The sequence below is a fragment of the Solenopsis invicta genome, chromosome 16 (assembly GCF_016802725.1).
Source record: "Solenopsis invicta isolate M01_SB chromosome 16, UNIL_Sinv_3.0, whole genome shotgun sequence".
In the NCBI taxonomy this organism is placed as follows: Eukaryota; Metazoa; Arthropoda; class Insecta; order Hymenoptera; family Formicidae; genus Solenopsis; species Solenopsis invicta.
Genome location: NC_052679.1, coordinates 10,482,287 through 10,602,634, shown reverse-complemented (window position 1 = coordinate 10,602,634; position 120,348 = coordinate 10,482,287). Strand labels below are relative to the sequence as shown.

Below are 120,348 nucleotides of genomic sequence, written 5' to 3'. Positions count from 1 at the left end.
AAAGTTTTGAAGTGTTCAAAAGTAAAAATGCCTTATAATAATGGTCACTTATTGAGTATTGGAATATTGGCAACACTACATAATTAAATAAATGATTTCATAAGTAATTACTGAATGCTTTTCATTATTTAGTGACATAAGCGTCATTCTATCTTTTTTTTTTGTATTCAATGACAAAATTATAATGACGCTTGTGTTAACTTGTGTAACTAAATGGAAAGCAGTCACTAGCAATAGTAGCAATTCCTTATTTAATAACAGAAATAATACGAATGCTCATTATACCTACACGACCTATAATTCTATCTTCTCCTCTATTAAATAAAAAAGATGTTTCTATTAAAAATTTTAAACTGATTGAAAGCTAATATATACCTATGCTTGAGGTCAAATCGATATACTTTTGATGCATTTATTGAAATCTTATAACTTTTGTACGAAATATTTTTTTCTTAGCTGTTTTGATTTCGAAATATTTTAACAGTTCATAATGTTATGACCGGGTAGGTCGTTTCGTATTCGCGCACTAATGCTCTACAATAACATGCGCGCTCACGGAATAAGAAGACAAACTTAATAAAGATAACTTTAATGTAAATATATGACAGCACGTTTGAAAGATCAAGACCACAACAACAATAACAACTGTTGACAGGGAAAGATCTTCTCCTGTCGCGCACATCGATCGCCTCGTGCGAATCGATATTAGTCGCCTTTTCAGAGCGGGCACACAACAATATTTTTTTCTTAATCTTGTAACGCGCGCGCGTGTATTGTGTGTTTATATATATAAAATAAAAAAAAGTCACAGGCAATCAAAGTTGCAAAAGAAATTAACTTCTATGATTAAATCATGATTAAAATAAAAAAAATTTTATTTAAAAAAAAATATTGAAATGGAAGGAATCATATAAACAAAAGAATAACAAAATAGATGTTCGAATATATTGATTTATTTAGTGAGATCAGGAAAAAGAACATAAAGATAAATTAATTTTATCCTATGTTTTTGTACTCTTTCTCTTATAATATTTTATATTGGGTTATATTTTAACATTTTCTTGTTTCGTTCGCAGTTTTCTTATGTATTTGAATCACTATTCAATTATAATCGGTAAACTACAATTCTGGAATCTTCAAAACAATTAAAAATAATATGTAATATCCTTTCTAAAAAAATCCGTGTTAAATCGATAGTCGCAGTCTCTCGAAGTTTATTGTTGCCGCTTTTCCAAAATGATCATTGGTTCTCGCGTTGTGCTTACTTCGTGAGCTACTGTCATCGTGGAGATTGCGTTTTGACAGTTATAGATATAACTGTTCTGTTACATGCAACGTGAGATTAATAGTGTATGAGGTTAATGGTGTAATAATAATATTATGACATAATGGTTGTGACATAATTGTTACATTCATCGCGAGGATGATAATGTTATAATAATATTTTGTTGTTCCTGTTTACTACGTTATAGGTGCGTGTGCGTGCGTGCGTGCGTGCGTGTATGTGCGTGCGTGCGTGTATGTGCATGCGTGCGTGCGTGCGTGTATGTGCGTGCGTGTATGTGCGTGCGTGTATGTGCGCGCGCGCGCGTGTGTGTGTGTGTGTAATACTAAATATACTAAATTAAAAATGGGAAAAAATGTCCATGTAAATATGTAGATTTATTATAAAAAATATATATTTAGTTAAAAGTATAAATATTTTAATAAATTGGTAAATAGATATGGTAATTGGTGCCACGAATAAAAAAAAATTTTTTAATTTTATAAAAAGTGTATAAATTTTTTCACATTTTTTATATTATATAAATTTGTACTCATTTCTTTTATACTTTACCTGTTTGTATTATTCCTATTATTTTTATTTTATCTCCCTTTTTTAAATTTAAGTCATCATAATCTTCTGTATCGAAGTTTGATACGTGAACTTCCAATTTGTATCTTCCATCAGTTATTGAACCGCAACCTATCTTTTTATTTAATTTATTATTATATAATGTTACAAAATTTGTTTTGATATAATCTTCTATCACTATAATAATTATTTATTGTTAAAGAAGAATTTTATTTTATATTAAAATGTTAATGTGATGCATTAAAAAATGTGATGTATTGTATAATTAGTTTTTGTTAGTATTGTCAACTTTTTTTATTTATATAATAAATTTATAAACCTGAGAAACTTACTGACTCTTGTTGTTGTATTCAAAATTTCCGAAAAATTCACTTCTTCCGGTTCTGGCAGATTTAATGTGTTTTCAAATTTATATTTTCCTAAACATGAAATTCGAGTACTTGATGAGATTTGTAATTTATAATTAACATTTCCATTATTAAATTGAATTGCTTTTGATGAACGAGAATGTGCACCGTCTAAATGAATAATCTGTTAAAAAATGATCAAAATAATTTATTAATTATGCCGAAACGTCACCCCGACAGGAATCAGTTTTCTTAAAGAACTCTGCAATTTGTCTCAAGAATACAATCAATTCAATGTCGCCCACTCAAAGAATGCAGAAAGATTTAAATATGTGTATGCTGTGCATCCAGTTCCTCTTTCTCTCTCTCTCTCAAAAACAGAAGGTAATAAAAGAGAAGATAGATATGAAAAATATGGCAATGGGAGTAACGAAATTAAAGAAAGGAATTGCAACACTTCCGTGTCCAAGTTATATCTTGGAATGACGAAATTGACCGGGTGGAATCTCACATAAAATCAAATTATGTAGGTGTTTTCATCATGCACTTTATTCTCTACACATATTTAAATCTTTCCGCATTCTTTGAGTGGGCAACATTGAATTGATTGTATTCTTGAGACAAATTGCAGAGTTTTTTTAAGAAAACTGGTTTCTGTCGGTGACGTTTCGGCATAATTAATAAATTATTTTGATCATTTTGTAACAGATTATTCATTTAGACGGTACACATTCTCGTCCATCAAAAGCAACTCAATTTAATAATGGAAATGTTAATTATGAATTACAAATCTCATCAAATACTCGAATTTCATGTTTAGCAAAATATAAATTTGAAAACACATTAAATCTGCCAGAACCGGAAGAAGTTAATTTTTCGGAAATTTTGAATACAACAACAAGAGTCAGTAAGTTTCTCAGGTTTATCAATTTATTATATAAATAAAGAAAGTCGACAATACTAACAAAAACTAATTATACAATACATCACATTTTTTAATGCATAACATTTTAATATAAAATAAAATTCTTTAACAATAAATAATTATTATAGTGATAGAAGGTTAGGGTAAAGTCGGTATTTACGCCGCGGGGGGATGTACGCCGCAGCAGTCAGAAAAAATAGAAGAAATAAAGATAGTTTGCTCAGAACTATTTTGTTATGTGCCTTTATGTTATATTAGTATTGTATTGTAATTACAGTTCTTTATTGTTAATATTAACGAAAATATCGTAAATTGAATTAATTTTTTCACGTAGAAGTAGCGCGATCGTGTATTACCGTCTACGTAAAATAATTACTGTAGAAAATATAAAAGGCATAATGATTATTTCATGATATGTAAGTGTAGAACGATAGTAAAGGATAAAATACAAGCAAGATTCAAGTGCATAGCTCTTGTATTCTTTATTTAGTTTGATATCTTGTATATTCCATTTGTTTAGGATATACGCCTTTTCAGCGAACGGGATTTATGCCGTAATACAGACACTGCGTGATTGGAAAGCAGCACTTACTCTATGTTGAGTACTATGTTGAGAACACAATGCACACTCTGTTGATGTCTGTGCATATTAATTTTTTTAATATTGCATTATTATTACTTTGAATACATATTTACTGTTCTTATTCCCTAATAAACTTTATAAACACATTTTGTAAGTCATTATGTTATTTTATATCATATCTGAAAATATTATTTGTAAATTTCGATGCGCCGTGTATCTTACATATGAGCAGTCGTAAATCCCGCCACTTTTTTTATATGACAAAAATGCAAGGGTTTTTTTAAGTTTTTTTTTTTCAAGTATAAGAAAAGAAATATTTCATACTAAAATTTTTTTTATAATAGTAAACAGTATGAAGTTTTTATTAGCTTAATTTATTTTCCTTAAACATAGTAAATAATACTTAATAAATTAAATTTTCGATAGCTGCGGCGTATATAGCGACTTTACCCTATATCAAAACAAATTTTGTAACATTATATAATAATAAATTAAATAAAAAGATAGGTTGCGGTTAAATAACTGATGGAAGATACAAATTGGAAGTTCACGTATCAAACTTCAATACAGAAGATTATGATGACTTAAATTTAAAAAAAGGAGATAAAATAAATATAATAGGAATGATACAAACAAGTAAAATATAAAAGAAATACGTACAAATTTATATAATATAAAAAATGTGAAAAAATTTATACACTTTTTATAACATTAAAAAATTTTTTTTTATTCGTGTGCACCAATTACCATATCTATTTACCAATTTATTAAAATATTTATACTTTAACTAAATATATATTTTTTATAATAAATCTACATAATTACATGGACATTTTTTCCCATTTTTAATTTAGTATATTTAGTATTACACACACACATGCACACGCACACGCACACGCGCATACACACACACACACACACACACATCTTTAGTTTACTTAATTATTTTAACTGTATTACATACATACATATGCATAAAGTTTATGTTAAATCGATAATCATAAAAAAATTAATTTTTATTAATTTATGTAAAATTTTTCTACATACACACAAACACACACACACCCACACACACACATCCACACACACACCCACACTTACATCCACACGCACGCACGCACGCACGCACGCACGCACACATCTTTAGTTATACTTAATTATAACTGTATTACATACATACATATACATAAAGTTCATGTTAAATCAATATTAATAAAAAAATAAAAAAAATTGTTTTTATTAATTTATGTAAAATTTTTCTGAACTTGATTATCTTTTTAATTTTTTTATATTTATTTAAATATAATATAATATACATTCATCATTAGAAGCTCTATAGCGCGCGCTTGTTTTGTTCTAGTAATGTAAAATATACAAAGGAAAGTCGCTCAGAATGTCACTCCTTATTTCTCAAAAACTTTCATTGCACTTATTAATACTGATAAAAACATGATCCACTTACAATTAGATAGTTAAAAAAAGTAAAAACCCATCATTCAAATATCTATTACTTTTCTCTATATAATCTGTTAAGAACAAATTCTTTAAGGTGATGCTAAAGTCGTCCTTTTTTACCGACCGAATATTAATTTTCGGGCATGCCGTTCTTCTAATTGCATTTACAGATTTAAAAATCCTTTTCCACAATTAAAGTATAGACAGTAATTTATAATGGACGCTATATAAGGATAAGGAAAACAAAATTCAGAATAATTTTCCAATTTTTTTCCAATTATGTTATTACTGATATTAACCCTTAAACACACCGTAAAATACGTAAACACATTTTTGGGTCTGGGAGACTTTTTCAACTTTGAGAAGCTATCACTTTGGTTCCAATCAACATTTTTCAACAATCTTTTTTTCACATGAAAGTTCAAAATCTCACAAATGTGACTGCATAATCGGCATTGTCAAAAAATGATTTATTGTGAAGTTATTAAAAAAAAAAAACCATTAAGCAAAAATTAGAAATTGTTCAAGAATCCACTTTTCCTTTAAAAAATCATATCTCCTCAACAAAAAACTTTTAAGGACTTTCAAATATAGTGTTTTAAAGCTAAAGAATCATACTTTCAGAAAAAAATTATAGTATTGTCATTTCTTTTAAAAAGTATAATTATATAACAAGGAGAATATGAGGTATTTTTGGGTATCTAAAAATTCTTTCTTTTTTAAATCATATCTTTGCAACATAAAACTTTTAAAAACTTTACAATACGGCCTTTTAAAACTAAAAAGTCATACTTTAAAAAAAAAATTATGTTACTGCCATTTCTATTAAAAAATATATCCTTCGGCCAGCTTTTCAAGCTCAGTCGAAAAGCGGGCATAACACTATTTACATAACAAAGCAAATGTATTTGAGATATTTTTAATAAATTCAAGGTGTCTAAAATTGAAAATTGATGTGTTTGATAATATATTTCGGACCCTACGCAGAAGTTCTTTTTTTCACGGCACTATAGTATTTTAACTTTAGACAAATTAACATACGCGTGGATCTGTTTAAACGTGTTTTGTCCAGTTTTTTTTACATAAGATTATTTACAAGAAAGTTTCACTTACACGCTATATAGATCCCATTGACCCTAACAAAACTTTGCTGCAGTGCTGTTCGAATTCTAGTTGATCAAAAAAGTTGATCAACCATATCAATCGAAAGAGGAGATTCAAACTTTTTCCTGGTCCGAACCTCCTATCTTATTTCGTCTTCACACGGCAAGCATTCGAAGCTTCGTATGGGGTCTGTCAAACCCACTTATGTGTTTAAGGGTTAAATCATGTTGTTAGTGTCCTGAAACGTTTATTAAAATTGTTTTTCTTATTTTTTTTGGTTTTAAACATAAAATCGAGATGCTGCGTACATTGACACACTTATCGATAAGACAGACTAAGATAAAATAGTAAAAACCATACAAATTAGAATAAAGGATACAGGATTATGAGATCTATCTATTAAATTATTAACTAATTTAATTTTGAAGTATTATCGCGCTATATGTTGCTTCTTGCGATATTTGCAGAATTGGATAGTAATTCGTTAAAAAGTTAAAAATTGAATAATAAAAAGGTATTACTTTTTAACTTAATTTTAAATATTATAACTTAATTTTAATTTCTAACATCCGTTTTAAGTTATTTTTGAAACTTTTATTTATTAATTTTTTCCTAAATTAAACATTTATCTATACAAAAGAAAAATTATATAAAAAAAAGACACATTTGCCTATAAAAAATTATATTTTTTTGTTATTTCATATAAACATAACTTACGCAACTCTAAGTATAATATTTATATAAATCGACAAAATTCGCGATTTACACTGAAGTAAAAACTTCTAGAAATCTTCATAATTTGTATTTTGAACAGATAATTCATGTAAAAAGAAAAGAAAAATACAACATTACTACTTATTATATTAGTATAACATCTCTTTAAACCTCACATTTGGGTTCATTTACAAAAAAAGTTAAGTTATAAAAAATTATTATAAAATTCGAAACGATATTATAAAAACTGCTATTATATCTGATAGAAAACACTTTTTAGTTTGTATTTATTCTTATTTTTAATTTTACATTTATTTTTAATTTTTGTTTAAAAAATATCCAAAATAAAGTGATATGTCGATAACGGGAAAGAGAACAACCTTCCTTTATAAACATATAATATAAAATATAAATATATAATATGTAATCTTGAATCATTCGCTGAAAATAAAATTTTGACTGCAAAGAGCCAACGATCGTTTCAAGTGAGGCGAGTATTTTAAACTGGACAAATGATTAAGAATGTTTTGACTTTACAATACCAGCTAAATTATTAAAATTTGAAAACAGCAAACTTAAATTATGTTAATTCTTTTTTTCCTAATCAACAAAAAATTTTGGTCATGAATATCCAAATTGATACTGAAACCTGCAGCTGTAAAGAAAACAAATTATAAAAAATTAGGCTTACAATGGCTTACGCAACGAAATACCCTATTTTGCTGCAGTTTTAGATAAAATATTTTTAAATGAATAGAGTTTTAAATGCTAGATCTAAATAAACTTTTACACGAATATATATTAGGGTTTTAGTAATATATGTAAAAAAATTTGATTTAATTCATAATATTTTCTCATAAAATTTGCAATAAAGTATTAAAAAACGTAATTTTATAAGAATAAAAATTAAACAATTTTTAAAATAACCAGAAAACCTTGGTCTAATTTTATACAGACATTTAAACGCAATAAAATAGAACAATCTATAAAATCACATTTTTGATAATATTTTGAAATGTGTTACATCCTTAAGCGGAGTAAAACTGAGATAACAATTTAAATTTTTAAAACAATACGTTTTTGCGTATGGACGCCTATGCTTGAGTTTATTTATAGTACGCAGTGATGCACGCTATGGATATGTGTACACGTCGGTATAGCCGCGATCTTCTTTGCGACGTAATATATTTGTTTCTCCGTACCAATTTACAACTTTACGAGCGTTTTGTAAAATATGTAATAACCCAATTTTACGAAAAATATACAAAAATTGTAATAATTGAAAAATTGTAATATTTAATATTTTCACATTTGCTTTTTATTACACTGTGTAACATTGAATATACAATTGCGATGTAAAGTAATTTACAAATAATGTTACGACAATAAAATGAATATAATTTCTCAAATTTTATTATTATATTTATTATTATTTTATTATCTATTGCTATTATTATTTACTACCTTTATTATTTTAATTAATTAATTAAAATTCCGTTTTTTATATTTATTCGATTATGTTTGGAGTGACTTATTATGCTTCCAAATAGATTCCATATCGAGCGAGACTATTAGCAAAAAGAAACGCATTATTTTATTTAATCGAGACGATTACGTACGATTAATTGGAAATATCCAACTCAACTGAATAATCGATCAGTTCGTAGGAAAAGCATCCGCGAGGGAACACATTGCTTACGTCTACAGATAATTATACCTGCAGTTAACACGAATCCTAGAGGTGGACGTGTAGTAGTAGTCATGCGGACGTAAGCACTATGAATCACTTTGATGTATATTTCGCAACTCACTGGGGAAAAGACCGTAGGCTCTGCTTCCAGGAACACGAACATCTTTGCGGTGTGCCGGGATGTTCCACTCATTATCGGTTCATTAAAGAATACGATATAAAGTTTAACAACATAATGCAAATAAAATAAATGTGATAAATACAATATACCTTCATAGATTCGCTTGAAAAACATATCAAAGATGTAAAAAAAAGTGTACTAACAAATGTACAGTTTCCTCTTTTTAACAATTTTTTTCTCCATCTTTTTTTGTCTAACTTTTCACAAAAATAATAATTGAAAAACAAGAATAATAACACAAAAAATAACATAAAAAATAAGTAAAATAAAAAACAAAATAAACGAAAAAGTCAAGTGTGCAAATTCTTATGTTGAAATAAATTCGCTTGTTTCTAAATAATTTGGCGTAAAAAGTTCTTGTATGGTTAGCTCAATAAAAAATATGATATAAAATTTAATCCAATAGGATTGGAAAAATTTTTGTTAACTGAAATTAAAATTAATGACTTATACAATTTGATTTATGACTTATAAAGTTTCGTTAAAAGTTGCGTGAACAAAAAACTAACTCAATTAAAAATTGCGTTAAGATTAAGTTAGTTTAAATTAAAAAAATTAATTTTGATAAGCATTATTTATATTAAATCATAATAAGTATCGTAATTTTTTAATATTAATTTTAAATGACAGGCTAATTATAATATCTATGTATCTATATATTTATATATACACATAAATTTAAAATTTTATTTGTACGTTTACAATAACAAGAATTCAGGTAACTGTACTCTATATCGCCTATCTAACAAGGGACTAGGGAGGCCGCCACCAATGCATTACTGATTTTAATAAAATTTTATGGATGTGTAATTACTTATACATTTATTATAGTAAAGCCGTAAGTTACGAAAATTAGGCATTTTCGAGAAAATGACGATTAAATAATTTTAGCACTTGTAGTACCGTTATAGTTTTAGCTTCTTTATAAGGTCTAGTCCAAAATAAAAAATTGATAGTTATATTTAAAGTAGACAATATTATAAATATTAATTTAAAATACAGTACGATTTCAATTTATGTGAGTGCAGTGAAGATTTTTTAGAAAAAGTACCATTTAGGTCATATTGAGTATATATATATATATATATATATATATATATATATATATATATATATATATATATATATATACACATATATATGGGACATTCTACGTGAAAGAGGTCTATCTAAAAATAAACTGTTTGGAATTTTTAAAATGATAATGAAAACATATTAGTGGATGTATTGTATAAGGTTAATGATAAAAAAATAAGCATTATATGCCTTGCATCAAAGATATTGAAAGCTATCATTTAAATTAAAAAAAACTTTTTTCTTTTTTTAACATTTTTAGCTAAAATTAAAAAATTTTTAGAGACATAATTTTTTTAGGATTTTTTCCGTACTTTTAGATAAAAATATTAATTTTAGTGACAAAAATTTAATACTATCGAAAAAGTAATTTTTTAGTTTTAAATAACAAAATGAACAATTTTATCCATTTTTTAAAATTTGAAAAAATTTGAAAAAATACTTCAATACATGTAGAATATCGCACCATAAAGCAAATTTTGGGATCGCAATGGGATCCTCTCAAAAACAAATATTTTTTCCAATACAAAATTATAATTTCAGCCAAAAGCTAGATAATATCAATTTTTATTAGCCAATTATTTAATACTACGTAAATAACATTTCTAATAAATAACTGTAAAATAAAAAATATTTGTGACGTTTGCATTATATATCATTTAGACTTATTTATTTTTTTCTTTATTTTTTTGGAAAAAAGTCTCGTTTCCTCATCAAAACTGAATTTTTTTTTTAATTGATTGATCTTCTCTCGCAGAAATAATTGTATGATATTTTAATGTACGAAATTGTTTTTGCTAATGCGAATCTTGGTTCCAAAAATTTACTTAATTTGTCGTGATTTGTTTTTGAACTAAATATAATTGTTATCTTTTTCATATCATTTTTACCCAACGTGTACAATACCTCAGTATTGAGGATTATACTTCCTTGTAAAGTAACTTTTCTTACTAATTGTTTAAAATTTCCACTAATATCATTACAGAGACCTTTTCCATGTGCTGTAGTAAAAAAGTGCTATTCGGCAGTGATATCAAAAAATCTCGCGCATGGTAAAGCAAATTATAATTCTTAAATTATAATTATTAAATTAGAATTTGCTTTACCATGTGCGTGATTTTTTTGCTATCACGGCCGAATGGCACTCCTTTGCTACAGCACATAAGAAAAATCTCTGTGATGATATTGGTGGAAATTTTAAACGTTTAGTAAGAAAAGCTACTTTGCAAGGAAGTGCATTAAAATATCATGCAATTATTCCTGCGAGAGAAGATTAATTAATTAAAAAAAAATTTAGTTTTGATGAAGAATCGAGACTTTTTTCCAAAAAAATAAAGAAAAAAAAATAAGTCTAAATAATATATAATGCAAACATCACAACTATTTTTTATTTTATAATTATTTGTTAGAAATATGTTATTTACGTAGTACAAAATAATTGGCTAATAATAGGCATTATGATCCCAAAATTTGCTGTATGGTGCGAGATTCTCCATGTATTAAAGTATTTTTGAGAATTTTTTCAGATTTTTAAAAATGGATAAAATTGTTCATTTTTTTATTTAAAACTAAAAAATTACTTTTTTCGATACTATTAAATTTTTGTCACTAAAATTAATATTTTTATTTAAAAGTACAAAAAAAATCTTAAAAAAATCATATGTCTAAAAATTTTTTAATTTTAGCTACAAATGTTAAAAATAGAAAAAAATTTTTTTTAAATTTAAACAATACCCTTCAATATCTTTGATACAAGGTATATAATGCTTACTTTTTTTATCACTAACCTTATACAATACATCCACTAACATGTTTTCATTATCGTTCAAAAATCTCAAACAGTTTATTTTTAAGTGGACCCCTTTCACGTGGAATACCCCTCAATACGACTTAATTATTATATATTTTCTTCTTTTTCACAAAAAGTGTTAGAAAACTGGATAATAAAGTAATTCAATATTATAAGTCTATGTTTTATATTTAAAAGTTTATTAACATATTGATATGTTTATTGATATATTGACATACAAGAGTGTATAAAGAAATATTTTTATCAAGAATTAAGCAAATAATAGACTTACGTTAACTTTTCTCCTTAAAATCATAGTTTATAAATCGCAATTTAATAGGTGAATTAAAATAATCTGAAGTAATACAAGTAAAAAAAAACATTGCAATCAATGTGTGTGTACTCATTATTGATTTAAGCCATATTAATTTTACAAAAGTTTTCTTCTTTTGGTTATAAGCAAGACGTTATGACAAAAATATAAATTACATACAGCGTTGTATAGTTACAATAATATGAACTGCAGAGATTAATACCATTAATAACCATCATTTGATAATTATAGAATGCTTGCCACAAAATATTATACAATATTATATCACGAGAAACACAATAAAAAAAAATTCTACCTTTGACCTTACTGTCAACAACACAATACATAAACTAAACAGCTGATTACTGTAAACAAGTCACGTTGACAGCGACGTCAACAGTACGATACACTAATGTTATTTGTTCAATTCATCATGTAACTAGAGACAGTAAGTAAGCCATGTAGGGTACAGTTTTTTATTATTTTTTTGTATAGGAATACTTTTTCCTTTTATAATTTTTTTACATAAGTATATATTTAATTTAAAAAATTTATTAAGTTAGTTATATGTTTAAAAAATGACTATTTGAAATTAAAAATTAAGTCATGTAAAATTAACTAAATTAAATTAGTTATTAACTTTTTAACAAAATTTAATTTTTAACTTTTGAACTTGTTACTACCCAATCCTGTATTTAAAACAAACGATGTAAATACGAGAAGTAGGCTTTCATAGAGTTGTATAAAAACCACTCATAAATGTAAAAAAATGTTTTAAAAAAATGTCTATATTAGGTTGGTGCAAATAAAATGGCCATTTATAAATATAAAGTTAAAACATGTATTTTTCAAATTTCAAATTTACATAATTAATCAAAATAGTCTCTATCTACTTCAATACACTTTTGCTAACGTAATTCAAGTGCATTAATGCTTTTTCCAAAAAAATCTGGAGAGCGTGAATCGATAAACTCTTTAAATGCATTTTTCATACTTCCTTCTTCATTGAAATTTTTTGTCCGCCAAAAACGCATCCAGATGCTTGAAAAGATGATAATCTGTTGGTGAAATGTGGAGAATAAGGAGGGTGAGAGAGAACTTCAATGTTCAACTTGGCAATTTTTTGTTTGTTTGTTTTGCAATGTGTAGTCTAACGTTATCGTGCAACAGCAACACACCATGTCTGTTGACCAATGCTGGCTGTTGCGTGCAGTTTTTGGTGCATGATGGCAATTTCCTGACAGTATTTATCAGAATTTATAGCCTCACCTCGTTTGGTAGAAGAATAGTGAACAATACCTTTGCTAGACCACCATACAGACACCATGATTTTCTTGTGGTGAAGATTCGGTTTTGGAATGTGTTTTGGTACCTCATTCACATCTAGCTATTGCGCAGAACGTCGGTTGTCGTACAAAATTCATTTTTCATCACAAGACACAATCCTGTGTAAAATTCCATCTGTTTTCTATCGGAATTGCAAAGAGTGCAGATCTCCAAACGTCTCAATTTGTCTCTCTCTGTATAATTTCATGGGAGACTCATTTATCTAACCTTTTTACTTTTTTCAACTTGTTTAATAATTTTCGAGTTTTTGATAATCTCTCAAACTGTTAAGATCGGATCTGTTTCAACCATCTCCTTCAAAATAACGTCATCAATAACGGAAAGTGCATGTCCGCGAGGCAAATTGTCAAGGTTTGTGTCCCCAGAACAAAATTTTTCAAATCAACGCCTCGTCGTTCTTTCATTTACAATATCGTCATCAAATGCAGTATTAATGTTACGCGTTGCCTCGGCTACAGTATGACCAAATTTGAACTCGTACAAGTAAATTATACGAATTTCTTTCTTTTCCATCCCGGCGTTAATGCAAACTTTTATGATTAACAGTACAATATATAAATAAGATTGTATGCAATAAATTACATGTAGATCATATACTTTTTACACAATGTATATGTACATATCCCGTCCTCTGTATGAAAGAAAAACATGGTATCCGCCATGAAGAAAGGTGATCTATAGGGATGGGAAGTTCAAAATACTGAAAATGGCCATTTCATTTGTATTAACCTGTTTAGTATTCTATTTTTAATCAAACTTTTTCTCACTAAAAATATTTCTTTGTTTCTACTAATCTACTCATCATAAAAATAATAGTTAAAAAACAACTGTAATTTATTAGCACAAAAAATATTACAATATAATATACAAGCTTAATTATAATTTCTTAAAATTGTGACATCATAAAACAATTTCGGAAGCAGAATTATATTCAACGTCCAAAATGCTGCGCGTACGCGAGTACCGATTACTCTCATTTTTGTGCTCAAGAAATAGCCATTTTTTTTTAAACAATATAATTGTTAAGATCAAGAGATAATACTGATATAAATAGATAAGAAACATTGATAAATTGATATAAAATAAAAATAAATATAGACTCGTATGTGAAAATATCACATTAAACGAAAGACCTTATAGGTCATAGCTAGATTTTCAATTTAATATTGTGATATGACTAATTCTTATTAAACTTAGAACTGTTTTAAGATCAAAAAGTTATTCGGCGCGCAATTTCATAAACTTGAAAAGGTATATAGAATTATACAATAAATATCAACATAAAAATCTAGCTAGTAGCTATGACCTATAAGATCTTTTGTTTAACAATATAAAATGGTTATAAAAGCCATTTTTTTTTCAATAATGATGCATATCGATAATTCTGACTGCTGGGATAATATACAGAGTGTTCGAAAAGTCTCGGACTCGTAAATTATCCTGAAAATTAAGCATTTTTGAAAAAAAGTCAGATAAAAGTTGTAGGATTTAAAAAAATCTATTTACTGATATCAGTTTAATCTTGGATGGCGCCAATACATTCCCAATTAAAGCATAAAAATAGCTTTATTTGAAAAACAACGTCAAGTACAAATAGAAGATTTCTATCGATATTTAACGGTATCCTTTTGCAAAATTCCATGCGACGGTCAAAATCGTTTCCACATGTTCTTGTGCTAGACTGATCTTATATGAATGGAATTTATTTTTTAGAATTTTATGAACCGACATACAAGCGACGTCATGTTGTTGTGCAACTTTGCGAATTGAATTATGCGGATATTCAACAAAAGACTGCAACAAAGCTAATGTTTTATCATAATTTGTTGCTATTATAGGTTTACCTTGTTTCACTTGATCTTTTTCAAAACGTTATATACTACGAATAACAGTCGATTTATACCATTGTATTCATTTCTACAAGTTTGGTTGAAAAGTTCTGTTACTTGTATATAAGACAAGACAAAAGAGATATACACTCTTACTCAGTAAGTATTTTTAACTCGCAGGTTTCAGAAAGATGTGTAGCAACTGAATAAGTCTAACAGGAGAAATCTTTAGCTTATCTGGTTTTCAGCCTAGTTTGGATGCATCAATAGTACTAATCGCTCATTAAGTTAACTGTGATTGGTTGTTTGTCCTATTAATCAGGTGGGGGTACGTCCCCCCTTTTTACCTTACCAATCACTTGCATAACATCTTTTATGATTATATGCTTATGGTAGTGATTCTCTAACTTTCAAACTTGATAATTCGGAAAGTTAATAAAAATAAACTTTAATAAAAATAAACTTCCTTATAGTGTTTCGAAAAGCCCTTGGCATTAGCTATTAGAGTCTAGAATCAGAAATAGGGTGTTTTATTAAAAAAATTGATATAACCTTGACCTAATCTTGGCGACGCAATCTAAGGTCAAACTGAATTAGTAAACAGATCTTTTTAAACTCTTCAACTTTTGTCTGAGACATTTTTTTCAAAAGTGCTTAGTTTTCAAAATAGTTTAGGGACTTTTCGGACTTTTCGGACACCCTGTATAATGGTTTCTCTTCAGGAAAAGAAACTAATGTAAAATATAATAGATGCAATACTATTATACTATTCATTTATCTATCATTTTGCGTATTTATAGTTGCACCGTATTTCAATTTTAAATTTGTTGTTAATTATGATATACATTGTATGCATCTCTGCAAAAATGTAATAAATACAGATGTGTAATAATGGTATTGAATTAAAAAAAAATCTGATACAATTTCATAATCTTATTTAAAAAAAATGTTTTGTATTTTAAATCTATACGAAAAGAATAAGGCTAAGTTTCTATAGGCAGTTAGCCCCTTTTTTTAGCCCTCAAAAATGAACTCGGTGTTCGGTTTAATTGATAGAGTTTTTCATGCTGATTCCGAATATACAAGTCTCTGGTTGATGCCATACACCGTTCCAGAGAAAATGTGCACCAAAGTTTCGGTGCCTTCAAGAATGGATACACTAAACGCAAGTTCATAAAAAGTACTCTCGGATAAAGATCATAACATAATGAAACACATGTGTGAGATCGCACAGACCACAACATTGTTTTGGCAAAACAAATAGCAAAACAATTGACAATCGATTACTTTGCGAGCGATTACATTGAAAACAATCAATTTTCTGACCACTCTTTGGTGCACATTTTCTCTGAAACGGTGCATGGCATCAACTAGAGATTTATATATTCGGAATTAGTGTAAAAAAACTATCGATTAAACCAAACACCGAGTTCATTTTCGAGGGCTAAAAAAAAAGGCTAACCTTGGCCTCACTCTTTCTAAAAAAAAACCTTCAGATTTTATAAGTTTTCAACTTTATACAAATTATAGAATACAAAATATTAGAATATTTCAGAATTCATAATTATAAAAAAATTGCAAAAGAGCGTGAAGATTAAAAAAAAAACCGTTCACTTTTTGTTAAAAAAGCAAAGAACAGTAACGATTTTTCATGTATTGCAATAAATACAGATATATATAAATATATATATATATATATATATATATATATATATATATAAACGCACGCACGCACGCACGCACGCACGCACGCACGCACGCACGCACGCACGCACGCACGCACGCACGCACGCACGCACGCACGCACGCACGCACGCACGCACGCACGCACGCACGCACGCACGCACGCACGCACGCACGCACGCACGCACGCACGCACGCACGCACGCACGCACGCACGCACGCACGCACGCACGCACGCACGCACGCACGCACGCACGCACGCACGCACGCACGCACGCACGCACGCACGCACGCACGCACGCACGCACGCACGCACGCACATATTTATATATTTATATATCTGTATTGATTGCAATACATGACAAATCATTAATGTTCTTTGCTTTTCTAACACAAAATGAACGGTTTTTTTATAATATAAATTATATATAAATTAATCTCAATTATTTAATCTTAAATTTGTTTAATCTTGCTTAATTTACCTATTTTTTATTTTCATCGGAAGCCATTTGCGATGCGAGATTTACAAATTTCGCCATGTAGTCCACACTGTTTTCTCCCATAAGACATTGCATGTGTGATACAACCTGAAATAATATTATAATTCAGGCTACAATAAAAAAACATAATAAAAAAAATGTACATCTTTAATGTAATATTATATATTTACATCGGAAGAAGGACGAGTATCTTCTATAATTTGTTCGCCCGTTTGACTTCTTTGCGAGCCTTTCATAGGTGATTCAAGTTGTCCTAAGAAACTGCTCAATGAAAAATCTGCAACCTGTAATTCAATTGTTTTATCGATATTAATTATTTGTACAGAAAACGTATATTATTTATATTTATATTGCTTGTAATCTAAATATGCTAATTATTAATTACCTCACTATTTAACCATTGATGTTCACCTTCTTTAAGAATTTGGGTAGCACTGGTAATAATTGAATTGGAATTCTTTGCTTCTCCACTCGTCTCTAAAGCGTCCAAGAAAGATTTGTTCTGAGTTTCGTTTGTATTTACCGGTGTCTCATCAGTTTGCATTTGACATAATGAAGATCCACTGGCGATTTTACTAGCGTCGGTTGTCAAATTTTCTGATGGCATATTCGGTGCAGATACAATAGGTAATACTCTTTGTATAACGAGACTTTTCTGTCTCACTGTTCTACCTCGTTTACAAAACCGTGTTTTAAATTTCTGTAATATACATATGTATGTATATACCATAGTTGGATAGTAATTAGTTGAAAAATTAAAAGTTAAAAAGTTAATAGTTAAAAAATTTAATTTTAACTTTATTAGTTATTAACTTTTAATTTAACTTAATTTTAAATAACTTAATTTATAAGAGAGAGGGATGGCACAATTTTATTTTTATTGTTTATTAGGCATAAATAAGAATAGAATAAAACCAATAGCGATTTGAGCGCAAATCAGACCACAACCATAGTAATACCTACATCAAGTTGTGTCTTAAATGCGTCAGCTGTACCAATCTTATGATACGTTTGTGGGATAAGAGGTCTTCTGAATGTAGATTCCTTAATAGACGGGACTCGAGATGAGATTACTGTTTCACTACTTCCCGATGTGTTATCATATACCTAAATAGAGATTTGTAGCATTAAAAAAGCTGGCTCTTGAAATGCAATCCGAGAGGCTCTATATCAAATTAAGCAAAATATTTGTTACGTCTTACTTTGTTTGTGCCATAATTGTGTTTTGCTAATGACAATAACTTTTGTAAAACCAAACATAGACTATTGTCACGCATAATACTCGATGACGTCGATTCAGTCGTGTATTGTTCATTAGGCACCCAATCCCACCAGTATTCAAGTATAATCTTTGATTCACGGCCAAACTGTTAAACTTAGAAAATTAGAAAACACATTTCTAATAATAAAGTGTAAATGTATAAGCAAATTCCGAATTTATTTCTTTTGATAAGATTACATTAAAAGCGTATTCTTACTTTTAATAAGATTTTTGTCTTTTCTTAAGAACGATTTTTTTGGAAAAAAATATGAACCATTAACTTGAAACTTTGAATAACTAGTCTTTAATATTTGAATGTTTTTTATCAATTTTTTACATTAAAAGATTTTTTGCAATTATTGTACATTATTAGCAAAATTATACACTCATCAACAAAAAATAGGGAACACTTTCCAGGCACTAAAAATTAGGCTACTTTCAAATGGCTGTAGCTCGACGAAAAATCATTGCGGATAAAAAATAAAAAAAAAAGCATTTTGAAGCTTGAAGTTTCAACTTTAATGCTAAATCGACAGATTTTTAAAGTTCTTTTAACTTCCTTGTCTTATGCAATAAAAAAGCATATCTTGTTTTGTTCCTTAAAATTTCATATCTTTGATGCTTTGTAGCTCAACAAAAGAATTTTTTTCGAACAATTCAAACAAAGTTTCATAAACTACAAAATTTTGCCTACAGAATGCTTTCTTTAAAATGTCTCTACGATTTTTTTTTACCTAGTTACGCAACTTTGAAGCTAAACGTGCATTTTTTACTGATATTCGTACTCCGTAAAAAATCATCGTAGACAAAAAATGAAGAAAGCATTTTAAAGCTCGAAGTTTCAGCTTTAACATGCTATCAATAGTTTTCAAAAATTTTCTCAACTTCTCAATGCTATGTCCCAAAAACGCGCCACACGCGCGCGCACGCACACGCACACGTACACACACGATGTGCAAAAATCCGACTAGCAACCACCACGTGGTAGAGGAGAAGAGGGTATTATGGCTACTGTCGACAATATGGTTACCCCTATTATCTCCGTTATTAGATGACGTATTCTAACAATTGCTTATGGAGTTATTCATTTAGTAGCCTGCCGTTTTTTAGTGATATTAATATGACAATACATAATAAGTGACAATTGTTATAAGGCATTTTTACTTTTGAGCACTTCTAAACTTTTTCAAGGTTTAGACCTTTCACCTTTAACCTTTAATTACTCATACTTTCTCATTATTCTTAAACTTGAGTGTATTATCACACGAATATACATACACTTGAGTGTTTTTTTTTATTATTTACCTTTTTATTCAGCTATACACATTTTGAGTTATACAAAACAATAACATGGAATTTTATTAATATGGCTTTTTAAGCAAAATTTTTATATTGAAATATTTCTTCAATAAATCGATCGTCATTCTAGAGAGCGGTGTTTAGACACATTAAAAACATTATTTTATGCTTGTTAATGTTAAACAGGGATAAAATGACATTTCTAACTAAATTTCTAATGGTATTTTTAAAATTACTGAACGCAAGAAAATTCTATATTAGAAAAATTCTAAACAATGGAAAATTAAAAATACATAATTTTGTAACAAGATACTGTGTTTCTTCTAAACTAAACTAACTTTTTTAAATTATTCTTATAGATAGCCATATTACAACCACTTTTTTTTTGCCACCGATTATGCAGAGCATTAGATTTTTATAAATCACGTCCTAAATAATAAATATCTCATTATTTTGAGCCTAGAATCTGTCAAACAACATTTTGACGAATGTAATCGTTCAAGTTTCAATAGAAAATATTAATTATAAACAAAATGATTCAATAAAATGAAAATGGGTGCCATATTACCCTCTTCTCCTCTACACATTGGTTAATGCTAATGTCGATGGTAAATATCAGTTTTTGGAAAGATGTACTGTAAAAAATGTGTTTCTTCGAAGTTTTGTAAGTCGGTCAAAAAAAATCGTAGGAAAATTAAAAAAAAAAGCATTTTGTAAAGAAAATGTCATATTTTATGGTACTTGCATTGCATTTGTCCAGAAAAAATTTTTTATTCAGCTGCAGACTGTCAAAGGTACGTAATTTTAAAGAAAAAAACAGTGTATCTTTTTTGGAGCATAGCACTAAGAAACTGAGAAAATTTTTGAAAACTATTGATAGCACATGAAAGTTAAAACCTCCAGCTTTAAAATGCTTTTTTCATTTTTTGTTTAAATTGTTCAAAAAAAATTCTTTTATCGAGCTACAAAATGTAAAAAATACGAAATTTTAAGGAACAAAACAAGGTGTGCTTTTTTACTGCATAAGACAAAGAAGTTAAAAGAACTTTAAAAATCTGTCGATTCAGCGTTAAAGTTGAAACTTCAAGTTTCAAAATGCTTTTTTTATTTTTTATCTGCGATTTTTCACCGAGCTACAGCCATTTGAAAATAGTCTAATTTTTGGTGTCTGGAAAGTCGGTGTTCCCTATTTTTTGTTGACGAGTGTATATGAATGTATTGAAAAATCTCTCACTGTTGTCATGATTTAAAATGCAAAAATTATTTGAATAAAAAAATTGAAAAAAAATTTTAATCTATACAAATGTAGTTCGCGTTCAATCAATAACCAACATAAAAAAATTGTTTTTTACAAAACTGATAAAATGTTAAGAAAACATTCTATTTTTCAAAAATTTCTTTATCAGAAAAATTAACAAGTTAAAACTTTTATTTCATTGTAGGTTGAACAAAAGAAAAAAATGTAAATATCTCTTAAAAATTTTAAGGTAAATGGATTAAAACTAGACGAGACTAATTATCATAGTATCGATTTTAAAAACGTTTGGAGAAAAATGCGTTCAAAATTTTGTAAACAGTTTATATCTTAACAAAAATTTTTGAAAATACCTCCTTAAATATATTTATACATATAATAATAAACGTAACGTCGCATACCATTAAAAAGAGATCGCCCACAGTAATCGTATTCGCTTCTTCAACATTCCAACCCTTTCGAATTCTCTCGATAGTTTCTCTACCTGGAAATCTATTAGGTTCTGAATGATGTTCCAATGATGATTTCTCTGTATTATTTATAATTGCAGGTTTTTCATATATATTGCTTCCCGTTTCCAAAAGGTCCACATCGCTACTGATATCCGGTAACGTACAATTCTCATCAGTACGATTTGAGATCTTTTTATCCGATTTATATCGTTTAATGCCTTTTTTTCCTACTCCTTTTAAATATTGAACGGATCCCAACAAATCTTCCTTTGAACTTTTTAGGCCAAGACGCTTTTCATATGAATTCAAGCTGACGCTATTACTGGTAAGATATTCTCCAAGATTGACCATCGGTAAAGCAATTTTACATCCTTCTGGTGGAGCAACTCGTAATAAACAAGTTTCTTTTACGTCGTTAATAACAAGATTTTCTATAGTGGAGCACTACAAGTACACAGAAAAAACTTAGTGTCAAATTAAAATTAATATATTCTATTTGACAATCCTTGTTTCATAATCAAAAATTTATATACAACAATGAAAATCTTGCTTACATAATTTAATTTTCAAAAAATTTGATAAAAGTTTAAATTTCAATAAAATATTTTTATTTCCATATTACAAAATCTAAAAAAACAGAATTATTTTGATAATACTACGTAATAGCATCAAAACATTCTAATTCTCTTGATTTAAAGATATTGTTATTTTCTATTTGATATTTTTTCGTTTCAGCTTATAAAAATTATTTTGTATAATATTTATAGAGTTTTTGTAATAAAATAATATAAAGTTTGTTTATGTATGCAAGTTATGTCTGTTTAACGCTATATAATCTCATTTTAATGTTTAAAGTAATGTGCGGAATTACGCCTTTATTTACGCAAGAGCTAATTTTCGGTTATTTAAAAAAAACAGGTTATTTAAAACAGATTATTTAAAAAAAAAGTGGATGAAAAATCTCAGATCTCTCGGATTTCTTAAAAAACAAAGCATTTTTAAAAACATCAATGTTTCAGGGTTTAAAAAAATCTATTTACTAATGATATCAATTTGCCCATAGATATCGTCATCAAGAGTAGGTCAAAGTTACATTGACTTTTTTAAATGTAACACCCTATTTCTTATTTCATAATCTAATAGCTGATGCTAAGAGCTTTTCAAAACATTATAATAATTTTAAGTTTATTTTCATTAAGTACTTTCCAAGTTATAAGTTTGAAAGTTACAGGACCGTTAGCACGTGATTGTAAAAGATAGTATATATAAGTGATTGGTAGAACGGAAGAGGAGGGGATGACGTACGATCATCTCATCTCATCCTGATTGTAGGATAAGATCAATCGCAATCAATAATATAACATTGCTCAAATGTAAGTCAATAGAATTCTAAAAAAAAAAGAAGAGAAATTTTATCCTTGTAGACCCGTTTAGGATTTTGATCGTTACATAGAATTTTGCAAAAGAATAAATGTTAAATATCGATAAAAATCCTCTATTTGTAGTTAACATTGTCTTCTTTCAGATGTAATTAGTTTTGAGCTAACCAGAAATATAAATCGACATAATTGCAGATATTGGAAAGATAAAAATCATAATTGGATGCAAGAGGCACATACTCAGAATTTACAAAAAGTCTATGTATGAGCTGGAATTTTAAATGACGCAATTGTTGCGTCTTCTTTTATTGAGAGAAATCTAACAATGAATAATAACTTAGCTGTGTTTTAAAGTGAAATAGATCCTGTAATTTTCAACTCTCATGACTTGAAAAATATTTAATAAAAAATAATTACATTATAGTGTTTTGTGAAAAGGTCTTGACACCAACTATAAAATTCTGCAACTAGAAATAAGGAACTGCACTAAAAAAAGTCGTGGCGACGCCAAGGTCAAACTGATGTTATCAATAAATAATTTTTTTTAAATTCTGCAACTTTTGTCTGAAACTTTTTTTTCAGAAAGGTTTGATTTTAAGGTTTATTCAAGCAGTTCGGGATTTTTCGTATACTCTATTAATCGTGCAAAGCTCAAACACTTTAAATTACAATTTAAAATTATTTGATTTTATCATTTTACATGTTACATTGTCATAGTAATAATTTAAAAATATATCTAATCGTAAACAATTAAAAATGACAGAGCCTGACATGAGCTTTGGAAACTGCTTTTTCCAGAAAATCATATTACATATGTTTATTTATTTCAACAGAACCATTTGATACACTTTGACTGCTGTCCAGTAATATTTAAATACTTTTAATCAGTTGCGTTTTATTACAAACACAAAACAAATTACGATGGCGTCATTCCGTACATTAATCATAACTCAATATTTCTTATTGCCTGTGTAATATTTAAGAATTATAATAAATGTCCAAATCAATACTAGTGTACATAGTTGAAAATATACAGTATCCTACAAAAATCAAACAAATCTATTAAAAAAAGTCTGGATTATAGCGCCAAATAATTCTCCATCAGCAGCGCCACATTGTAAACAGTTTTGTTCCGAATTAAACAGAAAATGGGAAATATAAATCTGTCTGTCTGTCTCTCTCTCTCTCTCTCTCTCTCTGTGTGTGTGTGTATGCGGGCGTGTGTGTGCGTGTGCGTGCTCGTAATTTCAGCAGGTAATAAAATATATACACATATACATACACACACGCACGCACACACACACATATACCTGCTGAAATTACACAATTTTGCTTTTTTCAGGACTTAAAAATTTGGAAAAGAATATACATTTAACAGAAAAATAATAATTAAATATGTTCATGAATAATAGTAAGTTGAATTCGACCAATTTGTGGATAATATATATTAATAAGTAAAGAATATTTATTATTAAGAGTCTAATGAATTAAGTATCAGCTGGTCACTTGTTATTAATTTGGAAAAATTAACAATTCATCTTATTCACTTCATCATTTTATCTCCCCTTTTCCTTATTTTTTCTTCTTCACCTTTATCATTATAAATGATACAAAAAATAAATAAATAAAAATATTATAGAATAAATAGTAAATATAAAATTCTTAGGAAAAACATGTCAAGGGTTATTGTTTTGTTTTAAATGAGTTCTCAAAATAGTAATTAAAACCTACAATTTTGTTTTTATGTCTATTATATGTTCAAAAAAAAATTATATTTATACAAATAAACAGTTTAAAGATGAAAAATTTTTGTTTCTTAAAAATTTAATTTTTTAGACTTGCTTGATTTTTGTAAAATCCTTCATATACAGTAACAAATAAAAAAAAAAATATACAATAACAACATAAAAATCAAAATGCAATTGAGTAGATGTAAAGATACCGTAGTATATTTCGCAAGTCGCCATCGCTGTTGTAAAAATATTAATAAACTTGAGAGGCGTCTCTGTATGGGAAGTAGCGTGCGAACTCTCGGATTCATGGATGCTGCTTGTACTTGCCACCAAGCCATGTTGTTACGCGGTCGCAGTTCTATTGTTATTCTAGATGGTAATTTAATTTCTTCCTGCCAATCTGAAGTAAAATACAAATATGTTAGAAAGTTAGTTAATCAATTTTAATAAAAAGAATTTGTCAACATTTTTTACATATGATTATCTACCGCAAATAATAATACTGTGCACAAATATATTATTATTATTATAAATATATTAAACTATATTTTAATTCATAAAGATATATTAGGCGATATTGGAATCGTCTGTATTCTGATAAAAATACCATTTCATTAAACAAGTTATACTTCGTATTGGCTTTATAGAAATATACTTCCTTTTATAGAATTAAAATACATACGCTAATGTATATGACTCTGGCCCATTTTTTGCCAAAAACAGGAAAAAATTTTTTAATTAGATTTTTTTTTAGCGATTTTTACTTTAATATGACGACAAAAATCATCAATTTACAGATTTCATAGAAACGTTATACAGATTATTTGTGCGAAATAAAGAGTCAGGTGTAGAATAAATGAATAATATTGAATCGTTAAAATTATGTCAAAAAACTTAATTTAAGAAAATAGAATGTTTGATAAATTGTGTACATGTATACATAAAATCTTGATGTAGTAGTATGTAAAAGTTTGTTCAAGTTTCGTTAAATTGTACGTAAGCCGAGTTCATCGGTAAAACTGACGACTTCAGCATCATTTTAATGCTAACAGAAGTTCCAGATTTTCTCAGACGTTTGAGATTTTCACACATTTCATGAAAAATTACATAGAAAAGTCTTTAAGAAATTTCGAAAACTTTATGTAAATCAAGCACATAACAATCTTTCTTTTTTTTCTATAAATCTTTTTTAGCTTTCAAGTTAAAAAATATTTTATAATACATCTCTTCATACAAAAAACTTTTAGGAACTTTATAATACCACGTTTTATAGTTAAAGTGATACTTTAAAAAAAAAAATTATTTCTTTTAAAATTATAAATTATGTAATAAGAAAAATATGACGAAAAAAGAACCATTTCCGTGCAGTTTACTCTAGTTGAACAATAAAGCTGATCAACGTAGCAATTGGTAGTTGAGAACTCTAACTTTTTTTTCTTCCTAGTTTGAACTTTCTTTCTTATTCTGTCCTAACTCAACAAACGATTAAAATTTCATGGGGATCTCCCAAATCCCAATGCTCTGTTTAAGAGTTAATTTTTGTACGATGATGTCTCATAAAGCTACAACGCTTTGAAGTCGAAAATTGATTAAAAAATATATAAATTTTCAATTTTTTAATATATTAAAATTTCCAGATACCTTCTAACTGATTTAACTTTCTAAGTGCTCTACATATTGGCGTTTTAATTCTCATAGTTTTTCCTCTAAGTCTGACTTGTGTAGATCCCCAATATACCAATTCATTCAACCTTAACTGAACTTTCTCATGAATACGAGGTAATTTTCTTCTTAATTCACCATAATTTATTAATCCATATAATTCCTGGGTTGTTTTTTTGACATCTATATATAAAAGAACATATGAGCATCACACAATCATACATTTTATATTATCTGTACAATATATTAAGAAGAAAATATAGAGTAAAGTGATATAATTTTGAACTCTTAACATGTATTTTTATTTTTTTAATACAAAATACAATTAAACATTTAAACTCTAATATAATTAAAAAGTTTGTAATCCAAATTAGTTAACAAATAAAAATAAAAAAGAAATTATTGTTGACGTGATCAAAGTCATGATTTATTTTATTCTAAAACATTATTCACAAAAATACTGCGATAAGTACAATTCTAAACATAACATGACACAATTTGTATTACTGATATTACCACAATGAACTACAATAAGAAATAAACCACAATAACATTTTTTTAAGTAGGAGTATTTCATAATAATAGAAAAGAAATTAACAAAAAGAAAAATAATAATATTATCAAACATTATTCGAAATTGTTCTTGCATTCAGATTTATACCTAACATTTCATATAATATCGTGTTCAAAATTGTATGACCTTACTGTGTGTGTGTGTGTGTGTGTGTGTGTGGGTGGGTGTGTGTGTGCGTGCGTATGTGCGTGTGTGTTTATATATTAAACAAATATATTTTGTTGTATAATTTTTTATATTAATATAGATATTATAACAACCATCTGAAAATTTAAGTAGTTTTGATATCTTCAGCCATGTTCTGTAATAAAAATGTCGAATTTGCTCCTTATTTTTTATCATAACATCAGAGAGTCCTCGCTTCTTGCCTTGACTCAGAAAATAGTTTTGCAGCGCATCAAAATCTTTACCATACTCATTGAGCGCTTTAAAGAAAGTATTTTTATCTTCCATAGACCACAATTCACAGGAACGTTTGAGAGATTTTACTTTAACTTCTGCTGTTTCTTCCTCTTTCGCATCTGTGTTTAAATAAAAATTTTATTATTTAATTTTAATATATTGTATATCGAGAATTAAATATTTATTGTATAAGTTATACAATATGCATCAATCATTTGAAAAACAACCTAAGTCAAAATTGAGATATTAAAAATTTAGAGTTAGAGGAGACAGATACATATATTTCCTTCAATATAACCATGTTAATTAAGTATTTCTTTCCTAAATTTCCATAAAACCGTTATTTACATAGCTACAGTTATAAGTTCGTGACTGTGTTTTTTTTATATTATAAAGAGTTCTTTATATTATTAAGTATATTTTTGTAAAAATATACTTAATAATAGAGCTGTAATTAGCTTTTCATATGTCTTAGGAAGTTTTATTTTTCAGTCCCTTATCTTTTAGGAAATAAAAAATATAATTGCAGAATTGAGTAAGTTAATATATTAACTAAATTAAGTTAAAGCTAGTAGCTAATATTAATTTATTAACTAAATTAATATTAATTAATTTAGTTGCGTTAAAATTAACTTTAGTTAAATTAAAAGTTATTTGTGAAAGCAATATATATATATATATATATATATATATAAAATTTATATTAAATTAAAATGCTAAATTTTTTATAGTTATATTAGTCTAAATAATAAAACAATTATAATATAGATTATCAAACAAACTTAGTATTTTATTTGTAGATTTAATTTATATAAAATAAATTTTTTATAATTGAAATTTTTCTTCTATAACTTTCTTTATATGTATCATGTTTTAACTTAAAAAAGTTAATAAGTTAAAATTTGTGTATTTTAAAAATAATTGACGTTAAAAATTAACTCATTTAAAATTAACCAAGTTAAAAATTATTAATTTTTTAACTTTATTAGATAACATTGAAATGTTTAACTAGTTATTACTCAAGTAGTTATTACTCTACAATTGTTTAGATTGTTTATTAATAATTTTTGTGTGAACAAAAAATATGCAATATTATTCACATAAAATTAATGTAAATAAATGAAAATAATTATTTTAATTGAACATTCTTGACATTTATTTCAGCAAATTTATTGATCATCACACATAGAATTAATATTTTATCATTATATTTAATTAATATAATAAGAAAATTGGATAATTATTCTTCTGATAGTTGATCTTAAATAATTCTTAATTAATTTTAATTGCCTAAAAGCAATAGAAAGGAGAAAAATAAGAAATATTTGGACAGGAAAATTAACACTCTTAGTAATGACTCAATTAATCTAAAGCAAAATCATGAAAGTTTATAAAAATCATGAAAGTTTATAAAAATCAAGTAGAGTTATAGTTTTAACGTTTTGTATTGGTGTCAATATTTTATATTAGTATCTTTAAACTTAAGAGCACTGTGACAAAAAGTTAAAAATATTGCTTTAAAAAATTTTAAATATAGTTTGACAATTTTTTGGTCAGTTTCATTTCAGACCTCCTAATTCCGTGTTCCTATGCAGTTACAGCTCTGATAAAAAATCACTTTAGCATATTAAAATCGAATGTTACATGAATTCTTTTATGGATTCTATATTTTTTAATAATAAAGTTAAATATCTTTTATGAAATATAATCTGTTATTTTATAACATTCTTAAAAAGTCAGTTGTTATATTTGCAGAATTTTCTAATTAGAAAACCCCATTTTACATATACAAAAGTATTTGTTTCATTTGAGAAATAGTATAAGTTAAAGTTTACAAAATTTTTTCAGAAATAAGTTTTAAAAGTGATATATTTTATTCATTTTGTATGTATGAAATAATGTGGCACTTTTTACATGTCTTATTTTCAGATGTAAAAACTAGATGGTTTTTCAATTCACTAAAAGTAAAATTTTTTAAATTTGTTTTTCAAATGATTGATTTATATGTAATCAACGTACCCTTTTTTTCAACATTGCCAAGATCATTATCAGTTTTGAATTTCTTCGTACCCCGAATAACACGAACCTGTGTATTCTTATTGTCTATTGAAGATTTTGTATCGGTACATGTTTGATTCACTTGAGAACACACAGGAATTGTACTGCTAGATTCAGTATCTTCACATTTTGCAGGATCTTCCATCATATTTGTTATAATCCTTGATACATTTGGTATAATTTGCAAGATAGATATTTTTGATTATGTTTAAAAACAAAATTGATACTAAAGTGATATTTTAAATTTAGAATAAATAATTGCGACGTATGACATTATAATGAAGAGAATAAGAAAATAAATGTGGTATCCTGTCTAACAATTGATGTGCATGTGTTGTTGATTCTTAATCTAAATTGTCTTATTGTTACCTTCTAGATTTCAATAATTACTTGATCTAACATCAAATGATAATCTTTTAAAATTCTTCATTAACTTCTTCTTTCTTGGCTGTCTATAAGAGTAAAATACCGTTTTTAATATCAACAATTAAAGATACTGTAATTTAACCTCTTTGATTCTTCTACTGTTGACTTCAAGGTTTCTTCCCTCGCAGTTTTACGTTTCCTTTTTATAAAAAGAATATATATGTAAATAAATATATATACATATAACCTAGCGTCTTTTTAGATTGTATTTTAATATCATTTTAATATTTTTAATCATTTTTAATATAGATCGTTAACCTGCGTTAACCTGCGTTATAGACAGGATTGCCAGGTTTCTGAAACACCAATCCGCCAAATTCTCTAGAGTCCCTAGAAGTAGAGAGTTTGGACATTTGTGGATTCTACGTGATTGGATGCACGTGACTGTGCACCTAAAATGGCAGCATCAATACAGAACCCTTTTCCCCCATCTCTAACGGGCGGAAAATCAAGATTAAAATACATTGTATATACTTTTAAATTAATGCCTATTTCCACCAAGCAGATTAACTTTGATCTCAGTTTAACTTACTCTTTATCTTTCTTTAGTTCTAAGAATTGGAGAAAGATAAGGAGTAAGTTGAACTAATGCCCGTTTCTACCAATTCGGAGTTTAACTACGGTTTAATAAAACTTGAGTTAACATTAACTGTCAGATTAACATTGATTGGTTTCTACGAACACTCCATCTGGAACGTTTAGCTAACTTATAACTTGTGCAACATAACTTTAGGAAATTTAGGAATATTGATGCTGATTGGTTCAGCGGTTGGTCTAACGGAAATGTCGTGCAAATCTCATAACCTCATCTCCGTGTAGTGTCACATATATATATATATATATATATATATATATATATATATATATATATATATATATATATATATAATATAAAAATTAAACAATTATATATGAGTGAAAACAAAATGGCAAACAAACCACGTAAACGTGCTCAGAATTTCTCCGAAGCGGAAAAAATATGTTTAATAAATTTAATACAACAATATAAGGACGTTCTGGAAAATAAAAAATCTGATGCGGTAACCTCAAAGGATAAAGACAAATGTTGGAAAGTGATAGAACATTTATTTAATAGTAGATCTTCGGGCGAATTTCGAAATTCTGAAGTTTTGAAAAGCTGCTGGGATAATTTAAAGAAAAAAACAAGAAAATTTTTTGCTGACGAAAAAATGCAACTATATAAAACAGGTAAATATATATTATTTTACGTTTTTTTTTTATAGCATTAGGATAAACAAATAATAATTTACTAAAATATATTTTTAAATAATAAAATTCTATGTTATTATTTTAACATTAGGTGGAGGACCTTATGTTTCCAAATCAGATGTGATTCTGGAACGTGCTCGAGAGATTATTAAACCTTCAGTTGACGGTTTAACTAACAACTTTGATAGTGATGATATAACAGGTAAAACATGTTAAATGGATATCACTGAAAGCTATATAATAATGTATATATGTATCAAATATATTACATGTATTTCTACTTTTGTAGATAACAATATAAATCCGTGCAAACTTCCTTGCACAAATTTAAATAAAAATTTAAATGAAACAAGTGATGATGATTATACTATGCTTGAATGGCTCGATGAAAATAATGATAATACCAATGATAGCCTGCATGAAAATGATGTACTAAATGTAAGTATTAAAATATATATGTATTAAGGTCTAAATTTATCATAGTTTCTCAGATCTCATTACCAGTAGTCTTATCTTGTATACTATGTTTTGCCATACGCGAGACATAGACAGATTTGAGATCTGGAAAATGTCTATGAATTCGAACCTAATATATATTATATTATTATTAAAAATATTTTATCTCGTTGAAAAAGCAAAAGCAGAAAATTACAAAAAAACCAATATAATAACTAAACGTTCATGATCTTTTTAAATGTATTTTATTATCCAAATACACGCAAGTTTAACAATTAATATATTAAACGTATTAATTTTTAGTTATTTAAAAAGCAAAGCACCGCTGGCATGGAGAAAGCAATGGAAGACGATACTGAAAGTGACATTAATTTAGAGTTAAACACAAATAATTTACATGTAAGTTTAAATAAAATTTTGTTTTTTTTTTTACATATTTCTTATTATTATATGTATGTTTTTGTTTTAGCGCACCGATAACAAGAATTTAAAAAGCAAACTGCAACAATCGAAACAAAACATTGATAAAACATCTGCAGTAGGAGTACTAACAAGTAATATAAGTACTCCACTTAAAAGAAGAAAGCTTTTGGACAGTTCAGGAAATAAAGAACGATATAAGAAACAAGAATCTATAATTTCGAAAATAGCACAGTGTAATGTATTAGGAGACTCAAAAATAGAACTTGTGCAATTTATGATAGAAGATTTAAAGAAGAAAAGCGATGTTGAGATAGACATATTGAAAACGCAACTCCAAAAAGAGAAATTGGAAGTACAAATATTGCAAAAGGAACTAGAATTAAAAGAAAATATGTTACAAAGCAAGCAACAAAAGTTAATGTTTAATGTTTAATTTTTAATTTCTTTTATAATTCTTTAATTTCTTTTTTAATTTTTTAGTTTCATGTAAAAGACTGATATACTTCATACATTTTATAATAATTTGAAATCATTTGATAAAAAAATATTTAATTTCTTTTGTTTGCGCAACACAATATTTGTTTGCATATTCCAATGTAAGCCAGAAATGCATATTTTTGCCAATATTTGTTCTTGCTAATATTAAAAGTTTGATTAACATATTCTTGCCAAACGTTTTGAAAAATAATAAGAAAATCTATTCGCATTGTGATCATAATGTGATGTAATAACATATTTTAATTTAAAAAGTAAATTTTAAAGAAAAATGTTCCTGTTTTTATGATATTAAAATAATAATAAAAATATGTTTTGTTAAATACTAAATATATTTAAAATGTGATCATAATGTAATGTAATAACATATTTTAATTTAAAAAGTAAATTTTACAGAAAAATGTTCCTGTTTCTGTGATATTAAAATAATAATAAATATATGTTTTGTTAAATACTAAATATATTTAAAATAAAATATATAACTATATGTTATAGAATAATATACATAAAATATATATGTATATTTGAAATAAATTTATCAAACTAATATATTATATAATGGTAGCAACTAATATGTAGTTGGTAGCTTTTTATTTAATCCTCTATTGTCATATACATACACACAAATATTTATCTGCAAACATTATTTATAACTTTATTTCCAATATGTCTTCCTATAGATACAAATTTAGTACTCTATTGCAACAAGCTGAAAAAGAAAAATATATTTCTTATATAAAAATATATATTAATATTGAATAACTTATATACATTATTTATATTAAGATACAATTACATTGATATATATGTATAACTGTGTATTAATATACATACAAACTACAAATATCAAAGCGTTACTTTTACATAAAAGCTTGGCAACATACTTGGTAAAGTAGTTATGAATTATTTCTGTTCGAGTTTCTGCACCATTAATTTCGTTGTTATTAATTCTATCGTTGATAACATTACATGCTGCTAACATATCATCCCATGGTGCGGGTAAATCCAAATCTGGGTCGATATCTGGCACCGCATCATTATTTCTTCTGGCAATATTATGAAGTACTGCTGTAGCAACAATGATAGGCATTATTCTGCATAAATGGTACCGCATACCAAGTGCTAGGATTGGAAATCTTCTTTTCCAGATACCGAATAAGCGCTCTATTAGATTTCGTGTACGAATATGTGATTCGTTATAAAGTCGTTCTGCAGCAGTTTGTGGATTTAACAACGGAGTTACAAGATACTGCTTTGAAGGATAAGCAGAGTCTCCTAGTAATAAACTATTGCCGTATGCTCCATCTTCAAAGTTTGCTCGCAAGCGACTGTTATTAAAAATAGTGCTATCGTGCACTGATCCTTGCCAACGAGCAATTACATTAGTTATTTCTAAATTACTATTACATACTGTTTGGACGTTTAAAGAAAAGTAACCTTTTCTATTGCGGAATAATTCAGCATTTTCCCCACCTATAATAAGCATAATATAAGTGTAATAGGATAATAAATTTATTTAAATTGAGATAAACAAAGAATACTATATCTCATGATAACTTTTACCAAATGATTGGACACGTATATGTGTACAATCTATGCAGCCAATAATTCTTGGAAAGCGAGCAATATTATAAAAACGCAATTGTTCTTTTCTTATATCTTGTTCGGTACTTGGGAATTGAATATATCGAGGTCGTAGCCTGGCAATAGCTGCACTGACTCTGTGAACTATATAATGGGCAGACGTTGTGCTTACACCAGAAAAATCAGCCATTGTTATGAGGAATGAACCAGTAGCATACATGCGAAGTGTTAATAATAATTGTACCATAGGAGATATGGCATTATTCCTAAAAAAAAATATATATACATATTTATTATATATTTTTCTTAATGCTTACAAATTTGTTATTATATTTTACACAATAAGTTCTTTACAATTTTTTTGAAAAGAGGCTGATAGCATCATTATAATTGACAAATAAATTTAATTTGGAATATTAATTATTTCTAGCTTCAATTTATAACTACTTTCAGATAAACTGTGTTCGACACGCAGTTACGAATAAACTCAAAAATATAATTTGTTATTGCATATAAGAAAAAAAATTATTGCAACGAGAACTAGCTCCTCGACTTTCTTGGTGTTTTATAGTTACTAAAAAATTCAATTGTACAATTTTAACTTACCGATTAGTAAAAAATTCTAATTCTTCTCTAATTTCTTCTAATATTAATAACACAGATTGTTTATTTAATCGAAATCGCATCTTAAATTCCAAATCATCTAATTCTTCAATATAATTTATACGTTGCTTAAATTTCTTTCTTCTTCGGTGTTGTACTTCATAATATTCATCATCGGAGGATGATAATATGATATTGAATAAATTTGCCATATCTAAAAATATAGATCAAAAAGTCATAAAGAATTGCTTTCTTATTTCAGATAGGCTAGTTACTTTCTTAACTGGAGCAGTAAAAGAGATTAAACGGCCAAAATCGGCCGTTTAGATTGAACTCAGTTTACATAAGTTTGAACTTAAACAAATCGTTGGTTGAAACCAATATTTTGCTAAACTTAGGTTAACTGAATGTCACTAGGGATTAAATATTTAAACTACGTTGGTAGAAACGGGCATAAGATCAAAGTTAATCTATATTGGAGAAAATGGGCATTATAGTAGTACCGCAGAAGTAATGATGTATAATAAATCTCCTGCAAAATTATGAAATGTATTTTTGGCAATGATACGATATACAATGCAATGTATGTCATATGAGGCCTGTTTTATATGACCAAATTTTCTGCATGATTCATTTTTCCTCAATTTTTTTTATGTTGAAAAAAAATAAAAAAATGACAACTATACAGGAAGTTCAAAAGCTAAGAATAATAAACATTGGTAATGTGTCATAAATATAAAAATATACAAAAAACGGATAAATGGAAAGGAAGAACGCGAGTGTCATCATTAAACAAAATAATTATTTTCTAAAAAATTTATATTTATTTGTAAAAAAATAAAAATTGTATTAGAGATAATTATAAGAAATTACAAAAGTCATAAAATTTTAGACAGATTTTCACAAGTCATTTTTTAAAATTTTTTAAAACCTCTTGTTTTGTTTAAAATCAAATCAACTATATATTACAACGATATATTTTTTATTAAATTAAATAAATATAATTACCAAACCATGTAGTTTGAGCTTAATAACGGTAAAAAAAATTTTATGTGTATTTATATAATATTATTCAATTTGATAGTTCAACTGTTATAATCAAATGCAATAACATTTAATTATAATAGTTGAACTATCAAATTTAACTATCGTATCATTGGGTGGATCCCGATAGCGCACGGGACTGATAGCCCACCACCACTCACAACGGCGGGTCCCGATAGCGCACATCCCGATAGCACACAAACCACTCACAATGGCAGATGCCTAGAGATTTTCCGTAGGTTGGGTTAGATAAGTCAAGATGATTGGTTGGTGGGCTATCGGGATGTGAGCTATCGGAATCCTCCCCACTCACAACGGCCGATGCCTAGAGTTTTTTCGTTGTTTGAGTTAGACAAGTTAAGATGATTGGTTGGTGGGCTATCGCACCGTGCGCTATCGGTTCTCGTCCCGTATCATTGCCATAGTTTTGCTATTATATACTTTGTTTGGTAATTGGCTTTTGCGATTTTTTATTCAAAGTCAAAATTTAATATAACGTGTCATTATTTTATATTTTATGTTATGGCAATTCTTCAATGTATTGCACGGAATGCACATAATTTTTTCCTTAAAAAAATTAACTAAATTATATTTATTTGCATCAAATTTCCTTTTCAAACGTGGAAGATATTGTCTGATAACAATTTTCATTTGGTGAAAATATTTAAATGTTGTGTCATTAACAAAAAACAGCGTATTACGTCGAAAACATTTTAATTGAACAAATTGTGCATATTTAAAAGATAAATTGTATGTAAAAGATCCAGCGAAATTTAAACACATTTTACATGAAATATTATATTTTGAAATCCGAGAAAGAATATATTCGGCAATATTGTATAATATATTAAGTTCAATGATTCCTAAATTTATTTCTTTTGCTGAAACATGAGGGACAGGTAGCACTTTTTTTGTTTCTTTTACTTTGGGTTTAATCAACAAATTACCAGCAATTAATCTGTCATCTTCTTCATAACTAAAGTTACCTACTGGCTTTAAATATTCTGATACCGCGATGATTTTCAAACTTTGTTTAAATTGTAAAGAGTTTGGGCTAGGTTGTTTAGCTTTAACAGAGCAAAATATATTTTCGACACAATCGGATGTTAATCGACCTGCTAATACGTACAGATAGCCTTTTTCATTAATTAAGTACATCGACATTTTGATGATGGATTTAGTACTAATAATAACTCCACGTTGCACGGGTTTAAATTGCGTATCTTTATCAATTATCATTTCTTGGAAAAGTTGTATAATAGACTAAAAATGCAACAGATTCTTCAAATTTTTTTTCGAAAATTCATCACCTGGAGTTTGCCTCATGCGACTTTTTGAGTTCGTGAGGTTATTAATGTAAACCACTTTGAAATGTGTTTAATGAACAAGGCTGTTGTCCAATATTCTTTTTTAGATTTTTGAATCCCGAGAAAGTTCAGACTGGCACTAACATAGCGAGATAAAAAATTTTTAGCTTTGTTGACTTTCATTTTATTAAAAATACCATTTGAGAAATCGTCTACTTTCATTTTTGATGCTAATTTTAATTGCAAACTGTTTTGAAATTCAGCAAGTTCTTTTAAATGCAAACTATTAACTACAGAGAATAATAGTTTGTTTTCATTAATGAATTTCAAAGGCAAGGTAATAGTTTTGTTATTAAGCAAACAGAATTTTAGATTCTTCAATAGATAACCAGGGTCAGCAATAAACCAAAACTTACGATTTTTGTCAGGATGAGTTATTGAGTTTGTTATTGTTGAATTGTGTCCAGCAAAACCAACAAGTAACTGACCTCACATCGCTAAATTATTCGAACCTATGTCGTTTGTAACACTATGTACATAAAGTCCGATATTTTCAGCTTTTTGAATAATTTCAAGTACGATAGAGTGTAACAATGCTCCATCGTAACTATCAGGTGTTAAATAAAAAGCAATAATTTGTTTCCAACGTGAGAAGATGCCAGCTAGTATAAAAATTAAAGTATGCATCAGCATTTTTTTTTATATAAAGCAAGAAACAAAAAGTGGAAAAATTATATAGAAAAAACCAAAAGAATCAAGGTTGTATAATAACTTAAACTAATTAAAAAATTAAAAGTTAAATAAAGTTAACAAGCTAATAATTTTTAACTTGATTTAGTCTAAAAGATTTATATTAAAAGTTAGACGAACAAAAAGTTTTTCAACCTTGAAGAACTCAACCTCAAAGAATAAGATAAAAAAAAGGAATTTTGAAACAACTTGAAATATAAGACAAGAATTAGTATAGTAGTTTTTAAAATTTGTCACAAATAGAAGAGAAAGAACGTGGAGAAGTACCATTACCAGTACGTGTGGAAAAGAACGCAATTCCACAATGTGATTGTGTAGAGTTTAATTGTTCTCCCGGTGTAATGCTCATTTCGTCTAATGCAATCATACAATTTCTTTTCCTACTATCTTTAAATGAAACGACTTTGTCTTCTGACAATTTAAAAACATCGTTGAAAATCCCTTCTTCAAAGTTGATACCTTCCAATTTTCTTTGAAGTGTACGTTCAGATGGTAGAGGAATTTTTTCCTTCAGTAGTTGTTGGTAACCACTAGAACCGCAGAAAAACTTTAATCGGAGCGCTTTTTTAATGGTGTCGTTAGACCACATGTGGCCCCGTGTGGATCGACGCGTAAGAGCTTCTAGTTGGTCATCATTGAATATCTTTTTTAATGCTGATTCCAAGCTTACGTGATGTTTTAAGTTGTTCTTCATTGTAGTTAATCTCTTAATGTGTTTTTTTAACACATTATTAGATTTATTACTTTTCAAGATAATTTTGTTGGCTAAATCAAGTTTTTTATTTATTTCTCGTAGTTGTTCCTCTAAACATTTAACTTTATCAAATACATCGTTGTACTTTTTTTCTGAAGTATAAGCGAAGTAATCTACAAAATAATATAACGTGTCATAAAAGTACAGTAATAATAAATAATAATAAATAACTTAATAATATATTATAATAAATAGTGTTACCATAAGAATTCGATTGTTCCGGTGAGTGAGAAGTAATTGATACTTCCAAATTACTCGAAGTAACATCTGATCCAAGAGACTCATTATATTTTTTCTCATTATTGTCTGTATGGAATGTTCCAAATATAGGTTGACTTTGCAAAGATTTATTAGTTTGATCCTATAAAGGTTTATCATATTCATGAAAATTTTATTTTGTCTTTAATAGTTGAAGTGTTCTAATGATTTAAATATGTTAAATAATTAAATTTTAAGACTTTCACCAAGTAAAAATATTTATATTTTCTTTATAAATAAGAATACAGATGTAATTAAGTTCAATGAAAATTGAAAATTCCATATTGATCGCAGCCTTCAAATCAGTATTATTTTTCATTATTAGTGATAAGTTAAAATACACTTTTTACGTATTTATCAAATATTGTTGCAATAAACTTTGTTTCAGAGAAATACTGATATTTATAATAAAATAATAACATTATTTTACAAAGTATTGTGCATGCATTGCTCAATCTTTTTACAAAGATACATTAAAAAAGAGAACTCACTGTTGTAGTAATATATGTTCCACTTTTATCCCGAGGAGAAAAAATTGTAGGTATAGCGTTTAACTTCAATTTTTGCTTTCCGTCAACTCGTATTTTCTCCCACATTTCACTTGCAAAATGTTTCTATAAAAATTTTTGATATCATTAGTTTTTATTTTTATAACTAAAAAAAAACAAATTAAATTACCTCACATACAGCTGAATTAATTGTCGGTTCCCAATTAGTTCTGCCTATACTAGAAATCCATAATTTCTTTTTTTTTGGATTACTTGGAAAGCGAGCCATGAAAATTTTTGAACCTTTTTTGTTGCGATTAACGCACCCAAGTATGCAACAAGTTGGCATGTTTGGCTAGAAAAATACTTTAATGTTATTTTATTTATTTTTCATATTTATACACATTACCATATTTGAAAATAAGTATTAATTAAACAAAAATGAAATCAATAAGCTCTATTTGAATAAATTCAAGAATTGTAAAGAAGAGCCTATGAGCCACGACAGATGTTGTCAAAAATATCTCAAATAAATTTCTGTATTTTGAATGTATTAGGACATAATAACAAACGTTTCGATTTCGTACAAATGGTCTTTTTCAGTGTATAAATCTTCTAACAGTTCTGCGCGTGTGGAATTACATATTTTGTATCCAAGTAGTGTTTGCAATCATGTCTTTTGTTAATTGTTATTCTTTAAAACGACTATGTTTCTTGGGGCGTTTAGAACATCTTAGTTGCTATTCTGCAACACCGTTCTGACTAAGTATATCTTATAATCTACAAATCTGAGGAAAGTGCTTTGTCTCTAAACGACAAAACATCTTCTGTGGGGTCTACAATGCAGTCGTTAAGATGTTACAACTCTGCGACTGACCAATCACAGAAGAAAAAATGATATATTTTCTTCTTTGATTAGTCCGTCGCAACGTCATAACATCGTAACGACTGTATTGTAGACGACGCATTCCTTAGATTTGTAGATTATAAGATACTTAGTTAGAACAGTGTTGCAGAATAGCAACCCAGTCAACTAAGACGTTCTAAACGCCCCAAGAAACATAGTAGTTTTAAAGAATAACAATTAACAAGAAACATGGTTGCGAATACTACTTGCATACAAAATATGTAATTCCACAGAACTGTGCGCAGAACTTGCGCAGAACCGTTAGAAGATTTATACACTGAAGAGGACCGTTTGTACGAGGTCGAAACGTTTGTTATTATGTTCTAATATATTTAAAATACAGAAATTTATCTGATATATTTTCGACAACATCTGTCACGGTTCATTAGCTCTTCTTTACAATTGTTGAATTTAGTAGTTAATGTTTTTATTGTTAATAAATTGTCATTAATATTTTCATTACTTTAAAAAATAAGGTTAGAAAATAGTTATAGTAGTAGTTATCATAGACTGATCAAAATATTACCTTTTTAATTTTTCAATCAAACAGTAAGGATCTTGTGTACTCATCACAGGTAACATTCAGTTACTGATATCAGAAAACAGTGAATAAATAAACGTGCGCACCACATCACCAAAGAGATTATTACTACACATTACACGAATGCAACGCATGTGGAAGAAACCATAGGCTTGTTTTCTATTCCTGCACTAGACTGCACTGGAACGTTCCATCCTGCTTTCACTAATAGCGTTTTCGATTGGGATGCACTGGCTGCACTCAGTGTCAGGCGCGTGTTCGATTGGCAGTGCCAATGCGCTAGTGTCACGTGTTCGTTTGAACGCACGACACTCGCATAGTGCGCACTCAGTGCGCACTAATAGTGTTTTTCATTGGGAAAACTAGTGCGCACTGAGTGTGCACTCGCCGCTGGCAATTGGACGTTTCGGTTCGCGCGATGACGGTGCCAACGGAAACGCCCAATTACCTGCAGCAAGTGCACATTCAGTGCGCACTAGTTTTCTCAATGAAAAACGCTATAAGTGACACGAGATATTTTGACCGTGCCAGTTCAGTGCACTGGATGCATGCAAGCATCAGTGCATTGTTGTAAGCAATAACGAACAAAGTTTCAAATTTGAAAAAATGAGCAATCCGGATTTGGATCTTTTTAATATTTTGGAGACATTTTTGGAATCTTCTTCTAGTTCAAGCGAGGAAGAAGAAATAATTGCAATTTTTTGAACTAGAAGAATGTTTCCAAAAACTGTAAATTATGTAGCATGTGTGAAAAAAAATAAATAATGATACCGTAAGTGTTATATCTTTTATACAAGTACATCGATTTTATACCTTTTTTAAAATATAATTAATTACTTGATGTAATATAATAGCATTTTTTAAATAATTATATACTATTTAATTACATATAGTAAAAATCATTACTTACTGAGCACAAGATTACTTTTTCGAGGTTACTTTTTTCTTTTTTGCGTGATCTAATTAACTCAAGTGACACTTGCACTGAAAATTGGGGCGTGTTCTTTTGCATTTGCACTATTCAGTGCAACTCATGGAACTTGTCCAGTGTTAGCGGGAACTGAGTGCGCACTGGTGCGCACTAATTTTTTCCCAATCGAAAACGCTATAACTTTCAAATATATATCTATTTCATTTTAAGTGCACACTAATTCAGGAAGTTCAGGAACAGAAAACAAACGGCATATAACATTTTCTCTAGGGCAAAAACGTGAAAAGTAAAAAGTTTAGGAGGGTTCCAGATGCGCACAAGCCCAATTGGACACCACCAATTATAGCGGCCGATGCCTAGAATATTTCCGTTGGTTGGGTTAGATTAGATTACGTGATTGGTGGTGTCCAATCGGGTCTGTGCGCATCTGGGACCCTCCCAAAAGTTTCACGTGAACTGCACGATCATGCCATTTGTTTTCTGGGGGTCAATCATGTAATTTCACGTGGAACTTTTCACGTTTCACTTTTCACTTTTCACGTTTCACTTTTCACTTTTCATTTTTCATTTTTCACTCAGAGAGTTCACGTGAATCTTTTCACACATAGCGATTATGTATGAATAATGCGCGGAAGTTTAGTTTAGGATCCGAAATTCACCATTAGAGTCTCTATCATTGCAACTATCAAGCGATCGTAAAAAAAGTTTCTACCTGCTTTTACAGTATAACTTCTACTGTAAAAATTTTATTATATAAAAAAATTGTAAAAAAAATATTCATAAATAAAAAAAAGCAATATTTCTTAGTTATATTGCATAAACTTAATTTACAAATATAATATATATTACATTTATTTTTAATGATCCATATATTGTAACAACTATTTTATTATGTAGTAATCTAATACTCAAAATTACATTGTAATTTAATTCAAACATTGTTTTTCAAAATTAATTTTAATTAGTTTTTTATGTGTGCAAATTTTAAAGTAAATTAATTTCATTAGTCATTAAATTTAACTTTGTTTAATTAAAAAATATTGAATAATTTAGAATACGACCTTGATCAAAACTGAATTCTCCGCTCACACATGTATTTTCCAAATTTATAAGTTATAAACACTTACATGATTGATTAATATTCTATTTCACAAGACGCACCTTTCTTATATCATTGTGTATCAAAACGCGTTTAAAGTATATTTTTATCTAAATTTGCATTTGATGAAACCTCATTCTATATAATTATCAAAACATCAATTTGTCAAATATAAATATCAAACCTAATTACATCACAAAAGCATTATTTTTATTTATGTATGTATTACTTTATCCTGTCAACGCAATGCAATACCAAAAAGGTTAACCTCTTCAATAATACCTCTTCAAACTGTTACTACACTGTTACCACACTTTCATTCTTATTTCAAAATACATACAATTTATTAATTCCCTAAATTTTCACCTTTTCGCCATCACGGCTGATGGCGAAAAAGTTCACGTGAAAAAGTTCATATTTCCGCTCATGAGTGAGTTACATGATTCCGTGGAATCGTACATAGGCTTGTTTTCTGTTCCTGCACTAGACTGCACTGGAACGTTCCTTCTTGCTTTCGCTAACTTTGAAACATCTATTTATTTCATTTTAAGTGTACACTTATTTAGAGAGTTCAGGAACAGAAAACAAACGGCATGATCGTGCAGTTCACGTGAAACTTTTCACTTTTCACGTTTCCGCCCTAGGGGAAATGTTACATGCCGTTTGTTTTCTGTTCCTGAACTCTCTAAATAAGTGTACACTTAAAATGAAATAGGTAGATGTTTCAAAGTTAGCGAAAGCAAGAAGGAACGTTCCAGTGCAGTCTAGTGCAGGAATAGAAAACAAGCCTATGATAGACCCCCTGTTCCTGAACTCCCTGAATTAGTGTACACTTAAAATAAAATAGATATATATTTGAAAGTTAGTGAAAGCAAGAAGAAACGTTCCAGTGCAGTCTAGTGCAGGAATAGAAAACAAGCCTATGTAGTATGCATGATGTAAAAAACAAAGTGAAATAACGCGCATCGTCGGCGGCTCGATGCGCGGTAAGAGGTGTGGCTCGATGTGATGAGCCAATGAAATTTGGGCCCAAATATATCCACGCAATTTAAATACGAAACAATCATATGTAGGCTGTGTTCCGTTTTTACTGGCAGTGCAGTAAATGTGACGTCATGACAGTACACTGTTACAAGGGTGATACTCTTTTGGACACAGCACGATTGGACACCAACCAATCATCTTGACTTATCTAACCAAACCAACGGAAAAACTCTAGGAATCAGCCTCTGTGAGTGGTGGTGTCCAATCGTGCGGTGTCCAATCGTGCGCACCCCCTGTTACAACTGTTCCAATATTACTGCATTACTGTCAGCACTGCTATAGCATCGTATTTCGGAACAGCATTGCAGTAGCCATATTGCACTGTAGCTACCTCACCTTGGAAGCTGCAGTAGTCACAGTGGCAATATGGCTACCATTCATGACGTCATTGATGTTACTAAATGCTGTCGCAGTGCGCTGCGTACCAATAACGGAACGGATTTTTCACCACTGCCAGTACTGGCAGTTATATCGGAACACAGCCGTAGTCACACGTAGATGTTATTAAAAAAAATAAATGTAAAAATGTAAAAATACTTGAAATTTATTATCTTTAACACAAATCACTGTTGCAATAAACACTGTTGTTATAAACATGAAATACAACAATTTAGCCATACACATAAGCTCATTCTTATAACTTTCCAAATTTCTTCTAATTCAAGTTTACAAAATTTGAAATAACAATTATCACAATTTTCATTAATGTACAAAGTCTCAACCTTACCTTCACGTTCTTCTTTTTTTAAGTAGCTTTGAATTTCTTCGATTCACCGATTATCTCCGATTCACGTATAAATGCAAGTATAAACACGTCCCAGTACCGAAGCCGTAGCCATATTGAATCTCAAAATTTGGATCCAGTTCTGATTGGTCTAGAGTATGGTCTACTGCGCATCTGGTTACTTGCTTCATCTTTCTTCTTACATCATGGTATGTACAATTCCACGGGATCATGTAACTCACTCATGAGCGGAAATATGAACTTTTTCACGTGAACTTTTTCGCCATCAGCCGTGATAGCAAAAAGGTGAAAATTTAGGGAATTAATAAATTGTATGTCTTTCAAAATTAGAATAAAAGTGTGGTAACAGTGTGGTAACAGTTTGAAGAAGTATTATTGAAGGGGTTAATCTTTTTGGTATTGCATTGCGTTAACAGGATAAGCTAATGTCCTAGTTTACACCGAGCACTTGATACGCGTACTAACTAGTAATTTTCTATTAAATTATCTTAATTTTGGAAATAAATTAAAAAAATAGTATATTAAGTTGGTACAATATAAATCGAGATAATTAAACATATGTATTATGTATACACGCATTGTACACGTCGAAAGTAAGATGAATTAACAGAAAGTTACGAGTTAGTACGCGTATCAAGTGCTCGGTGTAAACTAGACCAATATACATATGTAAATAAAAATAATGCTTTTGTGATATAATTAGGTTTGATATTTATATTTGACAAGTTGATATTTTGATAATTATATAAAATGAGGCTTCATCAAATGCAAATTTTGATAAAAATATACTTTAACGCGTTTTGATACACAATGATATAAGAAAGGTGTGTCTTGTGAAATAGAATATTAATCAATCATGTAAGTGTTTATAACTTATAAATTTGGAAAATACATGTGTGAGCGGAGAATTCAGTTTTGATAAAGGTCCATATTCTAAATTATTCAATATTTTTTAATTAAACAAAGTTAAATTTAATGACTAATGAAATTAATTTACTTTAAAATTTGCATAAATATTAAACTAAATTAAAGTTATTTTTGAAAAACATTGTATTAAATTACAAGGTAATATTTAGAATTAGATTACTACATAATAAAATAGTTGTTACAATATATGGATCATCAAAAATAAATGTAATATATATTATATTTGTAAAATAAGTTTATGCAATATAACTAAGAAATATTGCTATTTATTTATGAATATATTTTTACAATTTCTTTTTTTATATAATTAAATTTTTACAGTAAAAGTTATACTATAAAAGCAGGTAGAAACCTTTTTCACGACCGCTTAATAGCGATAACAGATTCGAGCCTCTTCATAGTCGATTCTTATTTCAAGATCGTCTTAAGTAACGTCTTAAGATGCTAATACGGCTCTCTGAGTGGTTGATGTCATCTTAAGATGATACTAAAGATGATCTTAAATATAAGAATCGACTATGAATACCGGCCTAAAGGCTGAATTTTGGAACGCAACTTAAACTTCCGCGCATTATCCATACATAATCGTTATGCGTGAAAAGATTCACGTGAACTCTCTATGAGTGAAAAATGAAAAAATGAAAAGTGAAAAGTGAAACGTGAAAAGTGAAACGTGAAATTACATGATTGACCCCCAGGTTATACTGTTGAAGTGTTGTCCAAGTTCAAACGTGAATTCACTTCGCAAAAATGACGTCGTGCAGAAATGAAAAGACTTCAGAATAGTCCAAAGAAAGTATTTTATGTTTAATAGAGGCCTACTAATAGGAACCATGTTTATATGCGATAAACACACCAAATTACCATAATAAACACAGTAAAGTGAGGCATTAAAGAATGTATTGACTGTCGACTCCATAAACGTCGGCGATATTTATTTCGTTGTCGCAATTTTTCAATAATTAAAAATAATGCAATAGAAATTTTACGACAATGTACAACTGTTGCAATAATTTCATCCATCTCATCTATCTCATCCATATTTAAACGTGCCGCTTCTATAAAACAATTTCAGTTGCTCAGCCAGTACGAAAACTCGCACCGTGTGAAGCCACGGCCAGTAGCACTGCCAGTACCATTGCCCGTACGGTAGCAAGTAAGAAAATCCAGTTAGAAATCCAGTAAGAAAAAACGTATCGTCTGCGGCAGGCTTAACTCTGCGTAGCATAGACGTTCGTAACGCAGTCAACGTATGGTTAGGCTCAATGCATACAGGACGCGTCAATGCGTTACGCGTGGCAAATAGCCAATCATTCTTTCGCTTTCTTATTTCTTGTCATGAAAAAGAAAAATTGATTGGCTACCTTGCCATGCGTAATGTGTTGATGCGTCCTGTGTACATTAAGCCTTAGGGTTATCCATAGGTTCTGCAATCAGGGGGTCGATCATGAAACTTTTTCCCTAAGGCGGAAACGTGAAAAGTGAAAAATTTCTCCATTAACTTTAATGGTAAAGATTTTCACTTTTCACGTTTCCGCCCTAGGGAAAAAGTTTCATGATCGACCTCCAGTATTAACAAATCGCCTTGGTGCTCAGTATTACCAGAAAGAAACCTGAGGCTCAATGCACACAAGACGCGTCAACGCGTTACGCGTGGCGAGGTAGCCAATCATTTTAAGCTTTTATGATAAGAAATAAGAAAGCGAAAGAATGATTGGCTATTCGCCACGCGTAACGCGTTGACGCATCCTATGTGCATTGAGCCTGAGAGCAGCCACGTCGGCCTTTTTCTTATAACGCTAAAATTTCCGGCGCACTAACGACGCACATCCATTCTGGTCGGAATATGAACTAAAATTACATTTATTTTGCGACACTGTCGGTAAAAATAGTTCAAGTCTGTGCTAAAATCATGTAGTGGGGGTACCCCCACCATATGATTTTAGCACAGACTTGAACCATTTTTATCGACAGAGTCGCAAAATGGATGTGATTTTAGTTACCATTTTGGTCAGAATGGATGTGCATCGTTAGTGCGCCGGGAATTTTAGCATTATAAGAAAAAGGCCGGCGAGGCCGCTCTCAGGTTCCTCTCTGGTATTACGAATAGCCCCAACATAAACTGTGCGCATTCTTGCGTATGATCGACAAAAATAGACATCACACAGAAAAAACTAAACAGGAAATGTTTCAAATACATTCAACTGGACATGATACATTCAAAGTTTTCAAAAAAAACCTTATTATCTTACTTAATTTTTGAAGAAATACTGATTATCAGAACTTACTTCGACTGTCGTAAAACACATTTTTCATTACTACGACTACAAATGACGCCGTCACCAACAAAACTTTGTTAGCAACATCGTTACATTAGGACGTGTTTACAGTGTTTAAAGTAAATTTTTAATATGTACCCATAAAAAAATATTTCCAATTATCGAATTACCCCGTTTAAAGCCATGGCACATAAAAAAACTTAATTATTAAGACGTACGCAGTAAGAAATTCAACGTGTTGGACTTGCTACTGTTTACGTTAGGCCTTATGTTTTCAATTGCCATTGGCTAATTCGCTTACTGCTTAAGTTTTACTGCTTAAAGTTTTTTATGTGTCACAGCTTTAACAATTTGCCCCGGTTTTCTCTATATTTTTATACACCCAAGGACTTTGATTTTGTCAATGGGGAAATTTTCCAAACTGAGAAGTCACCACTTTCTACATTCTTGCAGTTCATGAATAATGAAACGACTAGAGTTTATTGGTCGTTACGTTAATCATGAACTGTAAGTATGTAGAAAAATAGCGACTTCTCAGTTTTGAAAATTTCCTCATGGGCAGAATCAAAGTCCTTGGGTGTACACTCATGGAATTTGATTCTGTCCATGGGGAAATTTTCCAAACTGAGAAGTCACCACTTTCTACATACTCGCGTTTCATGCTGTTTGTTTTCTGTTCCTGAACTCCCTGTATTAGTGTACACTTAAAGTGAAATAGATATATATTTGAAAGTTAGTGAAAACAAGAAAGAACGTTCCGGTGCAGTCTAGTGCAGGAATAGAAAACAAGCCTATGATTAATGAAACAACTAGAGCTTATTGGTTGTTACATTAATCATGAACTGTAAGTATGTAGAAAGATAGCGACTTTTCAGTTTGAAAAATTTCCCCATGGACAGAATCAAAGTCCTTGGGTGTACATATTTACAGCTTATGATTAACGTAACGACCAATAAGCTCTAGTCGTTACATTAATCATAAACTGCGAGTATGTAGAAAGTGACTTCTCACCCAGATAGCAAAACGTGATAACTCAATCTAAAGCAAATAATCGCGCAGATTAAATTGCTTGTTAATTGCTATTACGTTGCCTTTTATTTAATGCGACAAAAATGTTTTAGTCAATTTAGTATCAATATGCTGAGTTTTATTGTCGAGAAAAATTATTGAAGTCAATCTGTGTTATTATATTGTGGTAAGTTGTGTTTAGAACTTGCCATTACTATATTTTAAAAATTGTTTATAGCAATCTGCGAGCAACATGACAGCAACATGTGAGCAACAATTCCTATTTATAACTTGTAATAAGTATAATGCTGATAAGTTGTTGGAAACTTGCTGGTATTATATCTTAAAAACTATTGCTGGCAAGAACGTAAGAGGATACCCCCTTCTGTTGCTTTGCTGACAACTAATATGAATATTTGTGACAAGTTGTCGACAACTTGCAATTATTTGGCTATCTGGGCAGTTTAGAAAATTTTCCCATGGACAGAATCAAATTCCATGGGTGTACACTCAAGGACTTTGATTCGGTCCATGGGAAAATTTTCCAAACTGAGAAGTCGCTATCTTTCTATATACCTAGATAGCCTACGTTCTTGCCAGCAATAGTTTTTAAAATATAATACCAGCAAGTTTCCAACAACTTATCAGCATTATACTTATTACAAGTTATAAATGAGAATTGTTGCTCACATGTTGCTGTCATGTTGCTCGCAGATTGCTATAAACAATTTTTAAAATATAGTAATGGCAAGTTCTAAACACAACTTACCACAATATAATAACACAGATTGACTTCAATAATTTTTCTCGACAATAAAACTCAGCATATTGATACTAAATTGACTAAAACATTTTTGTCGCATTAAATAAAAGGCAACGTAATAGCAATTAACAAGCAATTTAATCTGCGCGATGATTTGCTTTAGATTGAGTTATCACGTTTTGCTATCTGGGTACTTAAAGTTCATAATTAACGTAACGACCAATAAGCTCTAATCGTTTTATTAATCATGAACTGCGAATATGTAGAAAGTGGTGACTTTTCAGTTTGGAAAATTTGAACGTGGTCGCTGAAAGTATTTAAGGGTTTTAATACAACTAAATTAAAATTTTCAAACATTGTTATTTTATGCATTACACTTAGATAATTTGCAAAAGCGATAAAATCATGATTTGTATAGAATTAAAACAAATTACTTTTTAGTCCGCTCGTGGATTGAATCGATTAAAACAGCTTAAAACCAATTAAAAAGGATTCCATTTTAATCTATTTTAATCGCACATTTTCGGCAGGGTAGCTCAATAGTTTTAATAAGTGATGTAAAAATTGAGATTATTCATGTAGATATAGGATATTCTAGATATTTGTGTAAACCTCCGAATGTATATGAGATTCAATAATCATAATAACATGATAATAAATACAATTCTGTTTATTAAAAAGAAACATGTTATTGTAGAATTTATTTTGAAAAATGTTATTGCAAATATTATACAAACCTTAATATATTTGAAATTATTAATAAAAAATATAATTGTAATAAACGTACAATTATCTTTTTTTATTTAAAAAATATACAACTTGTGACCAGGTTTATACCAACGTAGTTAAAATTTAATCGTTGGTTAATTTGCAGAATGACAACGTCAAAATTTCTAATAACATAATTATTGCATATAATATAGTATGTAGAAACGCTTAAATTTTGGAGTTGCCAGCATTCTACAAGTTGACCAATGATTAAATTTAAACCTTTGGTAGAAATGGGCATTAAGCGGATTATTTTGGATTATATATTCATCCAATTATTTCAATTTATTTGGATTGACAGCAGTATGGATTAAAATGTAATTAATTCGGATTAGAAATAATTCGCGAAAAAGATATTAAAATCAATTACGATTCGTATAGAATTAAAACCGATTACTTTTCAATCCGCTCGTGGATTGAATCGATTAAAACAGATTAAAATCGATTAAAAAAGATTCCGTTTTAATAGGTTTTAATCGCACATTTTCGGCAGGGTTCTCAGTGTACATCGAAATATAATTTGTATCCTGCAAACACTAAATAAAAGAGTAGCAAAGAGAACAAAAACTCACCATTACTTTAATGTAACATGTATGTTTTAAAGACAAATATGTTATATCGCAGTATTGGCATAGTTATAGATATAACATTTAAAGTGTTTTGCTACATATCTGAAATAGATCAGAGACATAATTTTGTTGCTAACATTTAATAGTACATGTAACGCAAGGTCCGTGGATTGGCGTTGGAGGGGAAGGAAGGTCGTTGCATCCACTTCAACGATGTGGAACGAAAATGGCGGCGGCCATACTTTTACTGCACACTCGCTCACTCACACAACTAATAGCTGTAGTACCTTACTATCTACGTACATACACTAACACTGACTCGCTGTCTCGAAAATGGCGGCTATGCAACGACCTTCCTTCCCCTCCAACGCCAATCCACGGACCTTGATGTAACGTACATGTATGTTACTTGCTATATAACTCGTTACCTTATGGTACCTACTGTTATGTATATAAGATGTATATGTTGTTAGGAGTATAAATAAGTTTCCGCCGTTTTTTATCAAAAATTGGGCATTTATTGTGAAAGAACGTTACCTAATGTTTTATTCGAGGTATTGTCCATCGCTAGCCACTACTTTTTCTCGTTTTTCTGGCAGCATACAGATACCGCGTCGGAAGAATGCTTCATCTTTTGAAGCTATCCACAAATCGACCCAATTTTTTGTATCTTTATATGATGTGAAGTGTTGCTCAGACAGGCCATCCATCGAAACAGGTAGTAATCAGAAGGAGCAATGTCTGGTGAATACGGCGGGTGGGGTAAAACTTCCCAATTGAGTGTTTCAGGAGTATAAATAAGTTTCCGCCGTTTCACAAAAAATGGCGCCACTAGTATGTTATGGTTGAAATTGTCTGTTGTAAAACGTGTTATATCGTAAGATTGGACATCTGGCAACAACATAACCTTAAAATATTAGCGATTTTGTATCAGCATCATATATCCTTTTTCGTGCGAAAATGTCGAGTTTTGAGCCGAATAAGCGTCATTTGCGGGAGCTTTTGATTTACTTCTTTAATTTGAAGAAATCTGCAGTCAAGGCGCATCGATTGCTTGTAGAAGCATATGGTGAGGCTGCCTTAAGTGAGAGAAGCCGTGAGTGGTTTCACAAGTTTAAGGACGGTGAATTTGACGTCAAAGACAAAGAACGTAGCGGAAGGCCAAAAATGTACGAAGACGCGGAATTGGAAACATTATTAGATGAAGATTTGTGCCAAACGCAAGAAGCACTTGCACTTACATTAGGAGTGACTCAACCAGCAATTTCACATCGCTTAAAATCATTGGGAATGATTCAAAAACAAGGAAACTGGGTTCCATATAAACTGAAGCCGAGAAACGTTGAACGCCGATTTTTCACATGTGAAATGCTGCTTGCCAGGCATAAACGAAAGGGTTTTTTTGCATCGTATAGTCACTGGTGATGAAAAATGGATCCACTACAATAACCCAAAGGAGAAGAAATCATGGGGACCACCTGGCCATGCTTCAACATCGACAGCCAAGCCGAACATTCATGGAAAAAAGCTCATGTTGTGTATTTGGTGGGATCAGCTTAGTGTCGTGTATTATGAGTTGCTTAAACCGATTGAAACCATTACTGGGGCTCTCTACTGAATACAATTGATGAGATTGAGCCGAGTACTCAAGAAAAAACGTGCCCACTACTACTCCAGACACGACAAAGTTATTCTTCTGCATGATAATGCTCGTTCACATGTTGCGGCGCCGGTCAAAACCTACCTGGAAACACTCAATTAGGAAGTTTTACCACACCCGCCGTATTCACCAGACATTGCTCCTTCTGATTACTACCTGTTTCGATCGATGGCGCATGGCCTGTCTGAGCAACACTTCACATCAGATGAAGATACAAAAAATTGGGTCGATTTGTGGATAGCTTCAAAAGATGAAGCATTCTTCCGACGCGGTATCCGTATGCTGCCAGAAAGATGGGAAAAAGTAGTGGCTAGCGATGGACAATGCTTCGAATAAAACATTAGGTACCGTTCTTTCACAATAAATGCCCAATTTTTGATAAAAAACGGCTTAAACTTATTTATACTCCTAATAAATAATATTTTTTAATTATACATGTTTTATCTTTTCAATAACATATATTGATCTGATCTACCAGTTATTTACACATATGATTACAAAGTGTTTACAGGTCATCATGAGGGATCAGTTCGCAGCGATCACGAAAATCAAACAACGTTCACCGGAGTCGCGATTTGGGTGGGTGGCCGCTCGGAAATTTTCGAAAAAAATATCTGAGAATTTTTTTTTATAAAAAATGTTTTTTAATATTATAAAGATATTGTTTTGTTCATTGAGATCATGTGGTGCAATAGTATAATAGTTATGCGGATACTTCGAAGAAAATATTTATAGAGAGTTTATTCAAGACTTCTAATAGTCGTTTAATTTTGATGATACAAAGACGTCTAATCAACCAAATTTTAAACGTCTATATCAACTGGTTTATTAAACGTTGATTAAACGTTTTTTCAATCTGTCATTTCTCACTGGGTCTCCTTTCAATTTTATTTCAATTCTAAACTCCTTTGATTCTTCCTCCTTTCTTCCTTTATTTTTATAATATTCTATTAAAAAATTTTTACCATCTCCAAAATCTTCAATTCCTTTTGTCTATCAATTGTATTTTCATACTGAATTCCTTCAATCCTTCTTCCTTCCTTCCTTTCTTTTTATATTACTTCCCATACAACACAGAAAATTGTAGCAACATTGTAGCAATGTTGCAATGTTGCAGATTGCAATACATATTATGGAGACATTGCAGGAACATAAATTAACAATATGCCTGCAACATTTCATGGCATATGCCAGTAATATTCCAGAAACATTGCAATATCATAATTTTTTAATAAGATAATGGCAATAAAGCAGAATATTCGCGTATAATTATATATTAATTTAACTCATCCATAATTATTCATCCGCATTTAGCAAACTAAGATCAACATTACTAAATTTTCCGGTGAATCTCTACATTCCTTAACAGTACAACCGTCCATATATCGACTGTAAGTCGACTTTTCCAAGTCAGGCTTCCAGAGTTGACTGCAAATCGATTGTGCATAGACATCTGCAGAAATCCTTCAAATGTTGATTAAAACACGTCTAGAAAAAGGCATGCAGTCCCGTGGTGCTGTGTGCATCATAGTATTGTTGAGAAACATAAATATTCATATCAATAGACGAAATAGGTCCATATATGAAGAAACCTTGAGCTACATCCCAATAAACAAATAATATTTTTTAATTGTTTTTTAAATAAAAATTTCTTCATATTTAATTTAATTATTTTATTATAATGATATATATTTTTTAATTGCACTTTTATTTAAACAAATAACAGAAAAGTTATTCCAGATGCTATTCTGCATTTGCAAAATTAGTAAAAAAAACTATAATTTTATATATTTGTTTATATAAATACTGTGCTTTAATTATACATATTTTATTTTTTCGATAACGTACACATTTTATTATTCATTAGAAGTCCATCGAATGTTAAAGCAATTACTTCAACTTCTGACGTATTATAGCTGCAAACCTTAAAACTTTTAGAGTAATTTCATCTCGTTCTTGTGATGTTAGTTCAGGTATATATAAATTAGACAACTGAAATTTGCCATCTTTTATTAATACCCGTTAGCAAATACACTAGTGCTTCTTTTGCCAAAGACCTATTGTCGGGTCCTGATATGACAGCTACACAATCTATATAGCCAACAAACTTTTTTTCACAATGACTTTCAAGTTGCTTCCTTATTGCCATTTCGTTATCATCAAAGTAGTGTATATTTTTTTTTCTCCGGCCCTAGGAGAAATGATAAGTCAAATGGACGTCAATTTGACGTCGATGGCGCCTATAACGTTTCCAAATCGAAACATCGCGTCTCAGTAACTACGTTTAGAAATCCTGACATTAGTAGCGAGAAATGATACGTTGAGATGCTAAGAATTCTTGCGTGCTATTTTTAAATAAAAAGCTATTTTGATAAAATAACATTGTAAATTATTTTAACTAATTTGTAAAATTGTTCAAAAACTATTTTTTTTCTTGACAGTTGTTTATTAACTGCCAGAAAAAGCATAGCCTTTGGACAATTTTACAAATTTGTTAACGTGATTTATACCCATATAGCACAGAAAATTGCAGCAACATTGCAGCAATGTTGCAATGTTGCAGATTGCAATGCAATATTACGGAGACATTGCAGAAACATAAACTAACAATATGCCTACAACATCGCATAGCATATATAAAGAAACCTTGAGCTACATCCCAATGAACAAACAATATTTTTTAAGTGCTTTTTTAATAAAAAGTTTTTTATATTTAATTTAATTATTGTATTATATTAATATATATTTTCTAATTACATTTTTATTTAAACAAATAACAGAAAAGTTATTCTAACTGCTATTTTGCATTTGCGAAATTAGTAAAAAAAACTACAATTTTATATTTGTTTATATAAATACTGTGCTTTAATTATACATATTTCATTTTTTCGATAACGGATATTGATCTGATCTACCAGTTATATATACATATCAGCATAAAGTGTTCACAGGTCATCATGAGGGATCAATTCGCAGCGATCACGGAGGTCAAACAACGTTCACCAAAGTCGCGACTTGGATGGGTGACCGCTTGGAAATTTCCGAAAAAGATTCCCGAAATTTTTTTTTGCAAAAAATGTTTTTTTAAATGTTACACAAATATTGTTTTGTTCATTGGAATTATGTGGTGTAATAATATTTATGTAAATATTTTAGAAAAATGGAATGTTTCAATGCAATATTTCAAAAAACGGACATCTTAATGTTGCTGCAATCTTCCAGCAATGTTGCAACAATGTTTTGCAATCAAAATGCAATATTACAATGTTTCAATGAAATCATTCTGCAATGTTCCTGCAATCTGTACTGTATGGGTAGTGTTGTTATCAAAATATTTCTTTATTTAAAAATGGCACACAAGAATTGTCAGCGTGTCACATCGCAATAAAATTCAATTTAATTAAGATTTGTGAAATCCTGTAATTTCGGATTGAACAATTGGATTTAACAAGTGAGTGCTGGCACCATCGCTAGGCGGCCACGTCGCGGTGGATCTTCTCGGTCAAATGCGGCCACAGTGCTGGGATTCTCTAACTTGTTATGACAATTCGGTATCGTTACAGTATCGTTGCGTAGATATTATACATGATAGAAAAGCTGCGCAACGCAGTTTTTTGTTGTTATAGACACATAACGACAACATAACAAGTTAGAGAATTGCACTACAGGTGTTATATCTAGTCGTTACCGCGGCCGAATTCCCAGCTCATACTTCAGTGAGACTTTTAGAAGCTACTTATTGTAACTTCGAGACAAATACTCGCTCTTGTTCTTTTCATACGTGACGTGTGTGTGTGGAACACTGTTCCACATAAAATTTGATATTTTTTCATGTAAATAACAATTTGTATTGTTATTTAATCTTGTACATGAATTAAATGTTTAATTCAAATTTAATCTTTTTTTAATCCTTTTGAACAAAAAAAATACAAGAAATCTTTTTTTTTGTAAACATTTATTATGTTTACATTAATATGTATTCTGTTTTAATAAATCTATCTGGATTTCGATCTTATTTTCAATCGATCTTAATACCGTATTTTCGGTGCAGAAATTCCGACCGATGCGGATTACTTATTTTTAAACCGGTTTTAATCGCACATTTTCGGCATATTATATTTTTTAATAAAATGTATTTTTAATCAAATGTTTTAACATCTAGCATGATTTTTTCTATTCTTCCAGTTCATTAAACGATTCCTGGGAAATGATAATGGAATCGATGTCAAATTGACATCAATTTGACGTCGAAATACTTCGATATTAATTCGATATAAGTCATTTCTCGTTGAGTTATAGTAGCGAAAGGATGTTAATATCATTTATTAAATGTTTTATACACGTTGATATTGACATCCAAATGGCATCAAAATTTGATCATTTTAACATTGATGTCAACATCAAATTTAATCTCATTTCGACCGTTAACATGACGTCAATTTGATCGTCGATCCGACCTATCATTTCTCTCTAGGGCAGCAGCACTTTTTTTTTCAACATATCAATAACTTTTCTTGTGTAAAAATATGATTTTTGCAGGATGAATTTCTAGCAAACATTGAAATGTGTACTGATACATGAGTTTAATGCGGACGTGTACGACAAGTCATATTTCCGACATCCAACGCGTTATCACGATATTGTGATATTTTCTGACGCTGCGCATATGCTCAAGCTCATAAGAACAACTTGGATTACTAAAGGAGTTTTGTATGATAGTGACAAAAATTCTATAAAATGGAAATTTATTGAAAACTTAGTACGTCTACAAGAACACGACTATTATTTAGCTAATAAAGTAAATAGCAGGCATAAAAATCCAGTGACAAGAAAATAAAATGAGTGTAAAGCTAGCAGCCCAAACTGAACAAAAAGAATTGCAATTTTGCAGCAATATACGTGCAATAATATAGCATAAGTGTGTATACTTATATAATAAAAAATTATGAACCTAATGATGTATTATTTATATATTTTTTAAAACAATCACACTTTTCTATCTATAGTCGATAATGTCATCACTCTTCAATTACCGCTGCGCTCTCGAGATCTCTTTGGTAATAACGAAAATTTGCTCAGAGTTGACGGTCTTTAATAGTATTTAGTCGGTAGTAAGCAAGAAATATATTCAATAATATGTACATGTGTATATTTAACGTTTACATTAAAGTACCTTTTCAAAATGTTGATTTTATGTGTACTTTTGAACGTTTTAAAATAATGTTATATAACCTTTTTTAAGAAAATTAATTAATATATGAATTTTTTCATTTGGAATTTTTTTAAAAACATCTCCAAGTTATAATCAAAGTTTGTTTATATTAATGTTTTATGCAGGATGTTAAATACGATATATTTGAAAACGTTACATGTTATTAAATATCATTACAATATATTTAATAGTAATGATTTTGACAATAACATAATAGTAATCAATGCTTACCGAGATTGAGCTCCAATATACATTGTTAATACTAAAAATGTATAGTTCACGTTACGTATGCTAGAGTTTCAATGCTGGCAATGAATTTCGGCATGCAGCCAGGATATGTATAGATTCTTTTTAGCGAAATATTTTTATATTTTATGTTTTAATTTTTATTTGATATGTAATACATTTGTTATATATTTAACAAACAAATAATCTGAACGGTGCAAAATCATTTTACCTGTTCATATAAATCGCGACCGTAGGGTACGTCTCTAGAAGATGAAGAGTTACCTACAAACGGAGAGAACAGGTAGATATGAACTGGTATGTATACTGGTACAAATGCCCCTTCCCTCCCGATCCCTCTTTCGACGAGAAAGAACTCGGCGGGATCTATGGACGCTCCTCGCCTCACCGATGGGAAAGGTGGCGAGAGCGCGAAAAAAGGATCCATCCAGCAGACCGGCGGCAGTCGTCCGTCCGATCGGCAGTTAACATTCGCAGACGCGCGTGACGGTGCGAAGCGGAGCGGCGCGACGGCCGCGGTCGATGGAACGCGTATCGGAACGGAGTGTATTACAGGTCGCGCATGGTCCGTAGGTAGGTTTTCGCCTGTCTCGTTTCGGTGGATCCCAAGTCTGAAGCAGCCAAGCTCGAATCGCACATCCGTGTGGATGCCTCGGAAAATGGCCGCCTGACGACCGGTGTCGGAGAACGAAAATCATCGTAAGCGCATCGATCGCGTGCGATCGACCTCGAGGGAGGAACGTTGTTTAAATGCCGCGCATCTTTGGGGTGAGTGCTCGCTGAATGGCGAGGTGGACATTGACACACGCGAGCGGGTGACGTCGATGTGTTTAGAAACGTGTGCAGGAGACGGTCACGCAGATACTCTGTTCTTGGAACTCGCACTCTCGTACTGACAGCTTCCAAGCTGGGAAGGAAAATGATGCTGCTTGATGTTCCTTATTTATACATTGTGCCTGAAAATGGAAAAGATAACAAGAGCTTTGCCCTTCTGGGGGATTGACTAGTGAGCTAATGCCCTGTGTGTTTCTGTTAAATTAAAACCCTATAATTAAAACTCTAAAATTAAATCTTTAAAATTAAGACTTTATTTTAAATTAAAGCTCTAAAATTAAAATTTTCTATAGAAATCTTCGAAAAATTAAAAGAGAGATTAAAATTCGACTTAACATGTTATTTTGAGAAGTTCTGTGTTCTACTTATTGTTAGTAGTTGAATAAACTAATATTAATGACAAGAGAGAACTTTAGAGTTGATACTGAAGTAGTAAAAATTAACGTACTCTTGTACCGTTCTCTATGTATTGTCCTCAAAGAAGATTGATTTGCTTAGAAATTTTTTTATTCAACAACAATTAATAATTAATCTGCATCGTACTTGTCTCGTATTGTCCCAAACAACAGATTTGTAATTCGTGGATACAAATCGGAAAGAATTTACAAAAGCTTCGATTCGAAATTCCCGTTTATTCCTCCTATTGAGGAGCACTTGTGCACTCTTCAGGCGTATAGAGTCCATACGTTTTAAGAAGAGAGCGTTTTAACGCGCCGACAGACGTAACGGAGAATCCTGGTCCCGGAGGTCCGTTACCTCCGCGAAGGAGGTAAGAGAGCGAAGAAGCATGGATAGAAGAAGCGTCGCGATTCTGTTGATTTTCATGATTTTACCTGGCGCAATTACGAAGGAGCGTGGTCAGCTATTAACGTAAGCGAAGAGGCACAACAATTATGAAATCCGTCACTGCCCGCTGGATTACATTAAACTGCTAACGTAAACGTTTGCGATATCAAATACGAGAGTATTGAATTAATGCAAAGCGAAGGAGTTCGATTTCACAAGAAAATCGTTTACAGTTATATTAATCGCACGCGTCTAATAAAATACACACACACACACACACACACACACACACACACACACACACACACATAAATACATACATGCATACATACGTACATATATATATTTATATATCTATCTTTTCTCCGGAGTGAAATTTCATAAAGATAGCTCGGTGTGAAACTAAGAAGTGCTTACCTCGAGAAAAGAATAAAAAGGAAGATATTGAGATCGGCAGGAATTGAAAAGGAATTGAATGTGAGAAATCTCAGTAATAGGATTGATTAAAGTTTTTCATATCCGTGCGTGAATAAAAGCATCGTCAATTCCTTTGACACCGTACAAGTTGATTGATAAAGAAAGTACAAAGCTCATTAGAAACATTTCCATCAAATAATTGACACAGGAATGACGAGAATATTCAATACCAAAGTGCTTTAATTATGTAAGTACTTAAATGGAGAAATCGATGATAAAAAGGATTTAATGAATTAGGAAGGTGCGTTCCAACGTTCTCAAATTACAAATTAGCTGACAGAATTGAAAGCGAGGCGTCTAGTGTCGATCGAAATGGATTGATCAGCACATGGGATCGTCCGGATGGGAGTATCGCCGTCGCAAGCGCGGCACTTCCTTGAGGCCGCACCTTTCACGTAAGAAATGATGGAACGCCGAACCGATAGATATGGCGTTAGGGAAATGCGTCATTCGCGAAGCGAAGATCTGTTAGGCGCAATCTCCAGATCTCCCAGTCCGTGTGTCGATCTGCCGACCACGGCATCCGAGGACGATCTAATCGCGGCCAGTGCCCTGCGAGACTCAGGTATCTACGATGAGGACGTTGGCAGCGCCGGCATCGCGGGGCCGTCGCGGCGTATACTCTCGTCGTCGTCCAGAACGGTGGGAGTCCCCGTCGATCCGGAGGACTCCATCCGTGATATCGTCACGGAAAACGATCTGTACAGGTCAGTGTCAAATAATTCATTTAAAAGAAAAAGTGATTAAAAAAATTTTACATAATTAATGTTCTATTTTTTAAAAAAAGGTTTCTCAGCTTTTTTATAATATAAGAACTTGATCGAATTTTGAGACTAAGTTTATTAATATAAGCATTCCTAAATTCTTTCACATTTTTTGACTGTATAAGTTTCTTCGAATAACTTTCTAAAATAGTATACAATTTTCTTGGAAGGAAGAGTTTCAAGTTATTTTAATCTGAAACAAAATATAAGAATTTTGAAAAACTATATTTCTAAGAAAGAATGGAGTTTAATCTTTACAAGACTGATATATCGACTTTTGATGATTTAAATAAATTTTGGCAATAATTTTTTATAATTGTTTTTTATAAAATTTTTTACTGCAAATGTTCTTAAATAATTATTTTAGAAATATGTAATAATATATAAAGTTTAAAAAATATTTAAAAAAAGTTTTTGTACCCTTCCAAAAGCCGATCAGTTCAGTGACATCACTTTCGTAGATGCAATGACATAGATAACATAATTTGAAGTTTAAAAGTCGTTCAAAAACTTGTTAATTCTTGGAGAACATTTTGGAATTAAAAAACTAGAGTTTCACTTTCGTGCAAGAGTTTTATGAAATGTTTATGAATTATAAAATTCTCTTTAAATATGACGCACTAGAAAATAATATGACAATTTAAATCATTGTTATAAACAATCATTTTTCAATTTTTTTAATATTAATATTTACCAATCTTATAAACAAAATTTTTAAATAACAAATTATTATTTTTATTGCTCAAATTTTGTTTAGTATTTATTATTTTGAAGATGGCAATGCTAAAAATTCCTGCGTTAAAAGATATAAATAAAAAGTCACATGATTTTATTCATTTAAAAAAAAAAACTAAAAAACTTCCTTAAAAAGAAGATGTATAAAAATGATTACAATGATCAATGTTCTGATTTCTTTTTTAAGTAGAGTTATTTTCACATTTTGAGTTATATAATATTATTAATAATAATATTATAATAGATTTCTTTGTGTTATCTAAAAGATTTTGAGAGGTAATTTCTCACATTAATTCAAGACAACATTTTATGCGATCATACAATGACCAAAATAATGATTTTTATTTCTAGAAGGTTTACTATCCACATTCATATGTTTACTGTTTTTATCTTTATTTACATTCTTGAAAACATATGACGGTACTTGATACTGTTCCGTAAAAATATGTTCTAATAATGCTGCACGACTTATAAGGGGAACTCGCCACCAATACATCATCGATTTTAATAAAATTTTATGGGTGTGTAGTATTCACTCTCACACATTTACTACAATAAAGCCGTAAGTTGCGAAAATTAAAAATTCTCCAGAAAATCATGATTAAATATTTCCAAATAGTAAATGTGTTAGTGAATACAACACACTCATAACATTTTATTAAAGTCGGTGATGCATTGGTGGCGAGTTTCCCTTGTTAGTTAAGCTTTAATAGCCTAAACGTTAAGTCGCAACTTCTTCAAAAAGTTTTAAAAAATTATAATATTGATAAAACACAAAATAATATTTTCTTTCAAGATATTATTTTCAAAGAATACACTTGATTGAATTTGAGTTCGAATTAAACTTGAATTTTGGACCTTTTTTAAGATTAATACAAAACTAAATGATTTCCAAACGTATTTTATATTGATTTTTTAATTAAAGGATTTATTATTTCTTAGGATCTATTAAATATTGAATTTTTTTAGGGAGTAAAACACCCCTTTGCAGACAATTGATTTTTTTTTTTAAAGCGTATATCGTCAAAAAATGATAAAAAAGATAGAGAAAAATGTTCTAATTAAGAGTTAAATGGCTTGAACAGTACTTTATAACAGAGATTTAAAAAAATAAAAAAAATTTTTTTCAATACTTTTCTACCACTACCTATCTATTTTTTTCAAAATTTTTATTTTCTTTTATAAGCAAAATAAAGTTTATTTTATTACGAATGGTATATGATAAAGTTATGTTGCGACAATTCCATTTTCCAAAAGTCATTAACCCGTTGGGTCATACTTCCAAATAATAACATAATGTTCACATAGGGTTTACTGAACCTCCCTGTACAAACTCAATCGCCATTTGTCAGCTTTTTGATATTTCGTGGCAAAAATTTTACTGGACATATCTTGAGATTTGTTCTTTATTATCCAATAATTTTTTTTTATTTAGAGTTTAATAAAAAAATAATAAAAAAATTAAAAAAAAACTTGCAAAATTTGACTTTTTTACAAAAATATTCATAAAACTTTTAAGTTTTGAGATAATTTAATAAAAATTTAAGGTATATAATGTATTCTCAAGATAGTATACTCTTAGATAAAAATTAGTTTCATAGAAGTTTGTTCGATTTTGAATGGTCTGTGCTTCTCCGCTTAAAGTTAGCGTGCAGTCTTTTGAATCCCTAGTGACCTCAACGGGTTAAAAACTACTTCATAACGATCGCACGAGTGCGCGTATATGCGTGTAGGAATGTTTTTAATTATTTTTGGAAAATGGGAATGTCACAACATAACTTTATCATATGCCATTGAATTCGTAATAAAATAAGCTTTATTTTGCTTACAAAAAGAAATAAAAATTTAGAAATAAATAAGTAGGTGATGGGAGAAAGTATTAAAAAAATTAAAAAAAAAAACTTTTTATCACTGTTATAAAGTAATAATAATTTTATCATATACCATTGAATTCATAATCAAATAAACTTTATTATGCTTATAAAAAGAAATAAAAAATTTTGAAAAAAATAGGTAGGTGGTAGGGAAAAGTATTGAAAATTTTTAAAATTTTTTTAAAATTACTGTTATAAAGTACTCTTCAAGCCATTTACCATAATTATTAATTAGAACATTTTTCTCTATCTCTTTTTTATAGTTTTGACGATATACGTTTCGGATAAAAATCGATTTTCTTCAAAAAGGTATTTCATCCCTTAAAAGTGAAAACGGGCACGTACAAAAAAAATGTGTCTCTTATTTTTAGGTGTACCACAACATATTAATAGTTCGGTAAAATCGGAGGAGGACACCTCTGTCTCTTTCCTTGTTAGTTATTCTCAGCCAATTTTACATAATATACTTAAATTTAATATTCATAATATGTTTAGACAAGAAAAGGAGATAAATAGATAAATAAATAAATAAATTTATTAAAAGAAAATTAAAATTAAAAGAAGATTAAAAAGAAATTCAAAAATAACAAACCACATCAGAGATCGGACACGATTAACATAAATAATGTATTATATATAAAAACCTAAAAATGACTGAAGTCCTCCATGGTAGAAAAAAGTCTTAAATGAATAAAATACTGTAAAAATTGTTTCTTCGTTCAGAAGTGGGAAGAAGTGTAGTCAAGCAAATAAAAGACGTCGAGTTATGATTGCTTTTTTAACGTTCCATTTTAAAATGATAATAAGATAATGTAAATTTCTTTTTTTCCCAAAACTTATGAAATTAATTAGTGAGATACTAACTTTAATAAGATGCAAATTAGATAATATTTGTGTCAGACTAGATTAAAAAGATTTTTTACTTGTAACGTTGATTAAATTTGATTGAGGCAATAGTCGATATAAAAGCGCCTAACAGAATTATAGTCAATCAATAAAAATTTAACATTTTTTGTTAGATAGCAAACATAAATTAAATAAATATAAATATGAATCGTCAAGAAACTGTCCTTCTGTGATTTAATTCCTTTCTTTACTCTTTTATGTATAAGCATTTGTAAAATTAATCTTTTATTACAATTTTTCTCGAAGTTGAGAAGTACCTTGCTAATTAAAAGAATAGTTGAATTCTAAAATGTTTAATGATCACCAAGAATATCGACGGATCTAATTTTATATAATTGATGTATTCATTATCTTAGTTTTTAGATGTTTCTTTGTTTGCTCCACATATAAAACTTCGCAGTCAATCTTATACATATAAGGTAAACGTCCCGGTGACCGGACATGCATTTATTGGGATTTTAACTCGTGTCTAATATGGCCGCCTCAATAAGGTTTTTTCACGTCTATGTTCACACTACATATTCAAATATGAGAGTGTAGTGTGAACACAGACGTGAAATAACTTTATTGAGGCGGCCATAGTTAAAATTCTAATAACTTTCAAATGTTTTAGTTATGTCAATGTTGTAGTGAATAAGTGAATATGTATAAGAATGACACTAATGTTTTTTTGCTTTCAAAATTTTCTACTTTTGTGCAGTTTAGAACGTTAAAAAGGTATATATGTATATAGTGCGTGTTCAATACTCGATGCGAAGATGACCTTGGTGCCACAAGGAAATTATCATGATTTACTCATCTACGCAATCAAGAAACGGAAACAAGCATCATTTCTTTTTTAAATGATCGGGAGTGGCTTCCGGGAATCGTATGATTACTCAACGGGATAAATCAAACATTATTTTGATCATTCCTTATTATTTGCAATGCAAAATACTTGTAATACAAAATAGGTGTGATACAAAATAATAACAAAGTTCATACCGAAAGCATTTAATGTGTGTTTGCGTTTGTGTGTTTTAGCTCTTTATTAGTGTATACGCGGATCCGCTATTTTTCCTACTTTATGAAAGAATGATGGAATTTCGTAGATAATACCATTACAATAATATTTTTTCCCTTTATGTAAAATTTCAAGTCACTTTACTGTATCATTAAAAAAAAAAATTACTATGAAATATGTCTGCCCGTAACATGTACCTTTATGGCAAACAGTGCACACATTGACTGTTTATCTGTCATAATATATTTAATACTAATAAGAATAAAATAAAAATATTAATGTAAACAACATTTTTCGATGAACACATAGATCATAAAATATAAGCAAATTACTGTATAATTTTCGAGAAAAGTGATCTCCAATACCTGAATTTAGAGACAACGTCATCTTCATTAATAAGTAAATTTCTAAAATGTGGCAATAAGGAATAAAACGCGCGTAATTTTTCAGTCGCAAATTTCTGTTTTAATTTCTTCGGAGAAGAATTATTATGATTTTCCATGCTTATTTATGCTTTTAAAACTTTTTTCATGTAATGCGTAATCTCTAAACATTAAAGTAGTCAGGCCAGATTTGTCAGGTTTAATAAGTTATTTTCAAACCAGAATAGGAAACTTCATTATTTAATGCAATGTTGCCAAATTTTATTAATAATATAATTTAATTTTTGCAGCAATATAAACCTTTTTCAAAGAAGTAATGCAGATATTCATTAATATTACATATAAAATAATAGAGAAAAGGGTATTATGGCTACTGTCGACAATATGGCTATCCTTATTATTTCTGTTATTAAGTGACGTATTTTACTTATGGAGTTAGTCTTTTCATAGCTCGCCGTTTTTTAGTGATGCTAACATGCCAATTCATAATGACTGACGATTGTTATAAGACATTTTTACTTTTGAGCACTTCTAAACTTTTTCAAGGTACATTTTTAGCCTTTAATTACATACACTTTTTCATTATTCTTAAACTTGAGTGTATTATCACACGAAGGTACATGCACTCGAGTGTTTTTTTTTGTTATTTAACTTTTTATTCAACCGTATTCATTTCGAGTTATACAAAGTTAAAACAATAACATGAAGTTTCATTAATATGGTTTTTCAAGCGAAATTTTTATATCGAAATATTTCTTCGATAAATCGATTGCCATTCTAAAGAGCAGTGTCTAAAAACATTGAAAACATCATTTTATGCTTGTTATTTAATGTTAAAGAGGGATAAAATAATATTTTTAATGAAATTTCTAATGGTATTTCTAAAGCTTTTAAACGCAGGAAAATTCTAAATCAAGAACACTCTAAACAATGGAAAATTAAAAATATATAATTTTGTAACATGCTACTGTGTTTCTTTTAAACTAAACTAATTTTTTTAAATTATTTTTATGGATAGCCATATTACAACTACTTTTTTTCTTCCACCGATTATGCAGTGCATTAGATTTTTATAAATCACGTCCTAAATAATAAATATTTCCTTACTTTGAGTCTAGAATCTCTCATACAACATTTTGACGAATGTAATCGTTCAAGTTTCAATAGAAAATATTAATTATAAACAAAGTTATTCAATAAAATGAAAATGAGTGCCATATTACCCTTTTCTCCTCTATATAAGCACATAGTATGCTTTTAATTCTGACCAGTATCTTTTTTGTCACATATCTTTAATTAAATTTCAAATTAAAATTCTAACATACTAATATTATTACAATGCAAAAAAATTAAATTTTAACCTTAAAGAAAATATAATTTAACTTTAATTGAAGTATTTATTTAGTCCTAAATTTAATACACAAAGAACACTTCTTTTTTAATTACTTATAACTTAAAGATTATTGATGCTTCAATATTTATATAAAGAAAACAAATTAAATTAAACTCTATACTTGTCATTGAAGAATGTATTAAAGGTAAGACACCTTACATATAGATATTGTAAAGTATATCGATGAGGAAACTCATGATATTTCATATCGGATAGATAAAAGTATCTACTGATACCCTGTTAAGTTCAATTATTTCTAATAGCATGACGTTAATCATTCATCATGTCGGCTAATTACATTCTCATTTTGCTTTAATTTCATTCTCCTATTAATAGTTTCGTCTATGCGTCATACGTGTAATGCGTTTAATCACGCCTTCGAATAATTACTAGGAAGTTTATAATCATCGTCATTTGGAAGAGATTATCTTCGTTGAAGATGCTTTGCGAAGAAAATTTCTAATTTATCTCGATTATTATTCCTCTCTATAACATTTTTACGTCAGTTATTTATGAGGAGTAATACCTGCCATTAAACGATATCGCTTTTGAAAGTGCAGTAAAATATGAAATTCTTATTTTTAACTTTTTAAGATGGTTTTATCATGAAATAACTTTTTTAAGATCTGTTTGAAACTTTTACTATTTAAAAATAATGATATTCTCTTTATATATACCTGTAATTTTTAAAGGTGGTTTAACTTAGATATGGTTAAATATGTTCGAAAGATAATTGCATTTAAAGATAGTACTTTTAACTTATGTTCGCTAAATTAAGGCACATTTCTAAGAGTAGCTTTAAAAACATTTTTTAGATGTCTTAAAGACGTCTTATGGGTCAAATTTTTAGTAGTACGAGACGTATCCCAGATAAACAAATAATTGCAATTTGTCATAAATATTCTCATTACTCGTCAGCGAAGCAACAGAAGGGGGTATCCTCTTATCATTATATTTTTGCCAGGAATAGTTTTTTAAATACCGGCAAGTTCTCAACAACTTATCAGCATTATACTTATAACAAATTACAAATGAGAATTGTTGCACATATGTTACTGTCATGCTGCTCACAGATTGCTATATATAATTTTTAAAATATAGTAATGGCAAGTTCTAAACAACTTACGGCAATATACTTATCACAAACTGACTTCAATAATCATTCTACATTTGCTCGACAATTAAACTCAGCATATTGATACTGAATTAACTAAAACATTTTCATTGCATTAAATAAAAGGCCACGTAATAGTAATTAACAAGCAATTTAATCTGTGCAACGATTTGCTTTAGATTGAGTTATCAGGTTTTGCTATCTGAGTACGTATGGAGGCGATCGAGTTGTGTTTTCGCATGTCTTTTAACATTCTCCGCTTTCTAAATGTTCCATCGGGATATCAAACTCGTTTCTTTTCGTCATTTTAATCTTTTTCAAAATATATACTCTACGAAAAGTTCATAAATATCATATTTATGTGTAATATTCGCAATCTGCAAAGGTTACTCTCAATCCGATAGCAGCGTCTTTAGACGTACAGTCCACGCGAAATGTTCAAGGCTACGAGCGACATAAACGATGTTTTTATCTCGTATTTTTGGTACTTATTGTTAGAATGTTTTTCTCACTTTTACACGATAATAAATTACATAAATAGATATATTCTGTAATAACATCGTTTAGTTCTACGCTTGTTTTATTGAATTATTACTCATCAAAGGGACTAATTTTTGAATGGTAAAAATTACATCTTACAGCAAATCTTTATTCTCAAAACATATCATACGTCAAAAGTTAAAACTTGGTCATTTCTGAGAATCATGTTTTATTGATTATTATTATTATTATTATTTGTTGTATGTGTAAAAAGAATTAATTAAAACGAATTAAGTTAAACAAATTCTGCGTGATAAATTGATATTATTAGCAACATTTTAATATTGCTACTTGCGTGAAACAACTTTTTCACATATTGTGACTTATTTGTCTTCCCAAACAAAGATAAAATTATTTGCGTTATCCAGAGAGATTCGACATAATGCTTAAATAAATATCTTATCACATATACAATTGGGCTTTCAGTTTGATTAGCCTTTTTGTTGTTAATTAAACTCCTATGTCAGATCGTTCATTTAACTTGACTTTTATCTAATCTGACTCGATTGCAGATTGCACTACAAGATTTGCGTAACCTTTATAGTGAAAAGAATTCTCATAATATTTTCAAGAAAATATCATACGTAGTGACATCGTAATGACTGTATTGTAGTTGCTATCTAAGATAACATAATATCAAACGAATTCAATCAAATCAAACATTATACTTGTCGCATCATACAAATGGATAATCCTAAGTTGTTCATGGAGTGAGTTCAAGAGGGATTCCAATGTATTTCTACGACTAACGCAAAAGATTGTCTAAAACTGATACAATAGGTATAATGTTTAATTTGATTGGAAAAGCGGTAATCTTTATAAAGTTACGAGCACTAATTTGTTTTTCATGAATTGCGCTTTAAATTAACTGTTATCTGTATTTGGAATAATTATGTCATTGAGGATGATCGAATTATACGGCCGAAATATTTGAAATTTCTGTTTATGTTTATTAAACCATTGTTATAACACCAGCACTTCCATCTAGCTTCCTCACTAACCCGTATTTTATAGTTATTGGTTTCAATTCTGAAAAAAAACGTAGACTCTTTAGCATTTTTGAAAAGTGCTTTATTCGTACAAAATTTGAGAAAAATTTTAAAAAGTTATAAAATTGTACAAAAATTTTGAAAATTTATGTAAAATAGTACTGAGCAAAATTTTTTATTAAGGTTTCATCCGCGCTTTTGTGTGTAAGTTAAAAAAATTGTTATTATTTCTACGCATCAACAACCGCGGTTCCTCTTATTAATCCATTAATAGATAATTAACTGACAATTTTGAGAGTACTACACTTCGGTGCTTTTTATTATATTCTTTTCATCCGCTTTTTTCCTGCACAGGTAGTATAAATAATATTAATTCATTGCGTATGATTCATAAAGAGATATTTTGTGTTTATCAAACGGAACATTAAGATCACGAGGTTTTTCGTATTTAAGCTTTGTTATAATCCTGTACTAATAACTCGGTGAATGTAAACAAAGTAAAATAATAAAATATTGATGTATGCACAAAAAGTGCACAAGTTAACATCAAATCAACAATCATTGTCTCATAAGCAAGAATATAAAAATTTTAAAAAATTTAATAGTTTTTTTAAATCTGAGAACAACTTTATTAAATTATGTTATGAAATCTTGCATAAAAAATTATAATTATGTAGATATATTTCAGTATCTCGGTAAATAATTTTTCATATGTAATTATATATAAATGATTATATATATATAGAGAGAGAAAGAAAGGGTATTATGGCTACTGTGGATATTACGATTATCCCCATTATCTCTGTTATTAAGTGACGAATTCTAACAATTTTTTATGGAATTATTTAATTAGTAGCCCGCCCTTTTTTTAGTGACGCTAATACATGCCAATACACAATGGTTAATAATTGTTATAAGGCATTTATACTTTTGAGAAAATCTAAACTTTTTCAAGGTACATTTTAGCACTTATTTATATATACCTTTTCATTGATTTTAAACTTGGGCGTATTATTACAAAAATGTATGTACATTCAAGTGTTTTATTGTTATTTAACTTTTTATTCGGCTGTACACACTTCGAGTTATATAGAGTTAAACAATAACATGGGATTTTGTTAATATGGTTTTTTAAATAAAATTTTCATACCGAAATATTTTTTCGATAAATCGATTGTTACTGTGAAGGGCAATGTTCAGAATTATTAGAGATATTATTTTTTTGTTTGTTGTTTTAATATTAAACAGGAATAAAATGATATCTCTAAAGTCTTTAAACGGAGGAAAATTTTAAATTAACAAAATGTTAAACGATGGAAAATTAAAAAAATATATTATTTATTTCGAATAAGTGAGAAAATATATTTAATTTTTAACAACTATAATTACTGCTCATCATTAGCCTGTTTTTGACACTAAAGTTTAGGAATACACGAGCAACACATATTATACTAAAAATATATAAATTTGTAAAAAATATTGTGCTTTTTAAACTAATCTGATTTAAAAAAAAATTATTTTTGGCTAGCCATATTAACACTCTTTTTTTTTCTTCCACCGCTTATACAGTGTGTCACATTTTTATAAATCACGTCCTAAATTATAAATATTTTATTAGTTTAAGTCGGAATCAGTTATAATTTAATAGATGTTGTCAGAGAGATAAAATAATTAAATTAAATTTTTTATAAATAAATATAAGATTTCAGTTTTTGTACTTATACAGAATAACGCGTGAAATAACTTATGAAAAAGCTTGTTTTTTTGAGTTTGTAAAAAAATTGGTATAATTTTTTATAGTTTTGGAGACGAGAAAGCCGATGGTGCTAGTTAAAATTACGTCACACAATGGCAACATAAAAAATTAAGTTTAAAATAGGAAAACATGTAGTGTCGCAGTACTGTATTGATGATGTCATGCATCATGTTTTGACATTAAAAATATAGAATATCTTATAAAAAAATCATCAACAAAAATATCAAACATAATAGAAAGTTTTCGTACGATAGTTATTGTGTAAAAAAAAGCTATTTGAAAATATGCAAAAATTTTTTACTGAGTTTTATAAATATGCAGAATAGCATTTGAAATAATTTGTCTGTATTACTTGTTTAAATATAACATATTAAATACATTAATAAAATATATCCAGTGTTTACTCTTTATATACAGGATGTCCCAAAATTCGCGATTTAAAATACTATACTAGCAAGAAATTTCTCAAAAGTAAATTAAGTAAAACAGTTATTTGTAGATTTATATTTCAGGCAGTAATTTTTAAGATCAATCAGAAATTATATTTAGTTGTCTGTTACGTCGTTATTAATTGTTGCGTTGCGCAGAAAAAGCAGCTTTGCAATTGTTATTCTTTGACATGATTGATTTATACGTTCAAATCCGGCAACTTAAAAATTAATGGCGAAAACCAATCATATCAAAAAATCTTACAACGGTTACAAAATTGTTTTTTTGCTGAATGTAGTCAGAATTACCGCTTGTGCTACTCATAAATATGTCTAAAAATAGTTTGTGATTGGCCAGCTTTAAAATACTACTAATAAAAATCTACAAATGACTAAACTAAAATGTTATATAACTTTATATAATTAAATATGTTTATATGTATATGAAACATTTTTTTATACAGCTTATAGCAAGGCATTTTGGATAAAGTTAAAGTTTTGCGCATATTTGTTAGCTAAAAAAAATATTGACAATTTAAGATCTGCTAAGAAGTATATAGCGTGCGCGCGCGCCTTCTAACCGCGTCTTATTGATGAGTGGAAATTCCGTCACACTAAAATGCGCCAGATCAGTTCTTATTGAAAGTTAGTATCAATTTTTTTTATTTTTTACGTCACGTAAAATTTCGTGTTTTGAATGTAAGTTGTATTTTAATATTGCACTACGATAAGGTGGTATAAGGATGCGCATTTAAGTTTTGTCTTGACATAGAAAAATGTTAATGGTTTTGTTAATCAAAATTTGTTTATTTTGAAAGTTTAATGATTGATAATTAACAAACTTTACTAACGGTGTAACAAAATAAATTATTTTTCAGAATACAAACAAAAAAATCATAAGCAACGTTTTTGTATTCTTACGCATTTGTAGGTGTGTAAGAGTACGCAAAGGCTTTAATTAATGTTTAGGCATTTCTAAACTTTTTTAGACAAATTTTTTTGTTTTTTATTTTGATTCTTGATTTTGGTTTTTGATTAATTTGAATAAAATATTTTTTTTTAGAAAAATCTTGCTCAAGCTATGATTTATATGAAAAGCTGATAAGCATTTGACATTCTGTCAAATAGAAATAAATAAATAAGTTCATTAAAAAGAGCGAAACAAAACATTAGTCGTGTAAGAATATACGCATATTCTTACTCATTATCGTGTTGCAAGCTCTTATACAGGGTGTCCCACAATCCGTAATCAAAATTTTAATAACCCATTCCCTACTTAAAAATAAGACGAAAATCCTAATACGAAAATGTCGAGGCTATCATACTTTTTAAATGAGAAGTACTTACAATAAGCAAATCAGTAGGTAGTCTAAAGATTGCGCGCTCAGTGGCGGTACAATGATAATGAGTGCTTTTGCACTTTTGTAAACTTGTTATTAATCTTCAAACAAAATTTTATTAATTAATTATATTGAATAACAATAATTGAATAACAATATTTTACATATTTGTGCTTCAGTCAAAATATACATTTAATATAAAATATATAAAACACTTGAACTTTATTCAAGCAAAAAGTTGTTAACTTGATTAAAATGCTAAATTTAATTAAAATTCTTTCAATTTAAGTATTTATACGTTTAACTCAAATGTATAAAGTACTTGAATTAGTTAACAGAAACAGTAGAGAAGAAGAAGGTATTATGGCTACGACAATATGGTTACCCCTATTATTTCCGTTATTAAGTGACGTATTCTAACAATTGCTTATGGAGTTATTCTTTTAGTAGCCCGCCATTTTTTAGTGATGCTAACATGTCAATACATAATGACTGACAATTGCTATAAGACATTTTTACTTTTCAACACTTCTAAACTTTTTCAAGGTACACTTTTAGCCTTTAATTACATACACTTTCTCATTATCCTTAAACTTGAGTGTATTATCACACGAAGGTACATGTACTCGAGTGTTTTTTTTGTTATTTTTAGAATAAAATTAGCTGCAAATATCACGTAATTTTCCAGTAAATGTCATTGTGTACTCTCATAACCTACTGATCTGGGTTCGATTGTACCTTGCCAGTACTGAAAATCTATAGTTTATGTTACGTATTCTATAAATTTTAAGTAGGGTAGTGAATTTCAGAACATAACCATGTTGTTATCACTTAAAAAAATTTTCCTGTTAAAATGAATGGTAACTTGGAGGATGAGACTAAAGACAATATTTCATTCTCGTTATTGTTCACATTATAACACTAGACAATTTGAAAAAAATAACACTTTTTTATCTAAAATAAAGATGATAATATATGTTATAATAATTTAGATTAATGTAAGATAAAGCTATTTCTTTATCTAAATGATTATCTAAATTAATTTGATATAAATAATGGAAAATACTGAATATCTAATATGAAAGATTAGTGTGCTTGAAAATTTGTGCATCTATATGCGTGCATACTATTGATGTAATTGTAATAGTGACGTATTGATGTTTTGTACGTAATACATATATTATACATCACACGTGTGTAAGTTGTTGTTCATTCGGTAAAACTTACGACTTTAGCATCCTCTTAAAGCAAGAATGAAAAATAAAACTTTGCTCGTTGATATTGTATATAAATTTTATTTACGAGTAATGCAATTTTGCCGCGGTTATCTATTGGCAATACTACATATATACATCATATATGTACATACGAGATGTCCTTTAGACGTCTATTATAAAACAATAAAAAAATATATTTCAGAATTATACATATGTTGTCGAGAAACATCGGTAAGCCAAATATGTAAAATGTTATTGTTATTCAATATAAATAATTAATAAAATTAAAACTTCAAAAAACTTAATTTTAACGAGTCAAAAAATTGGATATTAATGATGTTCCTTACTCTAAAGTGTCTGCATAAATGTTCTTATTATTGGACTTTGAGACGTATCTTGGAAGATTAATCTTTCAGTCACAAATGGGACTGATTCTTCATGACATGTATATATATATATATATATATATATATATATATATATATATATATATGTTTTTTGGGACATAAAATTGTTGCTTCGTTGGATATAACAGACAAAAATCATTGATTTGATGTTAATTTTTTCTGTATAGTACGTTTTAATGATACACTAAAAGAAAAATGTTTAGTATTTGTAACTATAATTGTATGGTAAACTAATTGTGGCTAGAAACTCCATTTTTGTACTTACTGTTATAATGTTAACAGTAATAATAATCTCGTGTTTATAGTTTTACTAACAATGAAAAAAAAATTTACTATAAATTTTAATATAAATTATGATAATTTCAAGGCATGGGCAGTAAGATACAAATAGTAAAATTAAAGTAAACATTTTCATGTAATACATACAGTTACAATTAAAGTAAATATAACTATTTTTTAACTTTTGTTTCTATTTAATAGTAATAACAACCAGTAACTCTAATTTGTATAATAATTACAATTATTTCTTTCACTATATAATAAATTAAAAAACTTTTTGAAAACTTCGGAATTTTTGCAATTTTGTTTACTATAAATATCAAAATGAAGAAAAAACGCCTGACACATGACAGTTTCCAATGATTATGTCATCAACTATCAATTGTGTCGCAGCCTTGATGCGAGTTTCATATTTCCGGACTTAGATGACTTTTGCGTTTCTCGCCAAGGCTTTAAAATGAACAGGGCCAGTTCCATTTTCCACTCGCTCATCGGCTGCTGGAAGAAATGTGTGCGCGTCGATGACCGGAACGCCATGGCTAACTGACGGCTGGCTGGCTGCGAAGCGTACGAATCAGTCCAAATCGGCCCGAACGCTGTCGACCACGTAAAAGCGAAAGTTTGCGGGGACCAGTTCGCCAGCGAGCGCGAGCGAGCGAGAAGCGGAGAGGAAGCCTCTCGACGAATGCAGTGAAATCGATTTCAAACGCGAGACGTGAAATTCAAAGAGAGGCCTTAGGGCTTAAAGTGGGATAAAGGCCCATACGAATCCGCGAGTACATCCGGTTTCATTTCTTCGGTTGAATAATAATTGGAACTAGGAACAAATTGCAAATCGTACATTTATTATAGATGACTGATATTGCGATGCGCAGTGACAACATGTACGATGAGAGACGCGTATCCGCGTATGTTATTTATGATTTTATGTCCTGACAAAAAAGAGTTATTAACTTGATTAAATTTCTACAGAGTTCAAGTATTTATGTTTTTAAATTAAATATAAAGTGCTTAAACTAAAAGTGTTTTGTGTATTTAAATTATAAATAAATAAATAAATAAATATATATATATATATATATATATATATATATATATATATACGCACACTAGGCAACAAAATTATCGCAACACTCATTTATACCAAAATTTTGCACAACTTCAAATAATCATAACTTTGTTAAAAATTATCGTACTTGAAAATTTTTTCTTCTATTTTAAAGCTTAAAGTCTCTACTTTAAGGTGCATTTGGTCAATTTTGCATTTCTGCTTTCCTCCTTCCGCTGTTTTTTTAAAAGTAAGGACGTGTTTTGTTTCCAAACATTTTTTAAATCAAGTTAACAATAGTTTGACGCACTTCACGGGGTAGGATGAATTTTTTTCGCAAATGTCACGATAGCCATCGTGAAATTTGGAGTTTTCCCTGCAAATTAAAAAAATTAAGTTTGTAAAATATTTTTTCCATGAGTTAGGATCAAAGTTATGTGTGCATTTTTGTTAATTACCGCCCGGATTTTGACTCGTCTTATTGATAATGAGGCGACCTTTTCTAGCTGACGTTATTTGTCTTTGACCTTGTTCTTTTTTTCGACGAAATCCACCTGTTTCTTGAAGTAAAAAATAAGTTTACGCTTATATAGAGTTTCGGGATTTACAGTTTTTGCATGATTCAGAGAAACTATGTGAAATGTAGTGATTTACATTGATTCCCATAAAAACTATAAACACCAAAACTTTATATAAGTGTAAACTTATTCTTTATTGTATCATTCAAAAAGCAAACGATAAAGTCGTAACAATGCCTTGTTTGAACGAAATTCAATGTGCGCAAATCATTGCTCTTTTGGAAGAAGGATTGAATCAAAGTTATGTTGGAAAGAGAATAGATGTTTATCGATCCTCTATCTCTCGAATTTGGGCTCGTTATCAAGAAACAGGCGGATTTCGTCGAATTTCGTATAACGTCAGTTAGAGAAGATCGCCTCATCAGTGAGACAAATCGAAATCCGGGTAATGCTGGCGGTGACTGACAAAAATGCATACATAACTTTGATACATCCTAACTCCTCGAAAAAAAAATCGTACAAACTTAATTTTTTTTAATTTGCAGGGAAAACTCCAAATTTTAAGATGGCTATCGTGACATTTGCGAAAAAAGTTCATCCTACCCCGTGGAGTGCGTCAAATTATGCAAATGTTTGGAAACAAAACACGATCTTACTTTTAAAGAAACAGCGGAAGGAGGAAAGCAGAAATTCAAAAATGACCAAATGCACCTTAAAGTAGAGACTTTAAACTTTAAAATAAAAAAAAAACTTTTAAGTACGATAATTTTTAAGTACGATAATCATAACGAAATTATGATTATTTGAAATATTGCAAAATTTTGATATAAATGAGTATTACGATAATTTTATTGTCTAGTGTATATATATATATATATATATATATATATATATATACATATACTTTAACTGAAGTTCAAGTACTTTATACATTTAAGTTAAACGTATAAATACTTGAATTGAAAAAAAAGTTAAATTTAGCAATTTAATCAAGTTAACAACTTTTTGCTTGAATTAAAGTTTAAGAATTTTACATATTTCATGTTAAACGTATATTTTAATTGAAACGCAAGTGCTTATATAATTAAATTATATATAAAAATACTTGAAGAGAAGAAAACTAAATTAAAAATTGAACAATTTAATTAAAATGTTGAGAAACGAGCTTGATTAAAATATCAATTAAACCAACGACTTATTAGTATATGTAATCAAAATAATGTGGTACTTTGCAATTTTATTTAGTCATCATCAGCTGCCAATAAACTAAAATGTAAATACATATAATTAAATAATTAGAATCAATAAATTTATGAAGAATAGCAAAAGAAAGAACAGAAAATCCACACTAAAGAAAATTACTAAATACAGACAACGTAAATTAATAGGAAATATTATAAATAATAAAAATATACGGATTAAAATTGAAATTTATGAAAAAATAGAACACTGCTATAGCCATCAAATAAAAGTGCCGTGTATTATTATATGTATATAGTAAAAATTTATAGATTGAACCAGAAGTTTTAACTAGATTCTTAGTTATCATATCTAAATGTTCTGATTGCATAGCAAAATATTTAATCGTTAATAACCAGAAATTTTACTTTCACCAAAATTTGCTTAATGTTGCCAAACATAAAATATCTTTTTACTTTTTATAACACGCATAATAAATTTATAATTAAAAATAGTCGCATATACAAATTATCAAGGAAAAAACTAATTCGGAAATTTATAAAATTATGAAACTTTGGCAGTATCTAAAAGACGTAAGGACACGTAATAAACTATTTTTTTGCCGTCCAAATTCACCCCAAAGGAATGAAACTAACGTCTGCAGATTAGTCCATTTTTCGTGTTTGTTTTTTTATTTATCAATAAAAAGAGACGGAATAGAATTGTGGAAAAAAAATTTATTCCTTTTTATAGGATTTATTGGTTAGGTAACTTATCAATTATTGAAAAAATTATAAAAAATATATGAATACTAAAGGAACATTTTTAATATTGATATTTTCGTGATTTTCTTATAAGGTATAATACGTTAATCCATATTTTATTTACACTTAATTAAAATTAGTTGAAATTAGTTGTTTCTATATTCTGTATCAAATACGTTATAAAAAAAATCCGGAACGCAACTTACTTCAAGTGCGAAGCTATTGTTGCCGTCATTGGCTGGCCATTGTCTATTTTTATTAAAAGATAATATGTCGTGTAATAAGGATATTTATAGAATGTGGCAAATACCATTCAGTAAATTCTAATGTGATATTATCTTTCAGTAAAAATCAAGTTTCTTTCTTAGTTCTAGCATATCTCTAACTTTTTACTATATCATATAATTCCCGATAATTTACGTGTGTATGAATATTACATATGATATAATCCTAAATTACATTCACTGGATTTAACAGTCATTTTACAATCACATGAACAAATATTGAAATATTGTACATACATACAAGCGAAGAATGAATGTATCGTAACATTAAATAAAAGTCGGCAATAATGGCACTTGAAGTGAATTGCGTTCCGGGTTTTCTATGAAATCTATAACGTATTTTATATAGAATATCAGAAACAACTAACTTCAATTAATAATAAATAAAGTTAAGTGAAACATGTATATAGTATTATAAAGAAGCCATGAAAATTTTGGTATATTGAAAATATATTACTCCTATTTTTGTTTATATGTTTATATTTTTTTAAACAATTGGTAAGTTTTTTAGATAAATTTTATTTAAAAAAATAAATTTTTTCTCTAAAATTTTGTTCTATCTTCTTTCATTGGGGAATATTAAAATCAAAATTAAAAATGGGCTAATTTTCAGAGATTAATTTCATCCTATGAGGGTAGCAATAAATAATTATTTATTACATGTCAGAATATCTTTTAAGTACTACCAAAGTTTCACATTTTTTATAGAGTCCGAGTTGAAGATCTTTCCTTGTAAGTTATTTTTCTTTTATATTTTATTGTAAATATATATAAATATAAAAATTGTAAATATATTGATAACTGATTATTATTATTAAAGGGGTAATAAATAACTAAATTATGTAGATTTAACAGGGTAAATAATGAAAAGCGTAACTCATACTTGTATCAGATAAAAACTGAAACGTATCTATGGCTAATGCGTTTAGCAAACTTTCTGCTTTTTATAGTATAGTTAAAAGGTTTATGAAGCAAAAGCCAAATAAAACTTAAATGTCGATTGAAGGAATTATGTTGGATATTCAATTACTAACATGCGATGTTATGTTTAAGTTTGAAAGTTTGTTGAAAGTACATCGAGTAAATAAAAAGAAGAATAAGAAAAATAATATGTCAATTTTAAATTAATCGGAGACAAATTCAATCCTAACTGCAACAAATTTAGTGTGACATTATTCCAAGTTATATCTTTCTGATTTCAACTTTTTTCGCCTCTGAACGAAGAATCAGTTGTGATATTATTCCAAGTTATATCTTTCCGACTTCAATTTTTTTCGCTTTTGAACGAAGAATCAGTTGTGACATGTTTTATTTTTAATTTACTGACTTCATTTAATTGTATTTGATTTATCGTGGAAAACGATTTTTACATTGTTTTAATATTAATTTATATGATATTTTTGTTATTTATAATATTTTTTATTATTTACATTATCTGTATTCACAGGCAGTATTTGTTTTTTATTGTGGCATTTCTCTTTTTTCTTTTTCAACAGTTTATTATTTTTGATAAATTAATTGTATGTACTTATATTTCGATTTATTAGTGGCTGATGACGATTTGTAAGTAAAGTTGTAAAGTACAACGTCATTTTAATTACATGTACATCGTTTTTTACTTTTTTTAATTTTTCTTTGCTCAGATAATTTTCGATCATAATTTGATCTTTTTCGAAAAATTTAGTCTAATTAACAACTTTTTGCTTAAATTGAAATTTCAACATTTTATATATTTAACCTTTAAGTATTGAGGTAAAAAAATGACAATTACTGAGGTTAATCCCTGGGACATCAATTAAGAAAAAAACTGGAATAAAAAAACAGAAGTTTTATAAATCTATGTTTTATTCATCAAACAGTTTAAATCAGTCAGGCACTTGAAAGCGAAAATGAGACAGATATAGCGCGATTATAGAGATTTTATTTCTCTTTTGTATAGTTCCACACACCAACCCCAATTTGAGGGTTAAATTAAATATATAAATGCTTAAACTGAAGAAATTAAATCAAGTTGAAAGACTTACAATTAGTTAAATTAATTATTTTTCTCATTGTAGAGAGTGTCCAATAGATATTTCTGTAGATCTCAGATTATTATTAAACATATTAGTATTTATTTTTTATCCCTTTGCCATCTATCGATTTATTTACTTTTTGCGTAGATACGTTTTGTTCAAACGGCATTATGATAAATATGTGGATCTCGCGGAAAAATACAAGGAAGCGAAGAGCGTCGCTTACTACCTGGAGGAGCGCTATCATGAGATCAAGGTATGTGAAAGTTTATTCTACATTTTCGACTTACTTCTTCGTGTAGAATTACCTTCCCTTTCCGCTTTTGTATTACAAATTCTAAAATTGCTTACATATTGATTTAAATAAATCGAGCTAATTGTAAGATCGATTTTTCTAAAATATCTTATATATCTATATTAGCAAAAATTTGATAAATTAGAAAAAAGTATACACCTTTGTATGTTTTATACACACACACACACACACACACAAAGATGTATACTTGATATTTATTGAATTTCGCTAATACCAATTGCATTATAATAGACAGCATTCACTCCACCGTGCCTTTGTGCTATTTTATAACATATAACAAAGGAAAATTGTTCTGGGCTTTCTCACGTTAAATCGCGATAGCGTTGACTTATTGTTAGAACAGTATGATACGCCTATTCCCACGGTACATTTTGTTACTATTGTTGAAATAATTTGACGGAATCTCGCAATTTCATTTACCTATTCTCTTCGTCTTTGTAAAACTAATACTTTAATCCTAATTTTAAATATATTATCGAGTCTTTTTTATTTAATTTCATTCTTCTTTTAATTCAATATTGTACAACAAGGCTCAGTTTCTTCGTGCTTTAAAATCTCGTGTACTATTTTATAATAGATGATAAAAATTACATTGCGTCTCTCTTGTTGTTTCTTCACAATGAAGGTATCCCATTACGATAATACAGCATCTATCTGCTGGTTTCGTAATAATTGAGAAATATCAGAAATTAGAAATCTTTTCAATTTATAACAAATTTTGGTTCGTTTAATTCTTTTAGTATTATTATCTTTAACATTCGCCATGCAATTCTTAATTATATTTTAATTATTTTAATCTGAAATGTTGTTTGTGCTGAAGAAAAAGAAGTGAAGTTTAAAACGCGTTAATTAAATTATTCTTGTGTTTTCTAACGAAATTGCAAATAATCATTCTTTATCATGTTTTAATTTGGCTCGTTTATGGACAATTCTTTTGCCTTTAATTTTTAATTGTGTTTGCACATCGAGTTTATTATTTTATAATTGTTAATAATTCTTTTACACTTCTATTTTTTAAATTATAGTAATTGTAACCATTCTTTTATGTAAGTGTAACACATTGTATGTTACTATTACTTATATTATAGCTGTAGTAATAATAATGGAGTGTCTAACCATAATTATTTTAACAATTATAGTCACAAATACATTTCTCTTAGTGTAATTATTTGAATTTCGTTACAAGTAAGAACATTTATGAAAGTCTGTCATTAATTGATGTCACACCATAATGGAGACATTTAATAAAGCGAAATTCTTTTCAAATGGAATACTGTGCGCGAAAAATCTCGTTGCTCAAGCTTTGCTTCTTTAATTTCTCAATAAAAATAACAAGGCAGTTTCGCAAATTAGCAACCACGTTTTCGTCTTCTAATTCACGAAAAGAAAACGTGAGATAATTTAAAACTCCTGACATCCAAGGAAGCCAAATGAGAGTTGAGTTCTTTGTTCCTTGTAATCTGACGCGGAAGACAAATCACATCCTATAGAATGCGATTTGTGTCACGACGATAATCTTCGAGATGCATCTGATTCTTCCGCGATGATGTTATTTCGTCGGTCGATTGTGAGTCTGTGGCGCAGTGAAATCGAATCTCTTTTCTTACAAGTAAGTTCGCAGGCAAAATGTTTCGTGAAACCGGAAGAACACCACCGCGAGAAGAATCTTATGAACTAATCAATGAAACAATATACTACTTTCTTGCATTTATATCTCAATATATGATTTGAATATTTTTTATTTAGTTTATTTACGAAATCTGTGATGTTGTTTGCCAAGAATTTTAATAAGGAATTTTTCTCTTTAATGAAGAAAATTTACATTATTGAATTATCATAATTTTTTTGTTATTATTTTTTAAAATCTATAATAAAATATAATAGAAAGATGTATTCCAACAAAGAAAATAAAATTATCATTAAAAACATATCCAAAATACCTTGAAAATTTTAAATCATATATATTTAAGTTAAAAATAATTGTTTTCAAAAAATTTTTATAAGTATTATTTAAAAAAATAATTGTGTGTAAATACTTAATATACATATAATACTGTATATACCGCAAAAATGTTAAAGTATGATGGGCCGTTTGACGAGCAAAAAACGACTGGTAATAATAATAAATAAATGTATTTGATCAATATTTACAATGAATGTCCTGTGTTGAATAACATCGTTAAGTTTTAAATTTGAAAGTTTCGGCTTCACAGAACCTTCTTCAACGCATTTGAACGCATAACAGCCGGTATTAATAGGTATATAGAATATCAAGGAATAGAGAAAATCAAGTCTGATAATTATAAAAACGTGGTTAATAATAACATTTGTTATAATTAAACATTTAGAGCCACATCCACGCTAATCTATGGTACATTGAAGGAAAATTTAAATAAATAAATATAATAAATATAATAAATAAAAAAAATGAATAAAATTAAAAATGGCGCGTTGAACAATAAAATGGAAAAAACAAAGTCATTGGAATCAATGTCAGTAAAGTGATTTTTTAAAAATACTAACAAAAGATCGTAACAAATTCAATAATGTAAATTTTCTTCATTAAAGAGAAAAATTCCCTATTAAACCTTCCCAATTAAAATTCTTAGCAAACGACATCACAGATTTCGTAAATAAATCATGTAGAAAGTGCAGCATTTTGCTCTATTGCAATTAAATGCACCGGTATAGACTGTTGCAAATCCCAGGAGTTTTCAATCCTATCCTTGTTACCTCGTTAGTGGCTAGGAAGTCTCAAAACTACACCTAAAACACGGATCTTCGCAACAATTGAATTGAGTCAAACGATTAAGAACAACGTCGCTCAAGAAAATAAAGTCACTATAAGAATAAAATAGTAAAAATAAAACTAAAAGCAAAAATGGATATGTCCAATTCGACTGTTTGTCATCCTGTAAAAAAAAAACTCACGATAATGTGTGAGGCACCAAATTTAATACAAAAATCAATAATGTTAAGAATTTAAATCGTGAAGGTAGCGTGTCACTCTTTCACTGTATAGGTGCGGAGCTCTTCATTGAAGTGCTGAAGAGCTTCTCTAAAACGAGAGTGTTGAGTAGATAGTAGTAAGAGCAATCAGCCAACGTTAATAACCGGGAACGATAAACAAAACCATTTATGTTCTTGCCCATTTCTCATCTCGTGCAACATACCAAAATTTGAACGAGGAAGTTCCATATTTTTATTTTAATTTAAACCATTCTTTTATTGTTAAATACGAATCATTTCTGACATGATTCTTTTTTGAAAATTAGATTCAAAATTCTGATCGACTCCCAATCAAACGTGTGGCTAAATTTAATACTATGCTCGGAAGCAACTGAGAGCTTATTCTAAATTAATGATGCGCTTATGTTCGCTGATTCTCGTTCTTCTGAATTGTTTCTTCATCTGGCCGATATACATATAAAGCGTTGCAATCTTTGCAAGAAATCTTATATACTACAAAACATTACCCTGGTGCTGAAAAGATTCGGATACAGATTTCGGACAAAAATGGATTCATACGGATATAAAAAGAGAGAAAAAAAATGAAAGATGAAAAGAAATATAGTTAGAAATGTTTTTCGGATTGTTATTGAATTGTTCATTCCGATTAAAACTCGAGATTAAGGATTGAAAATTTTGTCCGGACAAACCTTGGATTCGTTTGAATTGGATTCACGGATTGAGAAAGATTGAAAAATTTATCAGGATAAGTTTGGGATTCATTCGGACTGGACTCCTGAATTAAAAAGGATTGAATGATTGTTTCGGATTCATTCAGATAGAACTTGGAATTGATGCACGGATTGAAAAGGGTTACAAATTTGATTTGGTTTAGAACGGGCATAGATTTTGGAACTGTTCGTAAAAGCTCGGAAAAATTCGTATTAAAATCCTATCCGAAACTTTTAGGGATATTCTTTTCGTCCAAGTAACTCACATCTTTATGCGTTTTAATGATGTATAGTATATGTATATTGTTCAATTTATTAATACTTCTATAGTCAATACCATGTCGAGATCTGTTGACAAATGATGCCTCATCTTTTGAGACATACTTTATGTAAAAAAATACCACCATTCTCTTGCTACCCTCTTTTTCTTTACGTTCATCTCTTTCCACTTTTTCGTCCAACTTCTTATTAAACAAGGTCCTCACTCTCTGAATAATTTTATTAAATATTATTTTAATCGGATAGTCATTATCCGTAATAATTAATAGTTCTAAATAAAGTTCAACGTTCTTTTGCTGAAACGTCGGGTGAGAGAGAGAAATGACCCAATTGATCAATCCAAAAATAATGTCTACTTCTTTGTGGTTGAGAGGGTAACATGAGAAATATAGTACCTTTCCGAAAATGCGGTGCCAATTTATTAAAATGCGATTATTCACAATGTATAAAGGAAGATCTAATAAGAAAGTTAGACAACGGTTCTGCTCTAATTCTAACGTAAACCTCAGTCGATTATGATAATGATAAAACATACTCTTAATGAAATTAATTTTATCCGATGGCGCAACTAGCAAGATGTCGACGTAACAATAATAAAATAGTAAATCTATATTAAGAAAGCGCAGCGATTTTTCCTCGAGATCTTGCATGACGATGACAGAGGCGATATATATTGCAAAATATTAGGGAATTGCTCAATATTTTTCTCCATTTTTAAACTGCAATTACTTAGCGAATAATTAACGTAAAAAAAATTTAAAAAAGGATTTTGTAGAGCAAACACTTTACCATAAGGTGTTTCAGTTCAGTTTTTACTCGCAATCAGTTTAATACTCAAAGGTCATAGTTAGCTTTGAATAAGGACGTATTTGAGATATTCAAATTCATAAAATTTGCAGCTTTTCTATGAAGTTGTAAAACCGCAAATTTCTTTCGCTACATGATATAACTTTAATTGCCGAATTCATATACACATTACAACTTACTATACATTAAATTTAATTGCATTATTTGAGAGCCACGTTCAAGGCCTTCAAGAGCTAGACTAAAGTTAAAAAATTAATATCTCATATACTTTTCAAAATTACGTAGAGAGTATACATCTGTATAAAAAATTGCTGCTACCTGCAAAACTGAAATTCAGCTTTTATAAAGACGCAGTAAATACTAATAACTAGTGACCATCCGACAATGTCTAAATAGACTGTAACAAAATAATTTTAACGATTGTTCTTAGAATTCAACGCATATTGTATGAAATATCATGGTATCTCTCCACACTGTACCTCACGACCTCCGTCCTTTCTCTAATATTACTTTAATTAATAATGATACTTTAAATATTATACCACACGAATAATTACTTCTGCCAGCTTATACCTGATTTCTGTTTTAGTTATCTCTATTTTACGTCTTCCAATATGTTGATGTGTTCATTATGTAACAATGGAATTACTTATTACTTTTATTCTCATATACTTACCTTTACAAGTACCTTTCTTTATTTTTATTTTTATAAATTGTGTTTGCGTGTGATGAATTCCTGATCGCTTCAGATCAACAACATGCGAACAACATTCCGAGGTGTTCGTAAACCGTGACAAGAAAATACACGGCGGGATGCTACTCTAATTTTCCTAGAGTGGCATACACATCCTGTCTTCGGATTTTGTTCCATTATTCATTTCATTATATTATATATTTTTCTATTTATCTGCATTTTTCAATCGGAATAAAAATATAGACGCTCTATCTTTATTTTTTAATTTGATTTCTTACAGATCTAACTTCATTAACTCGTGCAATGTATTATTAAATGTACATATATACACACACACACAAACATTATAATGCATTTTATTTTTTCTTTATCACCGTCATTTACAGTTTAAGATGATATTGTAATTAATGGATTAATTAAAAGAAGACTTATGGACTTAAAACACATCGAATCAGTTTGGAAAAAAAAACAATTTTTAATTGTTTTCAAATATTTTTCCAATATTATTTAATATTATATCTTTTAATATTTGTAAAAGGATATATGTCTGGAATATTTTGATTTAAATTTTGCTGTTATACAGATACCTTATTAATAACACTATTCAAAAGAACTCCATTGTCAAACATTTTGAATATTACAAGCATTTAAACACTTTTAAGAAAAATTCTTCTACGGAAGATTTTGCTGAAGTATCTAAAAATTTAGCTAGATACAGATCCGAAAATGATTTTATTAAAACATTTAAATAATTATGAAAGACGCTGAAGCGTATTGAGCAATAAGTTTCAATATTCTAACAACTAGATCTTAATAATTATTTTGATAATTTTACAAAGTTATTTTCAGACTTTCATCTAGTTAAATTTTTAGATACTTTAACAAAGCCGTACTTTCTCCATACAGATATTCAAGATTTAAAAAAAATCACAAAACATTCCATACTTTAAAGATTTGTTAAGACTTCCAAGAATTTCTGTTTTCAAATAATATCCGAAGCAATTTGAATCTTTATATTATAGAATTTCATGATAATGTTTAATTAAAGATTTCTAATATCAATTACTACTAGCGATACGATAAAAACAATCGTATAATATAATTGATCTAAAAGAGATGGCAAACGAGAATAGCAGTTATTTAGCCTATTTCTTTATTATTACATTTTTCGACCGCATTGTGCATTCTCCAGCTCATTCTCCAGCTTCATCTTCTCATTATAAGATTTTCTTTAAGATTGGTATTGCTCACCTCATTTCTCAGGTAAGATTTTCTCGCGTCCTCATGGGATCGAATGAGGCGTGACTGTCGAGAAAAGGAAATTGCGGTTTGGCACACGAGCTCCGATCTTGATGCTTCATATTTTTCTCCGCGGCATCCTGTTTACCAGATGCTCCACACCTCGTTCGTTTAATTGCATGAAGGCTAGGAAGCTAAGTTACGTGCAAATTGTGGCAAATTGAACAAATCATGCGACTCAATAAAAGACATGATACATAATTTAAGAATCAAGGTTAATAATAATAGTGTTTAACAAAAAAAATTTTTTTTTGATTACAAGAACAAGAATAATTGTTTCTTGTAGTTGAGTACTTGAGTACTTGAGTTCTTGAGTTAGCTGAATACAATTCGTTTACTAAATTGCTCTATCACGTCACCATTTTGATCATTTGCAGTTGCAAAGAAAGACTATTTTAGTTTTTGGCATGTTATAACTACAACATGTGATGGGTTGGAAAAGTTTTATTGTAATCAAAATGACATAAATTGCACGGAATTTTTTTTTAGAATTTATTCTCAAAATTATGATTATTGAGCAACATAAGCTCGAAAAATTTTACTAATTTTTATAAAATTTAATTAGTATATTTAGTAAAATTTAATCAAATCAAATTAAATTTTATTAAAAGTACAGTAAAATTTACTTTAAAGTCCATGTTGTCCTACTGACTACTATGATTTTGAAGGTATAATACGTAAGCTGTTTACTAGTAAAAATGTAATAAAATTCTATGTATTTTTAAGTTACATATTAAATGTATCTATAACTGAAAAGTGTGTACATGAAATATAGTTCACTTTTGACAACATTAAATTTACATTAAATGTATATTAAATGTTTTTAATGTACCTGCTTGAAATTTATTTCTGTTATATTACATTAAATTTTGCTGCTAATTTTTAATAATGATATATATAAGTTCTGTAAGGGCAATTCAAAGAGGAAGTTCTCTTTGTGTAACTACATAATTTTTATTCTTTATAGTTTTTTTTCTATTTTACACGTATTACAATTTCATTATTGTAGTTAATTTTTTCTGATAAGATAAGAATTTTACATGGAAGAAGTTAGTGTCAAATTAAAGCTAGTATTTTATTTAACACTTATTTAACACTTATTGTTTCACATATAAGCAAGATCAATAATGATGACCTTCCTCTACTTCTGATATAGTCCTTTTAAAGCGGCACCCTCTTATTTCTCGGAAACTAAACATTGCACTGTATTAAAACTGATAAAAACATAACAGATAATTAAAGAAATAAAAATCCATAGTTTCTACATTTTGTGGATTCTTTCTATATCATATCTGCTAAAACAAATTTTTGAAAAGTGAGATTAAAATTTAAATAATTTTCTTTTGTAAATTGCATAATTTACAATAGTGGGTATGTTATTGATAATACTAGATTATTTTAAATGTTTGTAGTTTTTCAAAACTGTTTTGCTTATATTTTTTTCTTTTATATTTTCCTCATAGTGCGATTTGAAACATAAAATCGCAGTATGACGTAAATTGGTACACACACACACACACACACACACACACACACACACACACACACACACACACACACACACACCTGAGAATAAACAATAAGTACAAAATCTTCAACTATAATATTGATAGATGTTTCATAAATTTTTTCACATTTTCTTTAATATTTTAAGGTAGGAAAAATATCGTCGAACGCAACAGATCACATATACACTAATAAAGTGCCAAAGAAACGTGCAAGAGTTCAATTTCTTTTAATTTTATAAACTTTATTGTTTAATACATAAGAATATATTTTATTACTTGGTTTATCAATTTATTTATTTATGGTTACTTCTTCCCTACGTGGCCGTATTTGAATTCTGTAATTATTGCCTACAATGCCAGTTTCGAGATTTAATTTTTCATATGCTTTTTTGAGTTATGTTACGAAAATATTAATTATTACAAAATACGAAACAGTAAATATTATAAAAACTATACTATCTGATAGAAAACACTTTCTCGTGTGTTTTTATGTTTTTCGAGTTTTACTTTTAGCTTTTGTTTAAGAATTAAACAAAATATTATCCAAAAACAAAGTGGTATTGGTGGTTTTTCCTTTATATGATTATATATAAGAGAGAGAAGGTTCTAGTTATATTTTATTAATTTACATTTAATATGTTGCATTCAAACGAGTAATAGAAAAATTCTCACTTTATGTTAACATCTATGAAAAAAATATATTTTTATCTTTTTATAATTCGATTTAACTAATTCATCACAGAAATATGTATCCATTAATCAAGCTTAAATGTTCATGGATTATCATGGAAGTTCAGTTCTCGTACAATCACAGAAGTCAAGCAAGTTATAGTGGCAGTTCTGGCTCACATGGAAGACCGCTAGATTGCGCTAGATAATGAGTGTATGGCTTGGAAAGGAAATGACTACTAACACCGTGAATTCTTTTTTTCCAATTTTAATATTTTTGTTTAGTTCTTTTATATATTTATAATTTTGTCGTATATATTCTGGAATGTGATGCTAATCAATAAAATTTATTTTAACATGTATTTGATCAAAAATAATGTCTTCAAACGAATTTAAACTATTATATCTATGTGATATTTCGATGTTACTTTCGATATTTCTTACGTTCTATTGACATTATGTTTTGGTCATTAATGATATGACAATAACGAGAAACTCAATAAAAAAGCAATAAATTGATGTTATGTTTGTTGGGATATTTTCCCTTTTAACTCGGTGTGTTTTATTTACGAAAAAATAAATTTGACCTGTTTATGCTTCGCAGTTATATTAATGGTTGAGCATTTTGTTGCTGCAATCGGACCATGTATTTTCCGTCTGCATTTCCGTTTACCATCTTTCCATTTTTCGTCATAAGAACACTCACCAGAAGAACTTGGCGTTCTCGATGCGCCATAGCTGGCGTTCATCAACCTTTCCAGCCTCGCGCTTTATCTACCTTGTTGACCTACAATGTGGCTGACTAGCCATCGCTAGACAGAACTAAAAGCGGCAGAGGGGAGGTGCCGAGTATGCGTCATCGGTCATGCAATCGCACAAAAGTCGAACTAGACGCGGATCGCCGATTGTCAACGCACATCAATGTCGATTATACTGAAATCACTGAATAAAATTGCTGTAAGCAAATTGGAACGGAATTTCTAACGGAAAGTCTAGAACAAATTTTCATAGAAAATTGCCTAGTAGATCTAAAATTCGTAAAATTTTGAAATAATATACAATTAATGTACAACTTGTGTAGATATTTTATACAGAGTGGTTTAAGTATTCTACAAAATTTTAGACGAGATGATTTTTATTAATTTAAGACGAAAACTTATATGTCCGAAATGGCTTAATTTCACTTTAATAGAATGCCTGTCAAAATTAAAGAAAAAATTTCATTTGCCTCTAAACGTTTAAAAAATTATCATAAAAAATTTCAAATTTAAAAAATCAGTGGCAAACTAGATGTTTTGTAAAAAAAGTACCTCTTAGCTCATCTTAGATTCGTTTTATGATTAAATAAAAAAGTAATGTATGTAATCAAATGATGAGTCTTTATGTCCTTAAAATGTACAGTAATAGCGAATTCTGTTGGACATAGATCGACGTAAAAGTGTCTAATATAAATATGTAACAGGTTAACCGCAAAATTCTCAATATACTTTGTATTGTTTGGTAAAATATGTATTTTGTCATTCGAGATATTTGCATTTTATTTTTACATTTAGATTAGATCAGTGCACAATAACTTTAATATGTACCATATATTAGTCCAATCGAATTCAATATAAGTTTCGTCAAAATAACCCAAATAATTTTTAAAACTTTTAGAAAAAATAAAATTTTTTCTTCAATTTTGACACCCTATATCTTTGAATTTAAATCGTTTTGGATATGGCCGTATAAAATTTTGGTTTCGAATTAATGTAAAGAATCATTTCTTAAAATATTGTGGATCACCTTGTATATTGGCAAGATCTATTCTTTCATGAGCATGCCATTCTCACTGACAAACATGGAACTGGAATATCCATTCACGCTGTCGTTGATATAGTAAATGTGAAATCGAGACGATTTCACGATTGCTATTATCAAGTTATATTATACGATTGCTATAATATCAAGTTAATATGAAATGAAATTGAAACTACATGTACTAATCCATGTGTGTTGTTTACCGAAGAGAGGTTTGCTAGTTTCTAAACTAATATCAGCAATTTTGAATACTTATTGCACAAATTTTTCTGCTCTTAGAACGCTTTTTCTACTACCATATTTTATCTTTTAACACTCGATTATATTTTTCTTGATCGATAAAAATTGAAGAAAATTACCTATTTATGTAATATTTTGTTATAATTTTTATTTTGTTTTCCAAGTTAAACTTATATTTTGCAATTTTGAAAATGTTTTAATGTAAAATTTATTTTCATATTTGGGGGCTAAAAAATCTTTAAAAGTACATAAATTACACGGAAGAAATTTATTTGTTTTAAGTAAAATTTCTTTATTTTAAATAAACAATTTCTTTCTAATAGTCCTTAGCAGGAATTTAATTAATTTAGAAAAATAACTTTCTCGTTACTAGTAAACATTTTCTAGAAACAAAAATTTATTTTTAAAAATAAAAGTTAAATAAAATTAATTAACTAGAAAACATTATCTTCTGAAAATACTTACGTGTTTTGAAACGAAAAAAATATTTTTTGCAATAAAATTATTACTATAAAATATCAATTTACTTTCAACTAACAAATATATTCTTAAAATAACTCATTATGTATTTGCATTAAGTACACTACATTAATTTTAATGTAGAATTTAGAGTAAAGAAGCTTTAGAATAAATAACATATAAATAACATAAGAAACTAAAGAATAAATAACATATAAATTAAATTCCATCCAGTTATCTATTTAGTTTTAAATTATTATTATTATTTATTTGCTACAACTATATAAAGTTGTAGTGAAAAATATATGTAGAAGAATTAAGAAATACAAAGTAATTAATTAATTGGAAAGCTTAGGTCGCCTTCAAAAAATGAAAGAGTTAAGAAGTTGCGTACACTGTTTAATATTATATTATCTAAGATTTTATTCAAAATTATTTCTTAGATTAGCACTTTGTTTAATGACTTGAAAGTTACTATTTTTACATACAAGAATAACATGAAATTCTTTTCTTGAAGGTCGAACGGGATAAATTAGAAGAAGCTCGAAGGCATCTGGAAAGACGACTTGAAGGCTGTGAGACGGAGCTTCGTGGCAAGGAGGATGAGCTTTTCTTACAGTTGGAAAGGAGTTTGCGGTTGGAAGAAGAGATTGAACGGACTAAAGCCGAAAGGGACAGCTATGTGGAAGCGCAAAATCGACTGGAACAACAACGGGAATCGGCATTTCGTCGTTTGCGGATTCAGCTAGAGCAGAACGAAGTCACAAGACGGGATCTCGAGAGAGCTCGCCAGGATGTCATTCGACAGGCCACTATTATCCGCATCGAAAGAGACACCTTGGAAAGAGAAGTAAGTGCTTAAATTGAGAGAGATGTGTCTTGTATCATATTGAATCTCAGACGAATTTCATTTTCTTTATTTTTAATATCTTCCGTTTCTGGAATTCACGAATTGTTCCTTTTTTTTCATATTTTCTCATGCATAGAGAGAATTATTTTTATCATTTATTCTTAAAAATATGATAATCGGGAGACATCAAAAAATTTTATTATATTTTTAGGATTTAGTAAAATTTTCTCTATGCAACAAAGAAATTCTTATAACATTTTGAAATATTTTTAAGAATTTTTATATATTAAGATTTCTTTAGTGCTTATACATTTTGTAAAACATATTTCTCTGAAAATTATAAAATATCTTAGAATATTTTAAAATTGACGTAAATCTTTTCTTTGCTTTAATATATAACATTGATTAAAATTCTGTTTTCTTTCAGAATGAGATGTTGCGGCAGAGACTGAGAGTGGAGCAGGACGAATTAGGAGCAGAGCGACGTCGTCGGGAGGAAGGTGTCGCCGCATTAACAAGAGAGACCATTGCATTGAAACACGCAACGCGTCATTTGAGCGCTGCGACGTTTCATGCAACGTCTTGCCGAAATCGTCGCCGGTGCTCCATCTGCATGTACGCCAGACGTACCTTTGCCAATATCGACAATTATCGTGACAAGTAGGTAATTTCGAAATGTTTATCGAGAGAAAACCCAACAAACAAATATAACTGATGTGTAACATATATGTAAATATAATAATTTATATTATATGGCAGTTATATCCATGTTGGATTTAATACATATATTTATATTCAGCGCCCAAAGGCGAACGTATCAAATGTATTTTAAGCACCGAAACTTTGCTCCTTGCAGTGGAAATCTCTTACAGTGCCTTCAGACGCCTCTACAAGATCTTCGCAATTGGTTACGACCTAATATTTCGTCGACTTGCTCATCTCGAGTCCCGCGACTTGAGTCATCCATTGCCGATCGGGAAATTTCTTACATCGATGATTCTAGTGCTGACAGTAGCAGCAATGGCAGTACTAACAGCCGCAGCTGCAGTAGCAGTACTAGCAGTAGTAATAGCGCCTACGATGACGACGCGTATCCGAGCACTCCAATAGCCGAACCTTCGCTTTCTTCGGCCACTTCCAGTGTTCCGCATACGGCCAGAGCTTTTTCTTCGGATTCAGGGTTTGTCCATCTAAAAAAGATCCTATACAGCACGTAATATATGTATAATAGTAATATCACAGTGACGTTATTTTTCCATAGCAATATGACAATGAAACATATATAGTATGAATATTGCTGGAATATTAAAAAGATGTTACAATATTATAATAAAATGTCCGCCAAAATAAATGGCAATAACATAATGGTGACATATCACAATTGTATTACTGTAATATTTATGTAATATTGCGAGGTATCATTTAAATATTTTTATATTATATTAAAAATTTATTGTAGTTGTGTTATTACATATAATTTATTTATTTTTATTTCAAAGTCCAATTTTGAGAGATTACCTTCAAAAAACAACAATTTCTCATAATTTCATTAGAATAGTTGAGAAATTTCATAATACTGCGTTTTTTGAGTAATTTCTTTATTACGAGAGTTACCACTATGTCTATTTATCGCGTACTATTATACCATATTGTAATGTTGCAATAATATTTCAAAATCATCTATCAAACTGTAATATTAATGTAATATTACATTGTAATATATTATGTTACATTATAATATATTATAACATATAATCTGTGATCTATTGCAATGTAATATTACTATTATACTACGTACTATGTGGAATATTACAATAATGATGACAACAATGATAGTTCAGCCGCGCTTGTTTTCTTATTTATGTCGTTTGTTTAGGTTTTCTTCGGAGATAGGAGATCGCAGATCACGATGTTTCGACAATGTTGGCAGCAGTACTAGTAGCAGCAGTAGCAAAAGCAGAAATATCAGCGAGTTGTTGGATAGTAACGAAATTGACGATCAGGCTGCAAATGGAAGAGAAAGCGGGTTTACCCGTTCGAGATGGACCTCCTCCTTTCGTAGATTACTTGGACGGAAGTCAAAGAGTAAACTCGATCGTTCCTCAGGAACAAGGAAGACTGACGAATGAATTTGTACCGAGACAAAAGTTTGACGTAAATACGTTATCCCGTCCTCCACCTTCTTCCAAAATAATCTAAAAAAAAATTCAGTTTTTAATCGAGATAAAGTATAGTCTTTGCAAAATGCTTGAATTTTTTTATCGGAAAAAGAGTTTCCATAATATGAAAACTGCGTACTAGCCTTTTTAAAAATAAGAGATGCAGAGTATATATGATTTCAGGGATTCTGGAATTTTTTAAAAGATAAGTTTTAAATAATATATGTTTTTCTCATTTCTAATTTCCAGAAGTATATACAATTGTGATTTTTTTTAAGATTATATAGACAATACTGAGGATAATTTAAAATAAATTGCAGATATCTTGTAAATTTTGTAAAATATTAGAAATAATATATAATTTCTACTGCTTTCCATTTTTTCCTTTATTTGATAATATATTATACACAAGTTAAGAATCTTTTAAGAAAAATCATATCGTATTCCAGAATCCAGAAATTTTATGTGTAGATTTCGAGATTTTTTATCTGTAATGTAGGAATTGAATATTGAATAAGTTAAAAAATGAGAATTATAAATACACTCGCCAACAAAATTACTGTTTTCGTAAAAGATTAAAATTTTGCATAATTTCAAATAACTCCACGATAAATTGTGGTATCTGTAAATATTTTTAATTTACCGAGAAGACACACAAATTTTTCCGATTACTATCATGATGTTTGTAAAACAAAATTTATTCCACTCTATAGAGTGTCTCAAATTGTGTGCAATTTCTTGTAAAATTAAAGACATAACATGTCCTTAGTTTTGGAACAGTAGAAGGAGAAGAGGATAAAATTAAAGGAAAGGTGGGATTTCGCGTAGATCTCACCAATTGAACGTGGAATATTGTTTATAATTTTTATTAGCATTAAAGCCCATTATAGTTTCTTAATTTATTTTTTTTATTTGTAATCTGATTAAGCCTGTGGTACTTACTTTTTTTTATTTTTAATTAAAACTATAATGAATGTCTTTCTTAAAGAATAAACTTTATCTTTGAGAATACATATAAAAACTTTCAGATACGACAATTTTTCACGGAATTATGCCTATTTGAAGTTATGCAAAATTTTGATATAAATTTATTTATGCATGAATATTGTTGAGTGTTATATATAAAAAAGAGTCAAATTACTAGAAATCATCGCGACTGAAGTTTTGTATTTATTAGAAAAAATATATAGATGGGGTTAAAGGCTTTGAATTTTAAAATGTAAGGCTTTCATAGAATAGAAAAAAATTTGGCGCGAATAAATTATAATAATAGAAAAAACGTTATTGTTGCATTTTGCATTCTGAAAGTTTCTTACTTTGTTAAGTTTTGTTATCACGACGATTGTTGTTGTATTTATCAAAAAATACATTGACTTATAACTTATAAGCACAAAACATCATCAATTAATTGTGTCATCCAATTAAAGGTTTTAAATTCATAACAATGTTCTGTTGTTTTCTAATATTGTATTGTTTGCGACGAAAGAGCCAGTCCTTTAAATGCGTACTTAGTGAAAATAATTGGACCAAATTAATGACATGTCACAAACCTGTTATGATAATGTTGTGAAATGTAGGAGGTTCGAATATGAATATTATGCAAATAAAAATATGTATATGTACGATAAAAAGTGTCTAATGCTTTGTAAAAATTTTTTTCGATGTATTGACTATACACGCAAAAACTCACCTTTTTATTTGAATTTATCTTCCTCTTTTTTCAAAACTAACAATAAGTACGTCTTACGTTCAAAAAAATTTCTTAAGAATTAAATATTTACACAATTTTGACAATTTCATTTGTTTAATAATAATTACATACAAAATTAATACGAGTATTGTAAGATTGATTTTAAAAAATTAATTTGGAAACTAAGTAAAAGATTAATATATCTAGTATATATTATATGGTAAAGTCGATATATACGCCGCAGCTAAAGAAAACTTAATTTATCAAGTATTATTTACTATGCTTAAGGAAAATAAATTATACCAATAAAAACTTCATACTGTTTACTATCATAAAAAAAAAATTAAATATGAAATATTTATTTTCTTATACTTGAAGAAGAAACTTAAAAAAACTTGCATTTTTGTCGTATAAAGAAAATGGTGAGATTTACGACTACTACTGATTGTGAGTCATGTGTAAGATAATAATCTCGTATGTGTGAAACTCGCTGATTCGGGTAAAAGAAGGTCGGTTTGCTTCGCTCGCACTTTGGCGCGCGGCGCGATCGCGCCTTTTGATACGGTGTATCGATAATTTACAAATAACATTTACAAATATGATATAAAATAACACAAGGACTTATAAAGTGTGTTTGCAAGATTTATAGAGAATAAGAACAGTAAATATATATACAAAGTAATAATAATACAATATTGAAGAAAATAATATGCACACACATAAAACAGAGTGGTGGAATTTATGACTATCAAGACAGCATGCTTGTCAGAATGAAAGCTTTAGTGAATTTTTTCAAGAAAGTATTTTAAGTTATTTTGAAAATGATATTTGAACGATATCTGAATTATAAATTATTTATCAGAGGCATTTACTAAGAGAATTTTTTAAGATATCTTATTTCAGAGATTTCTTACCTTTCTGACATCATGAAAAATAATATCACTTTGTTCTCTTACAAAATAAATCATTAAGTTGTATGATTTCTGAACGATCCAAATACGTATGCGCTACTATATCCAGATAGCACAGGACATCCTATGGACATCCGTTTTAGGTCCCTTTTACGTTCGCACGTTCATGGACATGAAATGGATATCCATCGTATGTCCGATTTTGGACGTCCATTAATGGCCAATTTTTGGACGTCCATAGGATATTCGAATTTAGATGTTAATGTTGTAATCGGGAAGTGCGTTATTACGACGCAGATATAATGTTTCATGCGTTTTTTGTCGCAAATACAAAGTGTATGTTTACATTTGGACATTTTAAAAGTGTTCATCTTATTTTAAAAATTTTCTAACAAGAAAACCTTTCAAGGTATCACACCCCGATTTTAATGAAACTTTACACACATTATGTAACACAATTAGATTATTTTAGAAACTATCAGTTGCGGCGTATATTCGGTTTCAAGGGGTGAAATCATTCTTTATGTGTACCCGATGAAAACAGATACGTGGATTCCACGTTCTATTCATGTGTATTATGTAAAATTCGTGGATAGAATTTCATCAACTTGATAGCCACATGAATTCTACATGGACACTTCCACGTAGATTTTAATACATTTCATCGACGTAGAATTACTGATGAAATCTGATAGAGATTAAGATAGGTGACAGCAATGTGGATTTCATGAGAATAAATTCACATCGATTTATTCTGTACAATTCACGTAGAATTATTGGGTAAATTTAAAGGAGATAAAAATAGGAGATAGCAACATAGAATTCATGTGAATAATTTCTTTATTTTGATTTTGAAATCCAAGATTTCTTTCTTGAACACAGTACTGTTGAGAAACATAAATATTATCGATAGACGAAATAGATCTATGAATGAAGAAACCTCGATCTACATCCCAATGAGCAGACAATATTTTTTAAATGTTTTTTAACTGTTTTATTAATAAAAATTGTTTTATATTTAATTAAATTTTTGTATTATATTGATATATATTTTTAAATTGCATTCTTATTTAAACAAATAACAGAAAAGTTATTCCAGATACTATTCCGTATTTATGAAAATCAGTAAAAGAAACTATAATTTTATATATATTTATACAGGGTGGGGGAAAAGTACCGGAACAGCAAAATATCTCGAAAACTAAGCATTTTAGAAAAAAGTGTTTTAGATAAAAGTTGTTTATCTAAAAGTGTTTTAAAAGGGTTTTAAAAGATCTATTTACTATGTATTATAATGCATTACAAAATAATATGGTTTAATTATACAGTGTTCATCTTTTTGATAATATATATTTACCTAATCTATCAGTTATATACACATATTAGTATAAAGTGTTCACAGGTCATCACGAGGGATCCAGTTCGTAGCAATTTCAAAAGTCAAGCAGCGTTCACCGCGGTTACAACTTGGATGAATGACCGCTCGGCGATTTCCGAGAGAAAATTCCCGATTTTTTTTGTGAAAAATATTTTTTTAAATGTTACAAAAATATTGTTTTGCTCGTTGGAATTATGTGGTGTAATAATATAATATGGATATTTATATGGATATTTCGAAGAAAAAAACAATTTATAGAAGAATTCAAAACATTGATTAGATTTTGACGTGGATTTTAGTACCATTTTTGAGTGGATCATCTACTCGACTGGTTATGTAGATTCCACTTGGATGATCCACATGAAAAGATCGTGGATTCCACGTATCTGTTCTTATCGGATAGCGGTTTTCCGTTATATCTCGGAAACTATTCGAGATATTAAAAAATGTTTTATACAAAAGATTTACAGTAAAATTAACTCTATTCATTCACCTTAATAACCTTTTTAAAAACAATTATTAAAAATAATTTTTTTTAATAATTGTTTAAAGAATTATTCTAAAAAAAAGTATTACTGACGTGTATAAATAAAGATATATTTATTGTGAAACTTTATAAAAGTTTGTTTATATTTTGAATGGTTTTCGAAATATAGAAAGAAAAGCTAAAAATCGCTTTACACATGAGGTCTGATTTTACCCTTTAAAACCGTACATGAGTAGTAATAGATATTTTATAAAATCATCTAATTATGTTACCTAAATGTATGTAAAGTTTCATTAAAATCGGGTTGTGACACTTTGTTTTTTGACAATAAATCTTACTATTAATACTAACGTGATGACAAAATGTTCGCAATTATGGTATTCTTCAAAAAATACTGCATACAAAAATATTTCTTGCACCAGAAACATCGTATTATAGCAGGTGCACCACATATGGAGCAGAGTGATATTTCTTGAATATCCTTTCCAGAGAAACAAAAATCTACTAGATTTTCGGAATGTGGCGGTTGTTTCTCGGTGTATCCACTTTTAAACAGGCATATTTAAAAAGATTATAAAATCACGGAGAAGATAGCTATATATGTGTTGAAGATTGCAATTTGATATTATTTTTCAAATGTAAATTAATAACATAACGCGATCACTGAATGTGCTCATAAAGTTTATCCATATTCTAAATCCATAAACATCCAGTAGATTTTTGTTTCTCTGGAAAGGATATTCAAGAAATATCACTTTACTCTATATGTGGTGCATCTGCTATAATATGATGTTCCTGGTGCAAGAAATATTTTTGTATGCATCATTTTTTTGAAGAATATCATAATTGTGAACATTTTGTCATATAATCATCAAATTAGTATTAATAGCAAGATTTACAATTAGTTATAAAATAATCAATATAATAAATACATTCATTGCTGAATTAAAAATAGGAAATGATGAGCTCAAGAGCCACGCAGGATGTCAGACGCAAATAAATAAATCACAGCATAAATCCAATGTCAAGCAAACGTTTCGACCTTTAATGACGGTCTTCCTCAGTACAGATTTAAAAGTTTATAAAACAACAAAATAATCGCACTAATTAAGATATGAACTTATCGCAATAAACAAATAAAGATCAAAAATAAAAACAAGTTACCAAACAAATAGAAATTGTGTGAAACCGCGATGTACATCTTCTTTCAACGTCTTAACATAATAAACGACCTCACAGAGCATGTGCAAAAATAAGAGCTTCGTAAAAAAAAACATGAATTGGTTGCTAACAAATAAATAAATGAGAAAGTAATATTAAAATGATGACTTTTAAACTTGTAACAGACAACAGTACAAATTAAATAGTTTGTAACGCTGGTGGGTTTCGTGCGGTTGCGGGAGGTGTCAGGATAAGCTCGCCGGATTGGTCGGGTTCGGTATAATAATCGCACTCGGTATTTAGCTGATAAACATATTAGATCTTTATTTGGATGTCATATATTTACAAGTAGCCTCATAGCTGATTGCGTCTAACGCCTCGTGACAAGTGGACCCAGCCTAAGCGGGGACGCGATTGGCTCGCGGCGGTCGCGATGACCAATTGCCGCTGAGCGGTCGGAATTGCGAGCGTTGGTAACGATAAGCGCACGGGGACGCGTGGAATAACGAGAGCGCTAGGCGAGAGCCAAGATTGAATTACAAGAATTATAATAATCGCGAGAGTGCGGATGAAACGGTAGAGTGACAAATAATAATTCTAACTTATAATGACAACTGAAGTACTAGAACTACGAGAATACTGACGAAATCATAAGAATACAAATAAATCCAACTTAAACTAATTGCGTGGTTTGAAACGGACACGGTGTCCGGGGTGGTCGGGGAGCCGCGAAACGCGGGATCGGAGCGACGGCGACGATTCCGCGTCTCGCCCGAGCCGCCTCGTGCAAAAAGAGGCGAAGTTCTCGTCAGGACGCTGATGCCCTGACGAGGCTTTAGGTTACAAGAGACTCTTCCCTGAGGGAGAGGACGGATGGGATTGGCTAGGGATACCCAGCCTGTGGACTCGACGAGGATGCTCGTCGTGGGCGGTGATTCGCCGAGGATACTCGGCTACGGAGCACGGCGAGGGTGCTCGCCGTGATTGGCTGTGTACGGTATTCGGTATGACAGGATTAGTCGAGGATACTCGGCTAGCCGGAACGACGAGGATGCTCGTCGAGGGGAGTCAGGATGAGGCGAGTATTCTCGTCCTCTTGGGAGTCGGAGTGCGGTCGAGGATACTCGACCTGTCGGATTCGGCGGACCGGGAAGATCTGTCTCGGCGTTCCCACTGCCGGCTTATATATCCGAACGCACGGTTGGGCGGACCAATCCGTGCGTTCGGTCGGCTGGCCCGGAGTGGGAGCGTTGCCGAACGCCACGGGCGGTGCGCGTGTTGCCGCGTGATCGCGACGTCAGGTTAGCTCGGTGCGCACACGTGGCGTTCTGCCGGTGTATTGCTCGGGTGGACGGAGCGGAGTGCGCGCGAGGTGGAGGGGCGTTTTGTTACAAGTTAAAAGAAATAAACGGAAAATAAATAAAAATAAAAATAAATATAAAATAAAAGAGAGCTGTACAGGTCATAAAATATAAAAATGTAAGAAAAAAATTATAAAAATTATGCAAAATCAAAAAAAGGGAAAAAAGTAAGCGAGACAAAAAATTATATACAAACTACCTCTAAGCACCAAAACTCGTGTCACAGCATTGTAAGATGGAATGTTACATCTTTGTGAGAATAGATACAAATAATAAGAACCGAACGAGATAGCCTTGATAGCCTGAACGAAAGGAATAGAAGGAGAAGGGATGACGAACCTAAGAAGGGGGAATACGATCGAAGATAGGAAGATACCTTCTGAACTTAATTTTAAATACTATTAACACAAGACTGGATTTATTGTTTAAAAGATATAAACGAGATGTAATGCGTTCTAACACTGAAACATTGATTGACAGTACGACAAATAATAAATGGTTTACCATCCCGTACATTCACTCCAACTCGCAAAAATTCAAAAATATTAGTAAAGATCTCAATTCCAGAATCTTGTTTTTCAGTTTCAATAAACTTGGTACAGTAATTAAAACACATAAGGATAGGCTCCCTGACTTATCCCCCCTCGGGCCTCCATTCTGGTGGACGGTACCCGAGTTCAGGTGGGGGCAACCCTTAAATATCTGGGGTTGCTTTTGAACGGTCGCTGGGTCTTCGTCGAACACTTCGACAAACTGGCCCCGCAATTGGGCAAGAGGGCGGATGCCCTCATGGGACTGATGCCCAATCTCCGAGATCCGAGAGACGGTGCAAGACGCACGTACACATACGCCGTTATGGCCGGGGCTCTCTATGGAGCCCTGGTCTGGTTCAGAGAGGCTCTGGCCAGCCGCCGTATACGCGCAAATTTACGCGCGATACAAGTGCGGCTGGCTTGGAGGGTTGTGCGCGCATTCCACACCGCTTCTGGCGAGGCGACTCTGGTTCTGGCGGGACTCCCCCCGGCGGAGTTGACGGCGGACGCCCAGGCCTGGTGCTATGCTAGGTCTAGGGCCGTCCGCCTACAGGAAGGAGTGGTGATCCCCAGAGTTGCCTCGCTGCTGAGGGTAAGAGTGTGCCGGCGGGCCATAAACGCTTGGCAAGAGAACCTCGCCAACGACCCGCCGGCGTTTGATACTCCGATCTTGGAGGCCATCCTACCTCACCTGGACGAGTGAGTGGACAGCTCATGGGACGGTCTGTCCTTCAAAATGGCGCAGGTGCTCACCGGACATGGCTGTTTTGATGAGTACCTGTGCAGGATAGGCAGGAAGCCAACAGCACATTGCCATCACTGTGAAGCAGAATGGGACTTCGCACAGCACAGTCTGCCCAGCGTGGAACGAGCTGTGCGAAGTGCTACGTAATGAAATAGAAGAGGACTTCTCCCTGCGGACCGTTGTTCGACAGATGATCCGAGGAAGAATGCCTAGAAAGCCGTCTCCTCTTTCTGCGAATGAGTTATGCAGCAGAAGGCGGAGGCGGAGTGGGAAAGAGAGAGGAGGGGGAGAGACACCGCTCCTTCTCCCGATGGTAATGAAAAAGAGAGGAAAGCCAAAGAAGAAAAGGAAGAAGAAGGAGAGCTCCTCCCCCCGGGCTGCTAGGATAGGAAGCCGCTGCCGTCGTCGCGAAGAACCGTTAGAAGCACCGCCCCCGCTAGCGAGGCGGCGGCAAATAGGCCGAAGGCCCGTCTCCCCTTGAGGACCAGGATAAGACACCCGGAGGGGTTTTGGTGGGTAGGTCCCCGTTGGCATGTTGCTGGTGAGGGAGAGCCCCACATAACCACCGGTCCTCCCGGGGCCCGGGGTATGCGGTAACGCATTTTCCCTCCGTTACCAAAAAAAGGCTCCCTGACTTATCTCAAAAAAAACGTGGTTTACAAAATTTCATGTAAAAATTGTGACGCTTCGTATGTGGGACAAACACGTAGACAACTTAAAACAAGAATTTCCGAACACAAGAACCACATAAGATGGAATACAAACACCGATTCGGTTATTACGAAACACAGGATAAATAGCGACCACGACTTTGATTGGGATAGCGTTACAATATTGGATAAAGAACCTTTCTGGTGGAAGCGCCTGATTTCTGAAATGCTACATATAAAATGCCAAAACAACGAGCTAAATAGACAAACGGACACTGAATATTTACACCATGCCTACACTTGTATCCTCGACAGATTATAACAGTTCGACTTAGTATTTGTATATGTATTTTCAACTGTTTGATTTAATCGTCGACACTGCTTACGAACGGAGAGCAGTATCGCATTGACTGTGACACAGGCAAGATGTGTCGTCTTTACGTTGTTACATGATTGTCAATTCATCTTATTTATAATGTTAATTGTATATTTATTCACGTTCTTGTGCGTTTAATATGTATCCGCTCCTTGTTTCATATGGTAAGTTTTTATTTAACACCTAATTAGTCATTGTCGTGTTATATATTATTAGTTGGTCACCCTTTAGAATTTCAATTTCACTCGGATAACCACCCGACTGTGACTCGTTAAAATCTAGGACCACGCCATGTGAAGTGAAGGCTTTTTGATTTTGATTTTCTTTGCTGAAGATGACCCAAAACAGGGTCAAAACGTCCTTGAATTTAGTTTGAATAAACTCAGAAATATATGCACCAACATCAGCGTCTTAACTCTCATTAGCCCTTCTTTCAATTCTAATAAAATTATCTCTATTCACGTCAACAATATTTTTTTAGAATAATTTTTGAAACAATTTGTTACGTCCTGCGTAATGATTCTTTTCTTTGAAGAGCGGATACACCGTTGCTCGACGCACGTGCAGGCTTGACCAGGAAGATGGTGATACTTGAGACAAAGAGAAGGAGCAACCGAAAAAAAGTGGAGACACATGCAAACTCCCCATAATCATAAAAATCGGTGCGCCTAGCATCATAAAAGTATTTAAAATTGTCTCCGAGGTTTGTCGACAGGTCAGGTCCACTAACCAAATAGATATTAAATTAAAATACGAGGGTCTTGAGAGCGCGATGCTTTTGACACCGGACACAGGTGGGCAAGCACAGGAGATAGGAAAAACCAAGGCACCGAATTCTTCACGACTGCAATTTTCTCTCTCTCTCTCTCTCTCTCTCTCTCTCTCTCTGCGCCAAAAAGCTATGTAAATGGTGCAATAAACATGCCAATTTTTACTAAACAAGTAAAGTTCTAAGGGTCGCTTGCATTAGCTGGACGAACGTTAAGATTAAAACGTGAGGCTTTTTGAAAGAACGGGGCCCAACGTAAGTTCAAACTCAAGTGGGCAACATCTGAGGATGCTGGAAATATAAAACCAGAAATCGGAATTCTCACGCTACTCTCTTGATGCTAAGAATCAGTGCACATAGCACAATAAACATGTCAAAAGTATTGAAATGGCGATCATCTAAGAGTCGCGTACATTATCTAAACAAAAATAAAATTAATTTACGAGATTATTTCAAGAAGCAGTGCTTTGAGGTGCTATGCGGAAGCGAGTTTCTTTGGCGAACATTAAAGGTAATGAGACCTTGAGAACCGAGATTTTGGGAGTGCATAGGAACACTTAACGGAAAAATAGAACACCCTTAAAAAATGGAAGAATTATAGGCCAAAATTGATATATAAGCTGGAGCTCCGGAGCAGAGATTCATTCTTGTTCTATCAGTCGCACAGTCCGTAACAGTTTACTGTTCGAGTCTATGACGCCTGCACCCGTAGTTTTACCGTGCCACCACCTTGTGGACATTCGGCCGCAAAGTGTTTTGCTCAAGCCGGTGAGCTCAATTAATCAGCCAGTGTGTTCAACTAACCGTCCGATGTACCGTCAGTTTCTGAAAGTATTGTTTATGCCTGGCTACTGCACGATTGGACCCGACGGATCCCTCTTTGGGACACTCCACTGACTAAAGATCTGCGAGATCAAGGGTTATTCTACTGCATTTACATTTATCACACTACCAACAAGTAGTAAGTTTTCAAACATTCTCCTCTTTCTTACTTTTTCTTGAACACCCCTCTTTTTTGTCTTTTTTTATCTTATTTACTTTTTTATTTATTACTTAAATTTCAATTCATAGTAGGAAAACGTAAAAGACCGGGTTGCAACTTAACTCGCTGCGAAGCGTCTTTGTCAGCAACAAATCGATAGAGCCCGTCTCCTCCTTGACGAGGCTTTGAATGAATTTCTGCGAGGAATAGGCGGCAACCCATTGGAAGCAGAGCCAGTTTCTCATCTTCCATTTCCACCTCCTCTTCCCGAGGAACCTGAAGTTCCTTAGATTCCTCAACATGCTTTCCCTGCTCCTTCAAATTCTTCAGCGTTTATGTACCGAATAGCTCCTGATTCATCATTTCCCAGCATTTCTTATTCCCCGGTATCGCATTCAGAACTTAGTCCGGATCGGTCACCTACAAATTCTCCACCTAATTCCCTGGCTAATTTGGATATCTCCAAAGAACGTCTAAATTATTTCTGCCATCGATTACCTCTTTAGCCTAAGATCTCTCATTCGCCTTGCTCCGGGTTTTTTTCCCATTCTTCTCTCTTCCTTGCACCAAGCGTAGAGGAGATTCTGCCTTCTCATTTTACAGTTCCTCGAGAGAGCGAGAAACTTCCTTCACATTCTCATTTTACAGTTTTACCTCGAGAAAGCGAGGAACTTCCTTCACATTCTCATTTTACAGTTCTTTCTCGAGAGAGCGAGGAACTTCCTTCACCTCCTCATTATACGGTTTTTCCTAGAAAAAACGAGGAACTTCCCCCACATCTTCCATATACAGTTCTTCTTCGAGAGAGCGAGAAACTTCCCTCACAGTCTCATTTACCTTTAACGTTTTTTCCTGAACCCAAAGAGACTCTTAAGTCCCTTTTCCCCCTCTCTCCTTCTCACTTTGAAGAAATTTTCTCACCTTTTCCTCCCCTTTACATCCATCCATACAGGATCGAACAAGTGATCCCGGAATTTTTTACTTTCCCGACGCTTGACACCCCTCTCCATCCCTATGCTTTCCGTATTGGTCTCGTTCTTGTGTACCTTGAATTACTAAGAGACGCAGTCACTTGTGCCCTACAGGGCGCGGCTATTCTATTTTTTTATCCTGGACATCCAGACTCTTATATAGTTTCCGTCACCAAATTCCACTCCGTGTTTCACCCACCTACTGTAAAGATAGAGGAAGTATGACACACGCACACACATACATCCACACCTACACAATTGCTATAAAAATAGCAAAATTCGAGCAAGCACTGCGTCATGACATGTTAAAAGAAATGCAGCAGAACTTATTGACATATAGGAAACAGAAATCGAACACACTGTGTCGTCATAACATGACGGCAGAAACGCGGCAGATATAAAACATGGTCTGCTTTATTATCTCTTGACGACAAAATCGCAGCAAAAATCGAGTACAACGTGTTGTCATGACATAACAGCGAAAACGCGGCAGGTTTAAAACACGATTTGATTAATCAGTTATTTGATGGCAAAATCGCAACAAATATTGAATACAAGATGTCGTCAAATGTAAAACATGATCGAGTTGGCTAAAACACCCTACTTGAGATCCCAGGTTTGAACCTTAGCTGAGATGATATTTTTCGTAATAAATTCTTTATAGCTTTTTCAGATAGGAAAGGGTTCTAATATTTAGATGCTAGTTACATCATTTATTACACAGAAACATAAAAAAAGTGTCATGTCTGAAAGACTACACCTATGTATCCTTATATTTTGACGCCCTGGAAACCGAATATGATCTCAGAATTGCTTCATCAGGTCAGGATTTTTTTTTACACTCAAAAAATGGCCAAATATTTCTTAAAATTATACTATTTAGCTTGGTAAAAAAATTCTGATCTGGCGCAATTCTGAGGTTATAGGGCGTCGGTTTCAGGGCGTCAAAATAGGGATATATAGGTATAGTCTCTCAGACATGACATTTTTTTTGTGTATGTCAAATTGATTTCAATTTAATGAATGTAGTATTATTAATTCTTATTCAACTTAGAGCTGTGTTATAACTAAAAAAGTAATTCAGCGCGTAGTTTGATGAATTTGAAAAAGTATATAAAATTACACAAATAAATATAAGCACTAACAATTAAAGACGACATAGTGGATAAGAATCTGTTCTGTACTCATGATTGAATTTGCTGGCATACTGTCGACATACTGCTAACATTTTGCTATCTGGGTATATATAAATATTGCGCCGTTAATTCATAATAATGCTACAAATAGATTCAATCAAATCGAAATATATGTATTAAATGTTTCTCTTTTTAATTGAATGATAATTGAAGTCCTGAGGCCAGACTCCGACAAACCAGAAAAAATGTATGTTAATGTTTTATACTCAAACTCGAGTTTTAATATTGTAAATTGAGGACATGTTTGCTAACTATTTCTGTAATAATATCCTCTTTATAAACATTTTTATATAAATGCTTAAAATAAACTTTAGTGTATAAAATTTATTAGTAAAAAAGGAAAATGTTTTTTTCATTAAACTAAATCTTTTTCCTAATTTAAATAATGTAAATTGATTTCTCAACCATAAATCCTACCACCATCTCTAGCTCTTAATAGATTTAAGCACGTGGTCCAATCCTGGGGAGAGCGTTTAAATACGTTGCCCGAAACAGGATTTAGGAGCGCGAACAACAACTTGGACATTTGTCATTGGATCCCAGTGAACTATTGACATCCTGATACGTCTTCGCGTTCCACTCGTGCCACGCGCCTTAACACGCGCGCACAAGCTCAAGTGTTGCGTCTTCCTACGCCTTCCCCGAATCCCTCTTATAATTAAGATAAGTATTTCCCCTTTAAGGCTGGACGTAACAAATTATTAAAAAAAATTTTTTTAAATAATTATTTTAAAAAAATGTTATTAACGTGACTGAATAGAGGTAATTTTATTGTAAATCTTTTGTATAAAACATTTTTTGATATCTCGAATAGTTTCCGAGATATAACGAAAAAAAGCTGAAAACCGCTATACACATAAGAGATGATTTCACCTCTTAAAACCAAATTTGGGTCGCAACTGATAGTTTCTAAAATTATCTAATTCTATTATCTAAATGTGTGTCAAGTTTTATTAAAGTCGGGTTGTGACACTTCGAGAGGTTCCCTTGTGAGCTAATCATACACTTGTGATATCGTTAATAAAAAGTTATATTTGAAGTAAAACTGATTTAAGGAAGAAACTTACGTTGAGTATTGCGCTAACATTCTCACTGGTCCTTTAATTATTTAGCCTTAAATATTTTAAAAATAAGCTATACATAGAATTTATATAAATAATTAAAACCTGTTCCTGTCCAGATTAATATAGTCAAAAAAACAATTAGAAATAATACTGGAGCATAAAAAAACATTATTGACGTAAAAAGCATGCTTGCAAAAATTTAATTTTTCAATTAATTGTTATAAACAAATTACTAAAAATTGACTGTAGAGGAAAACTGATTATTCCAATCGATTCTACAGGAAAAATGACTCAAGAAACATGTATAACGTTTTCTTAATTGTTGTAAACAAATTAGTTGCAAAATTTATTTTTGCAACGTTTCTTTAGTAATTTTTCCCGTAGAGTCAATTGGCGTAATCAGTTCTCTTTTAGAGTAAATTTTTAATAATTTGTTTATAGCAATTGTTTGCAAAATTGAGTTTTGAAAAGTTCTTTTTACATCAATAATGTTTTTTCATACTTTGGTCTTATTTCCAATTCCAATCATTTAACTATTTTTGTTAGTCAAACCATGGCCAAGAACAGGTTTTAATTATTTATATATGTGGGCAAATGCAGATAGAAATCTCGACGAAAATATAATGCAGATAGATATGGATAGGATTCCTGTACGTAATCGACAAGTGCAGACAGAAATTGCGGCGTATAGAATACAAACAGAAACAGACAGAACATATGCATAAAGAAATTAATTGGTCCAATAATTAAGCAAATGCGTAAGAAAATGGATCAATCATTTTCTTTATGCATATGTTATTTATGCATGCAGTTATGCAAGTTTGTCTGAATAGGCCCTTAATAAATTCATGCAGAGTCACAATTTAAAAATATGCAAAACACCACAGTTTGCTTGATTTCTGTTGCCAGCGCGACGTCAGATCCTGTCTGAATCCCACGAGGTGCTCGATTTGTGCTAACAATCTGCCATCAGATTGTGGTGTGTAGGTCTTGTTCTAATTCTGTCGCTTATCTGACCTTAGATTCTGGCAGCACGGCGTGTTTGCACGGTGCTGCCAGTTCGCTGTCAGATTGTCGCGTAGATCCTGCTCGTTTTTGCCGCCAATCTGATGTCAGGTCTTGTCAGCACGCGGTGCTCGATTTCTGCTGCCACTCTGGCGTCAGATTGTGTTGCGCAGGTTATGCTTGATTTTTGCTGCCAATCTAACAACAGTCCTGTAACGATACGACTTTTCTCGCGGTTGCGGATTAGTTCGCCGGTGCCAGGGTTGAGAAAAGAAGAAACTCCGACTTGTAAAGAAATTAAACAAAATATTTATTTTAAGAGAGTTTCTCCACACTCTGTGTTACATAAATATAAAAATAAAAATTTATTATAAAAGAGAAAGTCGACACCTTTAGGACTCGTGTCCCACGGTACGTATTTTTACCCGTGGAAACTTAAAAACTAAATAATATCGCACGTCGTTGACCAGTTAACTGATACGCTTGAACACAAATATTGTCACAGTAACGCGGATCTTACAAAATAATACAAATAAAGAAATACCTTATAACGCAAACCTTAAAGCTAACGCAGTTCTTATAAACTAAGGCTTGAACACGGTAAATTATTAAAATAACGCGGATCTTAACATTAACGTGACTTAACATCTACAACGCTCGCCTGAAGAAGGGGTAAAGATACGCTCGCTATGCAAAGAAAGCGCTCGGTCGGACGGGGAATACTCGGCATCCGTGGATATCGGAGGAAATTTCCTGAGGAAGGTCCGGCGAAGAAATCAGAACTCCTGGGGAAAAGTCGTCACCGATCTGTGGTATTATTATTAATTCGCTCTGAAAACAAAATTAAAAGTTAAGAGTCAAACAATACAAGACAGGTAATAGGTAAAGAAACGGATAACCGAGTACGCCCGGTATCAGGAAGGCGAGAACGCTCAGCACAGGAAGCCAAAGACGGCTGGTTTCAGGAAGCCGAGAACATCCAGCACAAGAGTACGGAATAACCGAGTACGCCCGGTGTCAGGAGTGGTCAGGAAACCGAGTACACCGGTATAAGGAAGCCGAGAACCCAGCCAAAGAGCTCCGAGTACTCAAACAGTGTCGACACCAATTATTGGGAAGCGACTGGAAGCTCCGACCTGGTGTGGCTCGGTATTTATATCCCCACGCAGTCGGACTCACGTGGCTTCCCCACTTTTTGGCGCGCACCCACGCGCACGTGCTCGCGCGATGCTTCGCGCGACCGAACGCGAGAGCGAGCGAGACGGAGAATTGTACCGGTGTCATGTGACCGGGCGTACGAGCGAAAGAGACGGACTACCGCGACTGGGCGTGCGAGAAAGAAATAAAATTTTACCTGTGTAACGAGGCTATCGTTACAGTCTTGTCAACACTATTTGCTCAATTTCTGCTGGAATTAAATGCCAATAGTTTCTGTTCTATTTCTGACAGCAGTTTGTTGACACCGCAGATATTGCAAAGTCTGTGTGAAATCTGTTGTCTTTTTAGTAGCAGAAGTTGATAGCAGACTCTCCGAATAATCTGTTCACGTTTGGCTGACGGGGTAGAAGGACTAAAATTCAATAAGCTAACAAGATTTACCACCAGAAGATCCATACAAGAACAACGCACACTACCAATTTTCATCGTACACTCTCACCCAAAATAACATCCCTGAACTTCTAAGGCAGATCAAGTACATATCTCACCATGTCATCCAGTGGGAGAAATTTAGAAGAAAGAATATCATACAATTTATCAGATGCCAACGACTGAGTCATGCAACTGCAAATTGTAATCTAAATTACAAATGCATTAAATGTAAGGAGATCCATGAGCCAGGAAAGTGCTCAGCAAGTAAAGAAAGTAACCATGTACCGTACTGTATAAATTGTAACAGCGTAAACCACTCTGCATCATACAGAGGATGTCCAAAAATTATAGAAATTAAAAATAAGATAGCAAATAAGTTAAATAGGGCAAAAATTGAAAGAGAAAGGAAATTAGTTAAAATAAATAACTATATAAATTCCCATACTACATTTGCTGATGCCACTAAAAATCGTTATAATTCTCAAAAAATACAATTCAGATACCAAGTAACGTAGATGCAAATTTTTTTCGTAGAAACCAGTATTCATATAATACAACAACTAATAATAACACATACATACGTTCAACTGAATTATTAGAAGATAATTCCTCTCCATATTTTCTTAAAAATAGAATTAATAAAATAAAAAACAGCATCAATCAAATTAATATAAGATTAGACTCAATAATGAATCTATTTAATGAAGTTCTAAATCAAAATAAATAATAAGAGTTACATAGTACAAAATAACTTTAATTCAATAAACAAAGTGAAATTTATATCAATTAAAGTAAACTCCCTGGTCAGTAACTTTAAAAGAATATCTTTAATAAATTTAATTAATAAGAAAAACCCAGATATAATTACACTGAGCAAAGCTAAATTAAACTCTAAGTATGTATTATATTTTAAGGATTTCAATTGTATTCGTAATAATAGAGAAAAAGAAAGCAGAGACAGAGGATTGCTATATTAATTAAAAAAAGAATTAAATTTAATACCATTAATGTAAACATTGATAATAAACTTCTTGAGAAAACAGTGTTGGCCATCAAATTAAACTCTAACAAAACTCTTTACATTACTTCAGTATACAGAAAAAAAGAAAATCAATCAATCTTTATATCAGAGTTAACAAAATTATTTGAACAGCTAGATTTTAGAAATATGAATAAATATTATATTATTTCAGGAAATTTCAACGCAAAACATATAAATTGAGCTAACGTCGCCAACGACGAGAGAAGTATAGCGCTTAGTAACTGGTTTCTGGACAAAGAAAGAGTATAAAATCAAGCTGCGTCATACTGAAGCACCTTCATTTTCCAAAAATGACTCATTCATCGACTTGGTACTAATAGATCTCAGACTAAAAATTAACAATGGAAGACAAGATAAGCTACCCAATATTCCATTTAAAAGTGACCACACAATCTCCTTCAATACATCTTTAGATCACAGCAAAATTGAAATGAATAACACAAGCCTTAATATCAATTTTAATTTTAAAAAAGCTAATTAAGAAAAGTTACAAAAAATTCTAGCAGAAAAATATAACTCTGACATTCCTAACAATAAAAATCTAAATAACGCGGAAATTGATGATGTCCTAACTGAATTAGATAACAACATACTTAAAGCTATGAATCAGTCTACCTCAAGGATTAAAAATCAAAACTCGACGGATAAATATATGAACACACTTTGCTCTCATAAATGAACAAAATAACAATTTAGGAAATAGCATACTTGTTAGCACAATAATAGAGAGAAAAGCCAATATTATTAAAAATGCAGCTATTATTGACAACCTTATGCACAACACAATCATTTAATTTGATAAAAATAACACAACAGATTCTCCTCAAATAACTAATGACACTAATTTTTTTTACTGATAAACTAAGTCTAGCGAAAAAATTTAAGAAATTAAACAACGAAAAATCATCAGGCTATGACAAAATACCAAACACAGTATTAAAATACATTCCTTATACAGTTATTATCAAAATCACAATACTATTTAATAATAGGGAAGACCGGGGCTAAATGATACCAGGGGCTTGTTAGCTATGTGTCTTTTTTTAGTATTTATCTTGAAACGAACAGCAAATAACAACTCGTGAAACATCCTTTTAGAATATAAATACTTTTCTCAAAGTTTCATTAAAATTAAAATAATATTACATTAAAAAAAAAATAAAAAATCAATTTAATAGTAGCAAAGAAAATTTTTGAGACTCCCAAAATTTTATATTAATATTTTTTAGAGTTAATGTATAAAGTTAAATAACGTATTACTAATTAAAGTAAAGTTTTTTGCAAAAGTATAACATACTATTGTACTGGGTAGTAAACGCAATTTTCATTCATGAAATGGTTGAAATAAAGCAGATGAGTGGTCGGGGTCAGTTAGCTCATATTTAATAATAGGCACCGTGTGCCGTGGCGATTAGTACGACTCCGCATCATGCCGTGGCATTGACTATGTATGTGCAGATTACGTGCATTTTATACGGAACCTTCCTGTCTCATGCTACTAGGGCCTGGTTTTTCATTATCTAGTTAATTTATGATTAAATTTAAATTTAAGTTTTAGCCAATCACTTTCACCTATGGCATTATCATGGACAAAGTCCATTGGATAAAACATCAAGTAAAATTTAACCATCAGTTAATTAGATAATAAAAAACTGAGCCTAGACCCTACTAACCAACTGATTCCGGTATCGGGGCAAAATGGCTACGTTATGTAGGTTTATATTTTGGTTATTATAAAATAAAACGTATGATCAACAGAATTATATTAGGCATTAATATATAGAGAAAGGTTGCCTCTATCACGTTTGTATAAGCAATTACAACAATTAATTGTCTGAGAAGTTGTAGCTTCAAAATTCTAAAACATGGGGCGTTTAGCCCCGATCTCCCCTATGCTGAACAATATGTATTTCTCTCATAAATGGAAAGAGGCGAAAACAATAGCCATCCTCAAAAAGAACAAAGATAATTTTTCCCCCTCTAATTACAGACCAATTAGCCTGTTGCTAAGGTGTACGAAATAATCATTAATGACGCGATAATCTCAGTTTGTATTAATAACAACATTATCCTAGATAATCAATATGGATTTCGTGCACGATACTTCACCTTACACGCAATTAAAAAATTAGTATTAGACGCACACTGGGCATTGAATAATGATAAATGCATGGGAGCATGTTTAATTGATCTTGAAAAAGTTTTTGATACGGTTTGGCTAGATGGGCTAATTTTTGAACTTAGTATAAAAAAATTTCTTTTAGAATTAATCAAATTAATTTGGAACATGACTAGTGACAGGTCCTTTTAACATTTCATGGCAACAAAAAGTCCCCAAAAACATATAAAATTAAAAACGGGCTCCAGCAGGGCACTATAACTCGCCGATTTTATTCAATATATTAGGTGTAGTAAAAAGAAATCTATTATTGGATTTGTCGATAAAGTAATGGAAATCGTCAAGTCCGGCCATCATATAAGCACTGTTTCGATTGCCCAGGAGCTAAACATTGCACAAAAAACCATTTAGAACCACTTAAATAAAGCTGGAAACAAAAAGAAGCTTGATGTATGGGTGCCACACGAGTTAATGCAAAAAAACCTTATGGACCAAATTTCCATTTGCGAATCACTGTTGAATCGCAACAAAATCGACCCATTTCTGAAGCGGATGCTTACTGGAGATGAAAAGTGGGTCACTTACAACAACGTCGAGCAAAAACGGTCGCGGTCAAATCGTGGTGAGCCGGCGCAGGTGGCCAAGCCAGGATTGACGGTCAGGAAGGTTTTGCTCTGTGTTTGGTGGAATTGCCAGGGAATCATCTACTATGAGCTGCTCCCCTACAGCCAAATTCTTAATTCGGACCTGTACTGTCAACAATTAAACCGTCTGAAAAAAGCAATCACCCAGAAGCGGCCAACTTTGGCCAATAAGAGGGGAATTGTGTTCCATCAGGACAACGCCAGGCCACACACATCGATAGTGACTTGCCAGAAGCTCCGGAAGCTTGGTTGGGAGATTCTTATGCATTCTAATAATCCGGACTTGGCACTAAGTGATTACCAGCTGTTCTTGTCTATGGCGAATGATTTTGCTATTGAGAAATTTGTCTCAAGAGAAGCTTGTGAAAATTGACTGCCCCAGTTTTTTGCCAATAGAAACGAGGGTTTTTATGAGAGAGGGATAATGAAATTACTTTTAAAATGGCAACAAGTTATCAAACAAAACGGTGCATATTTGATCTAAATCAGATCATTCTAATTATGCTAAATAAAGCCTTCAATTTAATAAAAAATAATGGATTTCTTTTTACTACACCTAATATATACTTGTGATATCCTGAAATTGTTTGGACCTTTTAACACTGAATGTTCACTTATAGCGTATACCAATAATCTAATAGTCTATGCGTCTAAGCATTTACTAAAAATTTTTCAAAAAAAGCTACAAGCCATCTTAAAAATGTTATTAGAACATTATCATGCGTGGAAGCTGAAAGTAAATACTGATAAATGTGAATCCATTCTAATTAAACAGTTAATCAAAAGCTAGATATCCTATCTCACAACAATATAAAACATTCAGACTCAAAGAAAATGCTAAGGGGAATAAAAAAATCCAACATAATAAACTAGTAAGATATCTAAGTTTATGGCTAGATAAAAGACTGCTGTTTAGAAACATAATTAAATAAAATTAAAACAATTTTTTCAGTTAGGGTTACGTGGCTGCTAGGTAGAGCAAGGTCGTGGTAATAGGGGTGTATGCCCCCCCTCCTCGAGCCATGGCCTCGTCCAATTTGAACAGTTGTTGGAGAGGGTGGGGCTGGTCATGGATCGGTTCCGCCCCTTATCGACAATTGTCGCCGGAGATTTTAATGCCAAACTGGTGGAGTGTGGGTCCCCGGCGACGAGTCCAAGGGGGGACTCTCTACAAAATTGGGCCTTAGAATTGGGACTCAATTTCCTCAATAGGGGTCCGTGGACACCTGTGTGAGGCATAACGGGGGCTCCATCGTGGACTTCACGCTTGGATGCCTCCGCGCTTCACGCATGGTGTTTGGTTGGAGAGTGCTGAAGGAAGAAGAGACACTCTCGGACTACCGTTACATCTAGTTTGAGGTCTCCAACCCCTCCGGTGGCCGCCGGCGGCAATTGCGCGAGCATACTGCTGGCGGCGATGAGGGAGAGGGAGGCCAGTGGGGAGGGGTGCCGTGCCGCTGGGCCGTCAGGAGATTGGATGTCGATCTCCTGATGGCCGCGGCCGAGTCTGCGGCCTGGACGGGTATTCTGTCCAGGCCGATGACCAACGTGCATGAGGAAGCGACGCGGCTGCGGGGCGTCCTGACAGACATCTGCGACGCAGCGATGCTTCGCATTCGTAGGCCTCTCCCCCCCCCCTCCCGTAAAAAGGGAGTGTAATGGTGGACGTCCGAGATAGCACAACTTAGGTGCAAGTGCAATTGGGCGTAGTGGATGTTCCACCGGTGCATCCATTACGCGCAAAAGCGCAATAAGAACGTGGATGTGCTGGCCTCGCTGGGGAACCGGTGGCAAGATGCTAAATGGTCCCTGCAGCGGGCCATTGGTGACGCCAAGACCAGGACTGGTCGAGACAGTTGACCGTGACCCGTGGGGGCGCCCATATCACATTGTTTGTAATAAATTCAGGGCGGCAGGCGGCCCCCTAACGGAAAGTTTCAACCAGCAGTTCCTCAAGAACATGGTCACCACCCTGTTTTCTCCGAGGGCGGAGAAGGTGGCCCCTTCGGCGTGCCCCCTTCACCGGTGCCTGACCGATGGGGGAACTCGCGCCGAGTCTCGAGGGACGAGGTGTTGGAAATCTCCAAACGGCTCCGGGCAAAGAACACTGCCCGGGCCCCGACGGCATCCCCATAAAGGCTCTGGCCTTGATGTCAGGTATTTTGGTGGACGGCCTTCGGCACTTGTTCGGGAAGTTCCTCACCGCGTGAAAGGACAAAATTGGCGTTCTTCCGTAAGGAGAGTAAGCCCGAGGGGTCGCCCTTGGCTTACCGCCCCATTTGCCTGCTCGACGAGGCGAGCAAAATGCTGGAACGCGTTCTGGTGGCTCGTTTCCAAGAGCACTTGTCCTATGAGGGCTCCGATTTGGCCGACTGCCAGTTCGGATTCCGGGAGGGTCGGTCCACCGTCGATGCTATTCGGCGGGTCCGTGCCCTCTCGGATGAGGCTGTCTTTTGCGGGAGGGTGGTGTTGGCTGTGTCCTTGGACATAGCCAACGCGTTTAACACTTTTCCGTGGGAGTGTATACGCCAGGCACTCCGTTTCCATCGGGTGCCAACGTATATGCAGGAGGTGATCGGGGATTACCTCTGGGACATTTGCTACCTGGGACGGTACGGGGTGACCCATAGACGGGGGATCAATCGTGGGCTCACGCAGGAATCGGTCCTTGGACCGCTCCTGTGGGACCTGGGATACGATTGGGTCCTCCGAGGCGCCCTTCTCCGCGAGCTGGGAGTGTTACGCCAATGACACGCTGCTCCTGGCCTGGGGAGAGGATTGGAGGAGCACTACTCGTTTCGCAGAGGCGGGGATGGCACACCTAATGGGTCAAATACGGTCGCTGGGTTTGTGCGTGGCCACCCATATACCGAGGTCGTCTAGTTCGCCGGACCTGGGTGAGGGAGCCACCACGCAGGGCCCATCTGACCGTAGAGGGGGTCCGAGTTCCAATCGGGACCCAGATGAGATATCTGGGTTTCGTTCTCGACAGCCGATGGACGTTTGTGCCGCATTTTCTGCGACTAATCCCTCGAGTGCGGGTGGTGTCTGCCAGCTTTGGCAGACTCATGCCCAACCTCGGGGGAACCGGAGGAGAAGCTCGCCGTTTCTATCTTGGGGTGGTCCGGTCGGTAGCGTTGTATGGCGCCCTCGTATGATACGCCAATATGGCGGCCAGCCGTCGCTTAAAGGCGCTCTTTCAGAGCGCCCAGCTCCGGGCCGCACGGGGATACTGGACCATCGCCACTGTGGCGGCGACGCTGGTCGTCGGGGCACTCCCGTGGGTGCTAGAAGCACGTGTACGCAAAGGCGTACGCAGAGAGATGCGCGCGTCGTCGAGATTCCGCGGCGGCTCCCTGGACGCCAAAGGAGCAGGAGGTGTGGCGCCTCAATGCGAGGCGATAGGCTGTCGAGGAGTGGGGCGAGGGTTTGTCCCTGGATGGGCCAGGCGCTCGTCGTCGGTGTCATTGGGCCTGTTTTGAAGAAATGGGTGGGCCGGCGGCGTTTTGGACCCCTGACGTTCAGGTGCTCACCGGGCATGGTTGCTTCGGTGAGTACCTGCACCGTATAGGAAGGGAACCCACTAGGGAGTGCCACCATTGCAGGGCTTGGGTGGACTCGGCGGATCACACCTTGCTGGGAAGGTAACCGTCGGATCTTACTCCGGGCTCTGAGTATAGACGCGGTGAACTTCTTTCTGAAGACCATGGTGAGGGCCATGCTCGAAGGGGAGGAGAAATGGGGAGCCGTGCTTTCCTTCTGCAAGTCCGTCATCTCGCAGAAGGAGAGTGCTGAGAGGAGGAGAGAGTCGGCCCCGGATGCCGCTCCTTCATGCAGAAAGAAAGTGGGGAGAAGGGCTCGAGCGTACGCCCGGGTCTCGTAACCTACTAGGTCATGGGC

The 120,348-nt window shown here is 31.1% G+C and overlaps 5 protein-coding genes across 12 annotated transcripts; 2 read left to right on the top strand and 3 right to left on the bottom strand.

Moving 5' to 3' along the window:
- Positions 1–12,851: 12,851 nt before the first annotated feature.
- Positions 12,852–30,302, bottom strand: LOC105206890. 4 transcript variants are annotated; one of them, XM_026139959.2, is made up of 12 exons: positions 30,149–30,302; positions 29,426–30,029; positions 27,265–27,525; positions 26,410–26,613; positions 24,978–25,168; positions 21,606–22,100; positions 18,592–18,756; positions 18,353–18,496; positions 17,775–18,089; positions 17,560–17,673; positions 17,372–17,476; positions 12,852–16,064 (listed from the first exon to the last, which is right to left on the bottom strand). In XM_026139959.2, the coding sequence occupies exons 2-11, from the start codon at positions 29,610–29,612 to the stop codon at positions 17,372–17,374; spliced, it is 2,181 nt and encodes a 726-aa protein (XP_025995744.1). In that variant the 5' UTR covers positions 29,613–30,029; positions 30,149–30,302; the 3' UTR covers positions 12,852–16,064. The 4 variants fall into 4 exon arrangements, with proteins under 4 accessions (XP_025995744.1, XP_025995746.1, XP_025995745.1 ...); XM_026139961.2 differs by having other exon boundaries at positions 29,426–29,625; positions 29,834–30,299; XM_026139960.2 differs by having other exon boundaries at positions 12,852–14,008; positions 29,426–30,299.
- A 473-nt stretch (positions 30,303–30,775) lies between these two features.
- Positions 30,776–32,684, top strand: LOC113004121 (myb/SANT-like DNA-binding domain-containing protein 3). Its single transcript, XM_039458161.1, has 5 exons — positions 30,776–31,099; positions 31,212–31,322; positions 31,410–31,558; positions 31,880–31,975; positions 32,046–32,684. The coding sequence occupies exons 1-5, from the start codon at positions 30,802–30,804 to the stop codon at positions 32,430–32,432; spliced, it is 1,041 nt and encodes a 346-aa protein (XP_039314095.1). The 5' UTR covers positions 30,776–30,801; the 3' UTR covers positions 32,433–32,684.
- A 384-nt stretch (positions 32,685–33,068) lies between these two features.
- Positions 33,069–36,276, bottom strand: LOC113005046 (putative nuclease HARBI1). 2 transcript variants are annotated; one of them, XM_039458158.1, is made up of 5 exons: positions 34,957–36,276; positions 34,685–34,895; positions 34,058–34,344; positions 33,379–33,967; positions 33,069–33,203 (listed from the first exon to the last, which is right to left on the bottom strand). In XM_039458158.1, exons 2-5 carry the CDS (start codon positions 34,891–34,893, stop codon positions 33,191–33,193), a joined length of 1,098 nt encoding a protein of 365 aa, XP_039314092.1. In that variant the 5' UTR covers positions 34,894–34,895; positions 34,957–36,276; the 3' UTR covers positions 33,069–33,190. The 2 variants fall into 2 exon arrangements, with proteins under 2 accessions (XP_039314092.1, XP_039314091.1); XM_039458157.1 differs by having other exon boundaries at positions 33,128–33,203; positions 34,966–36,276.
- Positions 36,277–36,631: 355 nt separating this feature from the next.
- Positions 36,632–41,007, bottom strand: LOC105200996. 3 transcript variants are annotated; one of them, XM_011168812.3, is made up of 5 exons: positions 40,716–41,007; positions 39,473–39,637; positions 39,286–39,408; positions 38,738–38,897; positions 36,632–38,649 (listed from the first exon to the last, which is right to left on the bottom strand). In XM_011168812.3, the coding sequence occupies exons 2-5, from the start codon at positions 39,629–39,631 to the stop codon at positions 38,006–38,008; spliced, it is 1,086 nt and encodes a 361-aa protein (XP_011167114.1). In that variant the 5' UTR covers positions 39,632–39,637; positions 40,716–41,007; the 3' UTR covers positions 36,632–38,005. The 3 variants fall into 3 exon arrangements, with proteins under 3 accessions (XP_011167114.1, XP_011167115.1, XP_025995753.1); XM_011168813.3 differs by having other exon boundaries at positions 39,482–39,637; XM_026139968.2 differs by having other exon boundaries at positions 39,473–39,648; positions 40,716–40,949.
- Positions 41,008–58,351: 17,344 nt separating this feature from the next.
- On the top strand, positions 58,352–97,406 carry LOC105200997 (serine-rich adhesin for platelets). Of its 2 annotated transcripts, none has more exons than XM_011168814.3 (6): positions 58,352–60,785; positions 81,162–81,270; positions 93,283–93,615; positions 94,043–94,275; positions 94,472–94,795; positions 95,492–97,406. In XM_011168814.3, exons 1-6 carry the CDS (start codon positions 60,481–60,483, stop codon positions 95,742–95,744), a joined length of 1,557 nt encoding a protein of 518 aa, XP_011167116.1. In that variant the 5' UTR covers positions 58,352–60,480; the 3' UTR covers positions 95,745–97,406. The 2 variants fall into 2 exon arrangements, with proteins under 2 accessions (XP_011167116.1, XP_039314307.1); XM_039458373.1 differs by lacking the exon at positions 58,352–60,785 and adding an exon at positions 75,498–76,114.
- The last annotated feature ends 22,942 nt before the right edge of the window (positions 97,407–120,348 follow it).

Excerpts from the sequence above, each read along its gene's own strand:
- LOC105206890 (XM_026139959.2), bottom strand. The coding sequence starts at position 29,612 with ATGATGGAAGATCCTGCAAAATGTGAAGATACTGAATCTAGCAGTACA. Across the intron at positions 18,090-18,352 it reads CATTTAAGACACAACTTGAT|AAATTTAAAACACGGTTTTG; the intron begins GTAGGTATTACT and ends TGTATATTACAG. Across the intron at positions 17,477-17,559 it reads ATACTCGTCCTTCTTCCGAT|GTTGTATCACACATGCAATG; the intron begins GTAAATATATAA and ends ATATTATTTCAG.
- LOC113004121 (XM_039458161.1), top strand. The coding sequence starts at position 30,802 with ATGAGTGAAAACAAAATGGCAAACAAACCACGTAAACGTGCTCAGAAT. Across the intron at positions 31,559-31,879 it reads ATGAAAATGATGTACTAAAT|TTATTTAAAAAGCAAAGCAC; the intron begins GTAAGTATTAAA and ends ATTAATTTTTAG. Across the intron at positions 31,976-32,045 it reads TAAACACAAATAATTTACAT|CGCACCGATAACAAGAATTT; the intron begins GTAAGTTTAAAT and ends TTTTTGTTTTAG.
- LOC113005046 (XM_039458158.1), bottom strand. The coding sequence starts at position 34,893 with ATGGCAAATTTATTCAATATCATATTATCATCCTCCGATGATGAATAT. Across the intron at positions 34,345-34,684 it reads TTAGAATTTTTTACTAATCG|GAATAATGCCATATCTCCTA; the intron begins GTAAGTTAAAAT and ends ATTTTTTTTTAG. Across the intron at positions 33,968-34,057 it reads TATACGTGTCCAATCATTTG|GTGGGGAAAATGCTGAATTA; the intron begins GTAAAAGTTATC and ends TGCTTATTATAG.
- LOC105200996 (XM_011168812.3), bottom strand. The coding sequence starts at position 39,631 with ATGCCAACTTGTTGCATACTTGGGTGCGTTAATCGCAACAAAAAAGGT. Across the intron at positions 39,409-39,472 it reads TTAATTCAGCTGTATGTGAG|AAACATTTTGCAAGTGAAAT; the intron begins GTAATTTAATTT and ends AAATTTTTATAG. Across the intron at positions 38,898-39,285 it reads GAACATATATTACTACAACA|GATCAAACTAATAAATCTTT; the intron begins GTGAGTTCTCTT and ends AAACCTTTATAG.
- LOC105200997 (XM_011168814.3), top strand. The coding sequence starts at position 60,481 with ATGATGGAACGCCGAACCGATAGATATGGCGTTAGGGAAATGCGTCAT. Across the intron at positions 94,276-94,471 it reads ATCGACAATTATCGTGACAA|TGGAAATCTCTTACAGTGCC; the intron begins GTAGGTAATTTC and ends TGCTCCTTGCAG. Across the intron at positions 94,796-95,491 it reads GCTTTTTCTTCGGATTCAGG|GTTTTCTTCGGAGATAGGAG; the intron begins GTTTGTCCATCT and ends TCGTTTGTTTAG.